This window comes from Arvicola amphibius, chromosome 3, assembly GCF_903992535.2.
Source record: "Arvicola amphibius chromosome 3, mArvAmp1.2, whole genome shotgun sequence".
NCBI classification, from domain to species: Eukaryota; Metazoa; Chordata; class Mammalia; order Rodentia; family Cricetidae; genus Arvicola; species Arvicola amphibius.
This window is the reverse complement of record NC_052049.1, coordinates 104,815,934-104,952,526: the sequence shown is the minus strand read 5'-3', so window position 1 is coordinate 104,952,526 and position 136,593 is coordinate 104,815,934. Positions and strand designations below refer to the sequence as shown.

At 41.8% G+C, this 136,593-nt stretch overlaps 2 protein-coding genes across 3 annotated transcripts; both read left to right on the top strand.

The window, feature by feature from the left end:
• Positions 1 to 15,315: 15,315 nt before the first annotated feature.
• Positions 15,316 to 92,275, top strand: Ccdc15 (coiled-coil domain containing 15). Its single transcript, XM_038324518.1, has 17 exons — positions 15,316 to 15,414; positions 15,701 to 15,887; positions 20,222 to 20,371; positions 20,985 to 21,176; positions 32,962 to 33,075; positions 35,332 to 35,454; positions 36,591 to 36,713; positions 37,719 to 38,453; positions 39,892 to 39,999; positions 41,014 to 41,151; positions 41,719 to 41,826; positions 54,560 to 54,652; positions 56,486 to 56,604; positions 85,047 to 85,223; positions 85,691 to 85,839; positions 87,457 to 87,610; positions 90,437 to 92,275. The coding sequence occupies exons 2-16, from the start codon at positions 15,708 to 15,710 to the stop codon at positions 87,582 to 87,584; spliced, it is 2,637 nt and encodes an 878-aa protein (XP_038180446.1). The 5' UTR covers positions 15,316 to 15,414; positions 15,701 to 15,707; the 3' UTR covers positions 87,585 to 87,610; positions 90,437 to 92,275.
• An 18,803-nt stretch (positions 92,276 to 111,078) lies between these two features.
• On the top strand, positions 111,079 to 134,287 carry Slc37a2 (solute carrier family 37 member 2). 2 transcript variants are annotated; one of them, XM_038324042.1, is made up of 19 exons: positions 111,079 to 111,232; positions 123,343 to 123,424; positions 123,900 to 123,993; positions 124,108 to 124,186; positions 125,439 to 125,574; positions 125,783 to 125,859; positions 126,575 to 126,741; positions 127,240 to 127,277; positions 127,486 to 127,638; positions 127,966 to 128,056; positions 129,447 to 129,509; positions 129,852 to 129,937; positions 130,543 to 130,591; positions 130,760 to 130,833; positions 131,079 to 131,157; positions 131,282 to 131,379; positions 131,580 to 131,644; positions 131,850 to 131,905; positions 133,266 to 134,287. In XM_038324042.1, the coding sequence occupies exons 1-18, from the start codon at positions 111,174 to 111,176 to the stop codon at positions 131,878 to 131,880; spliced, it is 1,521 nt and encodes a 506-aa protein (XP_038179970.1). In that variant the 5' UTR covers positions 111,079 to 111,173; the 3' UTR covers positions 131,881 to 131,905; positions 133,266 to 134,287. The 2 variants fall into 2 exon arrangements, with proteins under 2 accessions (XP_038179970.1, XP_038179971.1); XM_038324043.1 differs by lacking the exon at positions 131,850 to 131,905.
• Positions 134,288 to 136,593: the final 2,306 nt, after the last annotated feature.

Here is a 136,593-nt window from a genome sequence, read left to right as displayed (position 1 = left end):
ATATGAGGAAATAGGTTATGTATAGTCATTATAAAATGTCACAAACCCATTGTATATAAGTAATGTAAAATAAAATTAGAGTCAAGAAAAAATAAGGGATACATGTTTATAGAAGTGTACCATTCTTTTTTAAACAATCCTAGGCTTAGGTTTCCCAGTGTCCTTACCTACTGGCCTCTTCCTGGTCTTTGGGCACTGCTATGGGAAGGGAGAGAGCACAGCCAGAGGTTTCCAGTTGCCCTTAGTGGCAGCATTGCATCATTGGGGGTTTTATATTTAGCCCTCTCCCCTTCCTCCTCTTTATTCGCTTCCTGCCATTTTTTGAATCATATCACTCTCCTTCACCAAACTGTAAATACTCTTTGGCAGTAGAGTACAAAAAAAAAAAAAACTCACAAAAGCCAAGTCTTCCACAAAGGCTACCAAAATTGCTTTGTGGAAGGGAATTTCTTTGGCAAGAACTATATCTAAATTATACATTGAGGGATTAAGGAAGGCCTTGAGTACAGTCAAGGAATAAAGACAAACTTTTTGCACTAGAAATAAACATGAGGGGCAGAGAGATGGCTCAGCGGTTAAGAGCACTGATTGCTCTCCCAGAGGACCCAGCACCCACCTGGCAGCTTATACCTGTCTGTAACTCCAGTTCCAGGAGATCTGACACCCTCTCATAGACATGCATGCAGGCAAAACACCATTGCACATGAAATGGAAATAAATGAGTAGTTTAAAATGTTAAAAATAAATAAGTAAACATGAAATTGAGGACAGAAAAGAGTAGGAATAAAAAGAAATGAAGCCAGGGAGAGGAGATAGGAAGAGCAACAACTGTGAGAACAGCTTGGGGCATTGGTTACCGCCTCCCCCATCCCCCTCCTGCCTTCTTTGAAACTTTCAAAAAAACTGATCCCTCTCACATTCTTTTTTTTTTTTGGTTTTTCGAGACAGGGTTTCACTGTAGTTTTAGAGCCTGTCCTGGAACTAGCTCTTGTAGACCAGGCTGGCCTCGAACTTGCAGAGATCCGCCTGCCTCTGCCTCCCAAGTGCTGGGATTAAAGGCGTGTGCCACCACCGCCCAGCTTCCCTCTCACATTCTTAAATTTTATACCACCCACATTCTTTTTAAAAAATATTTTTACCAATTCTTTGAGAATGTCATACACTGTATCTTGATGATAAGCACCCCAGCTCTTCCCTTAACTCCTCCCAGATCCTTCCACACTGCATTTACATTCACGTTCTCCAGTTCTCCGCGTGTGGAAGGCCTTGGGTTTGATTCCCAGCCCCCTTCCTTTCTCTCTCAACAACAGAACAGGCCCACAGCAGTAACAAGTCAGTCAGTCACTTGACTAAGTCACACTGATGCGAGACAGAGAGAGAGAGAGAGAGAGAGAGAGAGAGAGAGAGAGGAGGATGTGAGGGTCACATGGCTAGGCACTATGCCATCTCTAGGAGCTGAGAACCATCAAAAGCAAAGGAGTGGGGACCCAGTTCTACACCCACAGGAACCTATGGACTTGGAAGAGGAATCTGAACTCCAGCTAGGAGCACAGAGCAAAGGACAGGTTGTCACACATTGGAGAAGGAGACACAAGCAAAGGAAGTAAACAAAAGTGGACAGCTTCTCAAGCAAATTTGCATTGTGGACAACTAGAACTGAGGGCTGCAGCTGACGGCAAGAGGAGGACAGTCTCCCAGACTGCTAACCTGGCCCTCCTATGGAAGCATCCCACCCAAACATTCTTTCCTCTAACTCGCGTGTGTGTGTGTGTGTGTGTGTGTGTGTGTGTGTGTGTGTGCGTGCGCGTGCGCAACGGGAGACAGCTTCTGTTCACCTGATTCTGTCAGACACTTTACTTGCAGTTACTAATCCAATTCTTCCAGCACCCTCTTTAGATAGAAATTATAATAACCATTTTATAAACAAGACCTAAACTTCCAAAAGGTTAGCAACTTGCTAAAATCATGTAGCTACTACAGACTCAGCCAAGGACTCCAGGTTGATGACCAGGAAAACTTAAGCCTTTCTTTATCCTAATGCCCCCGCCGTTCAAGAAGTCCTCCTTCAGTGTCCTTGAGTTTCAGCTTTGGTCCTACCTTTGACCACTAGCGTCTTTGACTGATCTCAGGATGTGAGGTGGCCCTTTCTGCCCATTCCTTGTGCCCCTCCCCACGACTGCCAAAGGTATTTTTGGGTTTGATTTGCAAGCCTGTGCACAAACAATGCTGTAACTGCCGCTTTCCCCAGCTCAATTCGATGTGATGGAGAGAGGCTAAAGGGCCAAGAGCCGCCAGGAGACTTGCAGAGCTGTGAAGCGTTGCCTGGGAAACAAGGAATTTGTGTGCAGCTTTGTTGTGAGGAGGCAGGGCTGGACCTGGCCGGCAACTTCAGAACAAGAGGCAGATTAACTAGCTCCCTCACTGCACAACAAGCTTTTCTGAAGCTTGGACAGTGAGGAATGGCCCTCTCCAAGGACATATTTTTCCCTTCCTTTTCTTTCTAAAGTTTCCTTAGGTGGCCTTTCTCTGAGTGGCTTCTGAGAAACATCAAATAGAAAGTAGAGAAGGAGTCAAAAGGCAGCCCTCATTTCACCCTCAACAGTGGTTTTGCTGCTTAGATATTTCTCAATATATGATGAGACTCCCAGAGAAAAGGGCTTCTGTGGAGATAATGTATTTCCAAAAGTTACGGGGTGTGTTAGGAGAAATATATGATCCAGGGGTACCCAGGGGTCCTGGGTAAATTTTGAGAGGCTGAGAGGAGGTGCTTTCATTTCCCTCCTGGAAGCTGAAAAATACATCAAAGCCTTTTGTGCTGAGAGTAAATATTTGACTTCTGAATAGAATTCTCACCCCCTCAGAAACCCAGAGGAACTCGGGCTTGCGGCTATGGTTGCTAAACGTGCCCTATTCAGCAGCTCTCCAGAGGGACAAAGGGAAGAAATTAATTGGCCTTAAAGAGTTGGAGAGAGCCAGTCAGCTTTTGCTGACCTACTTAAGATGTGAGGTCATTCTAGGGAGCATCTTCGAAGCTCCGCTCTTGTAAGGCATTGGTGTTGGCTCTAAACAGGCTGGGAAATCACAGGGAAGCCACAGATGATGCCCCTCTCCTCAAAAGCACCATTGTTTCCCTTCTCCGAGGTCCTCAGATGGTGTCAACCCACCAACATCCCAGGCAAGGATTTGTTCTCACCCCCTTCTCACCCGCCTCCCAAAGAGGGAGGCACAGGAATGAGAATCAGCTGGCCAGCATCCAATAATTGCCTACTGTGTGAAGAGAACTCTATGTCCTAAACATTAAGAATGGTAGACCATGGGTGGGGGGCACATTCAAAAGCAATAGCTGGCCTGGGGCTGAAGCTCAGTGGTAGAGCATGTGCTTAGCATGCACAAGGCCCTAGGATCAGTCCCAGCATCAAAAACAAAATAAGTAATAGCACAATCACTATTTAGGAGTTTAAATCTAGTTGGGGAAGTTGCATCTAAACCTCTAGTGGGTATTAGATTATTGGGAGTCCATTTGAATTGCCCTTTTCAAGTTATTTTGAATTTTTTTAAAAAAATAGATCTCCTTTAGTAAGTTTGATCTCAAACTTACTATGTATGTAGCTGAAAAAATATCTGCAACTTCTTCATCCCCTGCCTCTACCTTTTGAATGCTGTTTCCCACAATGTGGAGGCTGGGGATCAAACCCAGGACTTCATGCATGCTAGGCAAGCATCTAGTGACTGCCTTCAACCAGGTCCAGAAGTAAACAGTGGGTAAAAAGAAGACTTTTGGGGAGTGCCGGGATAGCTCAGCAGTTAAGAACACTTTCCATTATTACAGAAGAACTGAATTTGGTTCCCAGCACCCACACTGGGCTTCTCACAACTTCCTGTAATTTCAGTTCCAGGTGATTCAACACCTTCTTCTGATTTATACACGCACACATAAACACACGCACACACACACACACACACACACACATTTTTTTTTAAATTACAGAACAAAAAGATGAAAAGAAGGAGAGATCTGAGACAGTGGGAGAAGAAAGAAAAGATGGGTAATAGGACCCTAGCAAATAAAACTTAACTTCCACACAAACAACAAACTGCCCCCAATGGGGTTTGGGACACGAAGGTATTTGTTATATGCGGTCAAAGTAGAGAAAAAAAATAAGGAAGATCCACATTAAACTGGTAGGAGAGGTGGCTTCAAAAACAGTCCCAAATTTTCACCCCTTGTGGCTACCCTTAAAGGGTTTGGTTTTGCTTCCCTTACAGATCCTTGCCACAGCTGGCTAGACTATCTGGAAACTAAGGAGTGTGACTTGTCAAGAACCTTTGCTTGCCTGGGTGCAGTGGTGCACACCTTTAATCCCAGCACTGGGAGGCAGAGGCAGGAAGAGTTCTGAGCTCAAGACCAGCTTGGTCTTTGTAGTGAGTTCAAGGACACCTAGAGCTACATAATTAGACCTGTCTCAAAATCAAAAACAACAACAACATGAGGTCCTTTTTAGTCATCAATGATAGAAGTTCACATTGAACTATTAGCAGGAAAAAAAGTGTGTGGGGTGATTTCTTGTGTTATTTTAAAAAGTCAGGGTGGAGGCAGGAAATAAAGTGTTCAAGTGCTATCATGGCAATCATCTGATATTGGTGTCAGCTTCATTTATGAAACTGTCTTGCAATTTTTGATGGAACCATAGTTTCTAGATGCTCTGCAATGCCAACACAATTCACTATAACCTTTTGAAATAGTGGGAAGGCTCTGTACTAACAGTGTCAAGTATGGCAGAGGTTAGCGTTATGTTGCTAACTAGGGCTGAGAAAACAAATGATAAATTTAATTCATTAATTTATATTTTGAGTCAGAGTCTTGCTATATAGCTCAGGCTGGTCTTGAACTTGCTGTGTAACTTAGGCTGGTTTCAAACTTAAGTTGTTTCTCCTGCTTCAGCTTTCTGAGTGCTGGAATTACAGGTATGCACCATCTCAATGAACTTTAATTTTAATTAATTTAAATTTAGATAGATGGGACTGAAGAGAAGGCTCAGTGGGTAAGAGCCCATACTGTTCTTCCAGAGGACCTGAATTCAGTTTCCAGCACGCATATGGGGTGTCTTATAACTTCTGGTAACTCCAGCTCTGGAGGATCTGAAGCCTTCCTTTGGCTTCCACAGCCATCCACACACTTGTGGCATACATACACATAGACAGACACACACAGATACGTAAATAAACAAGCTTACATTTAGGTAGCCGTATGTTGCTAGTGGTTAGCACATGGGACAATTCAGCACTTATCCAGAGAAAAGTCTCTTCATGGAACTGAAAAACAAACAGTAAGGCAATGGTAGCACACGCCTTTAATCCCAGCACTCGGGAAGGAGAGGCAGGCAGATCCTTGAGTGTGAAACCAGCCTGGTGTATAGAGTGAGTTTCAGGACAGTCAAGGCTACACAGAGAAACCCTGTCTCAAAAAAAAAAAAAAAAAAAAGATAAAACAAAACAAAATACCCAAACAACTATAACCTACCACCCAAATCAAACCAAACCAAACCCCATCCAAACACTGTGGTTAGCCTAGTTTTGGTCAGAGACATTGCTCTAGATCAAACTCCGCAGCTAGGAGAATGGGAAATTTTCCCAAGTTGAGCCATGTGCCTAATTAAGTGACAGGTGGGTACATAAGAAGGAATGGGGGAAGGGAAACTTGACAGGAAAGTGAAAATCTTGATAAAAGTAACATTACTAAATAATTATTTAAAAAGCTATTATATGGAGAGATAAAGGGTAAACCAGAATAAGAGGAGTAAATGGGGAGAGGGATGGGAGAGAAGAGTAAAGAAGGGAATATAAAGAGGGAAAACTTACACTAAAAACCTTTGGAAAAACCATATGGAAACTTACTTTTGTAGAAGCTTCCTAAAAATATACACATATATGAAAGGAATCTCAATGGAGTCACCAGATAATGGCAAGACAATGCTCCAACTAGACATCTTGTGTCAACAAGTTAAACCTCTAGTGCTAGGAATGAGCTACATCTTATTGAGTCATTGGCTATAGGGGGTCCCACAGAACACCAAAATATCACAGGCTATTGCCAAGGCTACTGGTTGCTCTCTGCAACCTGATGGTTAAGGTTTTATTGCTGAAGACAACATATACTTATGTCATTGAACATGGAGAAGTTGAGCTGGTGTCTACTACAAGCTTCACTCTTATCAAATGTTCATGGTGTTAGAAGGCACTTTGCACACTACCAGAGAAGAAAGGTAAATATCTATATCACACAGCTAAAAACCCGAGACCTACAACAGCATCCTGCCTATAAGCTCCACTTGTGCAACAGTGGCACAAATGTTATGGAGTAACCAACCACTTTTTTGTTTGTTTGTTTCTTTGCTTGAGACAAGGTCTTACTACATAGTGTTGGCTGTACTGGAGCTTGTTACTAGACTAGGGTGGCCTTCAACTCACATAGATTCCTTTATTTCTGCCTCCCAAGTGCTGGGATTAAAAGTGCGTGTACCCACACCTAGCTTCAACCACTTTTTTAAAAAAAAAAAAAAAAACTTAGATTTAAGGCCCACTGCATGAGATGGAACTCAATGTCAAATTGGCCAATAACCTGAAAGTTAGATTTGGGTCTAGGGGAAAACCTAATACTGTTATTCTGCTAAAGGAACATGGCAATAACATGACTCCTGATGACATAGTGCTATGCCTGTGGAGCAGGGCCTCCTTAGAGAAGCTTCTTTGTGTAGTAGATGGGAGTTAACACAGAGATCCACAACTGGACAATGTGCAGAGAGTGAGAGACTGAAGCACTCAGTCCTAAACAAGAAACCTTTATCAGAACCCTCCCCTCAAAGCTCAGGAGTCTAGGTGGAAGAGGATGTGTGAAGATTAGAAGAGACTGTGGTGGGGATGACTCCAAGGAAACCGTGTCTTTGAGACAAAACAGGACTGATGTACATATCAACTCTGAAGGACTCAGGCAGCACACACAAGACCTGCACAAATTCAAGCCAGATGGGGTCCCAGAAGTGAGAGGGGATGTGGACATGGGGGTCCCACCTCTACTCAAGAAGCTATTTGCAATTGATACCCTCTGACAAAAGGAAACTCAGTTTTCTACAATGAAGTTGTCACTGAGTTTATCAACCACACACCAGTGAAGGCTCAATAGTCTAGAGTAGTTGGCCAACACAAAATGAACTCCGTGAGGTGTTTGTGGGGTTTGTGTTACTTTTTTGTCTTTTCATTTGATTTTTTGTTGCTGTTTGTTTGCTTTTATTTTTGGTTTTTGTGGGTTTTTTTGAAAGAGAGTGAAGGGGGGAGGAAAAGAACAAAAAGTCTGGTGAGTAGAGAGGCAGGGAGGATATAAGAGAAGTTGGGGGTAAAGATATTAAAAATAGATTGAAAATAAAATGAAAAGAATTTTAAAAAGAAAATCTATTATGTATTCTTCATTTTGCAAATGTTCCATAATTCTTACAACAAACCAGCCATGAAAAGCTAATTTTTAGACTTTGACATCTAGAGATCTGGAAATAAAGATTCAGGTGATTACTGGTGGCAATAAAACCATGAATATAAATTCAAAGTTTCTTCAAAGTCTTTGTTTTCTCCACCATAATGTACTACCTATAAAGATTTTGAATATAGAATGTCAAAATGAAACATGGATAGTTATAATAATCACGCCAAACACAAATAAACGGACTGGTTTCTTCGAATAGTTATCTGTAGTGCCTTGCTGCTTATTTTGTATTTTCTCCTTCTTCTTCATGTGTATGTCGTATGTTCATATGTGAGCCCTAGGTTCTTATTGGAAATCCTCCTCAGTTCCTCTTCTATATTATTCCTTTGAGATAGGGTTGCTCAGTTGAATCCAGAGCTCACCAATGTGGCTAGTCTTGCTAGGCAGCTTTCTCTGGGGGATTCCCTCTCTACCATCCAAAGCTGGAATTGCAGGTGAGATGCCAAGTTCACCAGGCATTTTTGTGAGGTCTACAAATTTGAACTCTGGTCTTCTTGATTTTGCCTTGAATTCCCTAAATGATTGTTTATAAATGTTTGTTTACATTTAAAAGGGGATATGCTATAGAGGGATGAATACTTTGCATTGGTATGGATCTTGGTTTATTTTTTTAAGATTTTTTATTTATTTTTTATGTATACACTGTTCTGACTCCATGTATGCCTGCAGGCCCGAAGAGGGCACCAGATCTCATTGCAGATGGTTGTGAGCCACCATGTGGTTGCTGGGAATTGAACTCAGGACCTCTGGAAGAGCAGTCAGTGCTCTTAACCGCTGAGCCATCTCTCCAGCCCTGGATCTTGGTTTATTGATACAAATTTAAGGTCAATTCTGTTATATGTTTATTTCTGCACTTGATTAAGGTATTGTGTTTGTGCATCTCATTTAAAAATGTAATGTATAATTAAGAAATATAGGTTAATAGATGATCATCTATAATTGTCAGGCTAGTAGTCATGTTATTTAGGTTTTCTAGATATATAGATATATTTCAGTTAGATAGATAATCTTTTTTGATAGATAATCTTCCAACCTTTCAAAGATTACAGAATATGGCATTTAAAATGTTTAAGAACTTAGGACTTTTCATGACAATGAGACACATTAGCTCCTGGCAGCACCAAGCTACTTCAAGAGGAAGATGGGCATCAAAGAGACTCCTTATGGAGCTTGCTGACCATTTGGGCAAGAAACTACTCTTACCTGGACTGCTTGATGAACTGGACATGCAGGACCCACAGAAAAATGACTGCTGAACTTCTCTAAAGAAGGTGAGATGGTCCTTTGGGGTTCCTGTTTTATAAAAGAGTCTGCCAGACATTCTCCAGGACATAGAAAAAAAGTGATTGACAAACTGCCAATATAGGCAGAACTGTCTTTGACATTTCCTGCTTTATGGAAAAGTTTGCCAGATACTATGAACCTGTAGGCTGAAGATGGGTTCCCCAATGTTACAGAAGAACTTTGGGTGACTGTCCAGGCAGTGAGATGTATCTGTCAATTCTAGTGTTTTAGACGTTGCTTACAATGTACTTTCCGTTAACTTAAGTAATATTATGTCCTTCTGGAGTGTTTGATGGAGTTGAAGAATTTATAGTTATAGTTTTTCTTACTTATAATAAAAGATAAAGTAGATATAAATATTGTAATTGCAATTCTTGTTTGGTATCTGTTTTGTATATGTAATTTTACTATGTTAAAATTAAAACCTTGCTTTTCATTTAGACAGAAAAGGGGAGGTGATGTGGGATTTACCTCTGTATGCTGTGAATACCATTGGTTAATAAAGAGGATGTTTTGGGCCTGTGATACAGTAGAGCAGAGCTAGGCAGAGAAAACTAAACTGAATACTTGGAGAAAGAAGGTGGACTCTAAGAGAAGCCATGTAGCCCCACTGGAGACAGATGCTGGAACTTTACCTGGTAAGTGACAGTCTTGTGGCAATACACAGATGAATGGAAATGGGTTAATTTAAGATATGAGTTAGCTAGAAATATGCTTAAGCTATTGGCCAAACAGTACTGCAAATATGGTTTCTGTGTGATTATTTGGGGAGTCTGGCAGCTGGGAAACAAACAAGCAGCTTCCTTACAACACAGGGCTATACCTCAAAAAAATAATTTCAGAAACCCCAGTTGGAGTTTCTATCTGAGGACAGGAATGCTGCATGAATGTAGACCAGGATCTGGCATTAGAGAAGCCAAATACTGCAGTAATTTTTGCGTTCCCCCCACCTGTAGGTGGAAGCCACTTGTTCATTCCTGGCTTCCCAGACCACAAAAAAAAATCACACAGAAACCATATTATTTGCAACACTGTTTGGCCAATAGCTTAAGCATATTTCTGGCTTACTTTCATATCTTAAATTAACCCATTTCTATTATTTTATATTTTATCACAACACTCGTGGCCTACTAACAGGGTTCCAGCGGGCTCCATCAGAGGCTTCTGTCCCTGGCAGTGGCTACTTGGTTTCTCACTGACCCTGTCTTCTTTTTCCCAGCATTCAGTTTAGTTTTCCCACCTAGCTCTATTCTGCTAAGCCACTGGCCAAAACTAATTTATTCATTAGCCAATAAAAGCAGCACATAGACAGAAGGACTTCCCACACCACCCACCCCTCAAGACAGGGTCTCACTATGTCGTTCTGGCTATCCTGCAACTCACTATGTAGACCAATCTGACCTCAAACTCATAGAGGTCAGCTTTCCGAGTGCTGGGATTAAAGGCCTGCATCATTACACTGGCTGCAGTAATTCTTGAAATGTGTTTTTGTAGTTAGCTCTTATTCTGTTTGTCTCCTTAATTGTTCTCTATGTATCAATAACACAAGTAAGAGTTTTCTTATGTTACAAATAATAAAAATGAATACTATTTCTAGTATTAATAAATTACTCATGTTGTCCTTCTACTTAGAAAGTTTAGCATTGGGATAGCCTTGAGAGCTAATCTAATTAGCGGCTCCACACCTCACATCATCAGAGGGAGAGGTTGAGGAGAAAACAGTTAAAGGAATTACAATACTCCCAAAATGCGACAAATCTTTCCTGCACAAGGATATGGGCTTTTTATTTCTTGTCTGTCCTAGATATATATTTGGAAATGTTGAAAGACACTGAGACCCCTATGATGTTGTTGTTGTTCTCCTCCTCCTCCTCCTCCTCCTCCTCCTCCTCCTCCTCCTCCTCCTCCTCTTCCTCCTCCTCTTTTTAACCACACACCAAGAAGAAGGATAAAAAGACTCTCTATCCATGGTAAAATTAGAGAGTCTTTTTGCAAAACGCATTGTTGCAGATGCTGTTGAGAAAAATCAGTTGCCATTTGTGGTGCCATTTACACTGAAATGCTATTGCAAAAACCCAATCTGCCCAGCAAGCAGAAGGACCCTTCTGTATTTTCTAGTTAGAAAAGTTACCTTTGAGATGGTGAGGGAGGAAGAAGAACAGAGATGGGCAGCACTATGGTCTGTTTTTAGGACATTCGCCAGAGCATTGGCTAGTTGTGGGAAATCCTCCTCCAACTTGGAGAGGAGATCAAAGTGGGTATGACTCAGCTGCCTAGGGTTGGGGTCCTAACACTCTGTTCCTCGAGGAGTTGGGCTAGAAGGTTTGTTACTTTTATAGAGCTTCTCCTTGGCATAGGCTCTGAGGACTTAACATGTAACAAAGTTTTCTATATTGTTACAAGTATGGTTCAGCTAGTCACAATCAGGAGAGCAGTGAGCAAATAACAAGCCACTCCCTGGTTTTCAACAAACAATTGGGTCTGTGTTAGGTGGACAGCTGCCAAGAATGCAGAGACTTGGGGCTTTGTGCAGACATGATCAGGGATTCCCAGCCACAGAAAAGGATTGCCCAGCTCTGCTGAGGGCTGCTCCAGAGCTGGGACTCGACACTCTGTTTCCAGAAACACTTGATATTTTAAACTTTTGAAGATGGACATTTTTCAAAATCAACAGTTCCCTTGCTGAACAATCAATCTCAGCCATACGAATATAAGTTTTGCAGAAAAGGTTAGAAAAGGAGATGAATCTCTGGTGTGAATTCTCTGGATTTATGAGTATGGGCTCTTAGAAAACATCTGACCTAGCGTTTAGTGGAAAATAAAAAAAATTGAAGTAAAGGTTTGGAGAGGACAAGGAACAATCTAACACTACCTTTTTATAGTGTATGTGCACACACGCACACAAGCACAACTTAATCTCTTTGTCCCCAAGTAGTGATTGTGTTCTGTCTATTATTCAGATGGGTGGGGGCAGGATGAATTCTGTCTTGCTATTCAGTGCTATTTCTAACCAACCCCCTTTTCTTAACCTCATCTCTAATTTTAAATCTTGTATCATCTGACTATAACATTTACTGTTTTCCAACTTATATCCATCTACCACTTTGCAAATATTTTTCTGAAATGCCTCAAAGATTGTTATTCCTGGCAATGGCTAATCTGTTTTTTGTCATTTTTTTGTGATTTCAGTTTTCTCCTGGATAATTTGTCCAATGTTCTCATTCTTCGTTTAATTTCACTTAATGCATATAGTTGTTTTGCTTGCATGCCCATTTGTTCACTATGTGTGTGCCTGGAGCTCACAGAGGTGAGCAGAGGGTGTTAGATATCCAGGAAGACTTCCTTTCTTTTTTTTTTAATCTTTTTTTTTTCTTTTGAGACAGGGTTTCTCTGTAGTTTTTGAGCCTGTTCTGGAACTAGCTCTTGTAGACCAGGCTGGCCTCAAACTCACAGAGATCCATCTGCCTATGCCTCCCAAGTGCTGGGATTAAAGGTTTGCATCACCACCACCCGGCCAAGACTTGTTTTCTTATTTCCAGAGTTAGGGATCAGAGACCATGCCTTGGCTGCCCTAACAAGCTGGTCTTGGCCACATGTCCTTGATTAAGCAATTAAAAGAGCCATATTAAAAGTGATAAGCAGAAAATGGCTAGGCAATGGGGGTATATGCCTTTAATCCCAGCATTCAGGAGGCAGAGACCAGTCTGGTCTACAGAGCTAGATCCAGGACAACTAGGGCTACACAGAGAAACCCTGTCTCAAAAAACTAAAAACCAAACAATAAACAAACAAAAAGAAAAGCAGAAAGTGATTTATTCAATGTGATCACATTGGGAAGAGTAAGAAAGGGGTTCATCTTCCAGCGGTCCAAACATGAAGATAAAGTTTAAACAGAAGGCATCATTAAGCAACCCTGATTAAGGTATGGTTATTCACTCAGGTCCTGTCTCTTGCAGGGTGGTCTGACAAGTTTTTAGCACTCTGTGAAATCTCTCTGCTTTCTGGGAATCAGGTTCCCTGATGGCTGGCACCAGATGTCAGCCTTTTCCTTCTCCAATCATGAGATTCTTGTGGCAAAGTCCAATTCCCTGGGGGCTGCTTGGTTCCAACAGTCCAGACAGCCATAGTTAGGGACACAAATGTCTCTCTAGAACATCCTCATCCTTTCCAGGCATGACAACTACAGTCTGTCTATACTCATTTCTAGTGAGTCGTGGATTTGAATCTGTAGACTAATAGCTCTCAGATTTACCCTTTCAGTTCAGAACTCTCCTCCAGGCACTTTTTTCCCACTATGTTCTTGGATGTTGAGTATGGTAAGTGAAACTTTATTCTCAGCTCCTGATCTTCTCCCACCCCAACTCCACTCCTTGACTATCTTCACTACCTCAGGAAAAAGCAATCCCACCCCAGCTTTCCTTGACTGCTCACCCTGTGACACCCATAGCACAAGATTTCTAGCTAAACGTTCAACAGGTCCTCAAAATCTTGCTTCCCAAATACACTCAGAATCTCACAACTTTTCTCACCATTTCCACCACTGCACCGGGGGCAAAGACATCATAAATTCCTAATGGAGCTATTGTAATGGCCTTGTAACTAACCTTTCCTCCCTTTTTGCCACTCCTGTTTAATTCTCAACATCACATACAGAATGATTTTTTTTTTAAATTCAAGACAAATTGGCACTCAGTAGCTCACAATCCTGTAATGGTGCCCCATCTCAGCACAGATACTGCTCAACATGCTCTGTGTGATTTGTCATCTTGTCTCAGTTCTTCTCTTTTCACCCCCTTCTAGGCATACTAGTCTCCTTCGCTTTTCTCAGTCAGTGCTCCCACACTGATGCTCACTCTCTACCTGGAACTGTGTGTGTGTGTGTGTAGGTACCTAGGGTGGCCAGAAGAGGACACTAGATTCTTGGAGCTGGAGTTATAGGAGGTTGTCAGCACATGGGTGCCAGGATCTGAACTTTGGTTTTCTGGAAGAGCAGGAAGCAGTCTTAACCACTGAGCCATCCGTCTCTTCAGCTCCTACCTGGAATATTCTTATACCTCGGTTCAATGATGTTGTATGTCTATTATTCCAACCCTTGGGATGCTGAGGCAGGAGAAGCCTGAACTACATCGGAGAGCCCATTAAAACCTATCAGACAATCAATTAAATACCGAAAACTCTCCTTTGAAGCTTATTATGGCTTGTTCCATGATCTCATATAGTCTTTGTTTGAAAGTGCTTTAGTTTTTAAAAATAAACTGGCAGAGGATATAGTTTTTAACTAGCTTGTATGGGGCCCTGGGCTTACTCTAGTACTGAGTAAAGCAAAATAAAAACAGAACACAAAGAATAACCTCAAGTGTCTTAGTGAGACTTTTTCTGTTATGAGCTGTCTATGTTCGTTCCTTCACTATACAGTAATCCCCCAAACAAGAATATATGTTGAAGTGAATTTGGTGACACATGCCTGTAACATCAGCCACTGGGAAGGCTAAGGCAGGAAGATTGCAAGTTCGAGTTCTGGCGTACGCAGTGAGTTCCACTTCAGCATGGGCACTTTAGTGGACCCCAAAAGCAAAATCAGCACACACACGCACGCACGCACGCACGTGCATTGTGCGTGCACTCACATCAAAACGAGTTTGTATCTCTCAGGTTTAATGAAATGCCCAAGCAGTGTTTGGAGACCTCTCACTAGGTTGCAATGGTCACACACAAGAACATGTTGAGGATAATCGTGAAACTGTGTTGTAAACCTTATGAATGGCATAAAGGAGCAGGGTGCTTTACTATTTATTGGTTTAATCTGTATTTTGAGGATGCCCTGGCAGGATGTTCTAGACCAGTGGTTTTCAACCTTCCTAATGCTGCAAACTTTCAATACAGTTTCTCATGTTGTGGTGACCTTAGCCATAAAATTTATTTCATTGCTACTTCAGATATGCAATTTTGCCACTGCTACAAATTGTAATGTAAATATCGGATATAAAGGATATCTGATACGTGACCAAATGGGGTTGTGACCAACAGGTTGAGAACCACCTTTTGGGTGCTTTCTTTCCCTGCCTACCCTTGCCCGCCCGCACATCATGCTAGACATCCCTCTTACAGATTAGGAGATGACAAACCAGGCCGTGATGGCACACGCCTTTACTCCCAGCCCTTGGTAGTCAGAGACAGGCAGACCTCTGAGTTCGAGGCCGGCCTGGTCAACAAAGAGATTTCCAGGACAGCCAGGGCTACACAGAAAAACCCTGTCTCAAAAGAACCAAAAAAATAAAAATGAAAATAAAATTGAGATGACTACAGCGTCAGCAACCAGGCAGAGGCAGAACCTAAACTCGGAAACTTCCCCCAACCTGCTCTGGCCCTCCCATCCAATGGGAAGGAAGCGGAAGTGACGGAATTCCCCCCCCCCGCCCTCCGTGCCCGGATCCCCGCCCCTCGCACCTTTCCAGCCGGGAGGGATGACGCGAAGCCGGAAGGGGCAGGGCAGGCGTCCGACGCGGAGTGGCGGTTTGTTGTCCTGGCTTTGCGCAGCAGCCCGCGGAGTTTGAGTGTGAGGAGGTCCGGGTCGCGGCGGGCTCCAGGCTTCACAGGTTCCCTGTCCAACTGCCCGCGCTTCTGCTCGAGCTTCACAGGTTCCCCGCCCTCCTGCACCGGCTCCGGTGGGGCCGCGCTTCTCGCTGCCGTGGGGCATCCTCTCAGACCCAAGTCCTGTCCCCACCGCCCGCCTATGCTCAACTCTGAGCAGTTTTCCGTCTCCCAAACCAACTCTCGTTTCTCCTTCCCTTCATTTCCATTACTCCCAGAAAGTAATTTTCAAACCCTCCCCCCCCCCCGCCCCCGTCTTTATTTCTTGCCCCTCTCTTTTCTCCTAAGCAGAAGTCAGATGCCAGGAGGTATGGCGCCCCTCAAGAAGCCTCGGAATCCCACAAAATTACCCCTGGCTTTAAACCCCACGAAGAGTAAGGACGTTTTGGCAGTGCTGGCTGAGAGGAACCAGGCCATAATACCAGTTGGGGCATGGGTGGAACCTGCCTCACCAAATTTCTCGGAAATCCCCGCACATGTGAGTGTCAGTTGACCCAGATACAGAGATCCCTGCCCACCTTTTTTAGGTAGGCTTCTCTGATTGTTGGTGCTTGGAGATGAGCAGCAGAAGAATGCTATTCGGTTAGAGATTATATCCTTGTTTAGGGATTATACATTAATGATGTATTTTACATCTTTTGTTGGCATAATCAAGTACGATTTCAGTGCTTATTACTCACCATACAGAACATAATTCGTGGGCCAGTAAATAGTTTATTTCACAAACTTGATTGTTTGCTGTGTACATCTTGCAGACATGCTGTAACATGATATGAATGGCCGTTGGTCACACTTTAAATGTTAATTAGTTGCTCAAAGTTTTTAAGTTTTTAAAGGAAGATCAAGGCAAAATGAAGTAAAAAAAATAGAAGAGAAAGAGTTTAATCCTGACAGAAACACAGAGAAAGTTGTAAATTCCACGAGGCCAGGGAGACGTTTCGTTCCTTCCTCTTCTGGTGTAAAGTAGGCCTTTTAGGACGTATCTGTTGACTGAATGAGAAGATATGGTCTTTGTTGGTCCTGAAAGAACAGAAATGCAGTTGCTGCAGACAGGAAGAAGCATTTCAGATGAAGGGACACCCTTTCGAAAGTTTACCACATGTAAATGTTTGAATGAGTCTCATGCTAACACATGAGAGCGGTTTTGCAAGGTTTTTGTTTAGTGTTTCAACAGGCTGTCCCTTGGCTCTTTGTTCAACTTTTATTGTGCATAGCAAACAAATGTTCCACAACTCATTTTTTTTTCTTTCTTTTTTCTTTTTTTGGTTTTTCGAGACAGGGTTTCTCTGCAGCTTTTTTAGAGCCTGTCCTGGAACTAGCTCTTGTAGACCAGGCTGGCCTCGAACTCACAGAGATCCGCCTGCCTCTGCCTCCCGAGTGCTGGGATTAAAGGCGTGCGCCACCACCGCCCGGCCCCACAACTCATTTTTATATTAAATAAATATTGCCTAGTTTATGTAGATACCCAGAAAGTGTTTATGGAATGCAGGAAATCTGCACTGTTCTTAGTGTAGACAAGGAAGTAAACATGGGTGAAAAATATATTCTCAGTGCTCTTGATTTTAGAGGAGATACAAGACACATTTAAATATTATATAAGGGTTCGGGAGATGGCTTAGCAGGTAGAAGTACTTGTGCAAGCCTGATGACCTGAGGTTCTGGTCCTGGAATCCAGGTACAAGCTAGATGGGGTGGTGTACATCTGTAATCCCCACACTTCTGTATTGAGATGGGAACCAGAGACCGGAGAATCTTGCAGAAGCTTGTGGGCCAGCTAGCCTGAAGCAAAGAGAGACCTTGCCTCAAAACCAGGTGGAGGGAGAGAGAGAGAGAGCCAACTTCGGAAAATCCTCTGATCTCCACACATAAGATCACACTGTGGCATACACATGTCTACACACACACACACACACAAACATACAAAATAAATTTTGAAAATTATAAATGTGGGGCGAAAGAGATGGCTCAGCAGATAAGAGCACTGTAATGGCTGTTCTTCCAGAATCCCAGCACCCATTAGGCATCTGTCTTTAACTCCAGTTCCAGAGACTCTAACCTTCTGGTCCTTGAGGACACTGCAGATATGTGGTGCACAGACATACATGCGGCGAAACACCCATACACAAAAAGATAAAGATATTAAAAATTATAAATGACTAGATATGGTGGTACACGCCTTTTATCCCTTCACTCGGGAGGCAGCAGCAGGGTGATCTCTGAGGCCAGCTTGGGAGGTCCAGGTCAGATATAAGAGCCAAGTCAAAACCCAAGTCATCAACTCCCCCCAGTTACAAATATTAATAACAATGCAATATAGTAAGTTAATTTTATTTATGTTCGTTGTATATATCGTTACATATTCATTGATTTATGCCTAGCTTGTCACCTTTCAGGAAGGAATTCAAGAGTTGGACTGCGTGTGATTAAGTGCTAAGACTATCTTCGCTTAATCAAAGAAGAAATATGACTTGGTTGGTATGAAAGTTTAAAACAATCTGGATAAGCAGAGATGAGATGATTCTCCTATCAAGGGGACTGAGGATAGTAGGAAGTAAGCAGGAAGTGGTCAGGAGTTCAAGGATGGGCTACATTGATTGGAGTGGAAGTCTTAGTACATGACAGGATTTGAAAATCAGGGCAGTGGCAAACTATAGGAAGTCTTGGGGAATATTGATTTTGTTCACTATTTGATATTTATCAATATGTTCCATTATCAAACTATTTGAATTAGATTAATTGCCTCAAAGTTATAAGGGTTAGGGAGAGATTAGATTTAGGGGAACAAATTAGAATAAATTAAAACAATTTAGACATGAAGCAGATCATCAGAATTTCTTTAGTAATAGGGAGTGAAGGAGAGAAAGCCCTGAAAAAGGTGAGTGAAATAGAAATCAATAATTAAAAATTGATACAAAGTTCTTTTATTACTGAAGTCAATACACTTTAATTCCATCTATTTATTTGTGTATGTGGAAATTGGTTCTCCTCCCACCATGTGGGCCTTGGTGAGGAGCTCAGCTCATCATAACCTTTACCTGCTGAGCTATCTCACTGGCCCAGTACTTCTTTCTAATTACTAAGATACCTTTATAATCTCAGTAGTATCAAACTGTTCAAAACTTGTTACCATAATACCTTTTGTGTTGTGTAAAATAGTTAATTTTAAGTTTTCACACATTCAGAATATTTAAAGTCCTGAAATATGCACAGATTGTCTGCTTTCCTATTTTCACATCATCCTGTTGTCAGCTCCAGTCAAAGGGAGTTTGGTCAGCATTTGGCAGAGCATGTGTAATCTGGGAAGCCATCCTTATGAGCAAGCACAGCACTGCCAGTTCAATGATGGGGTAAATAGTTACTTGGCTGCTCTAAGGGAATAACCTATTCTACATTCCAAGGGATCTTGAGGGTGCATAAAAACCTCATAGCTTGGAACTTTATTTCTCCTTGGTAATTAAATTATTATGAAAAAAAATCACTGTGGTCTTATATAAGATCTCTCTTACATGTAACACCCCCCATTGTCTTGTTGTATAACAAGCCACATGCGAACATAGTGGCGTAAAGCAGGTAATGCTGTGTGTCAGGGGCTTACACAGAGTAAAGTGGCATGTCTTTATCTACTGCAGTGTCTTGGGCCTCAGCCGAGTGGCTTAAGTAACTGGATGTATTTGGGACAGCTTGATGGGTTCTGGCCTTTAAAGTTCTTGGGTCTTTGCAGGCTATCGTGTTCAGTAAGACTTTTTCATGTGTGTAATTTGGGCTAGGATGACTAGAATATCTGGGGGTGGCTGGATATCTCTCATGTCATTTGGCTAATTTGACTAGCTGTGTTTCCGTTGACCATGGGAGTCTCAGAGTAGTCAGAGTTCTTTTGTGGCACTGGCTTTTCCCCATGGTGAGCTTTCCAGAGCTTCAGTAGAAGTTACTTAATGACCTTGTTGGGGAAATCATAGATCCAACATTTCTGCCTCATTCTGTTGTTTATACATAGATAGATAAAATTCAGTGTGGGTTAAAAGACTACACAGAAGTGTCAATACCAAGAGAATTGATTATTTAGGTTAAGATATCATTTTTGAAGACCAATTTCTATATATTTTAAGCATTTTCATCATATGTAAATTACCCAAAGAAAGGAGTGTTAAACATTTCCTGCCCTCAGATAGCAGGAAAATTAGTGCTACATTTTATTCATATTAAAATGAAATGTGCTATAGCATAAGAACTCAGAGGAAATTGCTGGATAATCTTGAAGACTAAGAAGGCCTTTACTAGATGGATGAAAGGAAAGCTACGTTAAAAATGGAGTGAAAGGCACTTGGGAGACAGGGACAGGAGGTTGAGGTCAGCTTTAACTATGTAGTGGGCTGCAGACTAGCTGGGGCTATAATAATGGCATACTCCCCTCCACCCAAAAAGGGGATGGCTAATTCTAAGTATGAAGGCACTATACATTGGAAACATGTCTGGTGAATGGTGAGTAATATGGTATTTCTACTGTCTACTGACATTAGAAGCCACGACACAGGGTAAAGTTCATTAAGAATTAATGAAGGCATCTTTGATTTTAGTTGATTGAATAAAACATTAAGATTTGATATGCTATTCACACATTCCATTTTTTAAAGCTCTTGACTTGCTCTGAGCTCCTGGGACTTGCGAGCTACACTTAGATAGTGGGTTTAACTCTGATTTCCTTGCTCCTCTGGAGACCCGGTCTTCACAATTATAGACTACCTTTTCTGTAGTCGTGACATTCCTCATGGGCAAAACTGATGACATTTAAATTCACTTTCTATCTTTTCAAAGGCTTCAGCATACATGATCGAAGAGGAAATAAAGGAACAGCAACGAAGAAAGCAAGAATCTCTGAAACATTTTCAGAGACAAGTCCAACACCGGGTAAATCAGCAAGTTAAGCTGAGGAAGAAGCAGCACCTGCAGAAGTCCTACGAAGCAGTGAGTCCCTAAGTGAGCTGGCTTGGGTGGGAAGTTTGTGTGCTTGAGATAAGCTGTGAGGCCTGTCAGGATCGCTTCTCCTTTGATTCTGTGTTGTTAAAATCCCGTTGTCTACGAAGCCCAGTCAATTTTCATGTAGAGAAACTGTTTTTGTTCCTGTGTTGTTCTGACTTGCCTTTTTCCCCTTTCATTAAATACTTGAAAAAGAATGTCAGGATTTTGGGTACAGATTTAAGTTCGAATTCCTAGAATGAATGGCCTAAATTTAGGGTGGGTCTTCCCACCTCAATCATCCGATCAAGGAAGTCCCTCCCAGGTGTGCCCTGTTGCTTGGGTTTTCCTTGATTCCAGACGTAGTCCAGTTGACAGCCACAGTAGCCTTCACAGTATGATGTGATACTGAATCTTACAGGATTGTAGACGAGCTAGGTGGGATAGTCTAGTTAAATTATTAGCACGTGATAGGTGCCTGGTAAATCTTGGCTACTCTGTCAGCTAAGGCTTCCTGCCCCCTACTCTGTTGTTTTGGTTGGAAATCTTATGGCTGCTGGGAGGGACTATTTGTGTTAGAAGGGAATAGAGTCTCATTATCCCCTCTGTTTCCTTTGTGTAGGCAGAAAAGGAAGGCTCTATAGCCATGCAGTGTTCAGATCCGACACATTTAACTCCTAAAAGGACAAGTGTTTTCCCCAGCAATTTGAACGCTGCTATTGGAAGTTGTAGGTTACCTCCTTCCCAGGTACTTGAGGATGCAACAGAAGACGGAGAGAATCAGAATCAGTTGTTTAAACAACAAGCTCACGCTGTAAGTACAGGTACATTTCATTTTATATTAGTGATTTCCCCTCAGTCCTCTAACCTATAGCTATATTTAGGGTATAAAATAGAGATTATGAGTTAATATACTGTATTTCACTTTTTCTTGTGTGTATGTGTAATATATATATATGTGTGTATAGGCGTGTGTGTGTGCTCATGTATAGGCTTGACGTTAACATCAATTTTCCTTCTCACTCACTTCCTATCTTATATATTGAGGCAGGGTCTCTCATGGAACCTGGTGTCCCATTCCCCATCTATGCCTCTCACATACTGGGATTTATACATGGACACCAGCTCACCTGAATTTTTACGTGGATTCTGGGGATCTGAACTCTGGTCTTCACACTTTTACAGCAAACTCTTTAGCTGCTGAGCTATCTTCCAAGCCCCAACTTCACTTTTTTATTGCCACGTTTTTGGTGCGGCGAGGACTAGTATGATAGTGCTTATTTTCATTTTTAAAAAATTGTTTATGGATTGATTGGCTGGTTGGCTGATAATGTCTTGCTGTGTAGCTCAGGCTAACCTGAGACCCACAACCTCTATCTCCCAAGTGCTGGGGTTATACATGTGAACATCATACCATCCTTATTATAAATATCTCCCTTATTATATTACATTCATTTGTTTTTGAGAAGACACTGTAGAACTATCTAAAGAAAGGTATTAAAAGCGTAGAATTCAAAATTTATTAGAGTCTTAAGTCAAAGAACATCGGGTTTCCCAGTTATACTGAAATTATGTTCTTTATATGTTATTGCCAGTTAGTAGCTACAGACAGAAATGATGTTAACCTTTGATGCTAAGGAATTCAATATAGCTACGAGTATTTCATTTATTATTTTTTTGTTTCTCTTTTCTTTTTTAAATTAATTATTATAATAAAATTAGCTACTATATGCCAGGCAATAATATTTTAAATTCTTAGCATATCAGAATACTTGGAAAACAATTTAGTAACTTTTTAAATGTATCTAATGATTAAAATTGAAAGCACTGTGAGTAGCAGCATACTCCCCATCCAGTCAGTTCCTTTCTTGGTTACCTGAGATTTTATTGATGTGTTGCTTACCTCTACTTTAAGAAATGTTCTTCATCCTATTTTAAAACACATATTTAGGGATAGTGAGAAGAAAAGAAAAAATATGTTAAACAATGAGCACATGCAAATAAAAGCCATTCTACTTCCTGAGTTAATGTACTTTTCCAAGTTTTACTTAGGTTCAGGGATTGACCTAACTGGGGCAACAAGACAAGATATAGGGGCACCTGTACAGAAAAGCTGGAAGCTGGGATCAGATGTACTGGGCTCTCTGATGGAGAAGCTGCAATACGCCAAAAGTTCAGCATGTTTATTGTGTAGAGTTGAACAGTGAGGTAGGTTATTGCATACAACTGGATCAAGGAGGCAGGGCTTATGGTATACAGCTAGATCAAGGAAGCAGGGCTTATGGTATACAGCTGGATCAAGGAGGCGGGGATTATGGTATACAGCTGGATCAAGGAGGCGGGGCTTATGGTATACAGCTGGATCAAGGAGGCAGGGATTATGGTATACAGCTGGATCAAGGAGGCGGGAATTATGGTATACAGCTGGATCAAGGAGGTGGGGATTATGGTATACAGCTAGATCAAGGAAGCAGGGCTTATGGTATACAGCTGGATCAAGGAGGCAGGGATTATGGTATACAGCTGGATCAAGGAGGCAGGGATTATGGTATACAGCTGGATCAAGGAGGCGGGGATTATGGTATACAGCTGGATCAAGGAGGCGGGGATTATGGTATACAGCTGGATCAAGGAGGCATGTTTAGGATCTCAGGGGACATAAATGCCTGGGAGGAGTGGGGAAAGCTATGTTGAATTTTTTTCTGCATACATAATCAGTATCTGCATATGGAGCAGAGAAGGATTTGCCATCCTTCTTGACCTCACCAAGGAAGGCTTTGCCACTTCCAAGGCACTGGGGTCCTTGACATGTCTGCTCCATGTCAGCAGCACACATTCACTCAGGATTTACTCACTTCCGCAGTACTTGGTCATAATCGAATTGGGCTACATGTGTAAGTAGAGAGAGTATTAGAAGGCACATGCTATCATCTTCAAATTTTGTTTTGAAATTTCTTTTGCCTCAAACTTTCTTTTTGTTTAGGGGCATTGTATAATTTGTAGTAATCATTTTGATAATTATCTTAATTTTCTTTTTTAGAGTTTATAAATAGGAGCCAGATATAGTGATAAATACTTACAATCTTCGTCTTCAGGAATCAGGTCAGGAAAATAGGAAGTTTAATGCCACATAGATTCTCCCTTAATAAAAAAAAAATGAAGAATTTATTAAGCTATACACGGGTTACATTATAAGAGATAGAAGAGTGAAGGAAAATCCAGTCTTTACCATCATGATTATAACTATAAATCTCATTGCAGAGGATTTTTTTCTATAGAATACAGTGTGTGGCCTGTCACGCAGTCAGCGTGTACGTGAACAGATTATATTTGTTAAGTGTTGTAGGGGGGTACTAATGTGAAATAGGACCCTTGATGGGTTTACATTTCCAAGTAGATATACTTTAGTCTGCTATACCCCAAATCTAGTAAGTAATATAGACATTTAATGTGCTTGATCAAAAAAGTTGTGCTGTGGAAACTCCAAATTTTAAAATTGTAAGGAAATAGTACAGAAAGAATTTATGCAAAGGGTGGAATTGAACTGCTTGTTTTGCATTGGTATGCTGACCTAAATTGATAAATTCCAGAGACTTTTTGAGGTAGGAACAGTGAAAAATGTGGGATCTGTAATGCTAGAATAAGTGATAAAATCTTTCTAGTTGGTAGTTTATAAGGAAATAACGGAGAAATGAGGTGAGGCAAGAAATCTAGTTATAAAGAGCCTTTGCATTATGAAATTTTAAAGGTTTGTATACATTTTCATTCTTTTTCCTTAAAAAAGATGACTTAGTGAAGGATGTCTGGTGACTTACTGATTTGGTCCTGTGAACTTTTTTCCACACAACCCTGTGACAATGGCTGTTTTTATTCTCACCATTTCTAGTGTACTTTTAATCCACTAGATGTCATTATGAAACCAGACAATGAAATTGTTGAAGCATTAACTCCTGTACTTTGTGTAGAACTGATTAGATAATGGCAACATAATTTTAATTTCTGGATGTTAGTGAGTTTTCAGGTTTTGTTTCTTTAAACTAGAAAAATAGTTGGAATTTTAAGTTGTTTTTCCCTCTTTTTATTATTTTATGTGATGGGTGTTTTGCCTGTATGTATATGTCTGTGCACTATGTGTTTGCAATGTCTGCAGAGGCCAGAAGAAGGCATTGGAACCTCTGGAACTAGGGTTGCAGAGGCTCTTGAGCTGTCATGGGTGCTCAAGCTTAAACTAGTGTCCTCTGGACTGCATCATTTTCGTGTAGCCCAGGTGGCCTTACACTCACAGAGATCCATCTGCCTCTGCCTCTCGAGCCCTGCGATTAAAGGTGTGTGCAGACCACACCTGACTGACACTAGGTTTTTAAAGATCATGTGACATTGAAATATTTAACATCTGGAATATACGTAATAATATAAGGATCATCTAGTGTCTTACTACTTTGCTGTTGCTGTGATAAAATACCTTGACAAAAGCAACCTAAGGGAGAAAGGGCTTCTTTTGGCTTAGAGTTCCAGGGACATACATTCTGTTGTGGCTAGGAAGACATGACGGCCAACAAGGACAGCATGGTGGCAGGAACAGGAGGCTGGCTGGTCACACTGTGTCTGCACTCAAAAAGCAGAGTCTGTAGGAAGTGCAGCTATGCTATAAAGCCTCAAGGCTCAGCCCCAGTGACCTACTTCTTCCAGCAAAGCTCCATGTCCTAAAGGTTCCACAACTTTCTCAAACAGCATCTTCAGGTAGGGATCAAGTGTTCAAACATGTGAGCCTTTGTGGGACATTTGACATTCAAACCACAGGATGTAGAGAGTTAGAGGTAAGGTAAGTTTGTCTAGGAGTTAATTCTGAGTCTGTGGTGTCTCTTGGTTATTTTATTTGGATTTCGTCTTAAAAACACCTTACCATATCTTCATTCTTACCATGCAACACATTTATCTTTAGATCATGCAGCATGTTTCATTTTAACTTTCTGTTTCTCACTGAATATTTTGCTGTCTTGGTTTTTTTAAAATAACTTTTTAGTTAGTATACAAAATAATTTCATTATGAGCTTTTCTATGTATATCATTATACCTTTTTCTTAATTGCCCTCTCCCACTGCTGTCTCCTGTTTCCTATCCTTTTCCTTTTTGCTAGCCTGCCTTCCTCTCCTTCTCTCCTCACTTTTGCTCTCTCTAAAACCTAAATTTTTGTTTGTGTGTTTGTTTGTTTGTTTTTCAAGGCAGGGTTTCTCTCTGTCGCTCTGGCTGTCTTAGAAGTCACTTTGTAGATCAGGCTGGCCTTGAACTCACAGAGATCTGTCTGCCTCTGCCTTCTGAGTGCTAGGATTAAAGGCATGAGCCACCACTGTGTGACCCCTAGGTTTTTTGTAAGAGAAAACATGATGTTTTGTTTCTTTCCTTCTCTCTTTTAGACCTTTTATTCTTTTTTAGCCTCCTTTTACTTTCATATTGGGGCTGCACACATACTGTAAGAAAAAACTATATATAAGAGAAAATGTAATGCTTTTGTCTGAGTCTGGTTTATTTCACCTAACAAGATGCTCTCTAGTTCCAGTCAACAAGCAAATGACATTATTTCATTTCTCTTCATGGATGAATAGCGTTCCCATGTTTTCTTCATTCGCTGGTAGACATTTGTGCAGGTCTTCTATCTTGGCTATTGTAAATAGTGTGCAGCCATAAAATGGATGTGCAACTCTCTCTGTGATATGCTGACTTAGATTCCAGCTAGAGCTGGATCACATGATAGTTTTATTTGTAGTTTTTGAGACACTTCCAACTGATTTCCACAGTGGCTACAGCGGTTTGTGTTCCTACCAATAATATATACTAATCCTTTCCCCTCACATCCATGCCAGCATTCTGACTGGGTTTAGATACAATCTCAAGGCAGTTTTTAAATATGTATTTCTCTGGTAGCTGAGTCTATTAAACATTTTAAAAAAGTATGTCTTGGCCATTTGTATTTTCAGTCTACTTATTGAATGGATGATTTCCCTTTTCTAGTGTCTAACTTTTTCTGTTCTTTATAGAGTCTAGGTGTTAATCCTCTGTCAGATGTGTGGTTAGTTACAGTTTTCTCTCATTTTGAAAGGTTTGTCACTTTCCTTTGCTGTATAGAAGTTTTTTTTTAAATGTCATGCAATCCCATTTGTCAACTAATTCTTAGAACAGTTTCCTGTGCTATTAGAGTGCTTTTAGAAATTCCTTAAAAATTTTGAAGTGTTTCCTGTGTGTTGTCCTAATAGTCAATTTCAGGTCTCATATAAAGATCCTTTATTTTTTTTTTTCTTACCACGAAAGTGTCATATGGGTTTAATTTCATTCTTTTACATGTTATGTTTTTACTCTTTTATGACTCCACAGATTCCTAGCATTTTTTCTATCCTGGAAACAGTTACTTTTTGTAGTAAGGATTTATTTGTTTTTATTTTTTTGTGTGTGTATATCTGTGTGTGCGTTCAAGGAGGCTAGAAAAGGCATCAGATTCTCTGGAGGTAGAGTTAAAGGCAGCTGTGAGTCCTGGGAACTGAACTCAGGTCCTCTGGAAGAGAAGCAAACATTCTTAATCACCCAGCCATCTCTCTAGCCCTTTAAGTAAATATTTAAATGATGTGAAATAATTGTTAAATTATCTATAAGGTGTTGTCTTTTCTATTGCTGTGTGAAGATACCATGACTGGGGCTTACAGTTGAGTTCATGATCATCTTGGTGGGGAATATGATAGCACGCAGGCAGGCATGGTGCTAGAGCAGTAGGGAGTTGGGGAAAAGGGGAGAGGAGAGAGACGGCTAGGAATGATGTGGGTTTTCTAAACCTCAAAGTCCACACCCAATGACATGTCTCCTCCAATAAGACCACACCTCCTAGTCCTTCTCAAACAATTCAATCAACTGGGGACCAAGTGTCAAATATATGAGCCTGTGGAGACCATTTTTTATTCAAGCCACCATAGATACCATTCAGGTAATTCAGAGTAGCCCACACAAGAAAAGTTTATATCAAGAATACACTCAATTGGTGCTGTAGATATTGCACACTGGTTAAGAGCACACTGGTCCTATGAAGTTAGTATGAGGCCATCTAGAGGCGGCTGGAGAGATGGCTCAGTGGTTGAGAGCACTGGCTGTTCTTCCAAAGGTTCTGAGTTCAATTCCCAGCACCCACATGGTGGCTCACAGCCATCTATAATGAGATCTGGCGCCCTTTTCTGGTTTGTTCTTATTATGTATGCAGATAGAACACTGTATACATAATAAATAAATAAATCTTCAAAAAAATGAGGCCATCTAGACTACATGAGACCATGTCTCAAACTCACTCCTCTACTACAAAATCAATATAATGTGTAAATATACTGCATTATATTGAAAGAAAAACAACTTTGGATAGCTATTTTGGCATTGCACATATCTTAAATTGATAATACATTCCATAACGAAAAGTAGGTAACATTCTATAAGTATTAATCCCTATGTTTTCCTATGATATACACAGTATTAATAGTTTTAGTTTGGTTACATACAAATTCTGTCCTTCCAGTGGGCTAAATTACATGAACAAATTAAAAGAGGTAGAGGATATACATACATATATAATATGTTTGTTAAATTTTGCCATGTATACTTGCTGAATGTTTTAAATTTTTATCATATAATAATACTGGTCATATTTTGACACTTAAATCTTGACATTAATTAATATACTATAAGTTTGGGCAAAGGTATCTTTGCTAATGACTAAAATTGTTTCTGAGCACGACATATCACTTTCTGTTATGTAACGTGTAGAAGACACTGTATCCAGACCTGTTTTAATTGATATGCAGCTCTTTAGCCATTGTTCCAAGCAGCTAAGGCTTGAGGGGAGGCTGTCAGCCTTTAGTAGAGCTTGTGAGATGCCTGTTTTCCTCAGACTTATCACATACAGGATACTGTCTCTCAGAGAGTCAGAGTGAGTGAACTTCTGTTGACTGGTGTTTCTATAGGTAGAAGAAAACCTAGGCTTGTGTTCTCTACCTAAGGTCTGAAGTAGTATTGTGTAACTTTATAAACAAATAAAGAAAAAGGTATATAAAATATCCATATTTTAAAAACAGAAGAGCTTTGCCTGTTTCTGCATTTCTCCCTCCACTAAAGCTACTATTTAGTTTTGATTTTTTGTAAAGTTTTATGTTTTGGTAGTGACATTCATGTTTCTGAGTAATTAGCTGTTTTGTGACAAAGCATTCGCTGGGAAGACGCAAACCACAACAGACCAACGTACAGATATCACCAAAGCCCAACTGATGAACCAGTGTGTTTACTGGGAGCCCAGGTGAGGAGCTCCTTACAGAAGCAGATAGAGTCAAAGACAGCTGCATCACCAAGGCCCACCCCAGCATGGGTGACAGCTCACACAGCTGGGCACCTGGAGCACACTGCACATCTTGCAGGTAGCTCCACAGTTGGAGAGTGTCCTTCCCAGGGGCCTCTGTTGGTCTAAGCCTCTTCCAGACAGCTGGCCTGCTCTGAGTCTTTGCAGGTTTTCTCCTCCGAGTCTTCTGTGAAGCTCAGCTTGTTTTAGTCTTGGCAGCTCAGAGTCTGAGGTGGACCCAGAGATTTGATTGCTCACTCTGGCAGCGAAGGGTTTAGTGAATCTGGTCAGTTTCAGGGACTTCCTGCCACAATTTTGGGTTGTTTACCTTCCTGTTTAAAGAGTTTCCTGGAGAATGGACTGTTCAATCTCAGAGGAAACGTGGACAACATAAGTATGTGGTAGAGATTCTTTCTGATGTCCCATTAGGAAAGGTGAGAATTTGGCTCACTTTTCTTTCCCTCTTGCCAGTACTTTTCCATCCCATACCCTCTCTTTATAATATTACTATACTAAAATTTTGCTTAGATTGAGATTCAGCATTTTCTTTGCCATTGCCATAAATATTAATCATACCAGGTGGTAACTGCAGTTTTTTTTTTTATCTGAAGTTATATTGATTCTTTTTATTTGCTGGGTTTTCTGTTCAGTTATGAATTTTTCATCTCCACTAGGGAATTATTTGTTTTTTAAATTATTTATTTATACTGATGTTTGTGTTGGAGGCAGGGTTCATGGAAGCAAGAAGAGGGCATCAGATCCTTTGGAGGTAAAGTTAAGGTAGTTGTGAGTTTCCTGATATGGGTGCTGGGACTGAGCTCACGTCCTTTGGAAGAACAGTATATGCTCCTAGTAGCCCATTTGTTTGTTTTGTGGCAGAGTCTTACTCCTTAACTGAGGCTGCCCTGGAACTTACTACTTAGCTGAGGCTGGCCTTGAAATTACAACAGTCCTCTTGCCTGAGTCTCCCAAGTGTTTGGACTATAGGCATGAGCCACTACAACCAGCTCCATCAAGAAAGGTTAAGTTGGCTAACCATTGAGTGCTAGTCTGTTAATAATTAATAACTGTAAAAGATTGAGTTGTGTGTCAAGACATTATTAAATTTTGTATTCTGAATATATTTTATTTTTAAGATTTTATTTATTTATTATGTATACAGTGTTCTGTCTGCATGTATCCCTGCAGGCCACAAGAGGGCACCAGATCTCATTACAGATGGTTGTGAGCCAGCGTGTGGTTGCTGGTTATTGAACTCAGGACCTCTGGAAGAACAGAGCTGTCTCTCCAGCCCCTGAATATACTTCCAAACATACAAATATAAGTACATGCATATACAGTGATCACCATTACCTTACAAGTCTTCTTTTATACTAGTTTCTCTTAATTATCAAATAGTTTTATACTAGTAATAGCTATTTTCTGTGTTTTGAATATTAATTCTTGTTCTTTTGTGGCTGCTCTAACATATTACCTCAAACTTTTTTGTTTTGTTTTTGCGACAATGTCTCACTCAGTAGCCCAGAAAGAACAGTCTTAAACTCACTGTGTAGCCTAGGCTAGCTTTGTACTCTCGTTCCTGCCTCAGCATCCCAAGTTCTATTATCTGTGCCCACATACCCAGATTACCTCACTTAAATGACTAAAGTGTCAGGAATGTATTTGTGAGGGTTTAGCAGTTAGACATCTAAACTGAGTTTCATGGATCCTAATCAAGGTATCAGCAGGGCCACCTTCCCACAGATTTTAGAAGAAAATATATTCCTTGACTTTTCCAGCTTTTGGTGTTTACCTGCTACCATTCCTCTCCTTGTAGCTGCGTTCTTTAAGCCTTTGTCTGTCTCTTCACACCATCTCCTCTTTGCTGAACCTCCCTCTACTGCTCTCTTACAAGGACACTTATAGTGGCAATTAGTGTCCATTTGGATAATCTGAGACTGTGTACATATATTAGTACCCTTAACCATATCAGCAAGGGTCCTTGTGCCTTATAAAATGTCAGAGTTCAAGGGATTAGGATCTAGTATTTTTGGTTGGCCAAATAGCAGCCAATATTCAGATTGCTATAGTTCTTGTAATTGAAAAGGTTTTCACAGGTTGAGGCTTGGCAAAGTGTTAGGGTATTGAAAGAGAAATAAAACACAGTGCTTCTTCTAGCTGTTGGACCACTTGAAACCCTGCTTATGACTCAGACTCTAATGGAAATTAGTAATTGATGGGAAATGAAATTCTGACATCTGTTTCTAGATGCATTACAGCAGACCTTTGGAATCTTTGGCCATATGGGTCATTGAAGCCTATTCTACCTGACAGTGAACAAAGCAGCATATAGCTTGCTATACATTGTTTAACTCCAAGTGCATAGAATGTCTTTTTGCATTGTGAATAACTCTCGATTTCTGTTGCCACTCTGCACCTTATCCAGAAGTCTTCTTTTTGGTAGAACAAAGAATAATGGTTCCAACTGGTTTACCTGGCTATAGGTGTAGACCTCTGGAAACCAGGGGAGAAGATATACTATGGAACATTGGACTGGTAGTGGGAGTTTTTTAAAAATCATTTGCTCATTATTAGTAAAAATTACATAGTTTGATTACTATATCACTACGTCATAGTTTTCCTCAAGGAAGACTTGATTCTGTTACCATTTTAGTAGTGGGTTAGAAGTATTCCTAGCCTTGCTGTAGTTTCTTTAATTAGTGTGGAGATGTTTGTTCTTTTCCTGATGCTTTGTGTATCCTAAATAGAAAGATGCACTGTTTTTTTTTTTCCCCTCCTAAATGGACATTCTTTGAAGATTTGAAAGAGATAAAATAGATTCTGCTACTGGAAAAGGAAAGTAGTTATGTACTAAAATCACTAGAATAAGGAGTAAATATAAAATCATATGATGGCTGCATATCAGTTGTTTCTTAGAATAATTGAAATAAATTGGTTCTGTTGTACAGTGTTGCACTCTACATTAACTTAATGTGATAATCAACTTCCATTGTTAACTTGACTCTATCTTGAATCACCCAAGAAGAGAGTCTCAGTGAGGGATTGTCTGCTTCTGGTTGGCCTGTGGGCTTGTCTGTGGAGGGTTGCTTTAGTTAAATTCATTGATTGGGAAGACCCAGCCCACTGTGGGCAGCACCATTCTCTAGGCCAGGTGTCCTGAACTATTAACAAGAATGAAATTAAGTTAGTACAATCAAGAAGTCAAGTTAGTTGCTGATTGGGTATAATGTGATTAGCCCTTTGAATTTCCTGCCTTAACTTCCCTACAATTGATGTGGGATTCCCCTCTGTTTGCTGTGAATACCATTGGTTAATAAGAAACTGTCTTGAGCCTGTGATAGGGTAGAACAGAGCTAGGTGGGGAAAACTAAACTGAATGCTGGGAGAAAGAAGAGCAGAGTCAGGGAGAAGCCATATAGCCCCTCCAGAGACAGATGCTGGATGGAACTTTACCCAGTAAACCACAGCCACGTGGTGATACACAGATTAATAGAGATGGGTTAGTTTAGGATATGAGTTAACCGGAAATACACTTAAGCTATTGGCCAAAGTATTGCAAATAATATGGTTTCTGTGATTATTTTGGGGCTGAGCAGTAGGGAACCAACAAGTGACCTCCTTACAACATACAATGGTGGACCTGGAACAGTAAGCTGAAATAAGCCACTTTCTCCTGCTAACCTCTGAGTTGCATTTGCCAAGGTATTTTTGTCACAGCAACAGAAATGACCTAGGACAGTTAGGAAAGCTTCCTGGAGAAGAAAGAAATCTGAAAAAAGGCTAGTATTAGATTTTAAATGAGGTAGTATAGAAAAGAGTCACATAAATAAGAAAATAAGAGTTTTAGGAGAACTAGGTATGGAGTCTTATAGCAAGGAGTAATAAAAAACATTTATGCAAGATGAATAGAAGATAAGGGTGTATTTGCTCAATAAATCCTAAGTATATTTAGGTATTACTACCTGACATTTTATGTATAAAAGGTATGTATCTTTTCCAATGGGTTTGCTTTATAGAACTTAAGTCAAGTCGCGAAGTTACCCAGTTTTATCGCAGAATAATGACAGCAGTATTATAAAGTGCTCTCAGCAGACCAAAGTCTCCTTTGCAAGTAATCCTCTTGTCCTGAACCTGGCATCTTTTAATAATAGAGACCTGTTTTCCTGTTGGAACACTGGGTGCATTTGGTATTAGGACTTTAACCTGTTTTTGTTTTCTTTTTTTCTACCTTCTCTGGCAGCTTAGTCAAACTCTGAAACAGGCACGTCAGCAGCTGGCATCCTTTAAAACTGTGAGTGACAAAAAGACACCAGTGTTTCTAAACGGTAGAAGGAAAAATTCTCTTGCCCATGAGGTAAATTAATTTTCAATATGCTGCTTTTAAAAATAGGTGAAAATATATCTAGGAATTTATTATTATGTCTATATAATTTAGAAATATAAAATAATTGAAGTAATATTTAATAGGGAATAATTGACTAAATTTAGGATATACCTAAATAGTAGCCATTCTTTTGAAAAATTATATTTTCAAATAATATCTGAAGAACAGGGAAAACGTTTAACTGAAAAAAGTTGTATATAAGATTACATATTTTATAATCTTAACTTTAAAAACACATGTATTTATTTAACAAGTGTTAACACTAGGCCGTGGTGGTGCACTCCTTTAATCCCAGCACCTATGAGACAGACTCAGGCAGATCTCTGAGTTTGAGGCCAGTCTGGTTCTACAGAGTGAGTACAGGGCAGCCAGGGCTGCACAGAGAAGCCCTGTCTCAAAAGACAAACAAAAAATAGTGTTCACTATTTCCTTACTAAAAATTAAAAGTTATGTATTATAAAAATTTTTAAATGAAGACAAGGAAATAAAAGTTATCTATAACATTACACAAAACTGTGAGACACTGTATTTGATCCCAGCAAGTGCAAGAAAGGAACAGAAGACCAGTATTATCTTCCTGGACTGTAGATATCCAAGTGTTTGTATGTCTTGGTTTCTTATCACACTTCTTGTTTCAGATTCTTGTTGTTCACTTGTTTATTATATCCTTCCCCAGTAACACTGAAGCCCCCTGAGAGATCTCTTGGTATTTTCACCAACAGGTTAACATTTGTGTTTTTATTAGTTTGGTTTGGTTTTTTGTTTGTTTTTTTGTTTTGATGCAGGGTTTCTCTGTGTAGGCTTGGCTGTCCTGGAACTCACTCTGTAAACCAGCCCGGCCTCAGATTCACAGAGATCCGCCTGCCTCTGCCTCCTAGGGGCTGGGATTAAAGGTGTGCGCCACCACTGCTCAGCATGAGTAGTATTTTTAATAAAGGAATTAATTTAATTCTAAACTTAAATTTAGAATGAAGAATTAGAAACCAAGTGTACATCCAGGCTTAAAAGTGTTTAAGCCTGTACTTAACAAAATGGCATTGTTTAGGTATCCTACTTATTTCAGATTTTACTAGTTTGGATGTTCGATTCTTGTATTTTCATGTGTTTGCTCAAGTTTGGCATTAACTTCCAGGTTTTAGTGACAGCATCTAGTAAAATAGACCCTTACTTAGGCTTTTTGGTGTATTTCTGCCCATCAACTGTCTCTCAGTTCTTTCCCAGTTTCAGTGCCCGCTTGGGATATGGCATGAACCGTACACATTGTGTGCTGCTTAACTACAGCAATACCGTCTATCCTGTTGTGACTTTTGAAATACCTTTTCTTTTGTGCCTTGCGTATTCTCAAACCTGCCATGTATTTGGACTATTAGAGTCATTGGTGGGTACTATTAGAAAGGGACTGGACAGTTTTCATAAGACAGGAAAAGGTGTTGTTAGTTCCTAGAGACTGTTATTTGTTTGGAATGTACTCAGGCCTTTCAATTGTCGTTTCCCAGAGAAAATACTGTTCACTGACCTGACTAAAATAATTAGTCCTGTAGAAGAGAGAATTAATCCTGAAATAACATCTTTGTGCAAACCAGTTTCATACGTCAGAGGTGCCATGAGTGTAATTTATTATTATTATAACAATAATGAGTTCAAACTTGCTGCTTGTTTCCAGAGAATGCCATGTCCTTTTTCCAGATAAAAGAATAGAAATAGATCCACTCCATATAACTGGGAATGATCTGTGAAATTAGTGAAATTTTTCTTACATGTACACCTTTACTCATAGCTGACCAGTATTCATGTATGTGTGAAGCAGAAACTACCAATTGGAAGGAATTACACTGTAACCCATTTAAATTCTGCCTTCTTTTTCTTACTAGACTTTAGTGCCGTTATACTCCTATCTAACTGTCACTGTCATTCAAAAATTGAGATACAAGTACAACATGTTCTTGTTTGACCCTTGTTAGGTTGCCAAGACTGAAATTAAACGTCTTCTGTAATCATGGGTGGCTAGAATAACTGCACATTGTCATTTCTAAAGTTTATATATTCTTCCAGAGTATTTTATTCCACATGTTGACATGTGATTTATTTGTATAGTTGAAGTGAAAATAGTAATTCTTTTCCTTTATTCTAAGCTGCTAGATCATTAATAAAGATTAAGTGAGTATCATGAGCATATTGCTTTCCCTAGACTATTTATATATGGACTGGCTTGTTTTACCTCCCCAGAAAGCATTTCTTAGCAAACCATCATGCATCAAGATAAACAAAGAAGCAAGAGAGGAACCCCCTGGTAAGATCCATGAAGGCCCTTTAACTACAATTCATTACCAGAACTTTATGGAAAATCAGGTAGGGAAATGTAAATACAGGTGTTTATTGCCTATTTATATCTCTTGTAAAGAAAATGTCTATTGAAAAATTTTAATTGGATCATCTTTTTATCATAAGGGTTTAAATGTTCTTTCTATGTTGTGAATGTATTTCCCTTATTAGACAGCAGACATGTGTGAGCTTCTCCCATTCTGTAGACCATCATTCACTTTAACAGTAGTGTCATTTATAGGCCCCAAAGTTTAGTTTTGGAGTCGTCTGACTTATTGTTGTCTTTTGTTTCTTGCTCTTTTAGTGTTACCTCTCCTAGCATACATGGGATCATGACGTTTTATCCTAGGTCTTCTAAGTATATAATTTTAGCTCTTACTTTGAGGTCTGTATTCATCTTTAATTGATTTTCATGAATGAATTGAAGAACGGGTCCACTTCATTTTTTTCTGTGTTGATACCCAGTTATCTTAATACCATTTGTTAAAGAGTTATTCTTTTCCCATTGAATTGTCTGACACCCTTGTCAGATGTCAGTTCATGATAAAAATGAGGGTTTCTTTCTTACCCCTCCTCTTCTGTGTGTCTGTATGATTTGCTTGTTAATTCAACCTTTTTTTTTTGCTTATTTTTGTTTTTTTGTTTTTAAACCAGCTGACATTTTGATAGGAATTCTTGAGTCTCTAGATCCTCTTGTGAGCTATAGTGTTGGAAATGTGGCCAATGTGTGGCGCGCGCGCTTGTGTGTGTGTGTGTGTGTGTGTGTGTGTGTGTGTGTATATGTATTCAAGGTTTCAGTATATTGCCCAAGCTCGTCTCAACTCATGGGCTTTCATTTCTATCTTCAAAGTTCTAGAACTATAGATCACCCACCAAATCCAGCAATATTGTCAAAGAACAATATTTTCTCCTAGTCTGAACATGGAATATCTTTTCATGTATTTAGATCTTTAATTTCTTTTAATAATGTTTTAAAGTTTTAAGTACACAGCCTTGTACTCTATAAACAGTCAATTACATTTGAATACATTGTTCTGCTAGACTTGTTTGTGGTATCTAAAGTATTCTAAAGTTATTGTAAAGATATGGTTTCTACTTGTAATGCTATGTTTAGTGAGCTTTTGGATTTTGCTTTTTGTTTTTATTATTTGCTTTTTCTTTAGGACCTTGGCTGTGGGGAAATTTCATCTGTTGTGACAGGTGAAAAGGAGAGAGAAGATTGGTGTGTGGGTTACCAGCAGGATCTCCTTTCTGAGGACAGAGAAAAGGCTGTCAGCAAAGTTCAGGTAAAGCCAAAAAAGTAAACTTATGGTCTTGGGGCGCAGATATATAATCTTAATTACTTGAGAGACTGAAGCAGAAGGATTACAAGTTCACAGTCAGCCTTGGATACTGCGTTTGAGTTCAAGACCGGCCTGAACAATTTTGTGAGAACTTATCCCAAAATAAAAAGAGGATTGATGGCCAGACGGTGGTGGCACACACCTTTATTCCCAGCACTTAGTAGACAGAGGCAGGTGGATCTTAGTTTGAGGCCAGCTTGGTCTAAAGAGCAAGTTCCAGAACAGCCAGTACTGTTACACAGAGAACCCTGCCTCGAAAAACAAATCAAAAAAAGGAGGCGGGGTGATTATGTAGCACAGTGGGAGAGTGTTTGCCTAGCATGCATAAAGTCCTGGTTTAGTCACCAGTAATGCGAAAAAGTGTTTAAAAAAAAAGTGTCATTTGAATTAGGGATTTATGGTGTATTTCGGATTATTGACTCAGGTTATTTCGTTTTGTTTTGTTTTTGTTTTTTCAAGACAGGGTTTCTCTGGCCATCCTGAAACTCACTCTGTAGACCTTACTGGCCTTGAACTTACAGACATCTGTTTGCCTCTCCCTCCTGAGTGCTGGGGTTAAAGGCATACACCACCGTCACCTGGTGACTCAGGTTATTTTTTAAAAAATATTTATTTATTTATTATGTATACAATATTCTGTCTGTGTGTATGTCTGTAGGCCAGAAGAGGGCACCAGATCTCATTACAGATGGCTGCGAGCCACCATGTGGTTGCTGGGAATTGAACTCAGGACCTTTGGAAGAGCAGGCAATGCTCTTAACCGATGAGCCATCTCTCCAGCCCCCGACTCAGGTTATTTTAAAGTTGGACAAATACTAAGGTTTTACCCTTCTAGCTTTGCTTGATTTTGATTGATATCATTTAAGATTATTTTGGGGTTCTTATGAGAAAATCTGGGGTTTTGCTGCTATCTAGCAGTCTGTGTTTGTTATTTATATTTCCTTTCAGAAAGTAAAATTCAAAAATCCATTATTTGTTGTGATAAAAGAAGATGAACAAAAGCAATTGAATCTTCATAGCCTTCCGGCTGCTCTTCCACAAGCCCAGGATTATTTTGTAGAAGTTCAAGGCAACTGTCCAGAATCCCAGAGTGGTGTAATAGATGTCCTTAATGTTGAGCCCAAAGCTTCGAGTATTGAACCTAAAACTCCAAACACCCAGACCACTGGAATTGAGTTTAAGACCTCAGAGCCAGAAGGCCAGGCTCTTACGACAGCAAGTCGGGACATTGTTAAAGCCCAGACTGTTGAGCTTGATGAGAATATTGAGTTGGAAGCCAATGCTTTTCTACCTCCAAATCAGACCTTTTCATCCAGAGACCGGGATTTTCTGCCCAAATGCCAAGATCAGGACTCTTTACCCAAAGACCACCATGTTTTCTCTAAATACTGGAATGTTCTTCCTAAACGTCAGGACCAGCATAGTCTACCAGTAGACCAGGAATTTCTACCTAGAAAGCAGCTTGCATTGTCTGAAGAACAGAGTCATCCACTCGAATGTCAGATCCAGGATCTCCCACCTAAAGAAGAGAGTTTTCTGCCCAGACACCAGTATAATTTACCTATGTATCAGGACAGAAGCGGTCCACATGTTCTTCCTAAATGTCAGGATCATGATGTTCTTTCCAAAGACCAGAGTAATATACAGAAATGTCAGGAGCAGGATCTTCCACCCAAAAACCAGGTAAAATAAAGCGGGAAGGGGGTACAAGTCACAAGTGACTTTGGTTTGTAATAGAATCTGCAAAGATTCTTCTACAGCTGATTTGGAGATTCCTAGCGGGAGACGGCACTTTCCTGACTGATTTTTGAAACTCCAGGGTTCCTACAAAATGTTAAAGTTATGTCAGCAGTATATTTTCTCTATCTGGGAGATTTATTTGTAAAAAATAATTCTATATTAGGATAAATATTTCTGTCAGCCATCATGTGTTTTGTCAGCTGGAAGTTGAAAAGAGGCACGGCTACAAGTGCCAGCTGGAGCTCTCAACACAGGTTCCAGGCCACTTCTCTGCTAGAGACCATTGAGGGCCAGAGGAAGAAGAGGGGGCTGTGCAGAGAGAACAGTGTGTAGGGTTGTAGTTGGCCAGCTTCTCCTCCAAGCCAGCAGTCTAAGCCAGCCTGTTATTCTTAACTAAGCAATCAGTGCACAGTGTTTGTTCTTTTTAAAGCAAATATGATGAAGCCAGAGTCAGTTCTGAAAGGTAGACAGGGAGAGAGTCACTTCCTCTAATGTCTGTCAAGATCTCTGTGGGCACCATCAGGTCTCCATCAGGAGCAAGGTAGAGCAGAGAAAGGACAGAGATTAGCAGAAACTTAACTCTTTGAAGTTTAGTTTGGTCTTGCAAAAACTCTCAACTGAGTTGGGACCTGACAAAGCATGGCTTCCTGTGATTATGTTTCATATTACTCTGAATTTAAAAATTACCTTGATGTTTTTACCAAAGTCTTAATTATTATTTCTCTCATACTATTCCTGCTGGACATTTTTTTTCTCTTTTAGAAAGTAAATTTTAGGGAGCCATTCTCTGATATGACAGATGGGAAAGGGAGAGAAATCTTTTCTCTTGCAAGTTACCAGTGTCTGCTTCCCAAACCACAAGTTCAGTATTTTATGAGAAACCAGGTCAGAATAGTATTGGGGGACCTAGTCTAGGTCCTGTTAGAATACACTCAGTGTGAAGAAGGATGTGTAAATGCTTAACAATTCAGTTCTTGCTCTTCTCTTTCTCTGTGCTAGTAGCTAATGGTACAAATGACCCTGTTGTAGTAAGTCAGATAAATTCTCCCACTCAAAAGGCAGTTAGTCTGTTTTAATTTACCAGGATTATTCTCTATTGCTGAATCCCACCATATTGTCACAAACTTATTGCCCCAACATGAAGAGTGTAAGAAATAGTAGACCTTAATCCATTTTAAGGTTTGGTGAGTTTGTTAGATTCTCCTGTGTGCAGTTTAAGAATTAAAATCTAGTAGCGTTGGATTAAAAGTGTAGCATTGTCCCTGATTCCTGAGCATCAATCAAGATTTACATGGAGTTCTCCCTGAAGCCTGCAATTCTGACTAGCCTATTTCCCTGACTGATTATTATTGCCATTATTATTGGTTTTGTTCTCTTTTAGGACATGTTTCTCAAGCAGCCATCAACTTTCATGAAAGGAGAGAGAGACGATGAGGAGTTACCTTTGGTGTGTCCTCAGATCCAGGACCAAATCTTCCTTAGAGAACAGGTAGAGAGCACCTATAGAATGAGGGCTGAATAACTCGTGAAAAAGAATAACAGACAATTTATTAAGCTAGCTTGTATGTGGAATACATAAACATAAGACTAAGAGTAAAATGTCAAGTTATTTTTAAATGTGCTAAAATAATCTGTGATTTACTTTAAAATACTCCTGAAAATAAAATTGGAGAAGGCTGGAGAGATGGCTCAGTGATTTAGAGCACTGGCTGTCTTCCAGAGGAATCAAGTTCGATTTCCAGCACCCACACTGTGGCTCACAACTTTCTATAGCTCCAGTTCCAGGAGATCGAGTGTCCCCTTCTGACTTTTGCAGGCACCAGGCACTCACATGTAGTGCTCATTCATAACACTTAGAAAACACTGATAAATGTAAAGTAAAAGTTTTGAAATGTTGAAGAAGACATAGATGAAAAAGTAAGGGTTGCTAGTAAGGGTACCATAAGAGATTTATTATACTGTTTTGTTCCTACTTTATTATATGTTTGGATTTTTTATCACACACACACACACATACACATACACACACACACACACACACACCTTTGTTCTGTTGTTACTCTAGAATTTTCTCCTGTATTATAATGAGAAGATCATTTCTATTGAGACAGTTTTGTAGTTCCTTTTGATCAAGTGTATCAGAAGGACTTCATCTTAGGAGAAATGGGGGATGGCGAGACTGCAAGAGGAGTTGCTTTGGAGGACAGTACACATGCTTAACACAGTATTTGAGCCCAAGCCTGTCTGGGAGAATAGTAGTGAAGAATATGCTTCAAAGAACAAATCGCTTAGATTTGAGCCTGAGATTTGACAGGCAGTGAAGTGATCACTTCAGGCATGTAATGTTAAGGTCAATAATAATGGGCAAAGAGCAGAAACAGACTCTTTGTTCTGTTTGCCATTCTGATTGAAACCTACTTCAATCTTCATCAGCTTTAATTGCTGCTGTAGATGTTATCTTCCTGTTTGGGCAATTTCTATTGATATTTATGTTGTTTTTTAGTACAGGAGCTATGAGCAGTCGTCATGTGATAAGATAAATGAAAGATGGAAAAAGGAATTATATCCAGAGTGCTACAGATATAGTGTACATGAAATCCAGGATCCAGACTCTGCATGCAAGCAGGTAGAGTGGAGTTTAGTAAGTGTAAACAGTTAAGAGTTTGGGCTGGGCTTTTTAGAGTTATATTACTAACAAAGATATTAATTTTATTATCTTTATTGATACTAACATTGTAAAAATGATAGCTAATCTTTATAAAGTATTAACAATAGCTCAAATGTTTTTAGAAGCTTATATGCATTATCTTTCTGAATTCTCACAATAACATGGGAGATAGATGCTGATATGATCCTTGTTTTATAGGTAAAATTGTTTTGCAGATGTATTAAAATTGTTAATAAGAAATATTTTCGATCTTGGATCTCTCTCTGTCCTGTCCCCTCTTGGAGCACATGTGTTGCCACTTCTCCCTTCTCTCTGTCTCTCTCCTTTCTTTTCTACTCTCTCTCTCCTCTCTCTCTCCTCTAAGTAATAAATATCCAGTTCTAAAAAAAAAAGAAATATTTCCACTTTTATGGTGTAACATATTAGAACACTCTGGCTTATTTAGATTACTGGGGCTATTACTGAAACCTGTAGTGTTTTCACTATTCTGTCACCATTTACACAAGTTGATGTGTGATTTAGAGCTTATGTTTTACACAGCAGCAACCATCTGTTAACACAACTGAGAAGTGGCCAGAGGATTTACATCTTGGTAGTCGTGAACATCTTCCACGCAGACACCGGAGAGAAACATGCAGCAGGCGACAAGTATGTGTACTATTATAGATACCATTAGCCTGAAAGTGAGGAAGCTGATCAAGAGCCATGTTGCAGCTGCGTGGTGGTGGCACACGCCTTTAATTCTAGCACTCGGGAGGCAGAGGCAGGCAAAACTCTGAGTTCATTGCCAGCCTAGGCTACAGGCTGTTTCAGTACAGCCAAGGCTACACAGAGAAACCTTGTCTAAAAATCAGAAAAAAAGCAAAACAAACAACCCATATTTTATTTCAGAGCTTGTGCCAGAACTTGTTAGGGTGGTGTTGGCCAAAGTTTGGGGGATATAGAATTAAGATCTCTAGTGTTTCAAGAAATGTCACAAGACTATGGTCTATTAAGTTTCTTTGTGGCAATTATTTCTGTTTGTGGTTTTATGTATTTTCGAATCAAAGGTTCTAGGTAACTAATAGTGTTAGGGTGCCTGAAAGAAATCAAGAAATTTCCTCTTGGTCTCATTCAGGGAGTCAGAATGGCATGAAGAAGAAGGGCAGAAAGGAGGACGTGGCTGAGGCTTCAGGACTGAAGTTCTGCTTTCTGGAACTTGTAGTTTGGCCTATAAAGTTAGCTTAAGGGAGTACTGTCATGGTTTCTTCAACAGTGTCATTAATAGTCCAAAGAGTAAGGCTTTTTACTGAGGTGAGTCTTTTGCATTTGTTTTTTTCCTTGGTCTGGAGAGTCTCCCCTTTTTCCTTCATTGATTCTTTCTCTTTGTTATGATTTGGGTATAAAAGACTCATTTGAAGGCTTGGCCCTATGGTAGTGGTGTTGAGGAGTAACTGGATCATGAAATTAAATTGCTGGCCTTCTTAGGAGGTGAGGTCTAATGTAGAACATCATCACTAGGTTTATGTCTTGGAAGAATATACTTTGTTTCTAGCCTCTGCCTGTCTTGCTCCATTTCTTCCTATCCACTGTGAAATGTATCATTCTGCTCTATTCATGCTCTGGTCATGATGATCTGTTTTACAAATACATGGTCCCAGAAGCAACACAGCCATGTGAACATAGGCTGACACCTCTGAAACTAATACAAAACAAGTCTTTTGTTGTTGTTGTTGTTTTGTTTGTTTGTTTGTTTGTTTTGTTTTTTGAGACAGGGCTTCTTTGTGTTGCCCTGGCTGTCCTGGAACTCAGTCTGTAGACCAGGCTGGCCTCAGATTCACAGAGATCTGCCTGTCTCTGCCTCCTGAGTGCTAGGATTAAAGGCCACTGCCACTGCCAGGCCTGCCAGAACAACTCTTTAAAGCCTCTTTTAGTTTACCTTCTCAGGTATTTTGTTGCTGTGATGAAAAAGCTAGCTTAACTTATCACTCTTCAGATTTTAGCTTAAATGGTACCCCTTTGGAAAAGATTGCCCTGGCTACATTTTCAAAATTATGGGTCTCCCACCCCTTTTCCTTTGTGAGTGTGTGTATGTATTTTAATCTATCCTTGTGTTCTGTTTGTTTCCTTTTCAATTATTTATTATACACATGTTCCTTTTGTTTTTTTGGTTTTTTGGTTTTTTTGAGATAGAGGCACAGTCCAGGCTGGCTTCCAACTTGGTATGTAGTTGAGGATGACTTTAAACTCCTTATCCTCCTAGTTGTAGGTAGAAGTTTCTGTCCCACCAGCAACTCCTAAATAAACACAATGAGATTTAATATTACTTATAAATGCTCAGTAGATAGCTCAGCCTTGTTACTAGCTAACTCTCACATTTAAATTAACCTGTTTTCCCCATGTGCTTTGCCACATGGCTCATGGGTTGTTACCTCATTTTCTATACATCCTGCTTCCTCGGCAACTGGCTGGCATCTCCCCTGACTCCGCCCACTTCTTCCCATCATCCTCCTAGTTTGGTTGTCCCACCTATAATTCCTGCCTGGCTATAGGCCAGTCATCTTTTTATTAAACCAATCTGAGTGACAAATCTTCACAGTGTACAAAAGGATTATTCCCCAGCATTTCCCCTTTCTGCCTTTAAATTAAAAAGATGGGCTTTAACTTTAACATAGTAAGATTATATCCAACAAAACAGTTATTAACTAAGAATTGCAGTTACAATATTTAGTCTATTTGTATTTGACAAAATTAAAGAAAATATTTTATTATCTGTCTTATCTTAGTTTTATACCTAATTTATCTTTTATTATAAGTAATTAAAATTTTAACTGTGATTTTCAACTTCATCAGAGATCCAAGAAGGATGAAATATTACCTAATAGCAGGGATATCAGGCTGCCTGGACAGTCATCCAAAGTTCCTCTGCAAAGTTGGGTCATCCAGTTCTGGCCCTACAGACCTAGCATGACTGGAAGACATTCTGTGAAGCAGGGAATTTTGAAGGACTGTCCTACCTTGTTTCCGCAAAGTGTGGCAGTTACCCTTCTTGTGTCCTGCTGGTCCAGTTTGGACAGTAATTGTCAGCAATTGAGGCAAAGGCAGTTTCTTTGCCTACATGGCTAGCTTTTTCCATAAAGAAAGCAAATTCCATATGGAGTTTCTTTGATGCCCATCATCTTCTCTGAAGTAGATTGGTGCTACCAGGAATAGATATGTTTCACTGTCATGAAAGGCCTTAGGTTATTAAACATTAAATGCCATATTCTGTAGGTCTTTGAAGTATTTAAAGACCATTTGTCTATCTAAATATATCTGTGCATGACTTTGGAAACATACCTAGCATAAGCTTAACTATTATAAATAACTAATAACTTATATTTCTTAATTATACATTATATTTTAAGTAAGATTTATAGGCATAGTACTCCAAACAAGAGTAGAAACATAGGTACAGTAAGTTCTAACAAAAGTAACCTTAAATTTGTATCATTATACAAAAATACCTTAAATAGTAGAAACATATATACAGTATAGAAAAAATAACCCCAAATTTGTATCAATATACAAAAGTTCATACCCATGTAAAATATTTAAGACTAATAGTTGCTTTTTTGGTTTAAAAGTAAATTGAGGGAGGCAGAGGCAGGCGGATCTCTGTGAGTTCGAGGCCAGCCTGGTCTACAAGAGCTAGTTCCAGGACAGGCTCTAAAAAAGCTGCAGAGAAACCCTGTCTCGAAAAACCAAAAAAAAAAAAAAAAAAAAAAAAAAAAAAGAAAAAAAAAAAAAGGTAAATTGAATAATATACCCTTTTATCCTATCATTTCTATATCACATTCTCCTTTTTTTCCTTTTTTTTCTAGAAGGAGATCTTTGAATCTAATCTACATTGTTCAGTTTTTTTTTCCTGACCGTTACTAATAACAACTTGTAATACCCCCCCCCTTACATGATAACAAAAACCCATAAACAATTTTTGAACAATGTGGATGTAGTTTTCTAGACTATTTCCTGTTGTTTGGGAGTGTTGACATCTTTTGGGGAACTTTGAGAAAATTGGATAATTGTTAAGTCTTGGCTGGAGACTGTGAGACTGGATCATCTCAGTCAGCAGCCTTGGAGCTGTCAAACATTTGTTGAGTACCTGCCAACATTAGCCATTATTTAAGTATGGTCAGATACAGCTGCAAACAAGTCCTAGCACTCAGAATTTCAGACAGTCTCAAAAAGAGACTGGTGTGTAATCAGATAGTTATTGAGCAACATAATTTGTGATAGAGGGCGTTCACAAAGCCTAGAAGAAAGGCACCTCTGTCCTAAATCAGGGTGAAGTTTGTGATTTGAATTTCTTCTTTTTATCCTACGTCACACAGGCCCTGAAAATCCTCAACCTTAGAACAGTATTCCTCTTCTTAAATTTCTAATCCAGAGACATTAACAGTGCTGATAAATACTAATTCCTACTTAGGATTTCAAGTAAAGCAGGGTTCCCAGTGCTGCCTAGGTTTTTACTTGTTGCAATGCCACACTCTCATAATTCCTTGTGTGTGTATGTTTGTGTGTCTGTGCCTGTCTCTCTTGTGTCTCTTTCTGTCTGGGTATGCAGAGGTCAGAGAACAACTTGGTGGAAATGATTTTCTATCTGTGATTGTGGGGAATGAACTCAGGCTACTGGGCTTTTATGACAAGAACCTCTACCCTGCTGAGCTGTCATCTCTCTGATCCCAAACTCTCACACTTTCGTAAAGAAAATAAAAAGCTGGGCATACATCTTTAATCATATCACTGGAGGCAGGGGCAGGTGAATCTATGAGAGTCTACATGGCGAGAATCCATATCAAAAAAAAAAAAAAGAATGGGGGTGGGTATCAAAGCTTTCACATATTACTGCTATTAATTTTTTTTGCCAATATTGCTTATTCTTACTATATTAGAGGAAACGTAGTTTCTTTTTGGATCTATAGTCTATGTTCCCTTATTTTTTTTGTAGACTCTTGAGCCATTAATTATCCTATATTATAAATGTATCTTAAACTATTTCCCTTCTAAAGTTGTTTTCAAGTTTTTTTCCATTGGAACAAGCAAACAAAAAATTCAAAACTTCTTTGGACCCGAGTGATAGGTATCATTGTTACAGAACTAGCCTAGTATTCTCAAGGACCTGACTTCCTTCCCCAGTAACACAAAAACAAAATGGAAACAAGACTCCTCTTGAGTTCTATAGACAGTGAATTCGAATTCGAAGATACATAATTCATGTTACTCCTATTTTTTTATCTAATTGTGATCTGCAAATAATTTTACATAATTATCATAATTAGTTATTTAAAAAGAATCAGCAGTGATAACTTTTAATCTTCCACTAACTTAGACATATTGCCTGTGCTCTGATTACCGTCCTCACTCATGCCCTTGGACTTAAAATAAACACTGTTGAGATGGTTCTCGGCTCCATTCTTGTTAATGATTCAGTGGATACTTGACTTCTTACATTCTGCTGACTTTCTGCACATTTGAAACAGTAAACTAATTATTCCTGAAACCTTTCCTCTCTGAACAGCCAGTTTCCAGACCCACTGCTAAAATTGTAGTCACTTTTTTCTGAACCTTTCTGCTTATTGAATTTGTTCCCTGTTAGTGTGCTGTATTTTTTAAATTACAACAGGCCTCCTCTATCTCCCTCCCCCCCCCCGTAATATTTACTTATTTACTTCTATGACTTCAGCTACTACGTGATTTTAAAATCTGTCTTGGAATACCCAGTAACCATCTCAACTCTTATTTTCTACAGGTCCTCAAATTGAAGATGTTCTGAGTACCTGTTCCAGAACAGTTCCTTTACTCACTTAATTGTGCAAGCTATAATCCTAGGGATTATTTTTATATCTCCTCTGTTCCTTCATCTTAGATCCTTTTTTTTCTTAGATCCTTTTTCAATTAAAATTTCTTATTATTGTGTGTTTGAGGAGTGGTGTAAATGTAAGCTTGTGTTCCATGAAGTGTGTGGAGGTCAGAGACAGCTTTGCAGAGTCAGTGTTGTCACCTGTCCTGCCTGATCCGCAGCCATTCAGTCCCAAAAATACACAGAGGTCTACATTAATCATAACCTGGTTGGCATAGTAGCTCCATCTTCTTCTTAATTAATTCTTACATCTTACATTAACCCATTATTCTTGTCTGTGTTAGCTTGGTACCTTTTTTGGCAAGGCAGTCACATCTTGCGTCCTCTGCGTTTGGGTGACAACTATAGACTGAATCTTTCCTTTTTCCAGAATTCTTTTTTTTAAAATATTTATTTATTATGTATACAATATTCTGTCTGTGTGTATGTCTGCAGACCAGAAGAGGGCACCAGACCCCATTACAGATGATTGTGAGCCACCATGTGGTTGCTAGGAATTGAACTCAGGACCTTTGGAAGAGCAGGCAATGCTCTTAACCTCTGAGCCATCTCTCCAGCCCCCTTTCCAGAATTCTTGTTGTCCCGCCTTTACTTCCTGCCTGACTACTGGACAATCAGCGTTTATTTAAAATACAAGTGACAGGGTACAGACCATTGTCCCACAGTACCCTCCCCCTGTTTTTTAAGAACAAGAACTCTGAATTGAGTCTCCTTTGTTTAGCTTTTCTCCTGACCATTATTCATAACAACTTGCAACCAACATTCTAAACAAAGACAAAAATTCATAATATATATTTTTGGGAACGTGGGCGTAGTTTTCCAGGCTACTTTCTGCTGATTAGTGGCACTGATAATCTTATGGGGACCTAAAGAAAATTTAGAATTATGGTCAAGTCCTGACTGGAATATTTTGTGAGGCTTGATCATCTCAGCCAGCAGTCTTGAGGCTGTTCTGGAAGTAGAACTCAGACATCTGGACCATCTGCTCCTATTGGAGATTTCTCAGAAGGTTGTCCATGATCAAACCTGATTTTTTTTTTCTTAACCTGGAATGAGTCCACAGTCTCTCATTTCCATTGGAAACAAAAACAAAACCTCTTCTCCAAAGTAACACATTTTTTGACTTAAATTTTGAAGTCAAAGCATTTTCAAAATATATATGTTGGGTTAATCTAGCAGCATTTATAATCAAATATCTTTTAGCAGCTTTTGCTCCTTCCTCAGCCATCAGACAATTTAAAGATAAAATAATAACATACAGTATCCACACTCTCTATGTATTTTTCATCTTTATGTGGCTTTATTTAAAACTCCATTTCTTTTATTTTTATTTTTAACTTTATGGCTTTTTGAGACAGGGTTTCTCTGTGTATCTTTGGCTGTCCTGGAGGTCTGTAGACCAGGCTGTTCTTGAACTCACAGAGATCTGCCTGCCTGTGTCTCCCAAGTGTTGGGATTAAAGGTGTGTGCCACCACACCCAACTACTCTCTTTCTTAGTTTTTATTTTAAGGACTTTATCCTTTTTCTTTACTCTCACAAGCCTACATATATTTTTAAACACACTGTAAACCATTTATAGGTTTCTTCATTTGAATCTATCTTTACTGTATATCTCTTTTACTGACTACATGAGTCTTTAATTTGCTGAACAGTAGGCTAGGATTAAAGCCATGGCTTTGATAGCTGTATCCAACCCATTCCTTAGCTTTCTAATAGCTTAGCTTCAAGGTGGAGGTACTGACTGGAGCCATGTTTATTGCCACATCTCTGTGGAGTTTTAAGGTTCCTGTCACCACCAAAAATCATGTGGTCAGCAATTCATAAACATCATTTAAGTGTTTGCTGGCAGGTTCTCTTAAAACAGCTGTAAGGTTTTGCAACTAAAGCTGAGTCAGGAAGCCTCTCTTAAATGAAGTGCACTTGCCTCTAGCAAACAGATCCCACCTGAGAAAATACTTCCAAGAAGCCATGCTTAACTCTGTTCATTTTTGTCTAGAATTATTTCCCAAACTCTCTTAGGTTGTAAGTGATTTTAGTTGTCCACGTTGGCACCATTTGTTGATAGAAGTTTCTGTCCCACAGGGTTCCACAGTCATTTAGTCCCAAATAAACACACAGAGGCCTACATTAATTATAAACTGATTGGCATAGTAGCTCATTCTTCTTATTAATTAATTTTTACATCTTACATTAACCCATTATTCTTGTCTGTGTTAGCAACATGACTTGGTACCTTTTTGGTGAGGCAGTCACATCTTGCGTCCTCTGTGTTAGGCTTCCTCTCTGTCTGGGTGACGACGAAAGACTGAATCTTTCCTCTTCCTAGAGTTCTCATCGCTCTGCCTCTACTTCTTGCCTGGTTGCCCTGCCTATGCATCCGGCCTGGCTACTGGTCAATCAGCATTTATTTAAAATACAAATGACAGGGTACAGACCATTGTCCCACAGCTCACCTGAGAAGAGGGACTCAGTTGAGAAATTGTCTCCATCAGATAGGTGTGGACATTTCTGAAGGGAATGTTCTTATTTGCTAATTGATGTAGGAAGGCCCAGCCCACTGTGGGTGATGATGTCCATGGGCAGATGGGCCTGGACTGTATAAGGTAGGTAGATGAGCAAGCCAGGTTAGGCAGGCCAGTAAACAGATTCCTCCATGGTCTCTGCTTCAGTTCCTGCTTTTAGGTTCCTGCCTTAGCTTCCCTCAGTCATGGACCATGACCTGTAAGACAAACTCTTTCCTTCCCTAAGTTGTATTTGGTCAGTGTTTATCACAGCAACAGAGAACCAAACTAGAATAGTTGGCTGTCTTCTTCCACAGTTCCTAGGAATCAAACTCAAGTTTCTGGGCTTGTGCAGCAAACACCTTAACCTGCTAAATTATCTTGTTCTCTTAGATCCTCTTGATAAGGCAGATTGGGGCAGTTCTACATTAAACTCTTCTATTTGTATTTTTGTTGCCATAATTTTATCTCGGATCTTTAACGTTTCTTAACTGGTCTTTTAATCAACTTCCAGTGTCTACCTCTACTTCATCTGATCTAGGAAACTGACTTCCTGATTTTGACTTTTCTGTTCCATTTCAATTTATCTTTACAATACAACTAGACAGAATCTGATACCAATTTAGTTTTTAGTGCCCCCAAAGTGATCAGTTTAGGAGAATTAATTTTAATGGATTTTTCAATGCAGTTTTTTTTTTTTTTTTTTTTTTTTTTTTTTTTTTTTGGTTTTTCGAGACAGGGTTTCTCTGTGGCTTTGGAGCCTGTCCTGGAACTAGCTCTTGTAGACCAGGCTGGTCTCGAACTCACAGAGATCCGCCTGCCTCTGCCTCCCGAGTGCTGGGATTAAAGGCATGCGCCACCACCGCCCGGCAATGCAGTTTTAAATGCAGAAAATATTGATAGCGTGAAGATCAGTTACCTTTCCATTTTCTATTTCCTCAGCCTTTCCTTTTCTCCAGACATATTTACTATCAACAAAAAAGTTCATCAGTCTAGACCACCTAATTTGCATACACATGCATACAGATAAATTTTTGATTGGGTTGCATATCCTATGTTTTTATTTGATGACATTGTATTATATTGATTGTTCTGCAGCTGGCTTTTTTAACTTCATATATTAAACTGATAATAAATTGATTTTTACGTGTAGTAAAGAAATAAAAATATTTAGGTATACTTGTACCCTTTTGGAGGTATTTCTAGCATTTTGTGTCTCCAACTTCTATTACATTTATTCACTGGAAGCCAGTGACACTGCTCCAAACCTACCCTCCGCCTCAGACTGTGACAAGCAAAAATGCTGTAGGCCTTATCAGAAGTGCCTGGGAGATGATTTTATCCATGGATCAATTTTAAAATGAAAAAATTTAAATAAATGTGGGGAAGAAAAATGAAATATAAAAAAGTAATTCTGTGCTTCTTGTAATGTATGATGAAAATCTTATAAAACTTTTAAAACAAATGTTGGGATATATAAATATAATACATGGATAAATTCTTGTAAGGCATTTAAACACTAGAAGTATACAGGAAGACTGGGGATGTTGGTAGAGTGCTTGACTGATTTATACATGTAGAAGCCTGTGGTTTGATCCCCAGTCCTGCCTACATTGGGTGAGGTGTTGGAGGCCTGTAGTTGAAACAGTGGAAAGGTGGAGGCAGGAGGACCAAACTGCATGGTCATCCTATGCTAGGTACGTAACAAGTTTGAGGCCTGCTCAGACCCCTCAAGAAGTATACAGAAAAAGTACGAGTCCCCCATTAAGGCCCTTCCTCGAAATCTTCATTCTGAAATTCCAGTTCTCTTCCCAGTATTATGTTAGTGTATGTATTTTGTAGTATCTCATAAAGCATTTATGTACATCTAAAATGTAGGTGCTTTTAAAACTGTGGTAAAGGCTTGGTGAGATGGCTCAGAAGTTAGGGGCCTTTTGCTGTGATCTCTCTGAGTTGGATCTTGGGAACCTACCACAGTAGAAGGGAAAGTAACTCCTGAATGTTGTCCTCTGACCTCCACACATGCTCTGTGGCATGCTAATCTGCCTCCTCCTTCACAATAATGAATGTTTAACTTTTAAAAAATTGTTGTAAATATAAAATTTAGCATTTAAATAATTGTATTTATAATATAAATGTATTTTTGGCATTTTGAAACAGTCTCCATATTTAGCCCAGATTGTCATTGAGCATGAAAACTTGCCACAGTCTCTAAATATTAGGATTATAGGTATAGGCCACCATTCAGCTCACTTTAGCCTCTTCAAATATATGTTCCAGTGGTATAAGTACCGTCACATTGAGAGATATATAGCCTGTCACCATCTATTTATAGAACTTTTTCCCACTTTATAAACCTGAAATCCCATCTAGAACTCTATATCAATTAAATAAAAGCTTCCCATTCCCTCCTCCTTACCTTCCTGCTTCAATCTGAGTTTGACTGTTTTAAGTACCTCATGATGTGTCTTCCTACAGTATTCGTCCTCTTATGACTGTCCTGCTTTGCTTAGCATATGCTATAGCTTAGTACGGTATTTTCACTTTAAAGTCATTAATAGTATTTGTGTGTGTGTGTGTGTGTGTGTGTGTGTGTGTGTGTGTTTTGCATTTTGTTTATTTATTCGTCCACCGATGGACACGGGTTGTTTCCTGCATTGCTGTACTGACCGGGAGTATGTAACAGTGAAATGTCCCATTCTGCTGCTGAAGGCAGTAACTAGAGAGACAGTGGTGGAAGAAGCTTTACTGGTAACAAACTAACAAGTGTGAGATGGAAGGCTTTCTCGCCCAGGTTTCATCTGGTCAGAGGTTACAGACTTCAGCTGTAGTCAGGTGAACTCTGTACTGATGATTAATGCTCTTGTGTGTTTGTGCCTCGTGCAGGCTAGGCAAGTGTTTACTATGGGGCTCTACACCTAGCCTGGCAATTAATTCTTGTAATTGTGTTGATGTGGTTTTGATGCTTTTCATAAGTTACCAGGAATAGCAGGTGTTCATGGTTTCTGTAAACCTAATGCTAATGAGTAGGAAGTCATCTTGCCAGGGGCTTTCTTGGATATTTTCGCTTATTTTTTTTTTTTTTTTTTTTTTTTTTTTAGGTGAGACTGACTTCAGTGTTAACTATTTGAAAAGTCAGTCATAAGAGAGCAAGGCAAAACAGACACAGTGAAAATCTATCTGCTCAGTTGCTAGGATGTGAGTTAACTGATTCAGTTTCAGTTAACAAACTTCTAGTGTGTGCATGACTTAACTGATCTGTAGTTTTAGGTCTGTAGTACTTCTGGTCTCTGGGGTGATAGCTTAAAGGGGGAAAGACTTATTGTGGTTCTTGATTTTGAGGTTTACTCCAGGTTGCTTGGTCCCACGTTCTTTGGCAGAAATATGTGGAAGAAAGGGGGTGTTCAAATCATGGTAGAGGAAAAGAGAGGAAGGGACTGGAGGCCCAGTATGTCTTTGAAAGTCACTCCCAATGGGCTACTTCCTCCAAGTAGGCCCTACCTCATAAATGTTCCAAAGCCTGCCAAAATAGCACTTATAGCTTGGTACGTGTATATGAACAGATGGGGGTGGCATTTCATATTCCAAGCATATCAGATTTGAGATTTCTCCTATTTCCTATGTTACCTTTTTACTCTGAGAGTGTCCATTCGTATGCAAGTATTGCTATAGTTATATATTATTTTTTTCTAGCATTACCTATATTTAGTATCATATTCAAGAAATTGCCTGATCTGGTATTAAATAGCTTTCCCCTTTTCAAGGCATTCTGTAGCGTGCTTTCTTATGTTTGCATCTCTTGATCTTATTCATGTTGAATTAATTTTTGTAGATGGCATATGCTAAGGGCTTACCTTCATTTTTTTTTGCATGTGAATAGCCATTTTCCAATACTATTTGTTGAAGAGACTGTCTTTTCCCCAGTGGATGACCTTGGTTTCCTTATTTAGTGCATCTGATCATATGTACCAGGGCTTATTTATAGTCATTTAGTTAATATACATACTATATTTGGTTTAGATATTTCTGTTTAAAGGTTCTGATTTAATTTATATGGTTCTTTTGGGTCTATAAGTATTTGCTTCACATGCACAAGCCCCCAGTTTTCATTCCCAGCACCACAAAAGAAAAATATGTGTTGTTGATCTCTTAACATTGATCTCAGCTGGCAGCATCACTAACTCAAACGTAAACAAAACTAATCTAACATGTATTATCTCTGTAAGGCATATCCTAGCAATAGCACCCCACCCCCAGTGCACGTGTGTCTTGTGCTAAGAAATTAATACACACCAAAACTTTTCTATGCTTGGGAGTGATAATATATCAGCAATATACTGTGGGGAGAGGGTCATCTTAACCGGTGAAATCATCAACAGAAAGCACAAAAACACATCAAGTTTGCTACCATGTAGATTGCAGAAAGGATGCTTATTTATGATATGAGAGCTGAAACAAAGAGTTCCAACTGGCAGCATGCATGTTTTGTTACTCAGATCTTTCTTGTCTGCATGTCTGCCAAGGACTACATAAGCACTGTGAGTGTTGGGGTTACGTATAGATTTGAACGTAGACAAGTTTGTAAATATGATGGTGAGTACAAATAATAAAGATTAGCTAACTATACAGTTTGGTATTTTGTGAGTTTTCACAAGGTTGGCAAACATACCACAGTCAAGATAAGAACATTTTCATCACCTGCAAAAAAATCCTGTTGCCAGGCCAGGGATAGTCTAGTTCCTTAGTCCTGCTTCTGGTACTAAAGATAAATAATTTTAAAGAATTTTAAACTATTACTTTAAAGTAGAAATTATTACTTGACATAAAATGTCCAGGTAGGTGTACCAACTAGCCTGAATTTTCTAGAAGATATAGTAGGTAATGAGCCCCAGTTTCTCCCAGCCGTACCAGTTCCAGGAAGAGTCAGCAGTCAGACACGTGAAGAGGATTCACAGAACTTTTAGCAATTTTGTCACTTTTGGAAATTGAACTTTGTAGCAGGTTTATGAGGAGTATCCGTCGGGACTGAGCAAATACCGTGCTTCACTGGCCTTTCAGTCTGGAGTGGATCAAGAAGAAGACAAGAAAGAGGTATGCAGTGGTGTTGCTTCTGAATTCTCTGTGAAGTTGGAAGTAGTTCACTATTTTAACTCATTAAAACAACAGAAATTCTGGAGCTGACCCTTTGAGAGAACCTAAGTTCAGTTCCCAGCCCCTAAATGGGGTCTCACAACCATCTATATCTCCAGTCCCAAGGGATCTGATGTCTTCTGGCCTTTGCAGGGCACTGTTTGCAGATGGTACATAGGCATCATCACAGGCTAAACACTTTGCTAACATGCACAAAAGATAGAAAATATTTGAGTAACCCAAAATGCATTCTGTCAGCTGGACTGTTTAAGCTCCATATCACAAACAAGCAGCTTTTTGCAGTCTATTTGGTGCCATATTTGATGCATTTTAAGTGCTTTTTTTTAAAAAATTGGTGATTTCTCTGGTTAAGATACCACCTCAACTATTCTGCTAATATACTATTACTTCCAAGTATAGAAACTTTGTAGTGTGGACTCAGCTCCTAGTATAAGGAGCAGAGGGAAGGGAGGCTGTTATGTGCCTTACAGAGAAAATAATGTGTTGTTAAAAAAATAAATAACTAATATTAAAAAAATTGGAGACCTGGAGAGATGGTTCAGCAGTTAAGAGCACTGACTGACAGTCACTGACTGCTCTTCCAAATGACCTGGGTTCAAATGATGCTGGGTTCCCAGCATCCACATGGTGACTCACAATCATCTGTAACTCCAGTCCTAGAGGATCCAATCTCTCCTGTGTGGACACTGCAGTGTACAGACACATGTTCAATAGTCATACAGGTGGGCAAAACGTCCATACACATAAAAATAAATACTTTTTAAAAAAGAAAGAATAAAAACAGAAATTCCAAAGATGTTAAGATGTTAAAGTTAAGCATTATAATATGCTTAACTTTTCTTTTAGGTTTATAGGTTTTGAGATGCACTTGTTTGATACAGGTGAATTTCTCTAGCTGTGTATATTTTCCATTATAGCTTACTTAAAGGAGTACTTAAATGTATGGCTTCTCTTCCTCTTCGGGTAAAAAGTACTCTACCAGTTTTAAATCCTGGCCATGGGCTGATGTCAGATGAGAAACAGTTTTTGATGCATCTTCAATAATGAGAGTCATTCTTCAGATTAAGGTTCTTTCACCAAATAAGTCATATATTGACCTAGTGTATATATGTATATATGTCATCCCTTTGAGTAGCTTGTGTCCTTGAAAGAGAATATGTAAATCCCAAGGTATAAACAGATCATGCATAGTATAGTAGCACTTGCTTTTATTATGCTCATTCTGTTTACGAGCATGATACCCTGATAGACTTGATCCCTCTGCACTTCTCCTTATCATGTGTGGTAGGCTTTGTGATGTGATTTTAGTCTTTACAGATTCAGTGGACTATTGTTCTATTATAAAATGCCTGCCTTTCTTTCTCAGAGGCCCTCCTTTTATGATACTGCTTGAGAACACAGAGTAAATATAGTATGTACCTTAATTATGTCAAATATAACAATTTCCCAGGTACTATTGACAAGTAGACTACGCTAAGGTCAAACTAATACACTGTTTTTTCTTCAGATGATGTTAACTATTTCAGCTTTTACTAAGGGTAAACTGAATTTGCACTTTCACTGGTTTGTCTATGAACGAAGTAGCTGTGTACTTGAAACCATAATTTTCTTATTGTATGTACTGCTGTTGATACAGAGGAAGTTGATGACTTTATCACGTGTAACCTCATTATCTGACCAGTTCTTCTCTTATATTTAGGGGGAATAAGAATATTGGTCCTTTGCCAAAGCTGTCTGTGAATAGGCTAGATAATTTTAACTTCTTTTCTTTAGACGTCAAAAAGACAATACTTGAGACACAGGAGACTTTTTTCATGGCTATCTGAGGACGGGAGGCAAGTGAAAGAACAAAACAGACCAAAGAGAACAAAAGGAAGAGAATTGAAAAGTAAGTTTCTTTTGATTTCCATTCTAAGACTTAATTAAACTAACTGCTCAGTAATGTTATGCTGCTGAGAGGGGGATGAGGCCTAAGGGCTAGGAAACATTCAAGTTTAGGCTTGAGGTATTGCCTCAGTGGTAAATATCCTTAAGGCATTCACGGTTGCCCTAGGTTCAGTCTTCCAGTTACCATGCCTACTCACTATACCAAAGGGGAAAAAGAGGAGAAATTATCAGGCAGCAATTTTGTGGTTTTGCCTTTTGAGCTTGGCAGTAATCACTTTTGATCTAAAGTATTAAAGATATAATTAAGTATACACATATGATATATATATAATATTTTTTTTCTTTTTGAGACACAATCTCACTTTGTAGGAACTCACTATGTAGACCAAGTTGTCCTCAAACTTGTAGTCATCTCCCTGCCTCAGCCTTCCAAGTGCTAGGATTACAGTTGCACTACTGTGTCTTTTTGATTTTTTTATACACTTAATTTTTTAATCTTTTGCAAAATTGAGCAATAGAGTTCCCATATACCTCCTGTCTCCAGACATGCACAACTTTCCCACTAGTTCAGTTTGTTACATTTGATGAGCCTACATCAGCATACTATTACCCAGAGTTCATGACATGCTTTAAGATTCATTCTTGATTTTGTGTATTCAAGTATATAGTAATGAAATGGGTTCACGCACATATCATACAGATTATTTCCATTGCCTTGAAAACCTTTGCTGGACCATTTCCTCCCTCTCAAGGCACTTAACCCTGACAATAGCTTACCTCTCATCTGGCTCTATGGGTTTTCCTTCTCCAATGTGTGTGTAAGGCTTTTCAGGTTAGTTTCTTGTAGTTATGCATTTAAGTTTCTTTTATAGCCTTTTCATGGGTTAATAGCTGTTTCTTCTACAAATGGCGTGTGTGTGTGTGTGTGTGTGTGTGTGTGTGTGTGTGTAAGGGCTCTCATGCACATAGAGGTCAGAAGGCAACTTGTGAGAGTCAGTTTTCTTTCATCCTAAAGATCATTCTCAGGTTGTCAAGCTTGATGGCAAACTCCTTCACTGCCTGAACCAACTTGTTGGCCAAATAGCTGTTTTAAAATATATGTAATAAAAAATTTAATTAATAATCTGCCATCTTGATGTATCTCTGTTTTATGTTATCATTTGATCTGTTGAAGGACATCTTTGTTGCTAATAAGATTTGGCATTTTTGAATAAAGCTACTATAATAAACTACTGTGTAAATTTTCTGAGGGCATAAATTACTGGCTCATTTGGATAAATAAATATAAAGGAGTGTGATTTCTGGATCATAAGCAAAATGTGGATCATGTCCTTATCAGTATTTGGTGTTGTCAGTGTCTGTGGTCTGTTCATTCTAGTAAGTATGTATGTGTTAGTATCTCAGTGTTGTAACTTTCAGTTTCCTGATGATCTATGGCATGCAGTATCTTCTCATATGTTTACTTGCCGTCTGTGTATCTTCTTTGGTGCTATGTTTATTCAGATCTGTTGCCTATTTTTCAATTGAGTCTTTTGTTTCTATTTTTAGCTTTATAGTTTTATTAGTTTTTTCATACAATATATTTTGATCATATTTTTTTCTTTCTTCAACTCCCCATAGATTCTTCCCACTTCCCTATCCACTGAACTTTATGTTCTTTCTCTCTTTTTTTCTCTCTCTTTTAAAACAAACCTAAAAAAAAAAACCAAAGCATACTAAAAAAAAAAGCAAACAAAAAGACACACACACACCAAAAAGTGCTCAAAAATCCATAGTGTCTGTGTCTTGGTGTTTGTCAACTATTCCTGAGCATGGGACCTGCCCTTGAGTTGGTTGATAATACCCTGTGAGACTCCATTTGAAAAATCTAGCTTTTTATTTCCTATCAAGTATCAGTTTTAAATAACTTCTTGGTTAAGAGTGGGGCTTTTATGCCCTTGTCCCCTTCTTAGTTATGGGATTTTCTGGTTTGAACCTATGCAGATCCTGTGCTTACTTTCATAGTCTCTGTGAGATCATATGTGTATCAGCCTTATGTCTGGAAAATGTTTTTGCCTTAGAGTCTTCCCCTATCTCTGGCTGGCTCTTACAATCTCTCTGCCTTCCCTTTATGTAGACCTCTGGGCCTTAAGGGGAGGGATTTGGTGTAGATGATGGTTCTGTCCTGCCTGGTCCTGCAGCCTGCAGCCGTTCAGTCTCAAAGAAACACACAGAGGCTTATACGTATTATAAACTGTTGGACCTATTAGCTCTGGATTATTATTAACTAGCTTTTACAACTTAAATTAACCCATAATTCTTGTTTATGTTTAGCCACATGGCTTGGTACCTTTCTTCAGCATGGCATTGTCATTTTGCGTTCTCTGTGTCTGGCTGGTGACTGATTCTCTACCTCTCCTCTTCCTGGAATTGTCTTAGTATGATCACTTGCCTGCCCCCCCTTGCTGGCTACTGGACAGCCAGCATTTTATAGACTAAACAGGAGTGTCCGACTTCACAGTGCACAGTGTCATTGCACAGCAGGTCTATCCTGCATCTAACCTCCTTTGCTTAGCTCTTCCCCGACCATATGCATAACAACTTGTAACCAACACACCAAACAAAGACGACAAACACTTACTATCCATATTTGTGAATGTGGGTGTAGTTTCCTAGGCTACTTCCTGTGGATTGGGGCACTGGTAATCTTATGAGGATCGAAAGAAAATTTAGGATTATGGTCAAGTCCTGCCTGGAGTTTTGGTGGGGCTGGGTCGTCTCAGCCGCAGTCTTGAGGCTGTTCTGGATGCAGAGCTCTGAGGAGACTGCAGCACCGATGCTCTACAACGTTGATCTGGTCGTCTGGGATGTCCACTCCTAGCAGAGATTCAGGAGGTCTTCCTCAATTAGACCTGATTTTTTTTCTTCACCCAGAATGAATCCACAGCCTCCTATTTTCTATGGAAATGAAAGCAGAATCTCTCTCCCAAAGTAACATATCTTTTAACTTAAATTTTCAAAATATAAAGGTTGGATTAATCCAGCAGCATTTATCATCAACTATCTTGTAGAAGGAGCAGCGGGGCTGCGTCCCGCCACCTGGCAAGCTTTACATCCGAAATAATTACATGGAAACTGTATTCTTTTAAACACTGCCTGGCCCATTAGTTTCAGCCTCTTATTGACTAATTAACCCATATTTAGTAATCTGTGTAGCACCACGAGGTGGTCGCTTACCAGGAGAGATCTTAACCTGCGTCCATCTCGGAGAGGAGAGGCATGGCGACTGCCTGAAGCGTCTGCCTTCTCTTTCCCAGAATTCTGTTCTGTTTACTCCGCCTACCTAATTTTCTGTTCTATTAAAGGGGCCAAGGCAGTTTTTTATTAACCAATGAAAGTAACACATAGACACTCCTCCACTGTCTTTTAGCAGTTGTTGCTCCTTACTCAGCAGTCAAACAATTAAAAGAAAACACAATAACATGTGATTTTCAAATTCTCTGTGTATTTATTTTCCATCTTTATGTGGATTTTAAATCTCTACTTATTTTTATTTTTAATTTTTGATTTTTTTGAGGCAGGATTTCTCTGTATATTTTTGACTGTCCTGGAATTCACTCTGTAGACCAGGCAGGCTAGCCTGGAACTCACAGAGAACCTCCTGCCTCTGCCTCCCAAGTGCTGGGATTAAAAGCATGTGCCACCATGCCTAACTACTCTATTTCTGTTTTTAAAGGACTTTCTCCTTTTTCTTTTTTCTCCCAAGCCTACATATATTTTTAAACTGTTTAGAAGTTTTTTCATCTGAATCTGTCTTTCCGGTATAGCTCTATCATTGTCTGACCACATGAATCTTTAATCTGCTAAACCGTATGGCTAGGATTAAGGTGGTAGTCTTGGTGACTAGCTTGGCCCATTCCTCGACTTCCTGAGAGTCTAGCTTCACAGTGGAAGTGTTGGCAGGAGCCATGCTTTATTGTCACAACTCTGTGGAGTTTCTGGGTTCATGCCACCACCAAGAAACTTGATGCCGGCTGCTCATAAACACCATTTAAGTGTATGGTGGCAGGGCCTCTTAAAAGAGCCACCATGCGGTTTTTGCTGCTAATACTGAATCAGAAAACCTCTCTTAAAGGAATCGCACCTTTGCTTGCCACCAGCCAACAGAGCGAACCAGAGAAAAGATAATTACCAAGAAACTGTACTTGACTCTGTTCTTGTCTGTCTAGAAACCTTTTTTAAAGCCTTCTCGGGCTTTATGTGGAAATTCTTAAACATTTGGGTGCAATTTATGGAGCCCAGCTAGCTCAGTCGGTAGAGCATGAGACTCTTAATCTAAGGGTCATGGGTTCCAGTCCCATGTTGAGCACCATTTGTAGATGGAAGTTTCTGTCCCATCCATTCCCATAGCTGTTCAGCCCCCAAAGAAACACACAGAGACTTATATTAATTATGAACTGTTCCATCTATTAACACAGGCTTATTATTAACTAGCTCTTACAACTTGAATTAACCCATAATTCTTGTCTGTGTTTAGCCACATGGCTTGGTACCTTTTCTCAGTAAGGCATTCTTATTTTGCTTCCTCTGTTTCTGGCTGATGACTGACTCACTGCCTTACCTCTTCCCAGAGTTCTCTTAGTCTGATTGCTCTGCCTATACTTCCTGCCTGGCTACTGGACAATCAACATTTTATTAAACTAATATGAGTGACAAATCTTTATAGTATACAAGAGCATTATCCTACAGCAGTTTTGTAAAGACATCTTATTTAGGGCTGACTGTTCTAAAGTCTCTCACTCTCTGCACATTGTCTGTTTCTGGATCTCCATGTTAATTTTCATTTATTGCAGGAAGAATCTTCTCTGGTGAGAGCTGAGTGATGTCTGCTCTATGCGTATAACAATGTACCATTAGGTATCATTTCTTTGTTATGTTCTTTTAGCAGAATAATAGTACTATGTTTTCCTCTAGTCTCAGGTTCTTGGTCACTTTAGCAGTGTCAGGCATGGCTTCTATCCTGTAGAGTGGGCCTTAAAACCAATCAAAAAGCGATTGATTACTCCCATAGCAGTTGTGCCACTGTTGCATCAGTATACCTTGCAAGCAGGACTCTGTTGCAGACAATAAAGTCTGTAGCTGGGTGATACTGATGTTTACTTTCTCCTCCAGCACCATACATACAAGTCAGGAGAGGTGATACACCAGCACTATTTCTCTGCTTTTAATGACATTGTTTCCTTATTTTGACTTTGAGAATTTTTATGTATATGTTGAGTTTAAGATCTTTGTAAAATCTTTTTAAATACTTTCTTTTCAGTTTCTGTCATGTCTTCTTATTCTTTTGACAATGCCTTTTTCAGAACAGAAAATTTTAATGGTCAAGTTTATCATTTCTTTCTCATGGATTAATTCTGCCGTATCTAAATCATCTTCTAGGAGCTATATGGTTTTTATGTTTGGCTCTATAATCCATTTTGAAGGGCTTTATTTTTGCATTTTAAGACAAAGCCCAGACTTGTCTGGAACTCAGTGTATCTAAGAATGATCCCAAACTGCTGTCCCTCCTACCTGTACCTCTCAGTGCTGAGATTACAGTTCTTGATCCCACCATGTCTAGTTTTAGAGGTGTGTTTTTGTTGTTTGTTTTGTGTTTTTTTTTTTTTTTGAAAATAGGATCTTGCTGTATAGTTCAGATTGGTCTTGAACTCATCTTTGTTTAGCCACTGAATCTCTGGGATTATAAATAAGTGCTATCATGCTTGACTGTACAGTTTGAATTAAGTTTTTATAAGAAATATAAGGTCTTTGTTTAAAATAATTTTGTATGAAGATACTCAGATTTTCCCAGCACCACTTATTGAAAAGACTGTCTTTTCTTCATTATATTACTTTTGCCCCTTTGTGAAAGGTCAGTTGACTGTATTTATGTACTTCCGTATCTAAAATCTCTGTTCTATTTTATTGATCTATTTGTCCACTCCTTTTGCAAATACTACACAGTCTTGATTATTTTAGGTGTTTACTAAGTCTGAAGCTTCAGCCTGCCGCGTGCCGGGGCCCCGTCTGCGCTCTATGCGCTAGAACCCAGTTCGTGAGCTTCGGGCAAGGGGCTGGAGGTTGAGAATACACATGCAGAGAGAGGCCAACACAGACCTTCCAACACTGGTACCAAAAGCCCTCTTTAATAGCACCATGGAGGCTTAAATACCCTGCAGTCAATGGCCAACAGGTGAAAATCCTATCCTCTGATCCTCTAGGTAAAGCACAGCTTTTAGTAACTTCAATTAGAAGGCTCTAGACAGGGAAGTGCAGCTGAAGGCCAGGACTCATTAGTCCCAACATCTCCCCACTAAATTTTTTATACAACAGAAGACCCTCCTGTCTTAGGTCATCTCAGAAGAGTAAACCCTTACCTGTCTTTGGGAGGCCCCTTCCCTGTCTTAGGCAGGCCCTCTTCTGTAGAATATTCACAACCAAACCTGGAGTACGTTCAAGTTACTGGCCAACAAGCTCAGAAGGACTTGCTAAGTGACCATATGCTGCATTCTCATGGGTTGTCTGACCTTACACTGAATTCAGAGATGAATGCCCATGGCAACAGGCATTAAGATTGCCAGCAGTAGGGTCCCCAGTCACCACTGTACCCAGCCTCCCATTTGGGCTATGGTATTCTACCAACCCTTTGGCTAAAACAGTTACAATCTGGTGAGCTAATTGTAACATTTCTAGGGTTATTCAAGTAACCATTGAGTTGTTTCATCACATAAGAGGCATTAACAATATTAACAGATGTCACACAAATGGAATGATAAAAGTGTGAACAAGACATTTGTTGTACTAGCCATAAGTCCACCTGCTCCTACAATAGGGCAGTCTGTTGATTTAAATTCAAAAGTCCAAATTTAATGTGGACACTCAGGACATTCTGAGTCTAGAGAGCATCCTTGACTTGTCTCGCCAGTTTATTCATGATGTCTGTGCCATTGCCAGTTCTGCAACGACCATGGCTGCAGCAGCAGACACCGCGTTGACAGCAACCACTGCAGCTGTCACTTCAAAATCTCGTTTCTGTCGATACAGGGTCACCTCAGTCTGCTTAGTCTTTTTGTTGATTGGCTGTGGTATGATGGCTGGTACCCGAACCAACAAGGCAGCACTGGAGTGGTCATCCCAGCAGTCGCTCAGGCCACAGTTTCTGAAAGAACAACCAAGACTATCTTTTCCCCCAAAGGTGCTATTCCATACTACAAAAAAGAAAACTAAAACAAACACGGGATTTAATAGTGCCTGGGCTCTCAGAGAAATATTCCAAAAAAGAAAGATAGGAACTACACTCACTTGTATAGGATTCCTTTAAGTAATATTCATAACCCAAAAAATGTACAAAGCATAAAGCATTCACAAAGGAAAAGGTTTGATTAATAGAAGCCTGTTCTATCACCATATTGCTTAAAGCAGTTCCAGCTGTATAGTTTAAGGAATAGAAAGATGAATACAAAGAACTAGCTTAGCTCACTGGTCAATACAAGGGGGTTTCTTACCAGGCTTCACACAGTGCTTTCCGCTTGATTGGGACTCACCAGGAGGCTCATCAAGAGAATAACAGGTGTCATTCTCAGGCTCATCACAGGATGCTTTCTCATCATTTTCCACAGCCCAAACATATTGCTCTAGTACCCAAATGGGCTTGTCTGTTCCTGGAGGAAAAACACAAACTGCTTCTCTCACCCTAGCCAACAGGGGCGTGGGCTCCTTCCACCATCCTGTAAGAAGGTCTCCATTGTACCCATACTAAGGACTGAGAACTTTTATCCCAGTGTCTTTCCATGGCCAAGTGGCTCTCATGATCCACAGTTAAAAAATTAGAATAAACAAAATAGAAGCCAATAGTGTATTGGGAGAGAGAATATACTCCCCCTATTTATTTTTGTGAAATACTGTTTTATTACCATATGCATTCTTTCTACTATAGCTTGTCCAGTAGGATTATATGGAATACCTGTAATATGTTTAATATCATTTACACAAAAAGTTTGAAATTTTCCACTAGTATATGCAGGAATATTATCTGTTTTAAAAAAATTAGGTAAGCCCATATAAGCAAAAGCCAGCAGGCAATGAGCTATCACATCCTTAATTTTCTTTCCACTATGCAACAAAGCAAAAACTACTTTAGAGCAAGTATCTACTGAAACATGCATATATTTAAGCTTTCCAGCTGAGGGTAGGTGGGGAACATCCATCTGCCAAATGTCATTCGGTTTAAGATCACGAGGATTAACTCCAGCAATTAAATGTTATGAAAAGGAGCACAGGCGGAACATTGGGTGGTAATTTGTAAGGCGGTGGCTCTGGAGCAACCAGTATGGCGCTGCAAAGAACGAGCACTTAAGTGATATTTTTTATGGAGTTTAGAAGCCTTTTCTTCAGGGCTGGCAAATAGTATTTGGGCATATGCATCTGCGAATTGATTGCCCTTGGGCAGGAGTCCAGGTAATTGAGTATGACCTCTAATATGACTCACAAAAATAGGATCCCACCTGGACCATAATAAATATTGTCCAAAGAAGCAATAATTTGAGACAAGTAAATACTATCAGTATATAAATTAATTGACTCATCAGGAAACATTTGTAATGCTAGAATACAGACTGTTATTTCAGCTGCTTGAGCAGAGACATTGCAAACAGGTGTTTGGAATACCAGACCCTGAGAAACTACCACAGCATTTCCTTTTGGAGAACCGTCTGTAAAAACTGTTCGAGCTTCCACCAGAGGCCTAGGTTTTACTATTCATGGAAAAGTAACAGGATGATTTTTAAAAAAACTTAACAATGAATGTTGGGGATAATGGCTATCAATTATTGCGTCAGTTGATAAAAAATAAAAAGTCTAATCATCATTATATTGCTGTAAATGTAACAATTGATCTTTATCATAGGGAAGTACAATTTTGTCTGGAAATTTGCCAAAGGTTTGTATCTGCGGAAGGAACTGGACACGACCTCTGCTGGGGTACTCTCCCTGCGGTTCCATGGTCATTGCTCCATACACTGAGGTTTTGGGGCCCTGGAGCAGGGCCCTCTGCCAGTTTCCCTGCTGTTGATTAATGGCACGTGGCAGAGGTTTCCCATCTATATCTGTTTTGGAGAAGCAATCTTTAGCCCAATGTGCTCCCCTTCTGCATCTAAGGCACAAGTCGGGTTTCCTCCTTCCCTTCATTATCAGCTGTGGGCATTCCTTTCGAAAATGACCAGGAGTTCCGCAGTTAAAACAATTATGGCCTCTGGCCCTCAGTCCCAGTCCTCTTATGTTTTTCCAAGGTTGAATAGCTGCCGCTATAACATGGCCTTGAATGAATTTCCCATCTATATCTCTGCATATCTTGATATATTCATTTAAACTCTTTGTTTTGTGAGGGCGTAATGCTTCTTTACAATATCTATTGGCATTTTTGAATACAAGTTGCTTTATTATAGGCATGGCTGTTGTCTCATCTCCAAGCAGTCTACCTGCTACTTGTAACAGTCTATCTATATAATCTTGGAATGGTTCAGATGGTCCTTATAAAATTTTTGATAATTGATCCCCAGCTGCTTTGTTAGGTAGGGCCTTCCAGGCTTTAGTAGCAGCTGCAGCTATTTGGGCAAATACTCCTGAATCATACAGAATTTGTTGCCGCAAATTGGCATAAGCCCCAGCCCCAGTTAACATATCTAAATTACGTTGAGCTTGACCCGCTAGAGCATTTAACTGGGCCATTTGCTTACAATTTTCCCGATATTCCCCTCACCATAAGAGATAATCTCCCCCAGGTAAGACAGCACGACATAACTGCCGCCAATCACCTGGTGTTAAATTCAGAGCAGAGAAAGATTCTACCATGGCCAACGTGAAGGGTGCTTGAGCCCCATATGCAGCTGCAGCTTCCTTTAATTGCTTCATTTCATTAAATTGTATTGCTAAATGTTGGTGAATTATTTGCTCTGGGTTGTTGGTGTCTGGCACCTCCATAACCGGTGCAACCATGTGTACAGGATGGAAACATACTCCCTTGTTTTGTTCAGTGCCAGAGCCCCTACTCAACTGAGACCACCAACCTTCATCATTATAAGCCGGAGGGGCCGAGGGAGTTGGGTGTGAATCTTTTCTTACTTTCCGTTTTCTCAGTTTTCTTAAGAGATTTCTTATTTCCTCACATATGATCTCCTCCTCTTCTTCTGATGAATCCTCACTGTCCTCATTATCCTCCACAAACTCTAAATCATCAAACTCGTTCCTATCTACTGATCCCTTTCTGAACAAAGAAAAGATACCTCCCATCTTAACTCCTCAATATGTCCCCGCCAGCCAGGAATGACGCTGTCCGCTTACCTCTTTTCTTTAATGGTGCATGCCATTAATCCCAGCACTTGGGAGGCAGAAGCAAGCGAATTTCTCTGAGTTCCAGTACAGCCTAGGCTACATAGAGAAACCCTGTTTTGAAAAACGAACAAAGAAAAAAGATATAATAATTTGACCCTAAGGAATGATGTAGGAACATACAGAAAGTCTTTGTTTTAAGAGCAGGACACTCTATGAAAAACACTGCAGTTTGCAACATAACAGTAGTCTGAAATCTCTGCTGAGGCATTTCAGGCAGTGCTTAATGGCATCACATGGCTATGCACAGTACAAAGTGTCACTAAGTTCAGAACCAAGGCTGTGGGGAAGTGGTGATGTAATTTTGAAATTTCATCATTAGGTATTCAGAAACCTTTCGTTGTTGCCAATTTTGTTTGTGACTCCTCTATTAAGTTGTGTAGTCCCATATGTAAGTGTGGCACACAGTTTCAGAAATTGGGAGCTGGAGGACCATGACGACCAAATTCCCATCCTGAAGAGTACTGTTATCTTTCCTGTTTCTGATGAATGGAGATATTTTGTGAGCACAGGGAGCTGGTCATGGAAGCAGTGAGTCTTGGCCAGGGACACTAAGGGCTTAGCAAATGGGGCTGGGGTAGAGAGAGAGAGATTGTATGTGTGCATATGTGTTGGGCTAGGTTCATATACTTATGAAGTATAGTTTTTGTGTATTTTTTGGCAGAACTCTATATTAATATTTCATGGATCCTTTGTAATTTTTTTCCCTTTGAGGCAAGTTTTCTTGTAGTCATGGTTGATTATGTAGTTGAGAATGACTTTGAACTCCTGACCCCCCTGCCTCTACATCTCAGTTGCTGAGATTGCAGGCATGCATGGATTAAACACAAAACTTTGTGTATGCTAGGTAAGAAATCAACTAACAGTACTGCATCTATAGCTTCAGTCTTTATGTTCTTAATGTTCCTTAGAACTGTCCTTACATAATCTTACTCAATAACAACATTAGAGCTTAAGTAAGGATATTAGCTTTGAGGAAGTCTGTAATACCTATGCTAGATTTATCTTACTGTGTCTTATCTTTTAGCCATAATTATGGTCTGGTCAACATCAGAGCTATCTTCCAGTTCCTTGTGTGTCCATCGGGTTAAAGACAGAATAGAAATGTATTTAGCTCAGTTTATTTCACTGAACTGATTTCCCTCCTGTAGGTTTGATGCCTAACCTAAATCTTATGACACGTGGCATAATCAATGGAGAATTTTTATTTAGCAAGACAACTGACTTTTAAAGAAAAAAAGGGTTTTAATCACTGTTTTCTACTGGGTAATCTTCTTATTCTCCTAGATTTATACTCAGAAAATAGTGTGAAAAGGGCTGGTTGTTTTGCAGGTGGCATCAGAAGACTTAAAATCATGTTGTTGACAAATAGGTTAATTTTTTAAATTTCTTTTTGTTCGTTTAAGAAGCCAAATATGCATTGTAGGTGGTCCTTCTATTTATGTGTTGCTTTCATTGGTTAATGAATAAAGAAACTGCCATGGCCTTTTGATAGGGCAGAACTTAGGTAGGTGGGGAAAACAGAACTGAATGCTGAGAGGAAGAAGGCAGAGTCAGAGGGAAGCTATGGATCCTCTGCCTGAGATGGACGCTGGTTAGAATCTCTGGTAAGCCACTGCCACGTGGAGATACACAGGTTAATGGAGATGGGTTAAACTAAGATGTAAGAGTTAGCCAATAAGAAGTTAGAGCTAATGGCCAAGCAGTGTTTTAATTAATACAGTTTCTGTGTGGTTTTTTTCGGGTGTAAGCTAGCCAGGTGGCCAGGACGAACAAGCGGCCCTTCCTTAAAACAATGCATTCTTTGATGGAGATTGTGTGTTTTAACTTGAATGCAAAAAACAGTTTCAAAAATAATCATGGATCGGTTTTGTAAGCATGAATTATTTGCTTCTTTTTGCCCACTTATAAGAATGAAATTATGTGGCTTTCATTAATTTATCAGATGCTTATTGTGCTACTACTTATTGATAGATGTGTTATATTTAGGGATATGAGAAATGATGAACACAATTAGAGTTTTCAAGAAACCTATAGGGTAGATTTGGCTGAGGAATAGGGAAAAGGTAAATAAGTAGATCACCATCATGCTTTGTAATAAGCGTTACAAAGCTCCACTCACAGCTGGATCCTACTTCCTTATATCATGAGGATAACATGATGGACTTCTGTAAAGGTGCTATGCTGATTAAAATAAGACAGTATCTTATCTAAATGAGTTTGGTACAGTGTCTGGAACATGGTGCATTTTCAGTAGGTGTTAGTGGTTGCTATTATTATAAGAAACAAAAGAATATGTGAGAGCACAGAAACTGGTTTTAAACTAGAGTTGAGAGCCTGGGTGGCAGAAAGGGGAGACTTCCCAAACCTAAGTATTGAAGAATTGCTAGGAATGGCATGAGATAAAGATGGAATTTGAATGGGGAAGGAGGAGACGGGAATTGTAGGTTAAAGGACTAGCATTGCAAAAGTGGTGATTTGTGAGACAATATGACATTTCTAATGTAATCAGAGCTAAATAAATGGCAAGATTTGAGCCTTAAGACGTAAAGACAAAATCATAAAGAGCTTAGTGTGTCAGGAGGAAGTTGGACTTTATACTGAGAACAGTCAGGAGCCCAATTAGAGGCATTGTGGGAATAGATAAGACTAGCTGCTGGGAGTTTGTTGAAATAAGACAAGAAGAGAATGAAATTAATTTTAAAAGTATGGATTAAACCCTTTTTGGGAGTCAGTTGCAGTACTACTGGGTTCAGTTGGTTCAGACTTCATTCATGGTAGCAGTAACCACCAGTCGTTGAATGTTTATACCATTAGGTATGACATTGGATGCTTTAGAAATATTAGCTCCTTTGCTCATTTCAATGACTTGATAAGGTAGATTTTATCCCTTTTTTTTCTAAGTGATCTGCCTAACATAAGATTACATCTAACCAGTGGCAAAACTGGGGCTTTGTCTCAGATTTGGTGGCTCCTTTGCCTAATTTTTAGAAATTTTTAACACGTGAGTAGGCAAAGATGGTAAAGAGTAGAAGGTAATTTAAGAGAGGGATTTAAGTATGATACCTAAATCTGTGGCTCGTCCAAATGAACGAAGTACTGTTAAACACGTCTCCCAAGAAAGAGATACATAAATAGAGGATACATTTAAATTGAAGCCTATGGACTTGAGGTGTGAAAAAAATATCCAGTAGATATTGCAGTAAGAAATGTTAAATTCTTCTTCCTATTATTATCGTTATCATTGGAGATGGGAAGATGGGATCTATGTAGCTCAGGTTGGTCATGAAGTCTTTGTAAACAAGGATGACCCTGAACTTCTAGACTCCCTACTTTTGCCTCCTGTGGGGCTGGGATTCCAGGTGTGAGCTGCCATGCTGAGTATCCAGCCCAGGGTTTATGCTATGCAAGCATCCTACTAACTGAGCTATATCCCCAAAACCTTGTTAAATTAATTGGTAAGGAATAATTCAGAGTTAGGAAATGGGAGTCATGGAAAGTGTTGAACAGGAAAAGAGTATGAACAAAGACTGAGACTATGCTAGGTGAGGCTTTAGGATTTAGTCTTGTGGAGCAAAGAGACAGACTTCCATCTCCTTGAGAAGGTACTTTCCTAGCAGAGCAGCTCTTCACTTACGAATAAGCCTGTTTCTCCATCTTGGAAGAATTCCTTTTATTAGAATGTATTACTAGTGTTGGTAAGTCTGTAGTTACAGGAAGAAGGTCCAGGGGTCAGGCGAGAGCCCCTGTTTTTTAGTTCTGTCTTTATTTTAGTTTCACTTTGTAAAGGATTAGTGACATGAACGGCCTTCCAGTGTGGAAGAGGACTGCGTTGTAAGAAGAATATTGTAGAACATGATAGCGCATGCCTTTAATCCCAGCACTAGGGAGGCAGAGGCAGGTGGATCTCTGTGAGTTCAAGGCCAGGCTAGTCTATATATTGAGTTTTAAGCTAGCCAAAGCTGCCTAGTGAGACCCTGTCTCAAACAAAGCAAAACAAAACCCCACAAAGTTTTGAGTTGTTTCCTAAATTAGGTATTTGTTTTTATTTTATTTTACATACATATTCATAATGATATCAGTTTGTTTTTAGAATATACTTCAGAAGTGTAAATATTAGTATCTACTTGTTATTTGTGCAAATGCCCAGTATATTGAATTTATAGACCAACTTGCAGTCTCTTGGATTCTTCTTTTTTTTTTTTGAAAAATTGACATTGGTTTCAGAATACCTTTCATTATTACCATAGAAGTGTTGTAATAGCAGTCACACCATTGTTTTGGCCTCCTCTGACTTCTGTTGTTTACTAGTAAAGGTGTGTTTGCATAAGAAGTATTGCGGACATTAGAGAATAGAAACTTGTTTATAGAGCACTTGTTTCTTTTTTTAAAATATTTATTTATTTATTATGTATACAATATTCTGTTTGTGTGTATGCCTGAAGGCCAGAAGAGGGCACCAGACCTCATTACACATGGTTGTGAGCCACCATGTGGTTGCTGGGAATTGAACTCAGGACCTTTGAAAGAGCAGGCAATGCTCTTAACTGCTGAGCCATCTCTCCAGCCCCCGAGCATTTGTTTCTTTATTAACCTTTGTAGCACTATTGTTTTGGATTTTATGCTCCTTTCTGAAAGTGCTGTATGGTGGTTAGTCTTATCCTGAGAATTCTGACTACAATTACGGATTCTTCCCTGAGAAAATATCTCTGAGATATCCAGTGGAGATGTCAAATTGACAGGTAGACTTGGGTCTCAAAGCCGTAATCTATGTCAATGCCATGGCTTTGTGAGTTACAGGTGACTGTGGGTGGTAACTGAAACAGAAGCCATAGACTAAGACTCGGGTGAGAGAATGTCATGTCATGAGAAAGACAATACCTACTAGAGCTTTAAGAAGATAAGCTTGCAAAGCAGACAGGAAAGGATGGGTCCAGAGAGGGGCATGAGGAAACCTAGCAGCAGAAACAATGCATTCAAAGGCTGAGAAAAAAAGTTTCAAGAAGGAAGGAGTAGTTAACAAGTCAGTAAGGTCAGGAAAGTGTTTACACAGTTCCTTGGCCTTTTTTTTTAAACCAGTGCTCCCCATAGAGCCTTTTTAGACGTTTCCTTAACACACCTTAAAATCTTAGTACACAGATAGAATGCATTTTTGCTTATTTACTGTGGCTTTTTGGAGTGTCATAAACTATTGTAATACTTTAAATTATTTGTCTGTTTGGGACAGCATTGCCTGTGAAGAGAAAGCATGCACCAGTGGAGTAAGTGACCTTAAAGAACTGTTTTTTACTGGAGTGCTCCATCTGTAAGCTGTTTGAGAGTGGGTGAAGAAATGTAGAACTGGAGGCAAAAGGTTGAGATAACTGACTGAAGAGAAGGACATCTAAGTAGAGACAGGGAGTTAACGCCATCAATTCTGTCCTGTCAGGAGTACCTCAGATTTCAGCCCAAATAAAGAGAACCATCCAAAGAAGAAGGAACTTCATATGAGATTGTTTATGATGCTGGTTTTAGTGCACTAAGCTAACACATGGTTTGAATTTGATGATTATCTTTTCTGTTGTCATTCCCTTGTCTCTGTTTATATTTCATCATTGAAAACCTCGCTCTGCTTCATCAGATTTGCTTTTATGACAAGGTCAGGAATTACTGACCATAACAAATTTGAATGTCCTCAAAGTATGTTTCTTAACTGGCTCTCTTTTTAAAAGTTCTTTGGTCAGTGGTCAGAACCCACTCATAGGCACTCCCAAAGAATGTTTTACTAGCCCCTGAGTGTTCTCAGTCCACTCGAGTTGATCAAGATGAACCATTACAGAGCAGAGTTGGGGAGGAATACTTGTTGACCACAATAATGTTGCAGTTGTAACCACCCTCAAAAGCCCAGGTCACTAGAGCATAGTTCACAGTATAATAATTAAGAAGTAGTGAGCAGGGCTGAAGAGATGGTTCAGTAGTAAGAGTGCTAACTGCTCTTTTAGAGGATCCAGGCTTGATTCCCAGGACCTAAAAGCCATTTGTAACTCCAGCTCCAGGGGATCTAATGCCATCTTCTTACCTTGGTGGGTACCACATGCCTGTGCTGCATGGACAAACATGCAAACTAAACACACAAAACATAAAATAAAAATAAGTCTTTCTTTAAAAGTAAAAAAAAAAAGAAACCAAGCAAGCTGGGCAGTGGTGGTACACACATTTAATCCCAGCTCTTGGGAGGCAGAGAAGCAGGTGGATCTCTGTGAGTTCGAGGCCAACCTGGTCTACAGAGCAGGTTCCAGAAGAGCCAGGGCTACACAGAGAAACCCTGTCTCAAAAACAAAAACAGAACAAAGAAGAAAACATAGATGGTAGCCAAGCACCAGTGATCTTAGGCTCGCCTGTTGAGTTGGCACTCAGTCTTTTCCTTCCGTTCTCTAACTTAGCTTGAGAGCCGCATAGGTTAGTCAGCACTGCCTCTGTGTGTGCCCGTGCAGGGTTTTTCCACATCACCCAGCTCACATTCCCAAGTTCATTGCCTTTAAATCTTGATCTTCCCTGGTATAAAGAGATTCCCTGTGCTAGACTGCAGTGAGATTTCTCACCTCTGCCCCATTACACCTTTATGTTTTGCTGCAGTTTCGGTCATACCATAAAACGTTTTTATGCGCTTCAAGAAATACTCAGCTTAGATTTATAGGGGTAGCTCAGAAAATACTAGCAAATGTGGGAAGGCAGTTGTGAGAAAACCCTTGTTTAACATGGCCTTGTTTCTCTCTCCTGGGAGTGGCTAGTGGTTAGTTATCAGAATACAGATAAAGTAACTGCACACTGACAACATCCATGCCTATTTTTCTAGTGCCTTATCTTTTAGTTTTGTAGTATGGTGTCTAGATCTTAAATTTAACCTAACAAAATGGAGGCTTTAATTTTCCCCTGGAGTTGACAGTCTGCCACACATACATAGAGGCCTAGAATTTTTAGCAGTCTTGCTAGAGGGGTCATTCAGTGGTTAAGAGCACTTGGTTGCTCTTGCAGAAGGCCTGGTTGCGTTCCCAGCACCCATACGATGGCTCAAAACCACTCCAGTTCCATGGTATCTGGCACCCATGTCCATGTGTATATACAGACAAAACACTTAGACACATAAATTAGAATAAATAAATCTTTGAAAAAATATTTACCAGTCCTGGGGTTACAGACACATGCTGTTGCACCTGACTTTTTCATGGGTGCTGACAATCCAAACTCAGACTCTCATGCTGGTATGGCAAACACTTTACTGACTGAGGCATCTCCCTAGCACCAGAAGTTGATAAGTTTTGACATGTATAGCACATGAAGCCACCACCACCAGTATCATATAGTAAACATACCTGTTGTGCTGGCTAGTTTTATGTCAACTTGACACAAACTAGAGTCATCTGAAAGGAGGGAACCTCAATTGGGTAAATTACTCCACAAGGGCATTTTCTTAATTAGTGATTGATGGGGGAGGTCCTGGCCCATTGTGGATGATGTTATCCCTGGGCTTGGTAGCCTTGGGTTCTATAAGAAAGCAGGCTGAGCACGCTAGAAAGCAGCAACCTCTGTGTCCTCGGCATGAGCTCCTGTCTCTAGGTTCCAGCCCTACTGGAGTTCCTGTCCTGACTTCCTTCAGTGATGGACTATGCTGTGGAAGTGTAAATCTCATAAATCCTTTCCTCTCCAACTTGCTTTTGGACAAGGTCATACATAGCAATAGTAACCCTAACTAGGGAAGCTGTCACCCTCAGGACTTTTGTCATATGACCATTGGCAGCCTTCTGCACATCTACATCTAACGCAGGCAACACTGGTTTGCATATTTTAGAGTTATATTCAAGCACACTTTGGAGATACTATGGGTTTGGTTCCCAACCACTGCAATAAAGTAAATATCACAAAAGACAGTCACTTGAATTGTATTCCCAGTGCATATAAAAGTTATTTTTATTTTATACTATAACATCACCTATTAAATGTGTTATAAGATTGTATCTAAAAACATATTCTATACACTTTCATTAAAAATATTTTAGTAGATGATGTGGTGGTGCACACCTTTAATCCCAATACTGGGGAGGCAGAGGCAGGAATATCTCTGTGATTGGAGGCTAGCCTGGTGTACAGAGCAAGTTGTGGGCCAACTAGGGTGACATAGTGAGACCCTGCCTCAAATAAATTCTTTTTTTTTTTTTTTGTTTTGTTTTTTTTTTTTGTTGTTGTTTTTCGAGACAGGGTTTCCCTGTAGTTTCTAGAGCCTGTCCTGGAACTAGCTCTTGTAGACCAGGCTGGCTTCAAACTCAGATATCCGCCTGCCTCTGCCTCCCGAGTGCTGGGATTAAAGGTGTGTGCCACCACCGCCCGGCTTCAAATAAATTCTTTATTAGTAAGAAATCTTGACAATCATCTGAGCCTTTAACTAATTGTAATCTCTCTTTGTTAGGGGAATGTCTTTTTTTTGTGTTAAAGACTGCTTACTTATCAGAGTGAATGGTTACTGGTATTGAAATGGCTATGGGAGTTTTTATTATTTAAATTATTTTTATTTTGAGACAAGGTCTCTCATTCATTTTGTAGTCTAGGCTAGATTAGAACTTTCTGCGTTAACCCTTATCAAGCCTTATCTTTCTCACGTACCCAAATTACCATACTTGGCTAACAGTTTTTTAGAATCAGGTACCATTAACCGACCCTTGTTTACATGAAAAGTATGTTTTTTGCACATGGTATTACTTGATAGCATTTGCTCACAGTAATCCTTTCCAGAACACTTTCAGCTACTTTCCCCAGGTCCATTAGATCTATGTATCCACAGGAAGTATGGGAATAATATTGATCTCTTCATATATCCCCATCAGAGCTCCTGGAGATCCAAGTTCATTATCAACAATGAGTAATTGTTTTTTTCCAGAAGAGCTTTTTGTTGTTTTTTGTTTTCCCTAAGAAGTACTTCTTGGCAATCTTACCAAAAGCATTCTACAGATTCAACGCAATGCCCAGCAAAATCCTAGCAAAATTCTTCAAAGACCTCAAAAGAACAGTACTCAACTTGATATGGAAAAGCAAAAAACCCAGATAGCTAAAACAATCCTGTACAATAAAAGAACTTCTGGAGGCATCACAATCCCTGACTTCAAACTCTACTACAGAGCTACAGTACTGAAAACAGCCTGGTATTGGCATAAGAATAGACAGGACTACCAATGAAACCGAATAGAAGACCTGGATATCAATCCACACATCTCCGAACACCTGATCTTTGATAAAAAAGCAAAAAAAAAAAAAAAATCAAATGGAAAAAAGAAAAGCATATTTAACAAGTGGTGCTGGCATAACTGGATATCAACATCTAGAAGAATAAAAATAGACCCATATCTATTACGATGCACAAAACTCAAGTCCAAATGATCAAAGACCTCAGCATAACGCCAGCCACACTGAACCTTATAGAAGAGAAAGTGGGACGTACACTTGAACACATTGATACAGGGAATCACTTCCTAAATATAACCCCAGCAACACAAATACTGGAAGAAACAATTAATAAATGGGACTTCCTGAAACTGAAAAACTTCTGTAAAACAAAGGACATGGTCAACAAGACAAAACGACAGCCTACAGAATGGGAAAAGATCTTCACCAACCCCACATTAGACAGAGGGCAGATCCCCAAAGTATACAAAGAACTCAAGAAATTGGACACCAAAAGATCACATAATCCAATAAAAAATGGAGTACAGACATAAACAGAGAACTCTCAACAGAGGAATCTAAAATGGCTGGAAGACACTTAAGGAATTGTTCAACATCCTTAGTCATCAGAGAGATGCAAATCAAAACAACTCTGAGATTCCATCTTACACCTGTAAGAATGGCCAAAATCAAAAATACGACAACTTATACTGGGGAGGTTGTGGGGAAAAGGGAATACTTCTGTGTTGATTGTGGGAATACAAGCTGGTACAACCCCTTTGGATGTCAGTATGGCAATTTCTCAGAAAATTAGGAAATAACCTTCCTCAAGACCCAGTAATAGCACTTTTGGGTATATATCCAAAGGATGCTTAATCGTGCCACAAGGACATGTGCTCAACCATGTTCATAGTATTTTTGTCATAGCCAGAACCTGAAAACAACCTAAATGCCCCTCGATTGAAGAATTGATAAGGAAAATGTGGTACATTTACACAATGGAGTACTACACAGCAGAAAAAAATGACAGCTTGAATTTTGCAGGAAAATGGATGGAGCTAGAAAACATTATTTTGAGTGAGGTAACCCACAGAAAGACAATTATCACATGTACTCACTCATAGGTGGGTTTTAAACATAAAGCAAAGAAAGCCAGCCTACAAACCACAATCGCAGGGAACTTAGACAACAGTGTGGACACTAAGAGAGACTTACATAGATCTAATCTACAAGGGAAGTAGAAAGTATAAAAAGACAAGATCTCCTGAGTAAATTGGGAGCATGGGGACCTTGGAGGAGGGTTGAAGGTGGAAGAGGAGAGGCAGGTAGGGGAGCAGAGAAAAATGTAGAGCTCAATAAATATCAATAAAAAAATGTATATAAAAAAAGAAGTACTTCTCAACAGTAGGCTTAAACTACTCAGTGTACCTCATTTGGTAGACTGCTTGCCTAGTATATACACATCCTTGAGATGATCTCCAGCACCATGGAAACTACAGGATGGCAACACACCTATGATTCCAGCACTTAGGAAGAGACAGGAAGACCAGAAGTCATCCTTGATATCCATTTAGCCTTAGTCATCTTGACACAGCTGGGAGTTCTTTGCGAGCAGAAGCCTCAATTGAAAATACACCTTGATCAAGTTTGTCTGTGGGTGTGTTTATGAGGAAATGTCTTGATTATTAATTTATGTAAGCAGGCCCAGCCCATTGTGAGTGGCATTGTTTCTTGGGCATGTAGTCCTAAGATGTATAAAAAGCTAGCTAAACATGAGCCAGGGAATGAGCTGGAGAGCAAGCCAGCAAGCCACATTCCTCCATGGTTCGTCGGTTGACTTCCCTTTGGGATGGACTGTGACCTGGACGTATAAGATTAAATAAAGTATGTCTTCCCTTAAGGGGGAATTGAAATGCTTTATCACAGCAACAGAAAGGAAACCAGAACATTTGGCTGCATGGGGAATTCCTGGCCAGCCTGGAACTCATGGAACCTGTCACAAAGTTTCTTTCCAGTAAGGATTTTAAATGGGCGCTTTGTCATCTAGGCTTTGTTCCATTTAGGACACAAACCAAGTAGACCTAGTATAATCCTTCAGTCTCTAAGGATTTTCAGATTGGGAAATGAACATTGGCTTTAACTTGAGGGAGCTTTAGCCCCTAACCAGGTAGTCATCTCATTCTTTGAAGCTCTGTAGACAGGCATTGACTTGCTCTTAATGTTTCAATGAAATATGTATGCAGGTGTTAGTATGGGCATATATTATCTTTTCTCTAGGCTAAGGACCTGCCAAGTAAGATAGGTACGTATTTCAGTCTTAAAAGAAGTTGCCAAACTACTTTTCAAAGTGATTGTACCAATATTACTACAAGCACAGATAAGATGTAGATTTTTATTTTTTATATTTAGCCTTGCACAAAGTCTAAGGACATGAACAAAATAGAGACAAATTATTTGCAAGAATGTAATATGAATTGCCTCAAGTTCAGTTCCCAAAAGTTATTATTTCTACCTGAAATTTAAACATAGTTTTTACTACTCACAACTCGATCAGCATTCCGAGCAAAGAGAGCAGCATACTATTAGCAGGTGGGTTGTACCCCAGGGACAGAATCGGTCTAGCGTTCAAAAGGAGCAATGGAGTTGGAGAGGGAGTGACCTCCTGCATGACCACATGCAAAATCCAATACCTATAAAAAAAATTAAAAACCTTTTCAACAAATTGGGAAGAGAAGGGGATTTTTTTTGATACAGAACATCTATTGAAAATCTTACCACTAATATACTTGATATGGAAGGCTAAATGCTTTCTTTCCAGATCCAAGGCTGCCGTTCTCTTCGCATCTATTCAAGTCATACTAGAGTTGTAGTCAGTGCAGTCTGGCAAGACAACGAAATAAAACAATTTAAATAAAGAAGTAGTGATTAAAGTTGGCTTTATTTGAAAATGACATATCACTTTGTAAAACTCCAGTGGAGTTTTAAGGTTAATTGAGTAAGTTTGCAGGGCACATTATTGATGCCTAAAGCTAAATGTGTATTCCTGTATGCTGCCAGCATAAACGGACATTTTAATACAGTATATAGACCCAAAATAGACAGAATAGCGATTGGGGATTTAGTTGAGTAGTCGAATGCTTACCTAGTAAGCACAAGGCCCTGGGTTCAGTTCTCAGCTTCAGAAGAGAAAACAGACAAAATATATTACCTTGTTATATGTATGATGAGAGATACTAACTTGCACTTCTGTTTTATCTGATTTGGGGTTTTATTTGTTTTGACCTAAGGGTAATATTAGTGTTAGAGAATAGTTGAAAAGCAGTTTTTCTTCATCAGTCTTGTTGGATGAGTGACAGCTAGCATCATTTCTTCCTTAATCATTTGGTAGAATTTGCCTATAAACCCATGTGGTTCTGTGCTTCTCAATGTGAAAATCTCTTAACTGCAATTTCATTGTTGCTGATATAGGACTGTAGTAACATGTACCTTTCACATTGTAACTGCATCCAAGTTGTCAATTTTTTTGGCATGAAATTGCCCTGAGCCTTTTATATTATAGTAGAATATGTAATGATAACTTTTTACTTTTTTATTAACAATTTGTGTCTTTTACCTTACATTTAGACTGATTTAACAGTTATTAAAGAAATAACTTTTCAATTTAGTATTTTTTTCTGTTATCTTTGTTTTTCAGTTTGTTTCAGATCTCTATTTCCTTTATTATTTCTTTTTTGGTACTTTCTTGAACTTGATTTTTCTCTTTTTATAAAGTAGAAGCTAAGGTTTTTGATGTAAGGCCCTTTTTATGTTATTTTTCTAATATAGGCATTTAATGGTAGAAATTCCCTACTACATGCTCTCTTTTTAAAAATTTATTTTATGTATATGGATATTTTGCTGCATGTATATCTGTGTGCCGTGTGTGTTCCTGGTGCCTGCAGAGGCCAGAAAGGGCATCAGATCCCTTGGGAACTGGATTTACAGAAAGTGTGAGCTACCATGTAGTGCTGGAAACCTAATGGGTGCTCTGGAAGAGCAGCCAGTGCTCTTCTTATTTCCTGAGCCCTCGCCTTACTAAATACTCTTTAGCTGTATAAATCATTTCACTGAGTTAAACTTTCCTTCTAAATTTCATTTCTTTTTTCTCATAAGTTATTTGAAAGTATATCATACAATTCCCAAATATGTTGGATTTTCTAAGAATTTTTATTCATTTCTAATTTAATTCTATTATGGTCAGAAAATAAGCTGTGCACTACTTGAATCCTTTTGAATTTATTGACATTGGTTTTATGGTCTCGGACAGTGGTTTTCAGCCTTCCTAATGCCACAGCCTTTCATTACAACTCCTCATGTTGTGGTGACCCCCAACAATAAAATTATTTTCATTGCTATTTCATAGTAATTTTTGCTACTGCTATGAATTGATGTAATTATCTTTGTTTTCCAGTGGTCTTAGGTGACCCCTGTGAAAGGGTCATTCAATTCCCAAAGGGGTTGAGAGCCACAGGTTGAGGACTACTGGTCATAGGGTATTGTCTATGTTGATAAAATTTTCAAGTTCAAGAGCTTTGCAAGTGGAAAACATATTATGCTTAAACTCTTATTCTATAGATTCAGGTAGGTGAAGTTGGTTCATAGAGTCTACTGTATCATTTTCATTATTCTGTCTACTTACTGCGTCAGTAATTAAGGAAGAGACATTGAAATTTTTGTGTACATTTCAGGTTTTTTGGAGGAGGTGCTCGATCCAAAGGACTTGGGCCCCCCACGTACATTTCAATGTTTGTTTGTTTGTTCTTTGAGACAGGGTTTCTCTGTAGCTTTGGAACCTGTCCTGGAACTAGCTCTTGTAGACCAGGCTGGCCTTGAACTCAACAGGGATCTACTTGCCTCTGCCTCCTGAGTGCTGGGATTAAAGACATGTGCCACCACCATCCAGCTATATTTCAATTTCAGTGTTTCCTTATATATATGGTACATATAAGGCCAGAAAACGGTGTCAGATACCTTGAACTGGAGTTAAAGATGTTTGTGAACCATTGTGTGCCTACTGAGAGCAGCCAATTTTCTTTCTTTCGTTTGTTTGTTTTGTTTTGCAGCCTGTTTTCTGAACTGCTGAGTCATCCCTCCGGATTCAAAAACATATTTTTTGTGTGTGGTACTGTGAATTTATTTACCCCCAAGTTCTTAGGCTTGCTAAGCAAACCCTCTATTACTGAGCTGCATCCTAAATCTTACATACATTTTAATGTCTACTTTTGGGTTTAAAAATGTTTGGGATATAGGCCAAGTGTGGTGTATAATCCCAGCAGCCTTAATCCTAGCACTCAGGAGACAGAGGCAGGTGGAGCTGTATGAGTTCAAGGCCAGGCTGGTCTATATTGTGAGTTCCAGTGAGATTTAACGTGATGAAACACTGTCTCAAAAAAAGAAAAAAAGTGGGGGAGTGGTTCTGGATCTGTCTCCTTCTTTATATCTCATCATTTTCTTTGCTCTGAGATACATACTGGCTGATATCATATACACATATATATGATCTATACTTGATATATTTGCACATGTATGCTTCCTTTTAACTGCTCAGGTATACTGTACCTTTTTAAAAGTAATTTTATTTTTAAGGTTTTATTTATTTAATGAATGTGTGTGTGTGTGTGTGTGTGAGAGAGAGAGAGAGAGAGAGAGAGAGAGAGAGAGAGAGAGAGAGAGAGAAAGAGTGTGTATGTGTGTGTGTGAGAGAGAGAGTGCATGTGTGTGGTACCATGTACATACTATGTGCAAGGAGGCCAGAAGAGAATGTCAGGTTCTCTGGGACTGGAGTTGTTAGCCACCATGTGGGTGCTAGGATTGAATCATGGGTCTGGAAGAAAAACCAGTGTTCCTACCCTCTGAGGCATCTTTCCAGTCCATGCTTTTACTATTTAAAAAGACTTCAAATTGTTTTCCATCGTGGCATGCCATTTTGAATTCCATTAACGAGGTTTTTAATTTCTCATATTCTTTTATTTTTTTGCTTTCAGGCAAAGTTTTGCTATTTGCCCAAGCTAGACTTGAACTTGTGATCCTCATTTCTTGACTTCTCGAGTAACTGGGGCTATAGATAAACACTACCATGCATAGTTCTCATATTTTCTTTTTCTTTCTTTTTTTGAGACAGAACCTCATGTTAAGCAAGCACTCCACCCACTGCAGTACATCCTCAACTTTTTTGGTTATTTTTAATGTAGCAATCCTGGTGGATATTAAATGATCTTTTTTGTTGTTGTTGTTGTTGTTGTTGTTGAGACAAGGTCTCTCTACATAGCTGTCTTAGAACTCAGTATATAGACCAGGATGGCCTCAATAGAGATCCTCTGCCTCTGCATCCCAAGGGCTAGGATTAAAGGTGTGCACCACCATACCTGGCTAGATGATTTTATCTTTATTGTAACTTTGGGTTGCATTTCCTGGATAGTGAGTGATGTTATTGTTACACACACATCTTGGCCCATTTGTATATCATCTTTGTAGATATAGCTGCGGAATTTCTTTTCCAGATTTTTAATCTGACCTATATAATCTGCTTTTTTATTAGCACCCCCTTTGCTGTGATTCATCTTAGAGTTTCTATCTTTATGCTTATAGATTTACATATATGACAGAATCGTAGTTAGCATCTCAGAAATTGCATCTTTTCACCCTGGAAGATTTATGTCAGTCTTTTTCCTGTTACTTTCTGTTGTTCAATACAGGGTCTCACCGTGTAACACAGGCTGACCTGGAAACTCACTGTATAGCTCAGGCTGGCCTCACATATGGGGTGATCCTCCTGCTTCAGCCTCTTGAATGCCAAGGTGTGTATGTGCCACCATGCCCAGCAGATTTTATTTTTGAGCATATACGATATGACTGTAATAACCACGAGAATGTCATTCTGTGTAATTCTAACACAACAGTGTTAGATGATCTTGATTATTCTGCTCATAACGAGTTACTTCCCTGCCTCTTTCCATACTTGGTGTCTTAGTCACTGTCCTGTTGTGAAGAGACACCATGACCATGGTAACTCTTATAAAAGAAAACATTTCATTGGGGATTTATAGTTTCAGAGGTTTAAGTTCATTATCATCATGATGAGGAACATGGCAGCATGCAGGCAGGTACTGGAGCAGTAGCTGAGAGTCTATATCCTGGTCCGGGGCGGGGGGGAGGGGGGGGGTCTTTTATCTTTTATGGGTTTTTTTTTTGAGACAGGGATTTTCTGTAGTCCTAGCTATCCTGGAACTCACTCTGTAGTCCAGGTTGGCCTCTAATTCAGAGATCTACCTGCTGGGTTTAAAGGTATGCACCACCATGCCAGGTTTAGGATTTTTGAAAACTCAAAACACATCCTCAGTGAAATACTTTCTCCCACAGGACCATACCTCCTAATCTTTTGAAATAGTGCCACTCCCTAGTGATCAATCATTGAAATTTGTGACCCTGTGGGGCCCATTCTCATTTAAACCACCACACTTAGTAATCTTTGGTTAGATATCTGTACTGTTTGGACTTTTTTCAGTGTAACACAAACTTAGACACATCTTGGTAAAGGGAATCTAATTGAGAAAATGCCTCTGTAAGGTTAGCCTATAGGTAAGTCTTTGGCATATTTTCTTGATTAATGATGGATGTGGGAGGGCCCACCTCACTGTAGGTGGTGCTAACTTTGGACAGGTGGTCCTGAATTATTTAAGAGAGCAGTCTGAGCAAGCCAGGAGACGAAAGCCAATAATTAGCCTTCCTCCATGGCTTCTGCTCCCATCTCTGCCTCTAGATTCCTGCCTTGAGTTACTGCCCTCACTGATGGACTGTGACTTCCGAGTTATAAGATGCAACACAGACCCTTTCCTCCCCCAAGTTGCTTTTGGTTATGGTGTTTATCACAGTAGAAACCCTAAGACAATGTTTAACATTGTGTTTTATTTTTTACCTTTTGGTTGGTAAATGTATTGCTGTTACAGATGTGTTTTACTCAGATCTACCAGGTTCCATGTGAATTCCCCTTCTCTGCACTAGGATGGCAATATTTGAAGGTTGGCAGTAATTGTAATTGCTTTTTTTGTTTGTCACCTTCTAGGGACGACTGTGGTTTTGTGGTTGATGTTAGTGTCTTGAAAGCTGTTGTTTATTTCATTTTATTGTATTTGCCTTTTAAGTTTCTTCGATGTGAGGACAAATCTGGTACCTGTTAAAGCGTTTTCGTAGTGGCAAATGTCCTGCCTACCAGTTTTAACCTGAGCCTGTTCTTGTGCTGGGATTCTAACAGAAAATATCTTACTGGCAATTTCTCATTTCCCTTTGGGAGGCAATTATATAGATTAGAAGATGAACTCGAGGCTGGAGAACGGCTCAGTGGCTAAGAGCACTGGCTACTCTGGCCACTCTTCCAAAGGACCCCAATTCAATTCTCAGCTCCCACATGACAGTTCACAGCTGTCTGTAACTCCAGTTCCAGAGGATGTGGCAATTCTCACACAGACATACATGCAAGCAAAACTCCAACATACATAGATAAACTCAGGTCAGCCAGCACAAACACTTTTTAAAGTGCTCTTGCAGTGGGAGGGAGGACATGCTTTTAATCCTAGCACTAGAGAGGCAGAGGCAGGCAGATCTCTTTGAGTTCCAGGACAGCCAGAGCTATACAGAGAAACTGTCTCAAAAAAAAAAAAAAAAAAAAAAAAACTAAAAAACTAAAAAGTTCTTGGGTTTCTAAGCTGATTTTGTATTGCCCTTTTTGAGGGAATTTCTTGAGTTATTTGTATAAGGAAGCTAACTTTAAATAACAGCTTTTAAAATTCCTAAGTATGTTTTGTTTCATCTTCAGAATTAAGAGGAGGAAAGAGCAGCAGCGCTATGCTGAAGAACAGAGGCTCCTGAGAGCGCACTGTCGTGAAGAGCCTCACTCAGAGCAGAAGATAAGTGATGTCTTAGCCCAGTTACAACTTGAAGAAATAAAAGGAGCCAGAGAAAAACAGCACCAGAGAGAAAAAGAATATGTAAGGTGAATTTAAACATTCTGCGTGAAATTCTGGCTCTAGAAGAGACAGAAAGTAGGCTTTCTCATATTCCTTAAGAGACTTGGTGTAGCTAGGCAGTGGTAGTGCACACCTTTAATCCCAGCACTCAGGAGGCAGAAACAAGAGGATCTCTGAGTTAGAGGTCAGCCTGGTGTACAGAGCAAGTTCCAGGACAGCCAGGGCTACATACAGAAACCCTGTTTCAAAACCAAAGAGAGAGGAAGACAGACACTTTTGGTTTGTCTTCTCATACTTTTCCCCATTTAGGGTGGGTACTCCATTGCTGTTTGATTGGCTAGTACATCTTGAGACTAGCACTGTGTTGTCCCAGTGCTGTTTCCTACTGCATAGGAAGACTTGAGGTACAGAGCAGTGAAAAGTGGGTATAAAATCAGGATTTATGCTTGTTCTCCTAGTAGTTGATTTACCTGACCACACTGTACTTTTATAGATATGTAGAAGCTTTGCGAGCCCAGGTCCAGGAGAAAATGAAGCTTTATAATATCACTTTACCTCCATTATGTTGTTGTGGTCCTGATTTTTGGGATGCTCATCCTGATACCTGTGCCAACAATTGCATTTTCTATAAAAACTACAGAGGTAAGTATCTTAAGGAATTGCTATTAAGTCCTAATAGTAATAAAATTGTGTGTGTGTGTGTGTGTGTGTGTGTAGTGATTATGGTTATTTAGAATTTAAGAACTTACTATATATTTATATATAAGAGAATTTTATATATACCTTTATAAAACAACTTTGTGAGACAATGAAAATTGTTATAGTTTCATTTCTGATTAGACCTTTTTATGTTAGAGAAGCATTTCCAACTGATTACCTTATATATAAGAGGACTTGGGCTCCAGATCTTCCCCTAATTGAACATTATTAAGAGTTTGTCCTTTATGGCTAAATTAAGAGTCTGTTATTTGCATATTTTAGTGGTGTCTAATAAAGACTTACAAGCATATATCCATATTAGGCTCTAGGCAGAGGCTGCTCATTTGTTTTCTGGCCACCCAGATCTGAAACAGTCACACTGAAACTATATTAATTGCAACACTACTTGACCAATCACTTAGGCATATTGCCTGCTAGCTCTTATATCTTAAATTAACCCATCTCTATTAATCTGTGCATCATCATGAGGTCGTGGCCTACCAGCAAGGTTCCAAGTGGTGGCTACATGGCGTCTCACTGACTCTGCGTTCTTTCTTCTTCTGTCTGCTTAGAACTCCTGCCTTGCTCTATTCTGCTAAGCCACTGGCTGAAACAGCTTCTTTATTAACCAGTGACAATAAAACATATTCACAGCATACAGAGGTGAATCCCACATCATTAGACAGTTTATTCTGCTGGTGAAACAAAGAAGGATAGGGACCTCTGTCAAGAGTCCCAAATAGCCAAGCGGTGGTGGCCACACCTTTAATCTCAGCACTCGGGAGGCAGAGGCAGGCGGATCTCTGTGAGTCTGAGGCCAGCCTGGACTACCAAGCTTAATTCCAGGACTGTTACATAGACAGACCCTGTCTGCGAAAACAGACAAACAAACAAAAAAACTGTCCCAAGTGAGAGAAGAGAATCATTCTTGTAGTTGCTAATGTTTCTTGTCCATCACTAAACAGACTTATAGAACATAGGAGCTCGGTCAGCCTCACATAGCACTGAAAATGTTGCCAGTGTTTACATTGTTGGTGTGCTTTATCTCTGTAATTTGAATGTGTCCATCCTATGAATCTTATCATTCCCTTACTTTAAAACTTCTCCTCATAACAGTGAAATGCGTGTACTTCTCTCTGGTCTCAGCCACACTACAGCCTCACCAAACTTCTCCATACATCTCATCCACTTTGTTCTCTACCTGTAATGCCTTCTTTTCTTTCCTCCTGTCAATCCCCAGAGCCCACTTTAAATGGCACAGCTTCTCAAATCCTTCCAGTGTTCCCTAGCTGTTCGTTCATATCTGACTTTCTATTGTTGTTATCGTTTGTACATACGTTTGTGCCTGTGGTGTGGAAGTACTACCCCACAACTTTAACTCTGCTGCCATTTTCAGTATTCTCTTTCCTTTGCTTACAGAGTGCTTACTCTCTTCTGAGTACTCAATAAACGTTTATTCAGTGGCATTTTGAGTAAAGAAGCATTATTGATAGGAAAAAGAAGTAGGAGAGTTGTATAGAATCTGACTTTATTCAATGTTGTGCAATCCTTCATTTGCAGCATATAATCGGGCCTTACATTCAGTCATCAACTCTTCTGATATCTCTGAGGGGAACGCGACTCTTCGAAATGCTATTCGCAATTTTGCTTCTGTACATAGACGGACTTCAAAAAAAAGTCTACAATAAGAGTCTGAAATCAACACCAATGACTGGTAGTATTTCCACCTTCCTTTACAATCAACCACAAAAAATGATTCAGGAAAGCTGTAAAAGTGTATAAAATGTATTATTAGCTGAAGGAAATCAGTCCCACATAGTAACTGTCTACAGCTAGGTGTCTGCCTTGGGACCAGCACAGAAAGCTGAATGCCAAACTTGTCTCACGTTTAGTATGAACCACTGGAACCAGTTATTTTAAAAGTGATTATAAAGTAGTGTTTCTTAGTTTTTGCTGGCTTTTTTTAATGTCCATTTAGTGTTCTTTCTTTGTCTAATTAGAGAAACTTATGAGAAGTCTTTGAGGTTATCTTACTTCATCCTGCTAAAATCGTGCTTTTGAGTCTTGACGGTATTGAAAGTGTCTGGATGAAGCAGAAGAGGAATGGGCTTCTGAGCACTAATGGTTGTCTGTATTGCTGTTGGCTTTTCTGCTTTTGTATAGCAATTAGAGATGAGGCAAGTTTGGATTTGGTGTACTTTAAAATGATTTTGTTTCTCCTGCTTCTTTTACTTTTTAAGTTATTGCCTTTTTTCTTAGTGACATTGAAGATAGGACTTTTTAATTTCATTTTTATTCTAAACTTTTTTGAGATTTTATTTTTTATTTTATGTATATGAGTGTTTACCTGAATGTATGTCTGTGTGCTGTGTGTGTACATTGCCTTTGGAGACCAGACGAAGGCATCAGATCCCCAGGGCCTGGAGTCAGAGATGTTGTTATGTGCCAAGGGAGTGCAGGGAATGTTGAACCTGGGTCTTTTGAAAGAACAGCTAGTGTTTGTAGCTGCCGAGCCTCTCTTCAGCCCTGATTTATTACTACTATATAAAATTTTTACTGCCAAAAAGTCAAACTCTAACTTTTTAATATCTTTTATGTGAAATAATTATGATTAAATATTTTTTCTTTTTTCCAAGACAAGATTTCTCTGTAGCCCCGGCTGTCCTGGAACTCACTCTTTCTGCAGACCAGGCTGTCCTTGAACTCAGAGATCCTCCTGCCTCTGCCCCCACCCCCAGTGCTGATGATTAAATTTCAGAAGGTATATATGAGGTCAAAGGAGTAAAGTTCTGCTTCATTGGTCTATCTTTTTTTTTTAATGTGCTGAATGATGTACCTAAAACAAAGGAAATAAATATTGCCGTGGTTATTATAAATTTGTTATTTTTTCACATTATTTCTTGATTCAAAATTTTAAATGATTAAAAACAGCACTTAGTAGACTAGAGAGATGGCTCAGCAGTTAAGAACATTGATTGTTCTAACAGAGGACCCAGGTTCGATTCCTGGCACCTACATGACCTCTCACAATTGTCTGTGACTTCAATTCCAGGAACTACAATACCTTCACATAGGCATGCATGCAAGTAAAACACCAGTGAACATGAATTAAAAATAAATTAATTAATTAATTTAAAAAACAGCACTTAGGGTATGTCAAAAAAAAATAAATAAACAAAGGCCTTCACTTCTAGCCAGGCTGTTGAAAAAGAGTCTAAGTTACATGAATGAGAAGATTAGCAAGTTATTTAACTATATTAATTAATTGTCCAGTTCAATCAGAGTCCTTGAAGTAAGTATATATTTTATTTGTTCTTAACAAATTATATTTTAATAGTTCTGTTTAGATATGATTTTCTATAAGTAGACTACCAATCTAAACTACGCAGCTCAGTGGCTTTTAGTCCATTCACAACCATTTCCAAAGAAGCCTCCCTGATCCAGCAGTTCTGCTTCCACCCCGAAGTTTAAAGCACCAGAAACCAGCTGTGAAGCAGGCTTGCACACTCCACTTGTAGTAATGTCACTCAGAACAGCTGTATGTATGTGGTGATGGAGGCTTAACAGTCTGTGCACACTTGCCCCAGAAGGGTTCTCGGGCTTCAGAAAGGATTCTCGTCCCATGTTGCAGCGCTGTGCTAAGTGAAATAAAGCAGTCACCAAAGGCAAGTATTCCAGTGCTGTGCATGGGAGCTTCCGAAAGTGGTCAGGTTCTCAGAAATCGTAAAGTGGTACTTTCTGGAAGCTGGCGTCAAGAGGACGGGAAGCATTGTCATGTAATGGAACAGAGTTTTAATTTTCCTGGATGAAAATGTCCTAAAGTCTGTTTCAAAATGTGAATATGCTTAATTGCTGAACTGTACACTTAAAATGTTTACAGTGCTAAAGTTTAGTTTATGTGATTTGTTTTTTAAAAAAAAATCTTTTTTAAACCATTTTATTTTTTAAATTTTAATTATTATTTATCGGGGGTGAGTCTGAAGGCTGTCCTATCACCTGGAACTGGAGTTGTGAGCTGTCTGATGTGGGTTCTGGGAATTGAACTCAAGTCCTTTGCAAGAACATTATGTGCTCTTAACCACTGAGTCATCTCCCCAGCCCCTAGTTGATCTGACTTTTTAATTTTTCTTTTGGTTTTTTGTTTGTTTGTTTGTTTGTTTTGCCTTTTTGGTTTTCTGAGACAGGGTTTCTTTGTAGCTTTTAGAGCCTGTCCTGGACCTAGCTCTTGTAGATCAGGCTGACCTCGAACTCACAGAGATCCATCTGCCTCTGCCTCCTAAGTGTTGGGATTAAAGGCATGTACCAGCACCTCCCGGCAATATGACTTTCTTAATATGTAATTTTTTAGCTTCAAAAACACTGCAGCATTATAAACATACAGAAGTTGTACTTAGGTACAGAGGGTTCTTGAACATGCATTGATATAATGTTTCTTTGCTAACAATGAAGAATTCTGCAGTTTATCTAAAAACTAACCTATATCTACTATACAAAACTTAAAAAACCAAGCCATTCTCATGCTAGCTTCTCTTTTTCACAGCTAAAAAAAATGTCAGCAGAATGCTATGTCACATAGAAAGACAGCAAGACAACCTGAAGCTATTGGGAGCCATCCCTGTGTCACAGTGCACGCCTTGAGCTACAGCCCTTCCAAAAGGAATCTTCCCCATGCCAAGAAAGGAGCATCAGACCTTGGTTTTTTTACTTTACAAACTACAGATATGTACAGTTTTCAACTCAGGTTTTTCGCCGGTAACCATGCTAATATCACCTCATAAACTGAAAGCAAAATGCCAGAAATATCTTCAAAATGCCCTGTCATACCAAAAGCAAATTGCAGAGTAAGGAGAACACAGAGTACCTTTTCATTTTAAAATGTTTGGAAACATGTACAAATTTGATACATTTTAAGGAGTGCCAGACACATGTGTCAACTTTAAGTAAACTGAAGGCTTTGAGAAGCTGGGGGCAGTGATTGACCAGATTCTAAATTAAACCCGATGAAAACAGTAAACACACTCAAATAAGATGTTTGGATCATGGCTCTCCCCTCTATGGTATTTGCAAGAAGACAGATAAACATTTTTTTAGCTGAGCATGGTGGTACATACCTATAATCCCAGTACTATGGAGAGGCTAATGCAGGGGGATCAGGAGTCTGAGGCCAGCTGGTCTATGTGAGACTGACTCAAAGAAATTAAGCCAAATAAAATAGTTGTTTTCCCTCCTTCCTCCTGCTGCCGCTCCTCATCTTGTTCTTTTCACCTTTTTGTGAACAAAATCAGTCAGACCCTTTTTACCATGAGACTTTCTCTTTGACTTGTTCTTAGAATGTCCTTCACATATGTGTCCCTCTGCCTCACCACCTTACTGACGCATGGCTTCTTTTCTCTGCTGCTTAAGCTGCTCGGCGTCTCCCTCAACTGTTGTTGTTTTTCTTTTGTTTTAACCACGTCTACATTAGAGATTCCAGGGTTTGTGGCTTCAATCTTGGTTCTGAATTCTGAACAAAAGAAGTATTGAGACAGTGATCTGTGGGCAGCAAGAGTGGCCTTTCCCTTCAGGCCTCCTGCACACTGGTCCACAGTCCTTCATTTCCCAAATGTAGCATGTTTCGTCCAACTTTGCCATTTCATCAGTTTTAAATTTCCCCACCCAGGCATTGTCTCCATTTCTCAGATCACTTAGGAAATCCTGCAATATTGAGACATCTAGCTTTTCTTCTGTGATCTTCTCTGCCTGTCTATATAAAGGGAGCATAAGAGTCACAAGCCCTTTGGTCTCTTGGGGTCACTTTTAGCCATCCTGATGTATTGCTCTCTAGGAAGCACAGAGCACAATGCAAGACTTCCTGGCCTCACACTAGCTGCCTTTATGACAGCCAATCTTACGTGATTGCTACTAATTAAAAACATTAACAATAAAACAGAAGGGATCCATAAAGGCCACCACTCTCAAGTCTTCCCACTCCAAAAATCCCTTTCTAATCCTAGATAACCATTAGCCTAATCTGTGTGTAAATGAGGCTATTCATCACTTCTCTTATAAATGGAATGTGCAATACGAGTTCTTTGGTGACTGAACTTTTTCAGCTAGCCTGATGGCAAGACTCATCTGTGTTGGTAAATTCATTAATGCTTTACTACTTTTCATTGTTGAAAAGTATTAATAGCAATAATAAAACCATATTTATTCATTCATCAACTGAAAGACATTTCTGTTTGTCCTGCTACAAGCAATTGTTCTCAGGATTCTGTAGGTACATGTTTTCATTTCTTTTTTTTTTGGTAAGATTTATTTATTTATTAATGTACATTGGTGTTTTGCCTGTATACATCTGTGTGAGGGTGTCAGATCCCTAGAATTGGAGTTACAGACAGTTGTGAGCTGCCATTTGGGTGCTGGGAATTAAACCCGGGTCCTCAGGAAGAACAGCCAGTACTCTTAATGGCTGAGCCATCTCTCCAGCCCCTGTGTTTTCATTTCTTTTGGTGTATATCTAGGGATCAAATTCCTGAATCACATGCTAGCTTCGTGCTTAGACTTTCGAGAAGCTACAAAGTGTTTTCCAAAGCAGCTGTACTATTTTTCATCCCCAAACGTGGAAGGGTCCAGTGTTCTTCACTAACACTTGTCTCCTTCCCAGGCAGCTGCGATGTGGTTTTCATTGTGGCTTGAATTTCCTCAGAAGTTGATATTGATCTTTCTCTTCATGTTGGCCATTTGGGTCTGTCTTAAGAAGATGTGTGTCAGATACTTTGTCAGTTTCATAGACAGAGTCTCAATGTAGCTCTGGCTCTGGAACTCATTCTGGACATCCGACTGGCCTTGAACTCACAGATCTCTGCCTGCCTCTGCCTCCTGAATGCTGGGATTAAAGACGTGTGCCACCATGCCCTGCTTCTTTTCACTTTCTTAATGGTTTCTGAAGCTTGTACCATAGACCTAAATTTGATGAAACCCATTATTTATATACTTTTGTGGTTTGTGCTTTTGCTATAGTCTGAAAAGCCATTACCTAATCCAAGGCCACAAGTGTTCGTCTTATATGTTCTGAGTCTTAAAAGTATTAATTTTATATTTAGAGTTAACCATCCAATTTGAGCTAATGTGTAAAACTTCATTTTTTTACATGTGAATAGTGGGAATACTATCCCACTACCACTCATTAAAGACTACCATTTGACACATAGAATTGACTAGAAATGTCAAAGTTCACTTGTGAAGTCTCAGCCCTGTTCCATTCACCTGTGTGTCTCTCCTTATATACAGTATTGCTGGAATACTGTGACTTTGTGATAAGTTTTGAAGTTGACAAGTATGAGTCTTTTGATCTTTTTAAAGATAATTTACTCTTCTGAGTCCATGCATTTTCATATAGTTTTAAGGTCTCTTACCAAAAACAAAGCAAAAAAACACAGAAGAGCAGCTGAATTCTTATAAGGGAGCATACTAAATTATTGATAAATTTGGGAACTATTGTCATCTAACCCATAAATATGAGATGAGATCTCATATGTGTATGTCTTTAATTTCCTGGACTGTACTATATTTACAGAGAACAAAAACTATATGTAGGTTACATTTGTTGCTAAGTACTTATGATTTTTAAGTTCTCGTTATTGTAAATGAAATTGCCCTGTCTTTCTTTTCCCTCCTTTGAGATAGAGTCGTAGGTAACTGGGGCTGGCCTCAGGCCTTCAGGAATGACCTTGAGCTCCTGAGGGTCTCTCCTGTTCTTGCCTGTTCTACTGCTCCCAGGTTATGAAGTGCTGGGGCTGAACCCAGGAGTCTGGGAGTGCTGAGCAAGCACTAGTGGCTGCGCTACCTCCTCAGCCCAGAATTTCATTTTTTTATTATTTATTTATTTATTTATTTATTTATTTATTTATTTATTGGTTTTTCGAGACAGGGTTTCCCTGTGGTTTCTAGAGCCTGTCCTGGAACGAGCTCTTGTAGACCAGGCTGGCCTCAAACTCAGAGATCCGCCTGCCTCTGCCTCCCGAGTGCTGGGATTAAAGGCGTGCGCCACCACCGCCCGGCTTCATATTTTATTTTTAATTAATAATTAGTTTGTGGTATGTGTGTATGAGAGAGAGACAGACAGACAGACTCACAGACTGACTGTGGATACTACCAGGTGTGTGTGGACGTGAGAGGACAACTTGAGAAGTTGGTTTCCTCCTTCCACTGTGGGGTCAAGGATATAACTCAGATCGTCAGGCTAATTCACCAAGCATTTTTGTCCACCGAGCCATCTCTCTAGTCCCAGCCCAGAATGTTTTATATATTGGATCTTGTCATCTTAAAATAGAATCTTACTTCTTTCCAATTCAGCCATTTGTTTATTTTTCCTGTCTAAATAAAATGATTAGAATAACCTGCACAGCATTGTGCAGAACTGGCAAAGTGGATGTCCTAGTTATGGTTCTTACTTTAAGAGCAAAGAATTTTCAGTCTTTATGATTTATCAGGTTTGATGACATTAGTTCCCTTTTATTACTAGCTTATTAAGTGTTGTTATCCTGATATTGCTAGGTTTTCTCCGTTGCTTTTTCTGCGTCTATGATTATTATGTATTCTTTGTTTTTTTTGTTTGTTTGTTTTTGTTTCTCTTCTCCTTTTTTGTGTTTTGGGCCAGAGCCTTGCCATTGCCTTGAATTTTTTAATTGGTTTTCTTGTATTAACACAAATTTGTTTTCCTAGGAGAAGTTGTATTGATTTCTGTTTCTTTATTCTCACACAAGTTTTTTGTTTAAGTTTGGTTTTCTGAAAGCAGGTGAGTTGACTTGTCTAATTTCAAGTTAATAGAATGATAGTAAAGTTAGGCCTTTGAATGTCATTAGAAAACTTCAAGACTTTTAATTTCAGTCTATAAATAAATGTTTCAAGATTGATATCTTAGCCAGTGTTCTGTTACTATGAAGAGACACCATGACCACAGCAACTCTTATAACAGAAAACATTTCATTGAGGCAGGCTTACAGTTTCAGAGGTTTAATCCATTATTGTCTCTGTCGGGAACATGGTGGCACACAAGCAGACATGATGCTGGGGTGGTAGCTGAGAGTTCCACATCCGGATCCTCAGGCAGCAGGAAGAGAGCCACTGGGCTTGGATTTAGCATTTGAAACCCCAAAGCCCAACCCCAGTGACACACTTGCTCCAGTAAGGTCACACTTACTCCAACAAACCCACACCTCCTAATGGTGCCCGCTCCCTGTGACCAAACATTCATATCTGAGGCTGTGGGGAACAAAGCCACACCTCCTAATGGTGCCCGCTCCCTGCGACCAAGCTTCATATCTGAGGCTGTGGGAACATTTTCATTCAAACCACCTCTTGCATTACAATTTGGTCATATGTTAACGGTGGCCAATGGCTGTATCTTTGAGGAGCTACAGAACTCAGAGAAGTAGCATGTCTCAAAGGAGTAGCCTAAGTCTCTAACCTGTCACACTGGGCAGTGTGCTGAATTCTGTTTGAAGGGATGAATTTGTTTTGGAGGGAAATCTGAAGTCTAAGATTCTTTTTTTATTCCAAATTTTGCAAGACTGTTGTCCTGGCTAGTTTTGTATCCGCTTGACACAAGCTGAAGTCACCAGAGAGAAGGGACCCTTAGTTGAGAAAATGTCACCATAAGATCTGAATGTAGACAAGTCTTTGGGGGATTTCCTTAATTAGTGGTTGATGGGGGAGGGCCCAGCCCATTGTGGATGGGGCCAACCCTGGGCTGGTAGTCCTGCCTTCTACTAGGAAACAGACTGAGCAAGCCATGAGGAGCAATGCAGTAAGTAGTACCCCTCCATGGTCTCTGTATTAGCTCTTGTCTCCAGGTTCCTGCCCTGCTTGAGTTCCTGTCTTGACTTCCTTTGATGATGAACTGTGATATGGAAGTATTAGCTTCCATATAAATAAATGAACCCTTTCCTTTTGAACTTGCTTTTGGTTATAGTGTTTAATCACAGCAATAGAAATCCTAACTAAGACAAGTTTTTTAAGTTAACAGGGTAAATTTTAATCACGTTTCTAGATAAACAGAGACCTTTAAGAAAGAAGAGGCTGAGATTACAAACGGATCATAAAGAGATAGATTTTGGTTTGTGGGGCAGGAATAGGGTTTTGGGGTGAGGAAAATGACTAAATTTGGTCCCAGAATTTAAAGTAGGCTATAGTTGGGGAATGCACCTCAGTGTTTGCTTAGCATATTTAAGGCTGGAAGTTTGATAATAGTACAAAATGAGTGAGTGAGTGAGTGAGTGAGTGAGTGAGTGAGTGAGTGAGTGAGTGAGTGAGTGAGCGGATAAATAGGGAGGGTAGATGGCAGGCATTTAAATTGGAAAAAAAACTAATTGACACGGGACTGAAGAGATGGCTCAGTGATTAAGAACACTGACTGCTTTTCCAGCAGAGCTGGGTGAAATTCCCAGCACCCACATGGCAGCTCACAATCATCTGAAACTCCAGGACTAGTGATCTGATGCCCTCTTCAGGCCCAGGCACTGCATGCACATAGTACACAGACATACATGCATATGAAACACCACATACATAAAAATAAAAATAATTTTTAAATAAGAATAATCCTCTTCATATTTCTGTATTTTCTCATCACTATTATTTGATAAGGTTTTCGGTTTGCCTGAAAAAATAGGCTGAAGGGAACTTCACAAGTTTCTACACACCTGATTGTATCTATGTAGTCCTGCTGCTGTGATGGAGCTGTCTGTTTCCACATCTTTTCCCATCCTATGACTAAAGTGAGTTTCCTCCTGTCGCCTTACTTCTCTTTAGGTGGCTTCCACCATTAATTCCAGTACTTAGGAGGCAAAGGCAGGTGGATCTCAAGAGTTTGAGGCCAACCTGGCCTGCAGAATGAGTTCTAGGACATCCCGGACTACACAGGGAAACCCTGTCTTAAAAAACAAAACAAAACAAATTCTAACAATTGAAATATTGCTATAGGTACACAAACCTGCTATAATTTGTTCCATATTGAAAACCAACCAACTTGCTGGATGGTGGTGGCACACACCTTTAAGAGACAGGTGGATCGCTATGAGTTCAAGGCCAGCCTGGTCTACAGAGCTAATTCCAAGACAGCTAGAACTACACAAATTAACCCTGTCTTGAAAAACAAAGAAAGAACCAGCCAATTAAAAACCACCTCGACTTACCTGACATGCCCTCTCAGTTGCTACTAAACTTGTTTGCTTCCATTTAAAACAAAAATACTGAGCTCCCTGAGCTTACTGCTGCTTCTCATGCTGTCTTGCTTACACGTTAGCAATTTGCCTTTGCCACTTTAGTAAAAAATCTTCTTCAAATTGGGTGTGGTGATGCATGCTTGTTATCCAAACGTTAGGGAGGCTGAGACAGGTGGACAGCCTGGGCTACCTAGCAAGTCTGTCTCTGAAAAGAAATTCTTTTCAAAGTCACCAGTGGGTTCCAATTTGCAAAATTAATGGTCATTTTCAAATCTCTTCCTAATTATCAACAGAATTTAATATAAGTGATCCATCATTTTTTTAAAGTGCCTTTTCAGCTTCTTGGTGTCTTTCATTTTTATCTCCATCTCCTCCCATGTTTACATTGGGACATCCCAGGATCAGTCCTTGCCTTCTTTTCCATCTTTCCTCCCCCTTGCTCCTTTGAGCTTTCTCCTGTGACTTTAAATGTCATCTATATATGGATAATTTTGAAATTTATTTCTCTGGCTCCTGACCTCATCTCTAAACTTCAGATTCCTAAATTGGGCTGCATCAGTGACATTTCTATATGCTTGGTTTCCCACAGATTCACTCTTTATATTGTCCCTGCTATCAGTTAATGACAGTTCTGCCCCCAAACCTTGTAGAAATCGTTGACTCTTCTCTATTCTTCTCATCCTTTCTCACTCCATTAGCAATGATGCCATGTTTATACCTTCAGAGTTTATCTGTCGTTCTCCTTCTTTCCACTCCTTGATGTGTTCCAAACTATCTTTCTTGTGGATTAGTTACTTTTCTAAGTGGTTTCCCAGTTTTGTTTTGTTTTGTGTTGTGTTGTTGGAGATGAGTATTCTGTAATCCATGCTGGCCTTAAACTCTCTAGCCAAGAATGACCTTGAATTTCTGACCCTCCTACCTCCACCTCTCAAGTGCTAGGTTTACAGTGTATACTACTATACTTAGCATTAAAGGTAGCACACCTAAAGTCAGTCTTCCCTCCACCTCCTAAAAGGCACGTACACACACACACACACACACACACACTCACACTTGCTAATCCATTATAAACAAATTAACAATAAATGTTTCTTACTGTATGCTTATTCATCTCAGTAATGTCATCTCTGTCTAACTTATTTTCACCAAACACTGTGTAGTCACTCTCCACTCTTTTCTTATGCAAGCTGTGTGTGGTCTTCATTGGTTTTCCCTTACAATATACTCGGAATACAACTGTTTTACAGTACTTGCCCCATTACAGTAACACTGGTCCAAGTCATTGTGTTTCACCAGAGTTTCTACAGTAGCCTCCTCCTTGGTTTTCTTGCTTCTGTACATGTGCAACTCATACATTGTTCTTAACACAGTAGACAGAGCAGGCCATTCAAAATTAAAAAGGTCACTCATGCCACTCCTTTGTCGACTGATTTTATACAGAAAAGACTTGGAGTCCTTAGAGTGCCATGTAAGGCCCTACAGAATGTGATCCCAATTATATGTGAGACTTCTGACTCTTTCCCCCGTGTTTACTCTGCTCAGCTGCACTGTCCTTGTGCTTCCTTGGGCGGTCCAAGAATACTTTGGTTTCAAGGCCTTTTCATCTGCTGTCCTATGCCTTCTTCCTATGATAATATTTGGCTTTCCACCTTCACCTTTGTTCAAATGCTGTTTATCATGAGGCCTCACTGATGAACTGTTTAAACTACCCTTCCACTCGCACCTTACCCGAGGCTCCAAATTCCCTTCTTAAATGTTTCTTTCATGGTACTTATGAGCTGCATTACACACTCTTCATTTTTCCACCCACTGGATTATATACTTCTTAAAGGAACTTTGTTTTTTGTTTTATTGTTTTTGGTTTGTTTTTGTTTTTGGTTTGTTTTGTTGTTTTGAGACAGGTTTTCTCCATATAACAGTCCTAGCTGTCCTGGAAATTGATCTGTAGACCAGACTGGCCTCAAACTCACAGAGATCCGCCTGCCTCTGCCTCTTGAGTGCTGGGATTAAAGGCATGCGTCTCCACTGCCCAGCTGTTTGTATTTGTAAACTCTATTATATATCTCCAGTGTTATAGCTGTGCCTTATACTTAATGGGCTTTCTGTCAATATTTATTAAATAACTGAACAACTTGTCCCTTTTGTTTCTGTGCTCAGTTTCATTGTTTTCAGTGGAATGCTCAACACAGGATAATTACATTCAGCTGTGCATAAATGGAGCTACTACTGAAGTATAAGTGTTTTAAGTAAACATTTAAACACAGCTCAGGTCCTACAAGCATCTGGACTCGGCCTGCATAGCAGAGCTGCCTCCTTTCTGGACCCTTAAGGATAACATGATGCCCTCACCCAGTAGTCAGTACGTAGGGTTCCCATAGTTAAATGTGATCATAGTGGCTTTCCCTGTCCCCTCTCTGTAGACAGTCTGGCTAGAACAAAGACAGTTGGAATTTATTAGTGGTAGTTCTTCATGATTAATAGTTTTACCTAATGTACTGTTTCCTCAGAAAAGACACTAGAGCTCACATTTTGCCTTGTTTCACAATCCCTTGTTGCTGCTGTAATTTAGGGCAAATAATCTCTCTGGACAGTCATTTTTGATAAATAAATGGAGTATACAACATGATTTCCAGCATAGCTCTAATACAGTATGCATGTGTTATGTTTTTCCTTTGGGCCTAACTCAAATTTTGTAGTTCATTCTTGCTGAGTATAGACTACTGGTAGATTTGACTTTTCAGAGATAAGGGTGCAGCAAGGTCTCTGCACTGCCCACTGATCATGTCGGAGTGGACCAGGAAGGCAGAACAGAGGCTCTTAGAGTAAAGGCATGGATTCAGCCAGAGGAGCACAAGCCATGAAACTCATCTTCAGCTCTTATCAAGAGACAGCCTTCATTATCTGCCAACAACCATGCCAAGAGCTGGAACTCTGTGGTAGAGGCAAGTTTGGGATTGTGTGCTAACAGGGATGTCTGTACCTGTCTGCTTGTGATAACAACCATCAGAAATATGTGTGACACACTTTCCTAGCCAGTCCAACCTGAGTAAACTTGTTCCAGATGCTTAGGTTTCGGAAATGTCTATGTTCTTTCCCTTGTATTGTTGCAGTTATTACTTAATTATCCAGGCCTCACCCTTGCCTTTTTAGACCTTTTATGGTGGGCAAGAATAGAATAGATGGTCAGCAGCTTTATTGACCACCCACTGTAAGCAGAGACTAGAAACTGCTTCTGTTTTTAACCACTTAAGCTAGTAAAAAGAAGAGAGCAGGTGTGACTTTTCTGTATTTGCTTATTTATATTCCATTTTTAGAAGCAAACTGTGTCTTCTAGTTTATCTTCTACATGTCACGATCATTTTGTGCCTGATTTTAGGTATTTTCTGGTCCCTTAGACAAAAAACACTTGTGAGATAATGGTCACTTGTCATTTTCTGATGTGGATGCTGATACTGTGTAGAAAAGCTTTGAGTACTCAGAAATAGGAACAAGCTGCACCACGAGGAAGCAGATACCTAGACCTTAGCTCATTCTGCGGGAAAAGCAAACTAGTGCCTTACAACCTGGATTTAAAGGATTATAAAAATGACCACCAAAAAGAACGTGAAAACCTCGTTTGGATGCTGAGAGGAGAAACTGAAAAAGGTAAGTTGGAAGTGTTCAAGAAGTTGTAGAGTCTTAGTTACTCGTTTTGCGAGAGTCAGTGATAGGTCCTGAGATGTAGCTCAGTGCTGAAGCACCACCTAGGCCTGCCCAAGGCCCTGGCTTCAGTCCTCAGAACCACAATCCCCAAAGAAGAAGAAGCCAGCAGTAGAAAGAGAAGACGTGTGGGCGTGAATGCAGAGGTACATATGAGTGAAATGAAATCATGTCTTGAGATGCATCTCAATTTAACAAAGTAGAACAAAAAATTTCAAGAAAGTGTTACCAAAAGCTTGATAGTACTGGTTCCTAGTGGCAGGCTTGTGAGAAATATTACTCTCTCCACTTGATTTTGTGTTTGAGTTGGGCTTTTCTTTTTTTGTTGTTGTTTTGTTTTTTTTGTTTGTTTGTTTATTTGTTTGAGTAATTTGTAGCAGAAGTCTTAAGCCTAAAATAGTTAATATAACTGTACCTTTCCCCCTTCTCCCATCTAAGGAGGTGTGAAGGAGAAAGTGCTGTCCCACAGTTTTGGAACTTCTGACACAGGCATTTACAGATGGTGACCAGAGCCCAGAGGTTACAGACTAAATAGAAATTAGGTTCAAGCCGGGCGGTGGTGGCGCACGCCTTTAATCCCAGCACTCGGGAGGCAGAGGCAGGCGGATCTCTGTGAGTTCGAGACCAGCCTGGTCTACAAGAGCTAGTTCCAGGATAGGCTTCAAAGCTACAGAGAAACCCTGTCTCGAAAAACCAAAAAAAAAAAAAAAAGAAATTAGGTTCATGCTGGTGACTGGGTCAATATGGATGTTCCCTAAAATAGCTCACACAATGAGTAATCAAGAGAGACAGCTCATCACCTAGTTTTACAGACTGTATCTGTGAATTCCCAGCCCAATAAAAGTTGAGAAATCAAGGATGAAAAGCCGTAGAGAACGCTAGGGTAGAAATGATGAGAAGGACAGAATGGTAGTTAAGGGAATGGACATTCATGCTATTCAATTCAAAAATTATTTACTGTCTTCGCTCTGAATAAAATCTCTAGACAATGAGAATTTGTCCTTTGGTGTCAAAAGGACATGTAAATCTCTAAATGATTTTAGTCTAGAAACACCTCCCTGTTTTTAAAATGTAAGCCATTAGCTTGCTTTAGAAATAGAATCAGTTTTTCTGTAAAATGACCCAGGTTTGAGATTTCAGCTTCCTTATGGTATGGCGTGTTTCAATTTTACATAGATTGGTACTCAAGGGTTTTTCTCCTTTTGTGTCAGAATTGTCCTTTGATATTTTAAAGCTCTTTCTTGCTTTGTCTTCAGAGTTTCTACTCCTATGGGATAATTGTTAAGTTTGTGATCATGTTTCAAATCTTTGTCCTACCGTATGTACACTGAGTGACCTTGAGCCAGTTACTGAAGCTATCTTGAGCTTTAGATGGGGAAAAAAAGAACTTCATAGAATTCTGAGAATTCAACTAGAGCATATATCCAGTGACTATCCTGGTGCCTAGCACACAGTAAGTACATGAATATTTTATGCTAACAGCAGAATTACTATCCCCAGTATACCATCATATACATATGTGAATATCCGTCACAACCATTTTAGGTGTTGTTCCTTAACGGTTCAAGAGGCAAGGCCTTCCCTACATTGCAAGCACATTGATCCCTTGCTGTTTTTGAATAGTTTAACTGGAACTGAGCTGAAGGAGCATAGGAACACAAGTACATCACTTATGGCCTTTATGTTACTGCCTAAGTGAAGACATTTTCTATATCCCCAGGTTATGATGATATAGTATTTGGTAATTTTATTCATTGCCCCATCCTATACTGAACCTACTTAGAACAAAAACCAAGTTTTCTGAAGGTGGAAGATCAAGGGAAGAGAGTTTGCCAAGTTAGTGGGTGTGCCAATTAAATTGCAAATCAACCTGCTCTTTCTTGCTCAATCTGAGGGTGAGTTGACGCCTGTTTGTAAATCCTTCCTGGTTCAGCGATGTAGGTACCCACATCTACTGAGACCCACCCGCCTTTTTGAATTGCTAAGATTGAATTATGGTTTAGCTGAAGGAGGCCAAGCCTACCCTGTGTTCCAGATGGGCACAGTATTTTATCTAAGGAATTAAAAACATTTTGCCATAAAGGTACGAGAGCATCTTTTTCTGTCATATATTAGAACCTTGTATTGTATATATATTTTTTAAAAATGTCTTTTGCTGGAAGAAAAGGCAGCTAGCTTCTAAAATGGGTGAGAGGGGCTGGAGAGATGGCTCAGTTGTATAGAGCTCTGGCTGCACATGGTCGTTCAACCTTCTGTAACTCCAGCTCCAGGCTCCAATGTCCCCTTTTTACTTTTATGGGCACCATGAACACACATGATGCATATGCATAGATGCCAGCAAATCATTTCTTCACATAAACCCAAAAGGTTTTAAGGTGAAAGAAAAAAGACAATGATACAACTCTGACTTTTAGGGACTGGGGTCAGGTGGTCTTTCCATACAGCTGTAGCTCGTTATCCTCATCCTGTAAATAACTTCAGTCATGAACAGTAGATACAGTGGGACCAGACAGTGGAGACAAGGAGATTACAAAGACATCAAGGAGCAGAACTGAGAGGGACTAACAGTGAGAGCAAGAGCAGAAAGAGTCAGGAGGAGAGTGGGATGGAGCTTAACTAACACAACAGGAATGAGCAGTTTAGCTAGTTAGGAGTTCCTGACAACAGTTGGTGTTTATTATCGCCTTTGTAGATTCACATAATGGCTCAACCTGGAAAATCCATTGATTAAGGACAGCTGATGCTCAGTAAATATGTATCTTCTGTTTCTCTTTTTCTAAACCCTTATCTACTACCTCTTCCTCTTGACCATTAGCAAAATGGAAATATATAGATGAATAGCTCATCAGTATGTAGTTCATGAATTAGTTTGGCTCCAGAAGCACAGTACATTTGGACTTGTATTTCTGTATACTGACCCACCGAGGCAACAAGGGTAGGGAATTTGTTCAGGCTCTTGCATAGTAGGTGGTATAGTTCTGTATATTTGACTTGTATAATAGACTGTGAGACTCTTTTATGTGTCTGTGTTTATCAGGAACCCTTATCTTTGTAGATGGGACTAGAAAATCTTGCTAACATGAGTTTAAGGTGGGTATTGCCCCTTTGTAAATCTCATGGGGTTGATAGCCTCTCCTTTGGAACTCTAGGGAGTGCTCTAATAGCATTTGCCAGTTGGCAGGAGTGTCCCTTAGGATTAACTGGTCTTTGTTTGAGTGAAATGCCCTTTGAATTTTTCAGCCTTAAACACTTCCTTTGAGGCAAAGTGCTCTGTGAAAACTTGCCTGATCTCCTGTAGTTAGAAACTTCCCAACACAGTCTAGCTACTTGTAACTACTTAGCACATAGCCATTCTACCCTCCGTGATAATTGTTTGTAAATGTTTTTTAAGATTTACGTTAATAAATAAATAAATGTTGGGGGTAGATGGGAGGCAGGAGGGAGAATAGGATAGGAGGGATGGAAAGCTGATATGTAAAATAAATTAAAAATTTAATAAAAATATAATAAAATGTATCAATGCTAAAAGATTTATTTTTATTTTATGTGTATGTGGTTTTGCCTTTATGTATATCTGTACCATTTTCATGCATAGTACTCCCAGAATCTAGACAAGAGCATTGGATCCCCTGAAACTGGAGGTACAGATGGTTGTGAACCCATTTGGGTGCTGGGAATCAAACCTTGGCTCTCTGAAAAAGCAGTGTACTCTTAACCAACATAATACACCCTGATCACATTTATGTCCCCATCTTCCCAGGTTTACTTTCCTGTCCCTGTAACCTCCCTCCAAGAAAAGAGAGAAAATGGGGGTAAAAAGTTCAATTTGTGTTGCCTATATACTCTCTGGAGCATGATCAAACATCTAGTGTCCAGCCCCTTAGAGAAAACTGAGTCCTTCCCCACCCCATCCTGCAGGGGCCGTCAGCCATGAAGAGCTGCACTTCAGCATCCCTGTCACATTTGTTGTTGGTTTTTTTTTTTTTTTTTTTTTTTTTTTTGGTTTTTCGAGACAGGGTTTCTCTGCAGCTTTTTTAGAGCCTGTCCTGGAACTAGCTCTTGTAGACCAGGATCACAGAGCTCCACCTGCCTCCGCCTCCCCGAGTGCTGGGATTAAAGGCATGCGCCACCACTGCCCTGGCCATATCACAATTTTTAAGAGTTCTCTTCAATGATTTCCTGTCTAGACTGTTTCTTTGGCTGAGGGGGAAGGAGATGTGGTAGGAGGAGATTATAACAGAAGCCTTCCATGTCTCTCATTCTCAGCTGTGAGTCTGCAGTTGTCAGTAACCACTATAAAAGAAGTTTCCTTGCCTTTTTACAGTCAGTGGCAGAGAACCTTGCTACAAACCCCTCATTCTGTGTAATGTAAGGATTTGATAAGAACTTGGAAGCCCCTGACATATTTCACAGATGCTTGCCCATTTTTCTATAGCTTGAGCCCAGATGTTATAAACTGGGAAGAACTTGTTTCAGTTCATTACTAGGATGTGGGTGCAAAGATTTAGTAAAAGTACTTAGAAAAATGATAAGGGCCTAGGAATAAGAACTTCTGATAAGGAGGTATCAAATCAGGGATTTTAGGTCACTACCACACTTACAACTACCGGCCTGGCTTGTAACCATTTAGTCATTGAAGGACATTTGTAATATTTTGCTGTTTAGATAAGCTGTTGTGGACATTTATCGTATTGTGTTTTTGTGTGGATGGAAACGTTCGCTTATCAGTATACATTCCAAGAATGAACTTACATAGTGGTAAGTGTATTTTCAACTAAGACTGTCTGTATGCATTTCTGTGCCGCAGTGCACATGTGCAGCTCAGATGACATCTTTTGGAAGTCAGGTCTTTCCTTCCTTCCATCCGTGGGCTTCAGGGACTGACTCCGGTTGGTCAGGCCTGGCAGCATCTTACCTGCTAAGCTATCTGCCAACTCAGAATTCACATATCTAGGAAAGGACAGTATGCTCTGGGGTTGTGTTAGGTGGTTTTTTTTTTTTTTTTTTTTTTTTTCTATTCTGCCTAGGTGCCAAGAAGTAAAAGTCTAGGTTTCCTACTTGGTCCTCCCCTGCCACCCTTGTGGGGCCAAGTGTACCTCATTACTGTTAGGATGGGTGGCCTCTGTTGACAGTCATGAGGAAGGAGATGGGTCTTCTCCTTCAATGGGACCACTCCAATGGTACTTTGGTGGTTGGGATGGAGTACTCATATACTATTGGGAAATAGATAAAAACTGATTCAGATTTGAAGTTTTTAGATGCCACCGCCGGGTGCGTGGGGTTCTGTCATAGACAGACGTAAGGCAGAAGTCTCGGTTTCCCGTGTCCTGGCTAACCTGAGTGGAGAGCTTGCCGTTTAAACGTGCTTGAGTGGAGTGGGCTGCTTATTGCATGACTGCCTCTTTGCTCGGCCCTTTGACTGGACAGGGTTAACTTTTTCTAGTTGTGTCTGTCCCTCCCCTTCTGCAGTGTCCAGATAGTCCCAGGCCTAACCTAGAATTCATGCCCCTGCCTCTGCCTTTCAAGAGCTGGGGCTTCAAACATGGAACCCTCTTGTCATAGCAACTTGCCCAAAGGATGAAGTCTCAGCTGTTGCCAGGGCTGTTGGCCGCTTCCCGCTGCCTCACCACAGTTAACAACCATCATCTCTTCTGTAGTTTTCCACCATGCATGTGCTTCCAGCTGTGCGAAATTTCATGGTACCATTTTTCAAGATTATGCTTTTTCATGTGGCACGTTGTTTTGCAGATGTACTCTGTGAGTCACCACCCTCCCATCTTTTTACTTGGTAAGCAGCTAGACATTCTTCACATCTGGATCTATTACATATAGTGGAGGCTTCTGAGATTCAGAGGTATTTGAACCCATCTCAGGGCTCCCCTAGCAGTATAAACATATTCTGTAGCCGTTTCCTGTTTGCATTGATTTTCCAAGTTACCCTTGCCGTGGGATTGCGCTGGACATCTCTGACCTACTTAACTGTAAATTCTGTGATGTAGGGCACTGTGTCTGTTTTATTCATCACTGTGCTCAGCCCAGCACAGAACTGACACTGAACAAATGTTTATTAAATCAGTAAATGAATGAGTCATTACTTTACTCAGAGACTGTCTGCAGCTTGTAAGATACTGAGACAAACGCATTTTACCCCTGCCATTTATTCCTTTTTAGTTCTCCCTTAAACAAAACAACTTTGAGAAATTTTAATAATAATTAACATTTCTATCATGTTGTTCTCCCTTCTGTAATGACTTTCAGGTTGTGCTGTTCCTTATCTGCATCTCCACTGGTGTCTTGTGGAGGCTGACAGTAGGAGAGCCAGCAGATGTGGTTCTTAAAGCCAGTCTCAAGACTGCTACTAAACCCTGAGTTCATTCCTCGGGAAACTGAAGCCCTGCTTGGAACTAGTTTTTATCAAGATGGAGGTTTCTTTGACTGGTGTTTCAGAACTGTAGCTTTTATTAAGAAATGTAATCCTTTCCAGTATGATCATCTGGGCTGTGAGGGTTTTAACAATAACTTTGTAGTGTGAGTTCAGTATCTGACATTTAGGATAATAGCATTTTCATTTTTCTATATTTTACTTAATCCCACATACATCCTTGTCAACACTCAAGTTTTTCAACATGAACTATCAGTGAGCTAAGCTGAATGTATACATAAACACACTGTTAAGGATTTTACAAGACAATGTCTTATCATAATCTCCCTACTGCCAAGACCTACTGAACATATCAGGAACTATTACATATTTTTGTACAAGTAATTTCTAGTTATTACAGCTGTCTTGTAGTATAGGTGTTATTATCCATGTTTTGTAGTCATGGAAACTGAAGTTGAGTTGTATCTGAGCCAGAATTGTCCCTGACTCCAAGCAATGTTTTAATTTATTAGTATACCAATCTGCCTCTCAATGAAAAATTCTAGTATTACATTTCCCCCCAATATCCTGACTTCCTACCCATTCAGTCACATCTCTGAGACATGGTTCCATTGTCTGTTTTATAAGATAGAAATCGGAGGAGGGAAATGTATTTTTAAAATATTTGTGTGTATACTGATATTTGCATTTTTTTAACCTAGTAATTTGGCATTTGGTCTTTAATATTCAGGAGTATTCAAGGCCTTGTATCTCTGATAAAATTAAGGAAGAGGCCGGGCGGTGGTGGCGCACGCCTTTAATCCCAGCACTCGGGAGGCAGAGGCAGGCGGATCTCTGTGAGTTCGAGACCAGCCTGGTCTACAAGAGCTAGTTCCAGGACAGGCTCCAAAGCCACAGAGAAACCCTGTCTCGAAAAACCAAAAAAAAAAAAAAAAAATTAAGGAAGACACTTGTTACTAGATTGATGGAGGAGTGTCTATGTGTTACTTTCATTATTAATAAAGAAAACTGCCTTGGCCCTTTAAGAGAACAGAAAATTAGGTAGGCAGAGTAGACAGAACAGAATGCTGGGTAGCAGGAGTTGGGGAGATGCTTCAGGCAGTCGCCATATGGAGTCTCCATGATTCTCCTCTCCGAGATTGACGCAGGTTAAGATCTCTCCTGGTAAGCCACATCTCGTGGTGCTACACGGAATACTAAATATGGGTTAAAGGAAGATGTGAGAATTAGCCAATAAGAGGCTGAAACTATGGGCCAGGCAGTGTTTAAAAGAATACAGTTTCCGTGTAATTATTTTGGGCAAAGCTAGCCGGGTGGCGGAACACAGCCCGCCACTTCTTTCAACACTAGATCTTTAAGAGGATCTAACCGGTTCATTAACTGTCCAGAAAGTCACATGGTGATAGGAGAAACTCAGTGGCAGTTGGAACTGGTGCTTAAGGGGCAAAACGGCCATTAACATTGAGCTTCTTCCTCACAAGTGCATGATACTGATCTGTAGTAATTAGAGGACCACCCATCAGGAACTAGGATCTTTTCCTTCAGTGGCTGACTGAGCGGCTCCTCCCTACCTCATTTCTTCAAACACCAGTCACATCCCACAGGGTTTGAGAAGGCGCTGTGTGGGTACCGGATACAAAGGAAGGCAAGACAGAAGTGGAGAGGTGCTGTTAGTGAGGAAAAGGAATACCTGAGTTGTAATGTCCCTCTTTGTCACTCTGAAGCAGCAGGAAGCAGAGTGCATCTAGGTCACCCACAGGAGCATGATGACAGGCATGTCCTGGTTGCCATTCCGGCCCCCGAACAGGGAGGGATACATGGCCCAATCCATAGGCAGTGATTTAGACAAGGCAAAGACTGAGGACTGTCTCTGCTCCCAGGCACTTGTTGGCACATAGTGGGGACATAGTGGCACAGCCTCTTAGAGTTCCAGCGCCCAGCAAATATGACTACCAAAAGACACCAGCACACCCCCAAAGAACATGCAAAACACACTGTAGTGAGCCTTCTTCCCCGACTCTTTGTAATGGACAGATAGCTCTCCTGCACTGCTGAAGTCTGGAGAGCATCACAGAAGCTCTGAAAACGATCTCTTCCATTCCTCTACTGACATCACTTACTGCGTGACCCCAGATGACCAACCAGCAGCTTCCTTGGTTCATTTGCATTCCAACTCGATCCTCCTTGTAGTCCCCTAGGAACCAGTTGTTATGCTTCTGAGGAAGCCAGCTCGCTCCTCTAGTATATCTTCTGTTTAAACAGGGGTGCTGACTACCTGGAATTGGAGTGCCCCAGGCAAATGAGAGCTTTAAAGCATTTTGGTAATCCCCACCTCACTGAATGGTAAGAAAGGGATGCATACTTAGGCACACACAGTATGTGCTCTTTATTTATTTATTGTAACTTGTGTGTGTGTGTGCGCACACACACATGTAATGTGTTGTGCATTTGCCTGTACATGTACATACAGTGGCCAGAGTGGGATCACGAGTGTCTTCCTCTATCATTATCAATTACAGATATTCGGTCTTGGGTAAACTGACTGGCTGGCCAATGAGGCTCTCAGGATCTGCCTGTCTTCATCACCTAGTGCTGAGGCTGTAGGCACAGGAAGCATACCTGGCTTTCTCTGTGGATACTGGAGACTCAGGTCCTCATGCCGGCAGAACTGGTGCTCTCACTCAGCCATCTCCCCAGACCCTGTGTGGTGTACTTAAGGATTTGATTAAGTCGCTCTACGTGATAGATACCCTTGGTGTTCCAGCATTTTATAGGACCTGGCATTTGTGCCTCCTGTCTATTGCCTTTCTTCTTCCTCCAGCCCTTTTACCCCTGGCCTTGACTTGTTGCCTGCGTTTCTGGCGCTAGACCCATACTCCCAACTGCTGGTAGTATCCGAGGGTTTTACAACTTTGCTTACCCTCTTTCTGCTCTGTACCAGGGCTGACTAGCCAAGTCTATTATCCTGAGTCCTCCCCTGTTTGGTGGAGTTGTTGCTGCGAACTCCCTGACCTTGCTCTGAGGACTGGGCACTCCTAGGAGTTAGGGGTGGGTGGGGTTAGGGCTGAAACCCATTTGCACGGCAGCATTCCTATTTTATATTCGATTAACAAGTTTACTTTTCAGGCGAATACTCCCCTTTCCACCCTCTTTCCCTTTCCCTTCTTGGTATTTCGCCCTTGGTTACCTATACAGGAATCTCACAATAGCGTCATTTTATAGGTGGAAATGCACCCTAGTATCTTCAAACTAGAGGCAGTCATTTTTATGAACACTAAAGACCCTTCCTTGTAGCTCTTCACTGCCACCTGGCTGCTTGCCTCTAAAGGGGAGATTGGAGTGCTGGTAACATCGTTACTGCGGGCAGAACTGGGTATCTAGTGTAGGTTTGGGAAGGCTCCCCGCTGGCTTAGTAAGCAGTTTGGAATCTGAGCAGGCAGGACCAGAACTTGAGAGATGGGTTTAGGGCTAAGTACTTTTCCGCCCTGAGACTCTTCAGAGCTCCGGGTGAGTGATAGCACTCGGATCACTGGTTCCACTGCGCTACCTCGCACAGAGTGCCTAGTTTGCACTGTATCCGGGCACAGCACCACTCAAAACAAGTAGGACTGCAAAGACAGGACGTCACACAGAGTTGATGACTTGTAAGATTGCTGTTTTCAGTTCCCCCTCCCACTTGAGTACTGAAACGGAAAAGCACAGACCAGAAAGGGGAGCCCCAGGAAACTCAGACACTAGGTCTCTGACATGGAGAAAAAGTTCGAGAAAACAGATGGTAGTGCACAGAAAACAGTTGCTAGCGAACTTTGAGGGATTGCCGGGGTTGGCCGCAGGCGCTGCCCAGAGGGCAGGGAGGTCAGGTGCAAGGGGCGGGGACCCTGGCTGGGGCGGGCCAGCCGGCGGGGCATTTAAACAACAGTCGACCGTGGCGGGCACTCGCGCCGGCTCTGGGTCCTCGGTCCTCCCAGCTCCCGTACCGGCCACGCAAGATGCGGTCTTCCTTGGCTCCGGGTATCTGGTTCCTCCGTGCCTTCTCTAGGGACAGCTGGTGAGCAGGGCTGGAGAGGGAGGCTGCCGGGACGCTCAGAAAGGCACTTGGGCGGGCGGCTGATGTCTCTGCTTGTCCCTTGGGTGGGGGAGGAGGTTCTAGCTCTTTCAAGCCCGGGCTCCTTCAGTGGCACAGGCATGGACGGTTAGTAACAAAGACCTGTTAATTACACATCAACCCAGACTAATGTATGACCCTGGTGAAGAACAGGCTGCCTAAGAGTCTTCATCCTTTCGGTTTGTCACCCGTATCTGCAAACAGGCGCACAGGCGGGTACCTGTAGAGTACCTCCAACTCTTAATGTAGCACTTAGGGGGATCTGGATTTGCCTGTGGGTAACGAGGCCAGGGAGTGGTAAACTATAAAGGTGGCCAGGGATCTTCGGTCCCATTTTAGTTTATTTTATTGATTGGATTAGGTAACAGAAGACAGAAATCACTGGTTCTGGGAGCCTGCCTGGGGGCACCGGTCTAGTCTCTGGGATGCAGCTCCCCCAACACTGGGTGGTCACACTTAAAAGCGTGAGCTGGCTTTCACAGCGCTGTCCCCAAGACCACAAGGTCACCCATCTGCTGGAAGAAAAGGTTTTGGCCACTCTCCATCAGAGCAATGTGCTTGGTCTGCGGCAAGAGGGGGGAGGGGAAGAGGAGCAGCAACTGGGGGGTTAAAAATATTTTGTTGGTTGCCATCGTTTATAAACTGTAAAACTTAACACAGATTGGGCAGATGCTTAGAGTGTGATCCATTTGGCCTGGTTTTAAAGGTGTTTGGTTTCCAGCCCTCTCAGTCAGGCTGGTCATCACATACAATATCCCTTAGATGGTTTATCTGGTCCTTTCTAAATCTGGAACTATTAAGCAGTTTTGTGTTTTCAGAAAGATATGAAACGACTCTGATAAGGACTTTAGCGTGAGCCTGGGTTAGAGAGTCCACCTCCCTCCCATCATAATGAAGGAGCAAGAAGATGTCATAATTGGCAGGAAAGAGAATTGAGAGAGAGGAGTGGAGAGTTGCTATTTAGTGGATGTGGATAGCAGCTATGGTTGCACAATGTGAATATGCTTGCCGCTTCTGACTTTAAATGTAAAGGTGATTGAAATAACTTTTCTGCTATGTATATTTTACCGCAGGTTTTAAAGGCATAGTACAAATAAGCTTGTTTAGACATTAAGACTCGATGCTGTTTCACTAGCGGACATGGCTCACAAGACTTATCTGGTCAGCTACCACTTCAGAGAAGAAGAGTTCAGTGTCAAGGAAAACTAAACTCAGGACCAATCACAAACCGGACGCAGATGCCTGGAGAGTGTCCTCTCCTCGACACTGCTGTTTTCTCTGTAGACTCCATTTCAGCTTTTTTAATATCTAAAAATTTTTGATCACACAATAAAGTGGATCTCCTTAGATTTAATCTCATCATTTGCCCATGTACAGCAAAAGCATTAATTAATCAGGTAGGTCATGCTAAATTTGTGTTGCTAGAAGTTTCCATAAGGAGCCTTTAAAAAATAATGTGTGTGTATAGTTTTCCTTTAGTAGGCGGTGCATGTGTGTCCCTGTGGAAGCTAGAGGTCAACCTCAGGTGTCCTTCAGAAGCCATCCCACCTTATTCTTTGAGACAGGGTTTCTCACTGGGACCCAGAACTTGGCACTCAGCTCCACGGAGCTTTAGGTAGCTCTCACCTGTCTCTTCCTTCCCACCCTGGGAGTACAGACGCAGCCACCACTGTGCCAGGCCTTTAATGTGGGCACTGAGGATAACACTCAGTTTGTGCAGCAAGCACCTTGCTGACTGAGCCTTACTTCACTCTCCCGTAAATAGTCTAGCATTGTTGTTGGGTTTTCATAGTCATTTTACTATTCATTGTCTTGAGATGCCAAGAACTGTCTTTAGCACGTTTTACCTGCTATATCTATAAATTTGGGCAGATCCTTCTTTCACTGGGTCCCCTAAATATCCTAAGGCTTTTAGACCCAAAAAACCAAGCAACTTTCTTCTACTTGTGAAGACCAGGAACTCAGAAAACCATTTCCTTGGGTATTGACTTCATACAGTAAGCCTCAGTTCCTTCTAAGGGTCTAATATAGTTACTATTACATATCCATCCTTGTCGAAGATGGTATCCAGTCTAGGCCTTAATTACATAACCAGCTCTTCTAAATCTGTTCTTATTAAAAAGAAAGAAGAGATTCTTATGGAAGCTTTACAAATAGCCACATCGCCCTGTAAAACAAAAAGACTCAGAGTTTCTACATTTCGGTTTACAAAAAATACAATGCTTATTAAATTGCTGTGGGTTATGGATCACTTAAGAGGAAAGAAAAAGGTCTTCCTTCTACGGGTGTCCTGAAAATGGAGAGCTAGAATAACATTTCAAGTGTAAGTGATGGTCATAGCAGTTCACCTACTCCTGTGCAATTAGTGCTGGTCCTCCACATCTTGGCTTAGCAATCCCTGCAATTCAGCTTCTCCACAAAGAAGTCTCCTGACCATTCACTACTGTGTACTTAAAGTTGTCCGAGTGGGACTATCAGAAGAATAAGTGTTCAACTTATAAAAACAAATAAACACAATTTTTAGAGAGGAAAAACCTTAAGAGAGATACAACACAAAGATTCTGAGTTGGAGGACCCAGGCAGGCAAGTGGTGCACAAACATGCAGGCAAACACCCTCATATACGTAATACAGAAATAATATCAAATGATAGCATTTTATCTCTATGTTTAATGTAGACAAAACTGGTTATCTCTTTCGATTTCCCCCACGATTCTAACAGTAACTGATGATATTGGTATGGCGAGCCTTGCTAGTCTCAGTGCTTCTTTTTCTAAAACGTCAAAGACCAAATCTAGGTGGTTTTCTAGGAACCTGATTTTCAGAGTTCTGTGAGACAAGTCATCAAACCTGAGCCTGCTTTGCAAGATCTTAATACACTGCTTCTTTTCTTACTTCTTCTGGAACCTACTACAGTCCCCTCCACAAAACCTTTCTCATAACTATGCCCGGCAAATGCTCTACCACTGTGAGGGTGAATTGTGGTAAAGAGTCTGTCATATGTCAGCCTCTCGGCACAGGAATGCGCACAGCACAGCCTTGTACACACACATCACTTGTGCACTGTCTGTTAAAAACAAGATCTCTAGCACACTCTGGCCTTAAACTGCTTATGCAGCCAAGGATGACCTTGAATTTCTGATCCTCCTGCCTTCCCCTACTTAGAGCCATGACTACGTGTGTATTCCACCACTTGTGGTTTACATGGTACTAGGGATGGAAGCCCAGGGCCCTTCCAACTGAACTAAATCCTCAGTCCCACTTGCACACTTCCTGAAGTGCAACTCTAGCTGCCATAGTCTCCAAAATTCTAACATCTCCAAAGTTCAGGATATGCAGGGTTAGGAATCCTTTTACCACTGTGTGCTGTGAGTTACTGACTCTGGGGCTCGCAGAAAAAATGAAAACGTTGCCCCACATTCCTGGAATTAATGGCGGATCTGGAGAGATGCTGTGGACACAGCTGTCATCAATCTTTTTTTTTTTTACTTTGTTTTATTCATTCGTTTGTTTGTGTAACCCTAAGGATGGAACCCAGGGCCGCGTGTATGCCAGGCAAGTGCTCTGCTACCGAGCTGCATGCCCACTCCCACATTAGCAATGTTAGAAGTGGTGCTGCATGCACTGGGTGTCAAAGGGTGGTGGTTCAAATGGCCTGTGTCTTTTAGAGGTCAGTTGGATTGATTTTGATGAAAGCTGCCTCCTGGAGTATGTCCGATACATGAAGTTTTTGAGATTAGAGGTAGGCATTGCTTGGCATGCAGGACGCATGCAGCCGTGGTGGTTCTCTCTGTCTCATCTGTTATTGGTGATCACAACAGACGGATGTTAACACATGCACATTTCCTGTGCTAAACAAAATATGAGACCAGACGGAGACCACAGGATAAGGACGTACAGTGTGAAAGAAAATTAGAAATGAACTCTGTCACACACTACTTTCACACTGCCCTGAGGAGAGCATCAACATAAACTGAAGATAGCAGCAGGTAGTCTTGAAGCCTTCACCTGAGAAATAAGGGTATCAGCAAAGCCTATCATAAGATTGCTGCAGTGCTCAAATGGAGAGTGTTTGGATGGGGGCTAGGCTTGTTTTCAGCCCAGAAGTTAACCACTGGCTGTCATTCTGCAAGCTTTCTGTAGGTACTACTTTGTACTGGGTAATATTAATTTGTCTTTTTTTTTTTTTTAATGAAAGGTTAGTTCTTCCATGGGACATACTGGTAAACGGAGACACAGAAAAGCATGTGGCTCGTCAAACATTGTGTTGCTGGCAAATGACTGTACTGGAGTTGATTCTGGGTTATTCCGACTCCCGAGCCTTTGGTCTTCCCACTGTACTCCTGATGATCATGTGGGTGGAAAATAAAACCCACACTGTCATTTGACTTTAGACAAATCAATCTCTATGAGGCTACATTTTCTTAACTATACAAGGAAAATGACAGCCCTCAAATCTCAGGGTACTGAGATTAAATGAGAAGTTTGATTTTTACATTTACTTAGTTCTTTTTTTTTTTTCTTTCTTTTTTCTTTTTTTGGTTTTTCGAGACAGGGTTTCTCTGCAGCTTTTTTAGAGCCTGTCCTGGAACTAGCTCTTGTAGACCAGGCTGGCCTCGAATTCACAGAGATCCGCCTGCCTCTGCCTCCCGAGTGCTGGGATTAAAGGCGTGCGCCACCACCGCCCGGCTCTACTTAATTCTTTTTGAAAAAAAAAAATATTTTTAGCCTGGCGGTGGTGGCACACACCTTTGATCCCAGCACTCCGGAAGCAGAGGCAAGCAAATCCCTGTGAATTAGAGATCAGCCTGGTCTATAAAGTGAGTTCCAGGAATGCCAGGGCTGTTACCCAGAGAAACCCTGGGAAAGGGGGGCAGTGTAAAAACAAACAAATAAACAAAAAGTTTAACTGAAATTATCACTTTCCCTCCCTCCAACCCCTCCTATGCCCCCCCCCCCCAGTTGATAGCATCTTTATCTTTACTATGTGTATGCAAATGGAATGCTTTTTAAAGCACTCAGTGAATCCGGCAGCCTTTGTCTGCGGACTGGCTGTATGGTACTCCAGCCAGCAGGAGCATAGCGTGCAAGAACGCAGAGCCTGGAGTGGGGTTGTGAGCAGGTGTGTGGAGGCCAACAGAGTCTGTGGAGTTTCCATCCAGTGGGCGTTACTCCGTCCCCTGTCAGGACTGAGCGGACAGCCAGTTCGTGGTGTTCCTGAGCCACCAAACCCCCAGAGGGTCCGTAGCCCTGGGCCTGCCTGGTGTTGCTGTCTGCACGGGCATCTTTCCAGAGAGATGACTGTGGCCAGTGCCTACAGGGCTGGGTGAGGAGGAGAAACTCGGGACCTGGAGGAGGGAGCCGGCTGACACAGCAGCTGGATGAGCAGGAATGGGTGTGGAGGGAGATCGCTTTGGCAGGAGGAGGAGCAGGAGCTGGACTCCCACACTGTTTGTGTTTGCCCCATTCCTTAATCGTCTCTTGGGAGATGGAAAAGGAAAGGGCTGACAGATGGCTCTGTGCTGTGGAGTTGGTGAGGAAGAGAGAGCAGAAAAATATTCAAACACACACCGAGGGCTGCTGCCTGTGTCAGATACGTGTGCGCCCAGTGTATTTGTGGTCCTTGTGACGATCTTGTGTGGTCATTTACTCTTTTATTTTAAAAATAACACTGAGCCTTGAGAGGTTAAACAAGTTGCTCCAAAGTGACTGTAAGTTAGCAGAACCAGAAATGAAGGCTCAGCTTCTTTTGGCTTATGTCTGATGTCCTTTTCCCTATTGTGTAGCCAGAGGGCCGAAATCAGATCTGAGTCCCAGATGGTTCCTGTCCTTCGTCTTATTTTCCTGGCTCCTGCCAAGAGGTGCTCGATAAGGGCAGCAGAAGGAACTGCTTAGGGAGAGCTGTGAGGGCTAGAGCCACGTGCCCTGAAAAGGAGTGATCCCCGGAATGCTGGAGTCTAACCCCCTTCCTGTCACCCAGCGCGTGAGCCTGAGGCCCATCCCCCGTGTCTTTATTAGTGCAGCTCACAGCAGCTGTTTTCTGGGCTTCCCCTTTTCTCCCTGGTGTTTCCTCTTTCCCTCCTTAAAGGACAGAGCGTGCCCAACCCCCACCGCTCCGAGTGTTGCCAGTCTGCTCAAGCTGTGAGGACCGATCTAGGAGGCGGCTTGGAGTTGTCTGTGTAGCTGGGTGGAGACCTTTCTCAGTCAAGCTGTAGCCAGTGCTCACTGAGGTCAGAGTCAGGCAGTCCCAAAGAAACACCAGCACAAAGCACAAAAGCTGCCTTGGGTCTGCAAACAGCTCCGCGAATGCCATGCTTCTAGTCCCGTTCTAGCTGGGATTGAATGCTGGATCAGAGAGATCCAGGGGACCTAAGACTGGGCCCCAAGATCCTTCCCAGACAAGAAACCGCAGGAACTCAGATCATTCCAGATGAAATTTATGGTTAAGGCGATGATCTTTTTTTTTTTCTTTTTCTTTTTGGAAAGAAGGAATATATATTTGAGAAGAAAGCCAACTAGGGGAGCCCTGAGTGCTCAGAAAGAGTGAATGGGCTGGGCTAGAAGCTACAGCACAAGGTGTCACTCAGGTTGTGAAGGGAGCAAGTTTGTGGGCTTTAGAAGAGCTGGCCAAATAGGAGTAGAGCCCCGAAGCCATACCTCACCGCCAGCGACTGTCACTAAGTTGGCCTATGGTGTGGACTGGTGTCACCGCTCCTCTGACCTCTAGCTTAGGCACACTCAGGAGACAGCGAGGGTGAGGCCAAGGCCAGGCCTCCTGGGGGTCCTGGAAGGATGTGCGCACATCCATTGTTCAGAAGAGTGGTGCCAGCTGAGCCCTGCCACTTCCATCTCTCAGAGCAGTACCTCAGACCCAAATAGAGGAGAAGGACAAGAGGCATGGGATTCCATGGGCCTGCTCCCTGTCCCTTGAAAGCTCTCTCCAGCCTGGCCTGACCCCGCTCACTCTCGTACACTGTGGGCACGACACAGGACTCTGCCCTTGGGCATCTGTTCTTGCCTGGCCCTTCCCCACTCGGACATCTCCAGGAGGGCTTGGTGGAGGGTGAGGGTGGCACCGTCCTCATTGACCCTGCTCTGCTTATTACTGTACTCAGCCCTCTCTCCTCTCCAGAACTACTGTCCCCAGAACAGGCACACCCAAGAACAGGTCACCAGGTTCATTTCCTCAGGGAGAGCGCCAAGGTCGCCCGCAGCCACCTCCTGCTGTTGATCTTCGGGGCTGTCCCGGGTTGAAGCTGGGGTGGTGATCCACAGAGTTGAAGTCCCGCCGCTGTCTCTAAGTCATGGTCGGGGCTGTCAGAGCAGTAACTGTGGAGCAAAGGAGGAGGCGGGGAGCAGTGGTGAGAGAGGAGAAGCCGTTTCCACCTCTCCCAAGATCAGAGGCTGCTCTTGGGGTCTTGTTGGCTTGCTGTGGTGGTGAGGAGAATAATTAATTAAGGGTGGTGTTTGTTCATTATCTACTGCTACTGTGGGACACCTTGTTCCCTCTTTCTAGCCCAGAATCATTCTTAGTGCAAAGTCTTAATGAGGTTGATAAAGCTATTATCAAGGTCCTGGGAAAGAAGAATTGGGTTGTCAGCTAACAGTTAAGAGATAGCTGGTCCCGCTCTATCTGACTTGGTTATTCAGTAACCACCGTCTGGTGGTAGAGGAGGTGGTACTCTAAGAAGTGCCACCCCACCCCCACATAAAAGCCTTAGAAGGTCATGGGGCAGCTACCCCTACATGGAGTGGTCTATGTTCCTTGGCCCCTGGCCTGCTTGCCCTGCCCAGCTCTGCACCAGGACGGCCATCTCCTGCCTCATGACTCTGCAAGTCTTCTCTCTGCATCCCCTGTGGGACTTCTTGGTTGCTGAGGGAAGGACTTATGAGAAGTGAAACCTACAGGTCCTACCCTGCCCAGAGTCCTCAGCTGTCTGGCCTGTGAACAAGCTTGAGTTCTGCAGCCTCAAGTCTAGCTCCACCCATAAACCTCCTGTTTCTGGGCCTCTTTGAATGACAGCACCTGGGGCCCTTTCATGAATACCTGAAAGGAGCCAGGCTAGTAGGAGGCCTGGCTCCAAGTAGGCTGGGGCCCAGTCAGTGTTGTGACTTGGAGCTTAACCTTCCACCCTTTGGAGGCCAGGCAGGAAGTCCCAGAGGAGACCAGTGTCAGGCTAACACCAGGCAACACAGTCGAGGAACCCTGACTCTCAAAGGTCCTGTCCTTCCTGCTGAATTAGTGGTCCGGTTATTTTGTTGGAGGTTGGGATATAGGCTGGGCAGGTTTGAAAATAAAAATCACAGATCAGATGCCAGTGTAGACTGGTTGATCTACTGTCTGCCCCCCAGAAGACCTCAGCTACCCAGCTTCTCTGTATGGTTGCAGACTCTCTTCCACCCACCCTAAGCAAGGCAGGGCAAGCAGCCCCAGGTCTTTATGTCTTAGGAGACCCAGGTAGGTATCCTGGAGAGGTAGGGAGGAGGGACTGATGGCCTCTTAAGTTCTGTTAGGCAAATAAAGGTCCAGAAATCCCCTTGTAATAGTAGCAAGAGCTGCCTCTAGTCCTTCTGGCTCTTCTTCACGAGCTAATCTAAAACAGTATCAGCCATTTTTTAAGCATCCGCTGGGAGTCAAGAATGCTGTAAGATCTGTAGTGAACATCTGTCAGCAGTTCCCGGAACAAGGTGGAAGAAGTACTTCTCAGAGGAGTGAACAGGTTTGGGGAAGAGAGCTATCTTTGCCTGGTTCTAAGTCCTTACTTTTTGTCCCTATAGACATGAGCTTGAAATCAAGGGAATCCTGTGAGGCTGACAGAATGGGAAGGCATGGGCTGGCACCATCTTGCCATGAGGAAGCCCACACGGGGCTTCGCCCTGGTTTCACCTGGCTCGTGTCCACAGCACCGTTGCCCAGGAAAGCCCAGCCCTTCTGATGGCTTTGAATCCTCCTCAAGAGAGAGCCCAAACTCAACTTCTTGGCACACAGGGCCCTACCTGGCCCTACCTCATTCAGCCACTTGTCCTTCTCCGCTTGACTCAAGTCTCCCCTTCCTGATATCTGAAGCCATGCGGTGTTCCCAAGCCAGCACTGTTATTTCAAGCCTCTGCGCCTTCCCCAGTGTTTGCTCCCTGGCACATCCCCCTGCCCAGCCCTGGTTGACTTAACCATCTCCTGCATGATTTTGAAACCACAGCTCCTTCGCCTGACACCGCTGTTTCGTGTCCGCCTGTACTCCCTTGTCACACAAGGCTTCCTGCTTTTATGGCATAGTCACCCATGAAGTCCAGAAAGCAGGATCTTCCTTCCCATTTCTCTTGCAGTTGTCAGACCCCTAGTGTGGTGCCTGTGGCATGGTAGGTGCATGGGTGGATGTAGAAGCAGTCTTGTTTTTTCTAAGAGCATCAGGGTGTTAGATTTGAGCATGACTGTGTCTCTTCTCTGCAGTGGCCGGGAGGGGTGAAACTATGGGTGAAAGGGGCATCGAGCCGAGAAGGATGAACACCTGGGAACTCAGATGGGATAAAGTCAGAGAAAGATGGGCTGGACCTTCCTCCCTGGGAAGCTTCTGGTGTGTGGGAGGAAAGTAGTGTGGACACCGGGGTCAAGGTGAAAGGGGAAGGATTCGGACAGCTGGCTTGTTCCTCTAGTGCCTCTTTGGTTCCATCTATCTCATGAGGCATCTAGAGTGTCTACTGAGGTGCAGCCTTACTTTCCAGGTGTTGTGGGAGGCCGCTTGTTTGTTTCCCAGCCTCCCAGACTCCAGAAATAATCACACAGAAACCATATTATTTGCCATACTGTTTAGCCTATTAGCTCTAGCTTCTTATTGGCTAGCTCTTACTTATTAATTTAACCCATTTCTATTAATCTGTGTATTGCCTTGAGTAAAGTTCCAGCATCTGTCTCCAGCGGGGCTACATGGCTTCTCTTTGACTCCGCCTTCTTCCTCCCAGCATTCAGTTTAGTTTTCCCCACCTAGCTAAGTTCTGCCTTGCTATAGACCAAGGCAGTTTCTTTATTCACTAACCAATAAAAGCAACACATAGACAGAAGGACCTCCCACCACCCAGGTAACAGTAGGGTCTGTTATTGAGCAGCCATCACTGCTGGGCTCTCAGGGGATACAGTGGGACTTGAGTTCCCAAAGGTCGTTCAGAACCAGAAAGGATCTGATATGTTGTGACTGTGGCAAGGACCCTAGCACCTCTATGTGGTCAGTTAAGATAGTAGTCACAGAAGCTGAGCTGTGTGGCACTTAAAGGTGAAAGCACAGGTACCCAGGGACTAGGATGAGAATGAGTGAGTTAGGGCTGATATTACCGTCACATACAGTTGAAGAAGCCAAAAGCAGAAGACTAACCAGGTGAGTGGGTGGTGTCACTCAGTGCTGTCTGCTTTCCCCCTGAATTAGGCAACAGCCCAGTTAACTATAGGGTTGAAGTTCCCATCCATCCATTGCTCTTTGCCTAGGCTGGCTGGGTCCTCTCTCTAACAGAAAATTCTAGAAATCCCTGAACTAGGAATCAGCTGTGTGTGTGTGTGTGTGTGTGTGTGTGTGTAACATATAGATAGATAGATAGATAGATAGATAGATAGATAGATAGATAGATAGATAGATAATTGGTAGACCTGGAAAATTTCAGTGTCGCCAAGCTTTTTGATGTCAGTCACTGAGTCAGGTAGGCATCTGGGGTAACCTTGGCTTCCATGGTCCCTAGAAGACCTCTGATTGACACAGGTGCCTCAGAAACAAGTATCCAAGGAGGTGCTTTGAGATTAGGTCTCATTATGTAGCCCAGGCTGGCCTCAGATTCCCAATTCTCCTGCCTCAGCCTCCTGAGTGCCGTCCCAACAGGTGTGCACCACCATCCAAGGTTTCGAAGAAAAACTACAGAGCCATGGAAAGAATAGAAACTGACGTCTTGGTAGGAAGCTGAAGTCCAGGGCGAAGTGAGGCAGGGTTTGGCAGCTCAACTCAATTAAGGTTTTGCAGAAACACCTTTTGTTTCACAAGCGGTGGCCCGCATTGCTTAATTATGTGCTTGGAGGAAGTGAGTTTAGAGTCTCGGGACAGATTACCAGATAGGGCAGGGTGAGCATCCTAGTGTCTGCCTTCGGTTCATGGAGCCAAGGGAGAGGAGAGCTCCAGGGCCTGCTTGCCCTTCTCCCCAGCCCTTCTCTTTAAGGAGCAAAGGCATGCGTCTTCTCCTAACATCTGACATTTTCTTCCAGGTTGGTTTGTTGGTTGGTGGGCTAGAACTCAGGGCCTCGAGTGTACTGATCATGTGTTCTACCACGGAGCTGTCCCCTCATCCCCCATTCTGAGGTCTAGTTTTTCCATATACCTTCTGGTTCCTGGTTGCTGAGTCAGCTCAGCTGATGCCTTGCTGGGGAAACAGTGACTCAGGGGTGCCCTGCAGGATCCTCCCTAGGCCCCACGGGAGGTGCAGCAGCTATGGCACAGTGGAAACTTGGAGCGACTCTTGATTAAACTGCTCTTTCCATCTGGACAGCACATGAGCTAAGAAGTAGGTCAGGGGAGGTCACAAGGGGTGTGTGAGCCACAGAGGAAACCATCACCTTTCTGTGGAGCGGAACTGACCATGAGCCAGGGACCATGAGGGAGAGGACTCAGGCATTGTCACCAGCTGTCCCAGCTGAGTCATCTCTTCCTGTAGTCTGGACCAAGTCTGCCGTCTTCTAAGCACAAGAGAAATCTGGACCTCACTCTGTAGAAAGACCCCTCTCCCCTTTAATTCTACCCCATGCCCATCATTTCAGACGTTTAGAAAATGACTCAATTCCCTGTGGCCATAATTGCTCCACATATCCAGACACAGAGACAGCCTTGCTGCAATAAGACCCTAGAAGGGCTAAGGGTTGGAAAGAAAGGGGCCGGAGCAGGGGAGGTCCTTTGCTCATAGACACTCCTGACCTTTGCCCTGGGAGCTGGGGTCTAGAAGAGAGCCTGAAGGTAAACCGTTGGTGCTGAGGCCTTGAAGGCTCCGTGGCTGGGCCTCTGCTGACTGTGCTGCCCCTCTCTCCTCCAGGTTCCGTGGCTTCATTCTGCTGCTCACCTTCCTCGTCTACGTCTGTTATCACATGTCCAGAAAGCCCATCAGCATTGTTAAGGTGAGGCTGGCTGGTAAGGGAGAACATTCTGCAGGGCATGTTGTGTGCTGACAAACACAACATGGCAGACACGTGTGCTGCAATTGGATGCTCCATCAGGCCATCACCTTCCAAGTTCCCTTTCCCTGGTGGCTGGGACCATTCCCTCCACCTGCCAGATACCCACTGTTGGTTCTTTCCTACAATCCTCCTGTAGTGTTCTCCCACACATTCCCTTTTTCACCTTCCAGACAGCAGTGCTGTTTGGTGTGGGGGAGCTGAGAAGGCAGAGGTTTTAGGCTCTGTGGATTCCATTCATGAGCGTCTTCTGGCCACCTACCCCTGCTGGAGGAGGTGCCGGCAGGAAGGAGCATGGACTGTGGTGGGAGAAGCAGTGCTGCTTGGGACTGAATAGCAGGCTGCTTGCTTCTCTCTGGGCCGAGTGGGCTCCAGGGAACAATATGATCCTTGACTAATGTGTGCCATTGCCTTCCAGAGCCGCCTGCACCAGAACTGCTCAGAGCTGGTGAGACCTGAAAACGACACCCACGATCCCAACGATACTACCTGGTGCAGCTGGAGTCCATTTGGTAAGAACCAGGCACATGGCTGCTCTCTACTCCCCAATCCCTCCTGGAGAAAGAAAGGGGCTCCTGTGGGGTCAGCCACCTAGGCAACTTTTTGTCTTTCCCACCTGCTTTCAGACAAAGATGACTACACGGAGTTACTGGGAGCTGTGGACAACGCCTTCCTAGTGGCTTATGCCATTGGCATGTTTATTAGGTAAGAGAAAGGCAGAGCCTGTGCCCATTTGGGGGTGGGGGTGGGGTAGATGCTTCGTGACTGCTGCTTCTCCTGGCTGACCTGGGGCTGCAGGCTAAGGCAGGAAAGCTGATGGTGCCTAGGTGTGGGCGTGAAGCCAAGTCCCCACCCAGGCCATTAGCCTCCTTCCTTCACTGTGGTCACCACAGTGTTCCTTCACCTGCTGCTGGTGGACAGGAAGCATTGGTGGGTATGGACCAGGGTCCTCTAAGCCCTGGACATGCAGATTCCAAAGGACAGCCTACCCAGTGCTGTCTTAATCACACAGCCAGTGTGGGTCTCACCCAGCAGCAGAGCTTGCTGTCAGAAATCACAGATGAACAAGGCAGGCTGTGACCTCTGCGGAGTTCATGGCCTAGTAGAAGGACCCTTATCTTAGCAGCTGATTGAAAGTGGTTAAAGCTGGGGAATCAGACAGTGCACTGGGATTGAAGACGAGGAGTTTAGGGAAGGCATTACAGACGAGCTCTGAAGTGTGAAGAGCCATGGGCATGGCCGTGGGGAAGGTCACTCAGGCTGGCAGCACGAGTGAACACCTAGAATAGGGAACAGCTCGGAGTACAGGCAGAACCTTCACAGGGTTACCTGAAGGGGAACTTGGAGGGACGCAATAGCAGGAGACAGGGCTATTCGCAAAGGTCATTTGTAGAGGGCCTGCCCCAGGCTATGGAAAGGGAGAACCGAGGGAGGAGTTTACCTAGGTGTGAGGGAGAAGCTGAGGTGGACAAGACAGGTTATATATAGCAAGGTTCTAAGCTCTCACCGCCTAAGGAGCTGAATGTCTGGACTGCTGATGTTTCAGAGGCCTCTTTGATGAAAGGAGGAAGGAGAATTTAGAATTTAGAGTGTTGAGCTTCCATTGCTTTAGGGAAGTCCAAGTCATGGTACCCGAAAGGCAATCTGAATATGACACTAAACCATGAAGGGACACATGGGAACCAAAACCAAACAGCAGAGGATGTGCTGAAAAAATAAATAAATAAAAGGCTTAGTCAGCCAGCAGGGAGGGACATGGCAGCAGAATTGTCAAAGGAGTGTCAGATAAAGCAGAGAAGCCCTGAAAGTGAGGGCTGGGGTCGGTCTTGGAATGTAGTAGGACACAGGTCATCACTGCTCACCACGGCCACAGTGACTTCGGCAACATGGGTAGGAGAAGGAGGAGGTAGAGTGGACATAGCATTAACCTGGAGCTCACCCCTGTCTTTTTCTCCAGTGGAATCTTTGGGGAGCGGCTGCCCCTCCGTTACTACCTCTCAGCTGGAATGGTGCTCAGCGGCCTGTTCACTTCCCTCTTTGGCCTGGGGTACTTCTGGGATATCCACATGCTCTGGTACTTTGTGCTTATCCAGGTATGAGTCTGTCTTGCACTTGAGTCTTTGTCTCCCTCGAAGAGAGGTCCCTTGAGGTCCCTGGCCATCTCCAGGTCAGAGCAGACAGGGACGTGGTCCCCTTGCTTCAGTCCCAGGCTCCTGCCATCTTCCCGCTCCTCAGCCACGACACTGAGCCTCCTCCACTCAGGATGGTTGAGCTCACTCTTACCTTCCCTTTCTCCTACAGGTCTGCAATGGGCTTGTTCAGACCACAGGCTGGCCATCCGTGGTGACCTGTGTCGGCAACTGGTTTGGAAAGGGCAAGTAAGTGTGATGGGGGGGGGGGGGAAGGCCCTGGGGGTGCAAGGGAGGCATCCGGAGTACTTCCAGGAGGAAATAGTAGAAAATGTGTCCTCTTGCCGGATATCACCCACTGAGAAGAAACATCTCTGAGGCTAAAGGGCAGTGCTGTTTTCCTCATCTTTAGGATTTAACCCATAGAGCAGACATGCTTCTCGAATAGGTTTATTTCAATTTTTTGATTAAAGGTAAAATTTATGGACTGGCTTTTGTGTAAGATTGCCTGTTCTTGCCTTCAGCACTGCTGGTCTGAGCTGTTCAGTTCTTTGCTATGGGGGCTGCCCCCACACACTGTTTTTGCAGTGTGCAAAACTAGATTCCAGTAGCAAAACTCAAGTCAGGGGCATTGAAAATCTCCAGATGTTTCCAGATGTCCCCTGTGGGATAGAATCACCCCCAGTTAAAGACTCCTGTTTAGGGTGATATTGATAGGGGTCAAAAAGAAGAATGAAAGGTTCATGACTTCCCCGTGGTCAGAGTTCCCATCTGTGCTTGCCCGGGGAGCTGGCTAGCGCACCGCACCGGATCTCAGCCCAAAGCTTTCTCTGCACTGTCCTTGGGGTCTCTGAGAATCTCAGTTGTGCCCACATTCTAGAGGCTAGAGGCAGCCAGTCTTCTGGGCTTGGCTGGGCGGGGTGTTTTCCCCCATTTTTATCCCTCTTCCTCCCCTTTTCTTCAGGCGGGGATTTATCATGGGCATCTGGAACTCCCACACTTCTGTGGGTAACATCCTGGGCTCCCTGATCGCCGGAATCTGGGTAAACCAGCAGTGGGGCCTGTCATTCATCGTGCCTGGCGTTATCACCGCTGCCATGGGCATCATCACTTTCCTCTTTCTCATTGAATGTGAGTGGACCCTTCCACACCCATGCTTGAACGTAGGTTTGTGGGAGAAAGCAGACATTCTGTGAGCGTTGCTGTTCAGGGTATTGGGTAATGAGCTCTGTGACCCTGAAACTGCCCTTTTCATCTGTAAAGTGAAAAAAGTACTTGCTCCCAAGGATTTCTGAAGAGAGGGACATTGTAGTTTAAATGTTTTGTCTGTAGTGGGTGCTCGCTCTGCTGAAGGGTTGTGCCTCTTACATTCAGACGGCTACTGTTTTTTCCCATTCTCTGACAGCCCTGAGTTGGCAATACCAGTGTATCGCTACCAGGTCAAGAGCAGTCATAACAGTTCCTAGAAGAGGCAGGCTGGCCTAGAATGCCTGCCCCCTTAATGCTGGGGCCCATGCGGGGCATGTAGGGATAACTCTCCATTAGTTTAGACCCACTGTAAAGTGAGGGGCTAAACTATTGGCAAGCTTCTCAGAAAGGCATTTGTCCCCCGTGTCCCCACCTCCCCAGATCCAGAAGATGTGGACTGCACCCCTCCTCAGCACCATGTGAGTAGACCATTCCAGCCCTAGCCCTGCCTTCCTCACAAGAACTGGCCATGGGAGGGCCCAAACCTGGTGGGCCTGCCAGCCCAAGAGAGAAACATACACCTCCCCCAGGATGGGGGCCCCCTACCTCTCACCTGGGCCATCCTTCACATTAGAGAAGGTTGGTAAATGGCCCTGCCCACAAGGAGGGATCTTTTCCTTTGCTCAGGATGACCTGGAGAAGGAACGGGACAACCCTGAGGATCCTGTGAATGGTCCCTATTCCTGCAGGGAGAGTAATGTGGACATTGCAGCCAGCTCCTTCAAGGAGCCGGGCTCCGAGCCTGCAGCCATCAGTTTTCTGGGGGCACTCAAAATTCCGGTGAGATGTTTGTGGGGTGAAGAGAGAAGGGTCTCTCTAGAATTTCCACTAGCTCTCAGTGGATAGGGTACGTGGGGGGGCAGGTGGCGTCAAGAATTTCTGTACAGACTGTAGGATGGCTCCTTGGGAAGGGCAGGATAGGAGGGCTGTCTTGACATGGCATGAGGCAGTAGGTACATTGCTGCCATTAGGATGGGGTGCATATTTGGGGTTGCTTTGTATGGGAGTGATGACAGTCATGGCGTAATTCTAAACACCGGTGAGACCTCCACTGGACTGGGGATCTCTCGAGCACCTTTTCATTGTGTCCTCTCTTGTGCTACCCAGGGTGTGATCGAGTTCTCGCTGTGTCTGCTCTTTGCCAAGTTAGTCAGTTACACCTTCCTCTACTGGTTGCCCTTGTACATCTTCAATGTGGGTGAGTCCCAGGGGAAGAAGAGCTGAGAAACAGGGTCTCTGCTGGGGCAGAGAGGACACTGTGCCTGAGTTTAACTCTGGTAAACAACCTAAGCAAAGCTGGACCTCTCTTTGGTTTGGGAGATTTGCTTGCTTACTTCAGCAAGTAGGATGCTGAGCCCCAAGCACTATCTCCAGCCACTGGCCCCCTGGGAGCTGTGCTGGACCTTAGGAGCACAAAGTTCTGTCCTGTAACCCTCATTTCTCCAGCCTGTGTGTGCGGGCTGCTTGGCCCAAAGGTGGGCGGAGTCTGCCTGGAACTCCTCCACCTCAAGGAAGAGGCTGTGTGTCTTACTCCATGACCTCCAAGGCTCTTCTTCCAAGGGCCTTCATGAGAGTGATGTCTTTGTACTGGAGTCTTCTGGGCTACTCTGGGGGACCTGCCCCCATGCAATGGCCACTCTCCAGTGACACCACCCAAGGACGTAAGGATGGAAGAGGTCACTGCGGTGGCTGGAAGGGCTGTTTGCTCTCCACCTGCTCCATTTCTGCTTTCCACTGATGGGGTAACACACCGAAAAGCAGCAGGTTCCACTTTCCTGACCCCCAGGATCCTGAGGACTCCACCCCTTACCCAGGACCTTTCACCAGAGCTGTTTCACCCTTTCTCAGCTCTGAAAAGGAACAATGGCTGTCCTGCCCCACACACATTTACTCTGAATGGGAGACCAGGAAACCATGGGGATTAGTCACCACCAGATCTTGAACTGTAGCTTGCCCCATAGCTCTACACAGTGGCCCCTCTCTCTGATTCTGGCAGAGTAGGAGGGCAGTTTTGTAGGCATTGTGACCCTTTGTTTGGTGGCTTTGATGCTGACTTCAGAGTATGAATCAGCCTTGAGGGTGGAGTTACCAGTCAAGCTTCTAAATGTTCCCTTTTCTAAACCCAGGGTCCCCATGTTCTCACCGGTCTCTTCCTGTGGCTGTGGGCATTAACATATTCCTGTGGCCTGCCTAGGAAGAGCCCTTATGGAGCTTGCTTCTAGGTCAGGAGTGGGTCAAAGAAATGGCTGGCTGGGCCAAAACTCAGTCAGAATCTTACACTCCAGGAGAAAGAGCTGGAGGCATACCAGGATTGGTACTTTGCCCTGAAAGGTCTAAGCCAGAAGAGAGTATTGTAGGACTCAGAGCCTGAAGGAGTATATCCCAAACTATTGCAAACTCACACTGTGGCCCTGGCCAATCACTTGGTCATGGGTCCTCAGCTTCTTCTTTGGGCTGGACCAGTGTCCCACAGAGACTCTTCCAGCTGTGGTATTCAGAGCTTTTCTCCGAGCCTCCCTGAGTATCTGACCATGGTTTTTTGTTGTTGTTGTTGTTGTTGTTTTTGTGTGTATGTGTGTATTTTATAGCTCACTTTAGTGCCAAGGAGGCTGGGGACCTATCCACACTATTTGACGCTGGTGGCATCATAGGTAAGGCCCTGTCCTTTTGTTCTGGCAGGCTGTCTTTCCTGCTTGTTCCTATGCAGAGGTGCAGAGAGAAGGGACAACGGGCCATGGTCTGGGCAGTGGATTCAGAGAAGAAAGACCTCCTGGTGTATTCTCATTTTTGCTCCTGTGAGGCGGGGTGGGACTAAGAAAGACAGTCTTCGTGCTTTGGTTTCCTGGAGTGATAGGTGCAGGGGAAGGCTGCAGAGAGAGATGGTCTTTCTTAAGGCCAGGCCAGCATGTGGCAGGGTGATGGGGAAAGTGGGCAGCAGACGAGGAGCAGCGTGGCTGTGTCAGGGACAGTGTGTGAATGAGCATGTGTTCCAGGTGGCATCATGGCAGGGCTCATCAGTGACTACACCAATGGCAGGGCCACCACTTGCTGCATCATGCTGATCTTGGCTGCTCCCATGGTACGTGTATAATCTCAATGTGCATGTGCTTGTGATCAGATATTTGGGGCCTCACGCCTGTGTGTCCATCTCCACATTGGCATGCATAGCTGTCTCTTTGAACATGCGTGCGTGTATTTCCTGGGTGCATGCGGAGAAGGAGAAGTGACAGTCAGCAGGGGACCAGGCCCTGTGAAAGGAAAGGCACCAGCTGCTGCATGCTTTGACCAAGGAATAATAGAGATTGAGGACAGACACCAGAGAAGACTTTGGGGGGAAGGGGAAATTATAAGAGCCATACCTAGTGGTACCTGCCTGTAATCCCAGTGCTTGGGAGGTTGAGGCAGGAGAATCAGGAGTTCAAGGTCTTCCTCAGCTACAGAGTGAGTTTCAGAACAGTCTGCATTGCATGACATGCATCTTGAAACAAACAAACAAAAAATGAAAAAGAAATTCGAGATGACCATGGTTAGACCATCCATGTCTGGGACAAAGACTTGAGAAGCCTGGATGTATATGGCGGGAAGAACAAGTGATGTGTGGCCTTCCAGAGCAGACAGCTGTTGCAGACTCTGGTCTAGCCCAGCGAGAGGAAACTGGCTTCAACTGTCTCCTTCCTATTTCAGATGTTCTTGTACAACTACATTGGCCAGAATGGAATAGCCAGCTCCATAGGTGAGGAGGAGCTGTGAATCCCACACAGTCCCTAGAGAAGCTCTGCCCAGGGAGGTCCATGAAGTGGGTGCTGGGTCAAGGCCAGGGAGTGTGACACACTTGCTCTGGACACACTGTGCTGCACACAGTCCCTCATCTCTAAGAACACCGTCTCTGCTATCTTCCCAGTGATGCTGATTATCTGTGGGGCCCTGGTCAATGGCCCGTATGCACTGATCACCACAGCGGTCTCTGCTGACCTGGTGAGTGGGCTACTCCTGGCTATCAGGCTGGTCTGAGGGCTTGGTCAGGGGCTCTGTGTACAAGTTCAGTTCCCCTTCTCCCTTTCCTGCCTGTTGTGCTGCAGAACCCCCCATGGGCTCTTTCCTTTCAACCCCAGGCCCCCATCACCACCTTCCTCAAGTTAGCTTTCTCCCAGCGCTCCTTTTACCCCCATGGTTCTGCTCAGCTTGGGTTCTGCTCATCCCACCCTACTCTGTCTCCCCAGGGCACACACGAGAGCCTGAAGGGTAACGCCAAGGCTCTCTCCACGGTCACAGCCATCATCGACGGGACCGGCTCCATAGGTTTGTTCTGGGTTTGGGCTCCTGGCAGTTGAACCCCTGCCTTGACTTGGGTGGACCCCTAGGTGCACTGCCCACGGTGGTCAGGGAAGGTATGTATCCTGTGTCATGAGACTGTCGTGTACAGGTGCGGCTCTGGGGCCCCTGCTGGCTGGGCTGATTTCCCCCACAGGCTGGAACAACGTCTTTTACATGCTCATCTCTGCTGACATCCTGGCTTGCTTGGTAAGCGTTCTTGGGGTACATAGATGGCCACTGGGGAATGCTTTATGCCTACAGACTGGAACTCGGGCATAAAACATGAGGGCTTCTAAGATGGTGAACAGATGGCACCTGGAATGTCTTCCTGTGGGGAGCGCTGTTTTCCTCAGCCGGGCCCAGATCACAGCGTCTCCCCTTCTCCCTCTGCTTTCAACTCCCCACAGTTCCTCTGCAGGTTGGTGTACAAAGAGATCCTGGCCTGGAAGACGTCCCGGAGCATAAGCAGTGGGTGAGTCCCCTGGCAGTGGAAGCCCAGTACCTAACCTCATTTCTGGGACTCCACCCAGTGCTCAGTTACTCTGTACTCCTTTGTGCTGGTCCATTCTGGGCCTCAGGAACACCAAAGCAGCTCCTGCCCCTTGATGTGCTACTGGACCCCCATCCCACCCCAGACCTGCTAACCTTTCCTCTGTTGTCCCCGTGTGTCTCCGTAGCTCTAGTCTGGTCCTAACTCACTCGCGATAGTAGTTTCCTCAAGCCCTATGAGTTTGTGAGTATTCTCCTCCAGTCTGACTAATAAGCCATCAGAATGGTGGCTGCATGTGGATCCTGCCCTTTCCTGTGTGTGATCCCCCTACCCCAGCTTTCTCTGTTTCCTTGGGAGATTCAAGCTAGTCAGAGCGTGGCGCTTGGGAAGTGTTTCTCAGGGGATCTGAGATGCTATAACAGGCTTTGGACACACCCATAGGGCAAAGCGGGCAGAGATACAGAATCCTTCTCTGAACCGAGGCTGAGCTGCAGGTGCCTCCTAAATGTCAGAAATCAAAGTCACCTGCCCCCTCTGCCTGAGGTGTGTGGACAAAGGCAACTATGAAATCAAAGCCTCTGGAAGAAATTGCAATCAGAATGGCTAATTCCGGGGTAGTTTCTGCCTGGTGTCTGGTGGTGGTGGACATGGAAGGTTCATAGGTCAGTGATTGAGGCAGTGGCTGGCAAGAGGCTGGTGTGCTGGTGACTGGGCGACTGTCCCTGGGGCCTTTCTGGGTTCCTAAGAAGGAGCTGGCCAAGCCTGGACCTGGGCTGGATGGTATACATGAAGAGCCACCCCCTGGGGCCCTGGTAACAGTATACAGTGTCTGGGAAAATCCACTTTAAGAGGCATCATACAGGAGAAAGGTTGAAAGCTGGAAGCAGCACTAAAAGTGGAGGGATTCAGGGGTCTGTCCTGCCGTGCCTGCCCTGGAGGAGGGGAATGGGACTGGACAGTGTGATTTATCTCGGTTCGCCTACATTCTCTGGGCAAGGCTTGTAGGGAGCCTGGGAGAGGCAGAAAGGCAGAAAGGGAGGGGGGAAATGTGGCGATCTGGACTGGAGGCCAGCCTTGGGCACTGTAGCTCACCTCTCAGCTCTCATTTGAAGTGAGGAACCATTCCTGCCAGAACCTGAAACTGAAGCCAGGTTTGTGGGGATAGCTGGCCTTTCTGGGCACCGCAGCTCTCCCAGGCTGGTTCTTTCTGGAAGGCCATTAAGAAATGGACAGTGATTTACCAGCGCAGGGAGCGCTCGAGGCTGAGAACCTGAAGTCCCTGGACATTCTTGGTTTCTCTGCACACTCACCTCTAAGACCTTGGCAGACTCCTCGGTCTCTGCATCGTTGAACATAATGGGGATGTTTCCCTCAGATGCCTGCTAGGGTTGTCCCGAGGTTCTTAGAGAAGGTGGCCTATGTGGTTCGATGCTTTGTAAAGTGGCCACATGTGTCAGAAACACTTTATTTTCCATATTATTCTGGCTTGTCAGAGCTTGCCCACGAAGTTAAAGAGAACCCTAATTATGGCCAGTACACATGAAAGGCAGAAGCTTATTAAGCTGCGGCTTACTTTCTCATCTCACCTCTCCTGTTCATGCAGATATAAACAAATATGAGGCCTCAATCGGAAGAGCAGCATGGAGAGTACCCAAAGTGCTCCCTATGAGCAAGAGAACGGAAACGTCTATCACAAGGTGAGGCAAAGCCTCCTGATCCAATCAGTTCAGCCCAAACCCATCCTGACACTGAGGGTACAGAAGACTATGGGAAGGGACTGCCGAGCACCCAGCATGGAAAATGGAAGACTCTAAGGCCTGAGCTCTGGGAGCTGCAATCAGAAGGGATGGGGCTGAAAGCAGAAGGGAAGACCTGTTCAGACTCTTACTTGTTTGAATTCCAAGCCAGGACCAAGGCCTGGAAAAGGTGCCTATTTCCTTCCATGTTAAATTATAATCTCTGTAATTGGTCTGTACCTTGTTTCAAAGGTGCTGGGCCTCTCTGTCCCTTTGCCCATCAACTAGTCTTGATGTAAGAGTAAGACCCTCTTCTCTATCCTCCTCTGATCCTGTTGGTAACGCAGCCACTCTGAAGCATTAGCACTGCTCTCGCAGAGCCAAGGCCAGAGTGGAGCAAGGGGGCTGCCATGAGTACTGAATGGGGTGGGGGACTCACTCTTGGCTCCTGAGCATCCCATCCTCAGAGTCCAGTACCTCCCTTGCCTCACCCTGAAGATACCTCGGTGGATGAAGACATTGGGGTCAGTGCTGAGAAGACTAAGGGGCGTTGGGCACACCTGAAAACACCAGTGTGTGTTAAGCACTGGGTGCCCACTGCGTGGCAGCTCTCCTGTGGGGATGAACAGGACAGTGGATACAAGACTGACTCAACACTGAGCATGCGCATCACATTTAGCAAGAAATGAACGTGACACTTGACTCAGCCAAGTGGCCGCTACAGAGCAGCTGCCTGGATCCATCTTGCAGCCACCCTCTTGCCTAGTGTTCTGATGCCCACGCTCCTTCCACTCTGAGTTCTGGATCATGAAATGCCAGGCTGATTCCTGGCATTTCCGCCTGACCTCTAAGCTGCCCGTCATTGCCAATACAGATTTGTTTTTGCCAACTGTGCCTGTGCTTATCCTTGGTGGGGCCTGGCATAGCAGCAGCCATGGGGCTCATGAGGGGCAGTGAAGAGGCATCACAGGACCAAAGAGATTGGTATTCTGGGGCTGCTGTGACAGCTGCCATTCCCAGAGGACATACTCATGACATTGATAACACGAGCAATGCAAACATTGCATTTACTAGAATGCTGTGTTGGTCAGTGTATTACAATATAAGGCTCATATGCCTGATCCTCACTTTGATTCTGCAGGGAGCAATCAGCCAGAAACCTCTGATATTCAAGACCTGGAAAGGGGCAGGGGCCGACACATGATATTTTGCTCAGTATTCACACAATCTTCCTACAAAGAATTTTAACTAATGCTATATGGAAGGTGCAAACTTAAGGCGAAACCATGTTGCTTCTAAACACCACTAGATGGTGACACCATCCCATGGTAGAGTCTTAGGTGGGCAGGCGGTGCCATTCTGTTTCAGAGAAGGAAGCCTGTGCACTTTTGACTCCTAGACTCATCCCCACCATTCCTTGAAGGTCAGTGTCACAGGAGGGATTCTTGGAGGTCTTGCCCCTCCCAGCCTCATTATTTACTACTTTCTGTTTCCTCATCTAGAACAGGAATTGATGTGAAGGGAGATAGAGCCGATGACACTCGCTGCCCTCCCCTCGTCTCCTTAGCAGATAACACAGAACAGGAAAATATAAACAACACAAGCCAAAAAGTTGAGGGCTACACCAATCGTCAGTCCAGACCTGATGGGATGGCCCATAGGGGTGAGCCTTGTAGCTTCAGCGGGACAGCTTCTGAAGGAAGAATTCATGGGCTTTGTATGACAAGGCAGTGAGAGGGGGAAGGCGGTGGATGCTCACGTGAATTTTGTCAAGCCTTCCTATGTGAGGCATGAGGAGCTGAGCCTGAACAAACACGTGCACTCCAGGCAGACATTAGAAAGCATCAGCAGGTTTGTGGGAGCCCAGAGCAGGGCCTCAGAAATGAGGGCTTAGGCTGCATGTATACACTGGGGGAAATCGCAAAGGTTGGAGGACACCCCCTCTCCAGATGTACCCTTTCGCACTCACTTGCCAGGCCAGGTTCTCTGCAACCCCCTCCACCCGCCCACCCCAGTTCTGGGCACAGTCTGTTCACCAGAGGCTCAGTACCTGTCTTCTCTCAGGCCTCTGCACTCACACGGGGCTAATGCAGGAACATTACGTTAATTAGTTATTCATTTAATTTAACTTCACATTTGGTCTCAATTAAGCTTAAAATGTTCTTCCTCATAGATGCTACAATAGCACGTGTAATTAAAAGGCAATAACTCTTTGTGTTTCTCCTTTAGAGATCCGTTGGGAGGCTGGGCTAGTGTGTATGAGGTGTGGGGGGGGAGGAGGAGGTGGAAGGAAAAGCGCCTCTTGTAGAGCTGAGCACTTTGGAGGTCCCACTGAAGGTGTGAGGCGGGAACTAAAGCACACTGAGCATGGGGAGGGTTGGTGCAGGAGCCCTGAGACGGAGATAAAGCAACAGAACTTGTCCACGAGGCAGTGGGAGGAAGGGAGGTTGTGGTTGTAGAGGAGGCCATCGTTACAGCTAGGAAACAGGGCCCTATTCTGTAGCAGGTATAACGCCACCCACCCAGAATGTCTACATCCTACTTCTTAGAACCCAAGATAGTAGATTAGGGGCCCTGACATGGTTTGTCCAGCGGGCCCAATATAACCACAGGGCTCCCTATAAATGCCAGTGAGGCAGGGGTGAAGAGACTGGAAGATGTCACACTGCTGACTCTAAAGACAGGAAGGGCTCACCAACCCTGGGATGTGGGTGACTTCTAGAAGCTGAAAAAAAGCAAATAGATTCTCCCCTAGGATCTCTCTAAAGTACTGTCCTTGGCTCTGTGCGGTGGTAATGCATGGGCACTGCTCTAAGTCACCTGAGGTTTGAACGTGTGACAGCAGCAGGGGAAATGAATACGCATCACTGGTGTAAACAGGGGCATGGCCAGCTTGCAGACAGAAACACAGGAAAGCGGAAGAAATCCCCAGCGCTGGGGAGCCAGCTCGGTGGACAAAGTGCTTGCTGTGCCAGCGTGAGGACCGAGTTTGAGCCCCAAAAGGCCCATGCAAAAAAGCCCAGCATGGTGCTAAAATACAAACCAATACTTGACAGGCAGATCCCTGGGGCTTGCTAGCCAACCAGCAAGCTTACTTAGCAAGCTTCAGGCTGGTGAGAACTTACCTCAGACAAACAAAAAACAAGGTGGATGGCACCTGCGGAATGACACCTGAGGTTAACTTCCGGCCTTCAC

Bases quoted from the DNA above. Each gene is read 5' to 3' on its own strand.
- Ccdc15 (XM_038324518.1), top strand. From the start codon at position 15,708: ATGCCAGGAGGTATGGCGCCCCTCAAGAAGCCTCGGAATCCCACAAAA. The intron at 20,372-20,984 runs GTGAGTCCCTAA...TCCTTTGTGTAG, and splicing joins TGCAGAAGTCCTACGAAGCA to GCAGAAAAGGAAGGCTCTAT. The intron at 33,076-35,331 runs GTAAATTAATTT...TTACCTCCCCAG, and splicing joins AAAATTCTCTTGCCCATGAG to AAAGCATTTCTTAGCAAACC.
- Slc37a2 (XM_038324042.1), top strand. From the start codon at position 111,174: ATGCGGTCTTCCTTGGCTCCGGGTATCTGGTTCCTCCGTGCCTTCTCT. The intron at 126,742-127,239 runs GTGAGTGGACCC...CCACCTCCCCAG, and splicing joins TTTCCTCTTTCTCATTGAAT to ATCCAGAAGATGTGGACTGC. The intron at 129,510-129,851 runs GTAAGGCCCTGT...CATGTGTTCCAG, and splicing joins TGACGCTGGTGGCATCATAG to GTGGCATCATGGCAGGGCTC.